The sequence below is a fragment of the Acartia tonsa genome, chromosome 11 (assembly GCF_053477335.1).
Source record: "Acartia tonsa isolate MP-2025a chromosome 11, ASM5347733v1, whole genome shotgun sequence".
Taxonomy (NCBI): Eukaryota; Metazoa; Arthropoda; class Copepoda; order Calanoida; family Acartiidae; genus Acartia; species Acartia tonsa.
This window is the reverse complement of record NC_137270.1, coordinates 19,614,880-19,759,058: the sequence shown is the minus strand read 5'-3', so window position 1 is coordinate 19,759,058 and position 144,179 is coordinate 19,614,880. Positions and strand designations below refer to the sequence as shown.

The 144,179-nt window shown below is 32.0% G+C and overlaps 3 protein-coding genes across 4 annotated transcripts; 2 read left to right on the top strand and 1 right to left on the bottom strand.

The window, feature by feature from the left end:
• The first annotated feature begins 14,492 nt into the window (after positions 1–14,492).
• Positions 14,493–30,905, top strand: LOC145331167 (uncharacterized). Its single transcript, XM_080175791.1, has 18 exons — positions 14,493–14,558; positions 15,570–15,640; positions 16,307–16,367; positions 20,887–20,949; positions 22,939–23,012; positions 23,945–24,099; positions 24,766–24,901; positions 25,807–25,881; positions 26,382–26,456; positions 26,829–26,903; positions 27,147–27,284; positions 27,721–27,858; positions 28,230–28,304; positions 28,549–28,617; positions 29,122–29,200; positions 29,662–29,713; positions 30,061–30,128; positions 30,617–30,905. Exons 1-18 carry the CDS (start codon positions 14,524–14,526, stop codon positions 30,750–30,752), a joined length of 1,575 nt encoding a protein of 524 aa, XP_080031917.1. The 5' UTR covers positions 14,493–14,523; the 3' UTR covers positions 30,753–30,905.
• A 1,609-nt stretch (positions 30,906–32,514) lies between these two features.
• LOC145331652 (pseudouridine-5'-phosphatase-like) lies at positions 32,515–51,438 on the bottom strand. The gene is made up of 11 exons (XM_080176430.1): positions 51,160–51,438; positions 41,650–41,727; positions 40,368–40,423; positions 39,677–39,721; positions 38,906–38,952; positions 38,296–38,348; positions 37,911–37,978; positions 37,393–37,460; positions 35,945–36,009; positions 35,331–35,394; positions 32,515–34,206 (listed from the first exon to the last, which is right to left on the bottom strand). The coding sequence occupies exons 1-11, from the start codon at positions 51,283–51,285 to the stop codon at positions 34,130–34,132; spliced, it is 747 nt and encodes a 248-aa protein (XP_080032556.1). The 5' UTR covers positions 51,286–51,438; the 3' UTR covers positions 32,515–34,129.
• Positions 51,439–87,449: 36,011 nt separating this feature from the next.
• Tsp66E (Tetraspanin 66E) lies at positions 87,450–135,515 on the top strand. 2 transcript variants are annotated; one of them, XM_080175617.1, is made up of 11 exons: positions 87,450–87,677; positions 100,361–100,450; positions 101,879–101,908; positions 120,182–120,286; positions 120,733–120,792; positions 123,392–123,459; positions 128,631–128,709; positions 129,068–129,157; positions 129,963–130,073; positions 131,776–131,895; positions 132,399–135,515. In XM_080175617.1, the coding sequence occupies exons 1-11, from the start codon at positions 87,612–87,614 to the stop codon at positions 132,435–132,437; spliced, it is 858 nt and encodes a 285-aa protein (XP_080031743.1). In that variant the 5' UTR covers positions 87,450–87,611; the 3' UTR covers positions 132,438–135,515. The 2 variants fall into 2 exon arrangements, with proteins under 2 accessions (XP_080031743.1, XP_080031744.1); XM_080175618.1 differs by lacking the exon at positions 101,879–101,908 and having other exon boundaries at positions 87,462–87,677.
• The last annotated feature ends 8,664 nt before the right edge of the window (positions 135,516–144,179 follow it).

Sequence of the window (144,179 nt, the reverse complement as noted above, 5' to 3'; positions counted from 1 at the left end):
AGAAACTTTATACAAAAATGAAATAAAAAATTTAGTTTTTGAGTAAAAAGCATTTTTTACACATATTTTTGAGTCTTTTTAGTTTAATGATATTTTGAAAAACTTACTTATTAGGCAAAATTGTTTAAGATTAAAACACCAAATAAATCTTTATGAATATAGCAGGAAAATTGTTTTTGTTTCACAATCCTAACTTTAATAACAAAAAAGTTATAAAGAAAATAAAATTAAAACATAATGATTTTTTGTCTAAAAAGCTTAATTAACCCCCTATTAAATTATTGAGATGTCAGAAAAGTAGGCGGAGCAACTGTCATAATTAATCCTTTTCTCAAATAAGGGTTAATAAATAACCTAAAATTTGCAAATAATCAATTCATTCAGTAGTATTTTTTGCCATTGAAAATTTATATTTTTTGGTGGAATAAAAAAGAAATAATTAGTTAACTTGTTTTTCTTTGTGTATTATTATTCAGTTGCCAGAAAAACATAATATAACCATCCAAAAAATAAGAGAAACAAAAAAAAATTCTTTTTCTCAGTCACTTTTTCAAAACTTTAGCTCTAAAAATCTCCGGTGTTAATGGAGGTAAAAAAATATTTTTATATCTACTTATGTGGAATACTATGGAGAACAAGGACATAAGCATTAGACTATAAAAGTTGGAAAGATTTTTAATCAATATAATAGATTTGAAATCTGCATAAAATTTTAAGGATTTTTTATAAAATTAGTTTTTTTATATAATTCTTTATTTAAAGGCGCAAATACAAATTAAGTTAAATAATTTTGAGATCTGTGATTTGTGGATTGAAAACTATCTGCGCTCTGATTGGAGAAGCTTAAGTGACGTACATCATTCAACCAATTAGAGCGTAGGTAGTTTCCAATCCAGCTATCCTATTGGCCAAAATTTATTAACTTAAATCGTATTTGCGCCTTTAAATAAAGAATTATATAAAAAACGAATTTTATAAAAAATCCTTAAAATTTTATGCAGATTTCAAATCTATTATATTGATTAAAAATCTTTAAAACTTTTATAGTCTAATAAGCATTTTTTTATAATTCATTGAGAAATAAGGGCTGCAGATGCTTAAAAATACTTTTTTGAGGGTCATGCTGTAGAATAGCTTCACTTTTAATGATTATAGAAAACCTTTGCTTTTAAATAGTACATGACTAGAGGCTTTTACAAGGAATCTTTGGGGATATGACAATATGATCTAATTTATGTACACCCCCAATTATAAGTTTAGACACTACTAATTTGCCACCAATAAAGTTATAAAATTTGGGTACAGGTATAATTTACAGTCCAATGTTCCCTCCCTCCCTGACTAGCAGCAGCAGAAGTAACATTTAACAACCATGGATCTAAAGGGATAAGACAATGGCCAATAAATTGATGTACATCACAAGTTATGATATATAAAATTACCCCTTCTGTAGATTACAATTTGTAGTTGAAACGTTTGGACCATAAACTTCAACTCAAAATTAAATTAAAGTCCCCAAAGTTGTTGTGCAAACAAATTCAAAGACTTTGGTATAAAATTTTAGGAACTAATGTAATAAACAGTACAATGTCCCCTCCCTTCCTGAAATCAACAGGAGTAACATCTAACAACAGTCTCAGGAATAAAAGAATTATCATTTTAACAGTGAAAATTGAGTCCACAAGACTTAATATATAATTACTTGGATGTTGCACCAGACTTTAATATACTCTAATAAAGTGATAGTCCTATCTGGCTAAAATGACGATACCTTTACCTCATCCCCTCTTCTCCTACTGGATGAACAAACTGACAATAAGGTCCATGTAAGCAACCTTAATTGTCGACAAATTTATTCCTATCTATATATCCATGCATCATTTATCCATTTCCACAAGTAAGGCAGTATAAACACAATAACAATTATAAAACAGGAATGACAACATCCATAAAAGCTAAGTTCTAAAATAAAACGGTAGAACAAACTAACAACAATAACTCTTGTATAATGTCAATACATGCAGAATATTATTTAAAAAGTATAAACCAACTTGATATAAACTTTTTGCAAAATTAAGTAAATACAGGATTCTATTTTGATATACTTACATTTTGGGGCTGGATCATAGAAAAGTTTCGTTTAAAATATAGAATACTATTTTCCGAGGAATCATTGTCAAAAAATCAGGATAATTATTTTTATCATAAAATGAAGTGTTGTAAAAAAAAGTAAAACAATAGCATGTTTTCAATGGACGTACAGACATTCTGTTAACGATATAGAGTTGCCACGCTTTCTAAATCATATCTAACTGTTACAGGAATTATCATGCAAAGTTTGAAATTAATAGGACAATTTCAACAAGCCTAAACTAACGTACGGACCCTAATTATAGAAAAAATTCGCTTAAATCGTATGATAACAAACTGCTTTAGCCCACAAGTCTTATTTTTTAGCTCCGCTTTCATAGATGTTATCATCCTTGTTAAAATATTTAGTGTGTAACGTAGTACAATGCTAGGAGTACGGCAACTCTATAACTAATCTATATGTCCGTACGTCGACCCCCATTTACAAAGTAAGAAGATGATTTAGGAAAGAAGGAGACATTGGACTTTAATTTATATTGGTATCCAAAGTTTTAGGCTCTCATTCATGTGCTTAAAGATTGGTGGATTTTTTAATAAATCTTATTTATTTACTCAAACTAGCAGTGTTTAAACTTTTCAATCAATAATTTTAATCTATCTAAGGTGTAATTTTGTTTATCATCATCAAGGATAGCCTTATCCCTTAAGATCCCTAAAATTTCTTGATTTTTGAAATAATGATTCTTAAGACAACAAGGTACAATATTTTAAGCGTGGCATTTCTATACTTAAAACCTAAAAATGAAAGTATGTCCTTTTACTGTATCCTGTATTTACGCAATTATGCAACAAATGTATGTACAATTTTGTTTTGACGTATGCATTCATATTCTGCTTATTCAGTTCTGACACACTACAAGTGTTAATGTTCGTTTGTCTTACCGTTTCAGTGCTTCGCTTTTATGGATGTTGTCATCCTTGTTATTTTATGATTTAGAGGCACACAAACCTAGAGACACGCTATAATTCATAAAGACACCCTAAAACAGTTACAAGACATAGTTTTAACACATTTGATGTCGCGTTGCAGGGTTTAGAAATAAACATTCTATAAAACAAATTGTAAACAAGGATGACAACATCCATAAAGGCAAATTTCTATAATAAGACGTTAAGATAAACACAATAACACTTGTCAGAACTTCATTAGCAGAATATTCTTAATTATTTAAATATTAAGAATAATCAAAATTGTATATAATTATAATTTAAAATTGTTGTAAATTGCGTAAGTACAGGATATATTTACATTTTTAACCCTAGATTTTAGAGATGCTTTGCAATTTGTGGGTTATTCAAAAAATACTAGATGAATATGATATTCATAACATACAAAAGAAAATTACTGTCAAAAAATTTAAAAAATCAGCATGTTTTAAATAGACGCACGGAATTTCTGGTAAAAATTGTATAGCTGCTACGCTTCCTAAATTGTACCAAATTGTGATAGGAATCATCATGAAGAAATCAATCAAGTTTGAATTGATAGGACAATTGTTATGTCAATTTTTGTCTCTATTTGTTGGGTGTCGAGTACAATTAGTAAAATGGGATGGGTTGGGATATTATTTTATGTTTATTTTCCTTTAAGATACTTAAAACTAATTGGTCTTTCTTTTGCAATGCCTGGCTATGAAATCAGACGTACTCTTTTTGCACTGTGTTAAAGCAAAATCGGAATCATGTAAAATCAAGATCTACTTATTTACACGACTCTATAATAATCCTGGAATAAGCATTAAAGATTCTTTGTCCCTTCTGATTTTGTTAACCACTGCAACGACAAGTTCTTAATTTCAGGAAAGCTTTGAATAAGGCTAAGTTGATATAGACTGTTCGTTTTTTTAATTTATGCTTTAGGGTGGTTTCTCAAAATTAACAAGCTTCTTAATAATTCTTTATGCTCGTTAGTCCATATGTCAGTCAATTTTAAAAGATGTAAAGGAAACGCAGTTCTTTGGTTGCTAGTTAATTAAGAAAGAAAACTTTTTTTGTAAGGATTCCCATGAGATTGCATAGTCATTTGAAAGATACTGACAGACATTCAAAATTCCAGACGGACATCCTTTTACTTCAAAGATAGGCTTAGCCATACATAACAGGGATCTAAAGGGATAAGCCTAAGACAATGGCCGATAAATTGATGAACTTCTCCAACGATTAAATACCAAATTACCCTCTCTGTACTGTAGATTACAATTTGTGGTTAAAACGTTTGTGGACACTCAACTTAATGAACCAACCAATTAAAAATTTTTGAAGTCCCCAAAGTTGCTAAAGATACAAATAATAAAATGTTGGGTACTAGTGTAAGAAACAACCTAATGTCCCTTCCCTCCCTGCATAGATAGACAGTTAGACACCCTGATGGCTAATTAACGAGAATAAATTAGTGTTAGCATGCAGGGACGCAGGCATAGGACAATGGACGACAAAAGATTTATACTCCCCCAATTCTCAAGAATGAAATTCTGACATTTATAAGTTGTTTATAGTTCTTGGGTTAAAGGAGATATAGATTAAATTTATTGCCCTAGTTCCAGGGATCTAAAGGGATCTAAAGACAATTGCTAATAAATTGATACACATCCCTAATAATGATACACAAAATTACCCTGTCTGTATCTTAAAAGTTTAGACACTAAACTAAATGAACCATCCAATCAAAATTCAATAAGATACCCAAATATTGTTAAGCCAACGAATAAGAAAGCGTTATCATAATACTTTGGGGACTAATATAGTAAATACCCCAATGTCCCCTCCCTCCCTGCTTAGTTCTCTACTTTCCTGGGTAACATGTATAAATTATACAATAATAGTTGTTAATTGGAGAAAATACGTAAATATGACATGAATGGTGAAACATCACTGACGCAGAAAATACCCATTTATTACAATTGCAATATTACAAACATCATTAACAGAAAATTCAAAAATGGTTCTATGTATATCCTTATATAAAAGTAACAGTATGTATTTCTGTCTATTTGACTGTCAGTAGTTTTTGATCTCGGTAATCGCTGGATCGATATGGTTCTCTTTTATTTAAAATAAAGCTTTTTTACAAGTCCAAAGAAGGATTATAACCATTTTGGTAATGTTACCTCCCTTTATAAATTAGTACCCCACCCCAAAACAATTTTTTTAAATTGAACGAGGAGGGTTGACTTCTCCCCCCCCCCCCTCTTAAGAGCCACTAGACGCCAACAGGCTAGTTTTATTTTATTTGTAGCTTAAGATTGCTATAACTATTGAACCGATTAAGTTCTTTATTTTATAAAAGCTTTATATAGGTCACGGAATTGATTAAAACTATTCTTATTCATATTTAAAGTCTTGTAACAGTTTAGCATATTTTTGCCTTACTTTCCTAAGACTTCGAATACAGCTGCTTGATGATTGGGGCGTAGCAAAAAAGAAAGTGAAGATAATAACTAAAAAAAAAATTTATTTCTCATAACTGCAAAATTTTAGTTGAATAACATGAACATATACATAGCTTTGTAAATATAAGTTTCTTGTTGAATTTAAATTAGATTTCAAAACTATGAACATTACAGGTTTCTTTAATCTTGAAAAGCATGATTTAACAGTACAATTTTTCTCTACTGTAGTTTATTGTTTGAAGCGCAGCTACCCTCTAGTTAAGGTTTTAGTTATAAATATATAGAATGCGTGGATATATTGACAGGGGAACATTTTTGGTCAATTTAGGTTGCAAATTGGATTTCATTTATCGTTCATCTAGTAAAAGGGGAGGGGATCGGTTAAAGAGGGGAGGGTGGGTCGTTATTTATCCAGCTTGGAACATCACTTCATTAGTCAACTTTTTAAAACATTTAATGTATTACTTTTTGCGCCTCAATTCTTTAAAGCGAAGCTTTTCTATAATAAGGGTCCGTCCGTCCGTAACGGATAGCTTTTTTCGTTAATTTAGGCATGTTACTTTTTTAACAACAAATTTTTATGTGATCTAATCATCCGATTGATTTGATTTTTGGTATATTGATTCCTGGGACAACAAAGTATAATGTAATAAGCGAAGCAAATCTATAATCAAGTCCTAAAAATGTAAGTATGTCCATAAACATTTTCCTGAATCAAGCAGTTTTTCAACAAATTTACTTACAATTTTTCTTTGACTCTTATACATTTATATTATGATTATTTAGTTCTGACACTTTACAAGTGTTAATGTCCGTTTGTCCTACCGTTTCAGTGCTTCGCTTTTATGGATGTTGTTTTCCTTGTTTTTGAGTTGTTATTGTACCTAAACTTTTATCACATCTAGATTTCTAAATCAACATCAGGGAGCGTGTGGAAAATGACATCTAAAGGGATAAGACAATGACCGATGAACTGATGTACATCCCCAATAATGAGAGCTTCGCTTCGTGGATGTTGTCATTCTTGTTTTGTTTTCATAAAATACGTAAATATACTACGTCTTTTGTTATATGATAATAAATAGCAATGCAAAAGTCAAATATTTTAGATATCTTGTCATGATAAAAATTAATTATTATATCCTATTTGAATTTTATCATATAGTTTCATAAAATCAAATAATTAAATAAAAATTCAAATACAAGTACTTTATAATTATATTGACGGTTATGCCCCTAGTGGCCTCTATGGGCAATTAAGGTAGTAGGGTAAATCGACCTTTAGACAATTTCAATTTTAGTTTTAAAAAGAAAAATAAATTTAAAATATAGGTTCTCTAGGGGCGATTTCTCTTGGGAGGTTTTTGGTACCCTCCCCAAAAGTAGTAATAAACCTTCCAAATATCTATGAGAAGCTACATTATAAAGAAGAACCATATCGGTTCAGAGGTTAGCGAAATCCTTTGGTCCTCACAGACAGAGACTGACACACTTCCTGTTAGTTTTATGTAAGGATTAGCTGCTTTTAAGAATAGATTGCGATGTTTTGGGCTGTATTCATTAGTTCTCAAAGTTTTATAATAATCTTTTCTTATTCGTTGGCTTGACTATATAATGGATATGGTATAATAGATTGACAGTCATACATATACATTGTCGTCAATTTAAGTTGCTAATATTTGTGGGTCAGTTCGTTCATCTAGTAGGAGGGGAGGGGATGGAGTAAATGTGGTGAAAAGGGGGTGTTGTTATTTTAGCCAGCTAAGAGTATCACTTTATCAGAGAATATGAAAATCTGGTGCAACATCCAAGTAATCCTTATACTATAGTAACAGGATGTTTGTTTGTCTGTACCAAAGGATCTCGCTAACCGCTAAACCGATCGGGTTTTCCTTAACAGGGTAGATTTTCATGGGTTCTGGGAAGGTTTATAACTATTTTGGGGGAAGGTACATACATGCACCCTCCCAAGAGAAATGAAAAAAAAATCGAAAATTTTCAAAATATATGGGAGACTTCAACGTGATGCTGTCTAAATTGGTGCAAAAAATTGGGGCAAATTTCAAATTGTTTTGGCGTGTGACGTCATGCCCCCATCTCTTTTCTTTTCTTTCCTCCTTCCCTTTTATTTCCCCTCACTTGTGACGTAAATAAACAGCCCCGTCAAATCAATTTGAAATTTGTCCCCATTTTTGCACCATTTTAGACAGCATCACTAGAGGCCTCTAGGGGCGTAGCCGCTAGTAATATATCTAATCTATTACTGAATATATAATTTTAGTATATATTTCTTTAGTGTATAAAAAATTCATTTTATAATATATTTGTCAATGTTTTTTTATTAATGATGTACAAGCGTAAACATATATTTTATTGATTTCTTTTCATATAAAATTTATTAATTTTCTACAGATTTGTCACTTTTTATTTTTGAAATTCAGCTTCTACCAAAAACAAAATTAATTCGGAAAAATACGTGTTTTTTAGCTATCGTTGGGGGGCAACACATAGTAGAATTACCGATTTTGACATCTGCCCCCCAAATATTACTTTAGATTTATTTCGCTTGTTGGTTATACATTATTTCTGCTCTAAATCTCTCTTTGAGTAGTAAGGCTAATCTGATTCACTTTATCAATCACCCAGACAGTAAGTCTGTAATGCTATTGTGATTGTAATTTTCTCAGCTACTATTAAAGATGAAAAAGTTAATTTCTTTTAGAGAAAATACTAGTTAAAAAAATGCAACCATGCAACCAGTTTATAACTTAATTGGTCCATCGGTCTATCGGCTAAAGACATATATACATATAAACAGAGAGAAAGGGAAAAAAAAGAGAAAAATGAGAGAGAAAGAGAGAGTGAGAGAAGAGAGAGAGAGAGAGAGAGAGAGAGAGAGAGAGAGAGAGAGAGAGAGAGAGAGAGAGAGAGAGAGAGAGGAGATAGAGATAGAGAGAGAGAGAACGAGAGAGAGAGATAGAGAGAGAGAGAACGAGAGAGAGAGAACGAGAGAGAGAGATAGAGAGAGAGAACGAGAGAGAGAGAGAACGAAAGAGAGAGAGAGAGAGAGAGAGAGAGAGAGGAGATAGAGATAGAGAGAGAGAGAGAACGAGAGAGAGAGATAGAGAGAGAGAGAACGAGAGAGAGAGATAGAGAGAGAGAGAGAGAACGAGAGAGAGAGAGAACGAAAGAGAGAGAGAGAGAGAGAGAGAGAGGAGATAGAGATAGAGAGAGAGAGAACGAGAGAGAGAGATAGAGAGAGAGAGAACGAGAGAGAGAGATAAAGAGAGAGAGAACGAGAGAGAGAGAGAGAGAAAAAAACTTCTAGACAGAAACATAAGTTTCGAGATCTTCTATTCCAATTCATTATTAAAATTCTTTTTCTTTTTTGTAAAATATTAGTGTATGATTTTTAGAATCATTTGTTGTTTTTTCTTCCTCTTTAGTTTTTCAAATAAAATTTGTAAATTTTATCAGGAAGGAAGTGGTAAATGGTAAATAATATTTGTTTACCGCTTCGAGTTCAAACAGCTTTCTGCGGATATTAAAATAAAAAAAAACACATTTTGTTAGCCCCAAGGCGCCGAATGTGTGACGAACAAAACTAGTTGATATTAAGATTTTTATTTATATTCGGGAAAAATTTCATGTAATAAGACGCTGTACATGGTTTTTCAGGTTAACTTAGAACCCATTTTAATCCAACGGATAATATTCGGTTTCGAAGCCATACTGGAAAATGTGTGCTACGCCAATCGTTCATCAATATTTTAGAAAAAAAATCCACGGTAATATTTCCATTGTCCCATCCCTTTATCTTTGATATTTTCTGTGCTGTATTTATGGATCCATGTTTTTTCCTGTTTTGTATAAATTAATAAATTAGATGAACAGAGATGGGTTTTTGAAAGAAGAATGCTGCGTTTTTCGACATTTTTAGGATGTACTGAAATTTAGTTTCCGAAAGTGTACCTAGCGTCCGCGTCCTATCTCAATATTAGCTACTAGCTAAAAAAGCTTCAAACTTCCAAAAAAAATCAAAAGAAGGTGTATCAACTTTTTTTTTATGGCTAGCCGGTTCTTTTAGTAAGTAGTAGATGTAAAATTTTTCATAGAATTCAGATTTGCAATCGGTTTTTTTGTAGACCTCTTATTTTTTAAGTAATTTAAGTTTTAAAAAAAAATAATTAAGTCGGTTTTAAGGTACTAAAACGCAACAAAATAAAAGAAGAAAATGGCCAGTAAGAACAAAAATAGTAAGATCTTTAATTTGACACCTTACTTTTAAAATTCTGTTGAGTAATTATTGAAAAAATCTATTTTTTTAACCTCGGTTTAATAAAAACTTTAGACCTAAATATTTTCTCAAACAGACATAAAAAACATGGGTTCATATATACCTTTAGAATCAGAAAAATATTACGAATCCATTGTAAGCAAAATTGAAAAAAAGTAAAAATATAAAAATGGCCAATTGTATTTTTTGTTCTGGCAACACTATCGTCTTCCCTTTTTTACCCCCTCTTTACCCCCTCTATACCCCCTTCCCATTTTTATACCCAATTCAAAAGTTAAGACGTTGCCTGTACAATATAATATGATATTTTCATATAATTCCTTTTATTGTAGTTTATATACTATATTGTAAACTTTTTTTTCAATTTTGCTTACAATGGATTCGTAATATTTTTCTGATTCTAAAGGTATATATGAACCAATATTTTTTTACTTGTGAAATGATAAAATTGAGTTCAAAGTTTTTATTCTCGTGGGTTTAAAAAAATCGATTTTTTCAATAATTACCTGACAGAATTGAAAAAGTAAGGTGTCAAATTAAAGATCTTACTATTTTTGTTCATAATGGCCATTTTCTTTCTTTTTTTTGTTGCATTTTAGTACCTTAAAATCGACTTAATTTTTTTTTTTTTTAAACTTAAATTACTTAAAAAATAAGAGGTCTACAAAAAAACCGATTGCATATCTGAATTCTATGAAAAATTTTACATCTACTACTTACTAAAAGGACCGGCTAGCTATAAAAAAAAAAGTTGATACAACTTCTTTGAAAAATTTAAGTTTTGAATGTATAATGCATAAATCGTTTTTACCTTATATCGCTTTTCCCTTTGACCGGAGTAGCTGAAAATAGCGTTTGCAATAATTGGGTCATCTGCTGTACACATTTGGAAATTATTGAAGAAATAGGCAATACATTTTTAGCACATCTTTTTTAGACATATCGAAAAAACAGAGTATATAACTATTTACTTAATTATTTCGCTTGTGTTGGTACGGCCTTTATAGAAGAAAAACAAAATATCTTAAATCCATTTTTGCTGCATATTAATTAATGCATCTTTTTAGAGCTGTATTAGAGAATGTTTTTTTTCTATGAAGGCCGTACCAACAAAAGCAAAATAATTAGATAAATAGTTGTATACTCTGTTTTTTCGATATGTCTAAAAAAATGTCGAAGAAACGCGGCATCCTTCTTTTAAAAACCCATCTCAGGATTTTGATTTGGGATAAATTATAAAATAGTAATGAATATAGGATATATGGATATATTAACAAGGGAATATTTATCGGCAATTTAGCTCGCTCAATTATTGGTAAGTTCGTTCATACAGTAGAAGGTGAGGGGATGGGATAAAGGAGGTGGATGGGGGTATTGTTACTTTAGCCAGCTGCGAGTATAATGTAATTAGAGAACATGAAAGTCTGGTGGAAAATCTAAATAGATTAGGATAAACCAGGTTTCTAAAGTGATAAAACAATGGCCGATAAATTTATTTACATCCCCAATGATGATACATAAATTACTCCTTCTGTAGATTACAATTAGTAGATGAAACGTTTGGACACTTAATTAGGCAACCAATCAAATTTCATTTAAAGTCCCAAAAGTTGACAAGCCAACGAATAAGAACTTTGGGGACTATAGTAATGAACAGTGAGGTACCCAAAGTTTTGTAAAAACGTTATCTTATTCGTTGGCTTAACAACTTTGGGGACTTTAAATGAATTTGTTTTGGTTGCTTTATTAAGTTGAGTGTCTAAACGTTTCATCCACTGATTGTAATCTACAGAAGGGGTAATTTGCGAAATGTTTTTTATTTAATTTAACTTTAAATTATTTGATCCAAACTAGCATTGTCTTATATAAAGGTAGGGTAATTTTGTTTATTATCATGTAAACGTATGAATTTTCGTCCATTGTCTTATCCCCGAATTTAACAACTTGCTTTCATTAGTTTACATACAGACAGACATCTTGTTACTTATTAAATCATTTTTTATACAAGGAAAAGAATAATAAATATAAAAGACTCATAAAAGATGTTATCCAAAGAAAAACTATAGCGCCTTGACTAATTAATTAAAACATGTGTCAAAGGATATAGGATATAAGTGGATAAGTGGACAGGGGAAAATTTGTCGTCTATTTAGCTTGATAATATAGACCTTAGTTCCTTTATCCAGAAGGAGGGAAGGGGAATGGGAGGGTATCATTATTTTAGCCAGCTGCGAGCATCACTTTAATAGAGAACATGAAAATCTGGTGTAAGATCCAATTAAAAATATATCCATTAAGTCAATGGATGAAATAACAAACTTTGTGTACAAAATTCTGTCTTTGGTCTTTATAGTAATTTATAGGGGAAGAAAGAGATAAAGATTATTTTAAAAGGCATTGCCCTTTCCCCCCTCCCTCCTCCACCCTGGTCGGTCAGAGATCTACAAGGATAAGTCAAGGATTATTCACAAAATTACCCCTTCTGTAGATTACAATTCGTGGTTAAAACATATGAACACTCAACTTCATGAACTTACAAATTTAATAAAATTCCACATAGTTATGAAGCCAACGAATAAGAAAACGTCATTATAAAACTTTGGGGACTGGTGTAATAAACAACCTAATGTCCCCTCCCACCCTGTGTTGGTTAGTACATAATAATATTCAGTTAAAATTTCACGGTGAACTGATTAAAACAAGGAATTATTCGAGCGAAGCGATAAACACAAAATAAGGAAGTGCCCGCCAACCGATTTAACCACCATTGTACCATTAAAACTGTTTGTAAAACTAGCGGTTACGCCCCTAGAGGCCTCTAAACTTCCAATTTTATTTTTAAACAAAGAAAGAAAAAAATAGGGGGTGTTAGTTATTTTTTCTTGGATGGGTACCGTCCCCTTAAATAGCTAAATAACATCTCTGAACCCAGATAAAGCTTTACTATAAAAGAGAACCATATCAGTTCAGCAATAAGCGCGATCTAGAGATACAGATATAGATAAAAAAAAAAAAAATATTGTTTGACTTTTTTAATCCTTATAATAAAGTAACAGGATGTTTGTTTGTGTGTTTGTCTGTGTGTTTGTATGTTTGTACCAAATGATCGGGTTCTCCTTAATAGGGTAGCTTCTCATAGGTCCCGGGAAGGTTTATAACTATTTTGGGGGAGGGTACCACCACCCTCCCAAGAGAAATCACAAAAAAATCTAAATTTTTAAAATATTATTGGAGACTTCAACGAAACATAAAAATAATCTGACAAAATCTGTTAACATGTATAATATCGTTTGAAATAAAAGAAAACATTTAAAGTACCACTATAGGCCTTTAGGGGCATAGCCACTAGTAGTTAATAAGAAGAAATTACAAAACTTTGAATTTCCAAAAGTGTATCCATCCCCCTTTTTTTATACCAAGGGGGTGGGTACATACCTTCCCTTTCTGCACGCTACTTCTCTATATGACGTCATCAAATAACGATGCATAACATATTAAACTACAAAAACAAACGAACATTAACAATTCCATAGATGCAACTTATTTAGATTAAGCTAATGAGAAAACATTTATTTATCCTTATACTAAAGTAACAGGATGTTTGTCTGTGTGTCTGTGTATCTGTGTGTCTGTACCGAAGGATCTCGCTAACCGCTGAACCTATTGGGTTCTCCTTAACAGGGTAGATTCTCATAAGTCCCGGGAAGGTTTATAACTATTTTGGGGGAGGGTACCACCACCCTCCAAAGAGAAATCACAAAAAACGAAATTTTTTTTACGTACTCGATTTTAGAAAGAGAGTTCAATGCCAACATAAACGTCAAACGCAAGATAGACATATTTTAGATATAAAAAAAAAACATTTAAAGTGTCACTAGAGGCCTCTAGGGGCGTAGCCGCTAGTAATTCATATGTGAAAACAACATTTAATGTAAAAATGCTTACAATACAAGAGAAGATGCTCAGATTATTCAACCATGGATATTTGGTTCAGTAACATCCAACAGACAATCAACCCTTTTATTGCACGACCTTTGTTTTTTAAGTCCTAAGTCTGGCTGGTAATGAGTTGCGTCTGTTTATTTGCTAAAGTATTCTCCCTACTCTATTATAGCTATTTATATCGCGCACTTGACATATCAGCAGTAGGAACCATTTTTAACGTATTTATAAAAAGTAACAAAATTATACCATAAAATGGTATAATTAAGTCACGGTTGGTTATAATATAGAAATCAGGACCTTTGGCTTTAGTTATTTAGTAGTTCTATTGTGTCACATATATATTAATATAAAAACATAGGAAAATTAGTCAGAAAAGCGTGAAATTAAATGGATATATTATTACATGGATCTTACACAAGATTTTCATGTTTTCTGATAAAGTGAAACTTGCAACTGGTTGGAATAACGGTTCTCCCCTTCCAGCCCCTTTACCCCATTCCCTCCCCTCCTACTGGATGAATGAACTGAATAATAAAGCTTAAATTAAAAACAATTTTTCCACTGTCATAATATCCACATATATTCTACATCCATTGAAAAGTGCTTACGTCACTTAACAAAAAGAAATTATTATTTTTGCTGTATTTTGGATGTGAAACCGTTATTTTATAAACATTTAATGTTATTTTAAAAACTATAAAAATATACATAGTATAAAAATGACCTAAAAAGTGTTGAAAAATGGAGTGCGATTTTAAAAGTTTAAGATTTTATAGGTAATTTTTTAAAATTGTTCTTTAAGACCATATCCTTTTATATAAAGTTGCAATTTTCTTTGTTATCTTCTTTTGGGAAGCTTCATATAGGTTCAGAGGTGGTTTTAGACTATTTTTTAGATTCAAGTCTTGTAAAAGTTTTTCGTCTTCCCCATACCCCTTTGAATAGAGAGCTTCTTGATGTCAGGGGCACAGTCACTAGTAAAACTCATAGAAAGGGGACAATAGGCTGTTTATTACACTAGTCCCCCAAAGTTTTATAACACGTTTTCTTTTAGGACTTAGCGCCTAGCCTCTAGGGGCTTTGCCCCAATAGGTAATTTAAAAACAAAAAAATTTAAAAAAGTGTTTCTGGTGCTGCCATTTTATGTGAAGTAGTTTCCCCAGCTCATTTCTTGGGAGGTTTGGGGTGTTTCATCCCCAATGAAATAGCTTAAACCCACCAAAAGATCAATAGATATATACCCTGAAGAGTAGATTCTGATCGGTTCATTGGTTACCGAGATCTTAAGGGACGGAAGGACAGACGGACTGACGGACAGACATCATTCTACCTGATAAAGAGTCCCTAGATGCTAGGGGCACAGCCACTAGTAAAACTATTTAAGAACAGTATTTTACTAGAAGCTTTTTATAGTGCCTATAAAAAGTGTCATCATACTGGCCTACCATTATTCAATTAAAATGTACCCTGGTCTGTCATTGGTAATGTAGTCTGTTAAGTGGCCTACCATTGGTCATTTTTATAGGCACTATACTATGGCTGGACTGCGCGGACTCTATACAAAACCTCCCTATGGATATATTATACATATAATAGAGAGTCCCTAGATGCTAGGGGCACAGTAACTAGTAAAACTATATAACAACAATATTTTAGTAAACCTAATCTATGGCAGGACTGCGGACTCTATACAAAACTTCCCTATGGATATATTATATATATAATAGAGAGACCCTAGATGCTAGGGGCACATTAGCTAGTAAAACTATTTAAGAATAATATTTTAGTAAACCGAATCTATGGCTGGACTGTGGACTCTATACAAAGCTTCCCTATGGTTATATTCATCATAGTTTAGGTACAAAATTAATTATTTGTTAAAAACTATGCTATTCTATCATGAGGGTCAGTCCGTACGTCCGTAATGGATAGCTCTTATCAAAAATTTATGCATGTTTAGGCTCAAATTATAAAGCGTAGCAACTGTATAAATACCAGAACGTACGTAGTAACATTAAAACCAAAATCCAAGACACAAAATTTTTTGACTCAATTTTGAAAATCGCGCCAGGGGGGTCCGTATAGTATTCAATTGTGCTCCCTACTTAGAAAATAGCTTAAAAGATGCCATTGTTACAAATCTATCATTTAAGCAATATTTAGAGATTTCTAGTAACACTAATAATTAGAATGTACTAGTTGCTCCGCTTTGTGTTGATCCTTCAAATATTTTTTTCTGTCCTCATCCATTTACTGAGATTAGAAAACTAATTGTTAGACGTTGTAAATCATTAAGGTTCTTGTTATTTAAATGGATTTATCCTTACTTGGATCTTAAACCAGATTATCATTTACTCTAATAAAGTGAAACTCACCCCAATTACCAAAATCCCCTCCCTAACTATTGGATGAGCGAACTGACCAATAAATGATGTCCATATCAGCAAGCTAAAATGATGACAAATTTTCCCCTGCATATATATCCATGTATGTATATTCTATATTCATTGTTTTTGTTATTTAGCAATAGAGCGAAGTGGGTTACCAGATCTCCCCCATGGATTTTTCTACCATTATAATTCTGTGTAAGTATATATCTATCTATCTATCTATCTATCTATCTATCTATCTATCTATCTATCTATCTATCTATCTATCTATCTATCTATCTATCTATCTATCTATCTATCTATCTATCTATCTATCTATCTATCTATCTATCTATCTATCTATCTATCTATCTATATATCTATCTATCTATCTATCTATCTATCTATCTATCTATCTATCTATCTATCTATCTATCTATCTATCTATCTATCTATCTATCTATCTATCTATCTATCTATCTATCTATCTATCTATCTATCTATCTATCTATCTATCTATCTATCTATCTATCTATCTATCTATCTATCTATCTATCTATCTATCTATCTATCTATCTATCTATCTATCTATCTATCTATCTATCTATCTATCTATCTATCTATCTATCTATCTATCTATCTATCTATCTATCTATATATCTATCTATCTATCTATCTATCTATCTATCTATCTATCTATCTATCTATCTATCTATCTATCTATCTATCTATCTATATATCTATCTATCTATCTATCTATCTACAGGGTGGGGCACATAAATCCGGAATTTTTTTTAAACGGCCATAGTGCCAAGACTACTTGACCGATCAGGAAGTTTGACCCCACTATAAAAAGCTTAGGTAATAACCTTTTTACCCATAAAAATCTTTGAACGATGTAGGACGTGTACTCCGAGCTGGCCGCGGTTATGTTCAGCAAGGTAAATCGGACTGCGCCCGTTGCTCATGAAACTTGCTGAAGGTACTGTTAGATACATAAGTTAGGTACTAGAAATGACTAGAGCTCCTAATCCCAACTAGCTTGGCCGTAGTACTCCGGCCAATTGACACGTGGCAGATTGTGAGATGTCAAAAACGAAAAAATCTTGAAAATTTTACGGTTCTCGTCTTCAGAGGCCCATATGGAACCTTGAATCTCGTTTTAGACTATGGGTTGCGACGACAACCCTAGCTCAATCTCCATGCCAATTCCTAAAATATAATATAAAACGTCGTTCTAGCTAAACTGTGGCCCAAATAAGAGCCGCCGTGTCAAAGGGTAGCTTGAAGGATAGTAATTTGGATCCTGCGGTTACTCACGTCCCTAAGGAAATGTGGCCTCCCAGCAGCCCAGATCTTAATCCATTGGACTATTGAGCTCAGGGCTACTTTAAAGCATGATCCAATAGACGTGCTGATACTAAAAAGATATCCCTCATTGCCACTATAAAGGAGAATTTCGCCATCTTGTACAGGGACATGATGACCAGGGCCTGCGAGCGGTTCAGGGGGCGGGTTTGGGCGGTAATTGAGGCTGGCGTCAGTCATATATCTATTCAACCTCTCGGTTTTTAAAATTGACAATTAGAAAAAGTCCGGATTTATGTGCCCCACCCTGTATCTATCTATCTATCTCTAATAGGTTAACTCACAAACAAAATATGAATTTTACATATTTATTGAGACATTACAAATTGTTTCGTGCATGTTTGCACTCTTCAGATGTCAATGTAAAACTAAAGTGTAAAATAAATTTAAATTTAAAGGGTTTCTACAAATACGTTTGAAGATTTTTTGAACATAATATTTTTTAAACAAGGATGACAACATCCATAAAAGCGAAGCACTGAAACGGTAGGACAAACGGACATTAACACTTGTATAGTATCAGAACTAAATAATCAGAATATAAATGCATAAGAATCGGAGCTAAATTGTAAGTAAATTTGTTGAAAAACTGCTTGATACAGGATAATGTTTATGGACATACTTACATTTTTAGGACTTGATTATAGAGTTTCTTTGCATATAACATTATACATTGTTGTCCCAGAAATCAACATACCAAAAATCAGATCAATCGGATGATTAGATCACATAAAAATTTGTTTTAAAAAAGTAAAAAAATCAACATGTTTAAAATGGACGTACGGGCATTCTTGTTATGATTATAGAGTTGCTACGCTTTCTAAATCGTACCTAACTACTAAGGAATCACCCAGTAAAGTTAGAACTCGATAGGACAATTCTAACGGACGGACCGACCCTAATTAAGAAAAGCTTCGCTTTTTAGAAACAATAATACAGACTTTCCCCAAATTAATAATTAGCGAGATTTTAACGGACAAAAATGCTAATTATCTGTAGTAGAATATACAGAGAGGGAGGGGACATTGGACTATAAATGAAATAGGGACCAAAAAAAATTACAAGCACTTATGTGCATTTACTTGGGTACTTTTATTAGATCTGTATGGTGGTTCTAACTAAAAGTGTCCTAACTTTTTAACCAATAATTTGTGCATCATCATTGGAGATGTATATCAACTTAATATTCATCTAGTGGCATACGGTAGAGGGGTGTACAACACTCCTTGTAAATGTAAAGATCTGCCTTCCTTTTGTCCCCCACCCCCTAATGGTTACACATCCCCCTGGTAAATCGCTGTGCACGCCACTTAGAGTAAATGATTTTGTGCCTGCTTGCTGTCAGGTTTGAGTCTGGTCCACAACGCATCATATTAAAGACGTTAACAATGCTAAATACTGCTGCTATGTCTTGCACGTGACACTTTTAGTGAGAATGACTTGGCCCATAAACATATACAACTCATTACTATGCACTGTTTGAACTTACAAACAAAAGTCAGTTAACATATATAGTTGTGAATAGTACACAACTTTCATAAATGGATGCATAAACTTGGGCTCTATCGGAACTCGCCACTAAGGTCAAGTACGTAGAGTTAGCTTCGATACAATTATATAGTGAATTTGCAATGCTGTCTGACATAAGTTATATTTTTAAATCTAAAAACTATAGATCTTTGAAATATTTTTAATCAAAAATAAAAAAAATACGAATAAATATTAAAAAGAATAATATAATTAATAATTTTACATAATAAAACTGTTATAAATAGTATTGAATGTATCTATCTTAAAAATTATTTAGAAAAAAAGCAACGCCTAGCGGACAAATTTTAAACTACATAACCTACAACTTTGTTAATGTTAACTGGGAAAATATTATAACTTTGATTAGCACTTTGATGTTAGGATTTTTAAACGTATGTTATTTAAGATCTCTAAAAATGCCTTAAATAAGTAAACAATGTAATTGTCCAGTAAAATCTCAATAATAGCTAACGTATTTCTTTTCTTCAGAAATTATGGTTTTGCTTTTAGACATATCTTTAGGGTGTGTGTGTGGGGGGGGGACTACTATATACACTTCCCCTTTAACGTCTCCGGTCCCTTCCCCCTCCATAACATGAAGGGGGGGGGGGGGTGTGAAACAAATTACAAGATGCTGTATACGGACATACTTACATAAACAGACTTGATTATGGAGATGATTCGCTCACAACAATATGGTGTATACTGTATAGATAATAATCCAAGCAATCTTTATTAAAACAAGGATGACAGCATCCATAAAAGCGAAGCACTGAAACGGTAGGACAAACGGACATTAACACTTGTATAGTATCTGAACTGAAAAATCGGAACATAAATGTATAAATGTCGAATCAAAATTGTAAGTAAATTTGTTGAAAAACTGCTTAAAAACAGGATAATGTTTATGGACATACTTACATTTTGGACTTGATTATGGAGTTGCTTCGCTTATATTATTGTTCTTTGTTGGCCCAGGAATCAATATACCAAAAATCAGATCAAACGGATAAATAGAACACTTGAAAATTTGTTGTTAAAAAAGTAAAAAAATCAACATGTTTAAAATGGACGTACGGACATTCTGGTAATGATTATAGAGTTGCTACGCTTTCTAAATCGTACTTAACTACTACAGAAATCATCATGCAAAGTTTGAAATCGATAGGACAATTCTAACATGCCTAAATTAACGAATAAAAGCTATCTATCTCGGACGGACGAACGGACGTACGGACCAACCGACCCTAATTATAGAAAAGCTTCGCTTTTAAAAATATCCATATACAGCATCAACAGAAGTTCCGTCGAGGCAGGGTAAGAAATGTTTCTTTCTTGAAATTCTTCTTCTTGATCTTGTAAGCCATGAGAGGGACAGTTTTGCCAGGTGCTGCGTGAAGTTGGTCAGGGGGTGGGGGCAGATTCTTCTTCAGGATAGTGGTTGAAGGAAATCATTTTTGTTTCAGAGCGTTGATTCAATTTTGATCAGAGGTCTCAACTATTTTAATAATAGGAGACTAGTTTCATCTTAAAAGTAAAGGTATCAAAATCTATCTATCTATCTATCTCTTTTGTTTAAAGTATTAGTTCTTGTTTATAAGCTGAAATAAACTGCAGGGGTCTTAAACCTAGCAGTTCCATAATCCGGGGGGGGGGGGGGTACCCTTTACTCAATATAACCTAACCTAACCTGATGTAAAGTAATAAACAACCAAACAAAAAACTACATCCTTATTTTTATTTTTTTTTCAAAATAAGGAGTGGAGTCTGTATTACTGCTCAAGATGATACTTTTTGTGATGGCACCTTCTAATACAATAATTTTCAAATTGTTTAGGCCAAATGTTTTGTATGATTCGGAGGATGAAGAACATTTAAAAGAGTCAAGATCTTTGGCTAGGTGTTCATACAAATTTTTCTCAAAAAATTTGCGGGATAAATAATTAATTAATGCTATTTCATAAAGTCATCTTATTTTGTCTGAAGCTTACGATTTAATAAATTGCTGGTATTATATAAAGTAGTAAATTTATTTAGTATGAGGCTTAAGTCTCAAAAAATATTGCTCTGAATTTTCAGGGAAGTTTTATACATGTCTTATATTTGTATACTTTAGAGAACGAGAACTTTTAAAAGAATCAAGATCTTTTTCGCCAAAAAAAACATATTTTGGTTATTCCATAGTTATCTATGTTGTAATTTTCCAGGAAGCTTTATAAATTTCTTGGGGTAATTCATTGACCTCTAATAGAGTCCTGAGGCGAAGTAACTAGACCTTTTACAAAAAAAAAGTAGTGAGGTTTATTTACAGGGTGCGGCACATAAATCCGGACAGATTCTAATTTTTAAACAAATTAATATAAAATAGTCAATTTTAAAGATTTTATTGAATTTTAAAAACCGAGAGGCAGAATAGGAATATGACTATTAGATTATTAAAAAAAATGGCCGCCAACCTCAATCACCGCCTCTACCTGCCTCCTCAACCGCCGACAGGTCCAGGTCAAAATGTACCTGTCCAAGCTGGCGTAGTTCTCCTTAATAGTGGCAATGAGGGGGGTCTTTGTGGTATGGGCACATAAATTGGTGCATGCTTCAAAGTAGCCCCAGGCCCAAAAGTCCATTGAATTAAGATCGGGCTGCTGGGAGGCCAGCTTGTTGTACACGTCCATCTTCGTCCAAAAAATTTTTGTGCTGATTGGTCAAGTAGTTTTGACGCTATTGCCGTTTAAAAAGCGTTCGGATTTATGTGCCGCACCCTGTATATGAAGCTTAAGTTCTCAGAACACCATAAACCATCTTATTCGTTGATGGTTTGTGCAATTTCTTGCCCATTTTCTGCATTGCCCAGCAGAGGCACAGCAGCTAGTTCTATTAGATCAAGTAACAAGATTAATTTTGTCTGAATTTTTAGAATATATATATAAAAGTAACAGGATGTTTGTGAGTTTGTTTGTTTGATTTTCATGACAGTGTAGCTTCTCATAGGCAACGGGAAGGTTTATTACCATTTTGGGGGTGGGTACCAACACCCTTCAAGATAAATCGACTCTGGAAAAGAAATATCGTAGAGTGCCGCCTAGGCCCATAGAAGCTAAGTCTGCAGCTGTTAGTCTTTAATATTTTAATGATAAATTTCCATAGATCAGTTTGAAACCTTTCGATATTGTGCATTTTTGAAGAAAGTAAGATATCTATTATTTAATTTTGTCAAAGTTAAGTGGGTCAGATTAAGGCAATACTTTTGTTTCTATAAATAAAAACACACTATATAAAGTACTAGCGGCTTCGCCCCTAGCCTCTAGGGGCTTTGCCCCAGGAGGTTTGATCAAACCAATTTTTCATATTTTAGATTTAAAAGAAAAATAAAAAAAATTTTAAAAAATTTTTGGGGAGGGGATTTTTCAATTTTTTTTTGAGGGGTGGGGGTGTCCCACCCCCCCAAGAAAATAGTTATAAACCTTCCCGGGACTTATGAGAAGCTACCCTGTAAAGGAGAACCCGATCGGTTCAGCGGTTAGCGAGATCCTTCGCTACAAACAGACAGACAGACAAACAGACAGACAGACATCGTTCTACTTTGTATTATAGATAAAGTATTTTGCATACAGCTTAGGAACTCAATAAGAACTAAACTGATTTCTTTTTAAGGAAAGTTAGATGCTAGGGGCGCAACCGCTAGTCTTTTAATATTTTAATAATTAATTCCTATAGATTAGTTTGAATCCTCTTGATGATATTGTGTATTTTTGCTTAGCCTTTGTTATTTTAAGAAACAAAACTAAAAAAGCCTAAAAACATATAAGACCTATGTGAGGCTTTCGAAATCTTAATCCTAATCGTAATATTAATTTTCTTTCTTTTTGTATGAACACTATTATTTGAAAAGGCTAGAGCGTATATTCCTAGATCCAAGCTTTAATCAAAATGTTCTAAACAGTGTTAGATCAATCATACATCCAGGTAAATAACAGGAATCTAAAGGGATAAGACAAAGGCCAATAAATTGATGATCTTCCCCAATAATAATACACAAAATTATGCCTTCTGTAGAATAAATTTAGTGGTTGACACATTGTATCACTCAATTTAATAAATCAACCAACCAAAATTCCCTTATGTCCCCAAAGTCGTTAAGCAAACCAATAAGAAAACGTTAATATCAAACTTTGGGGACTAATGTAATAATTTGCCCATTATCCCCTCTCTCTCTGGGTGAATAATTAGGGAGGGGGTGGTAATCGGCTGTTTAGTACACTAGTCCCCAAACGTTTATAATAAAGCTTTCTTCGTTGGCTTGGCATGTTTGGGGACTTTTATTGAACTTTGATTGGTTGGTTTATTAAGTTGAGTGTCCAAACGTTTGAACCACTAGTTGTAATCTACAGAAGGTGTTATTTTGTATATCATCATTGGGGATGTACATCAATTTATTGGCCATTGTCTTATCCTTTTAGATCCCTGTAAAAGAAACAGGGTTTTTGTTTGTCTGTCTGTGTGTACTAAAGGATTTCGCTAAACCGATATGGTTCTCCTTTACATTGTAGCTTTTCATATGTCCTAGGAAGGTATATAACTGATCATAACAAAATGTAGCGTAAGACATAGCACATCCGCTCGTTGTCTAGTAGGTGTTAGGTTCGGATCTCAGTTTAACATTAATTGAATATATAATAAGACGCTAAAAATGGGATCTACTGCTGCTATGTCAGGTGTGCAACATAAATAGTTAGTAAAAAACAGGCGTACCTCATTACCAAGTTAACACTTCCATACAAAGGACGTGCAATCAAATGTTTGGTTGGCTCAAAGACGTTTGGCGGCTATAGCAATATTTAATCTACTAATAAGGTTTCGTGATTATTGAAATCATTTTTATATTTTATCTATTACAGAACCGAGAGCTTTAAAAGTTGAATTTGAAGATTTCAATGAAGATTACTTTTACAAAGAAGATTTTTATGACTATGAAAATGAATATAATGAAACAATTGAGGATCATAAGAATGTCAGACATAATGTTGAAGAAAGACAAACAACTCCAGAAAATGTAAGATTAGATCCTCTATATCCTTAAAATTAAGAAACAGGATGTTTGTTTGTTTGGCTGTCTGTATCTAAGGATCTCGCTAACCGCTGATCCGATATGTGTCTCCTTTAAGGGAAGCTTTAAAAATTGGATTATCGAATTCAACTCCCCCCTCCTAAAGAGCCCCTAGAGGCCTCTAGGGGCGTAGCCGCTAGTTACAATATAAAATATTGGGATGTATTTTTGTCTGTCCTTCTGTACACAATATTTTACTCAGAAAATAGATTCTTAAGTGTCTACTATGAGAACTAAACCCCAATTTTTTCTAAAATTCTAGAACCATCTCCAAGCTAAAAAAGCAGACGCTCTAAATGCTTTAAAATTATCTTAGTTTGATATTTAACAAAAATTTACTTTGACAAAAAAATGCCTGTTCAGTACTGATAATCACTCCCGCTTTTTTTTAATAAATTGAAAACAATGTTGCATTACTATTATCCTATTTTAAACCCAGCGGGGCTAACCAGTATCTAATATGACCTAACATAATATAACTTTACTTAAAATAATAAACAAACAAATGAAATATTATCCCCCTTCCTATCTTAATAATAAGGGGGGGGGGGTGTATATAGTCCTCAACAGGGTACTTTGTGTGAAATCACCAAAATTTTTTCTTTTTTTCAGGATGGATGGTTCCAAACACTTATGCCAATATTGATAGGAATTCTTCTCATTGTTGGGACTCCAGTTTTCATGACACTGGTGGGGGGGTCAGCTGTAGCTGCTAGGTTCCTATACTCACTTAGAGATATAGATCCAGGTATAGATATAGATAGATAGATAGTTTTCATGACACTAGTGGGGGGGTCAGCTGTAGCTGCCAGGTTCCTATACTCACTTAGAGATATAGATCCAGGTATAGATATAGATAGATAGATAATATGATAAAATAAAAGAATTATTGGATGTTTTTCAAAAATATAAGTAACTTTTCCTTTTTGAATTTCCATTCGCAAATTTTTCAAGAATCTTTTAAGAAAATTTCTTTCCTTATTCAAACTTAATTTTCTTCTGAATCTAAATTATTCTCTGAAATATAATATTGAGATATTTCCATGAAATGATTAAAATTCTGCATTAAGGAGTGGAGTAAAGAAAAAAATGTTTCGAAAAATAAATATTCTTTTTTCTTTTAAAGCAGAAAGTCAGACAGACAGAAAAAAACAATGTATAGACTACATGCTCACAAATATAAGAATTTTCACTGATGATTTCATTTGACTTTCTAAGTAAATTATAGAGTAGCTTCGCTATCTATAATACAAAGTAGAACAATGTTTGTTTGTCTGTCTGTTTGTATGTAGCGAAGGATCTCGCTAACTGCTGAACTATCGGGTTCTCCTTTACAGGGTAGCTTCTCATAGGTCACGGGGAGTTTTATAACTATTTTCTTTGCGGGTGGGACACCCCCAACGCCCCCAAAAAATACAAATCCCCCCCCCCCAAAAAAAATAAAAAAAATTTCTTTTTAAAACTAAAATTAAAATAGTGGGGTCAACTACTCCCCCTCCCCCCCCCCGCTAAAAAAAATTCCCCCCACCCTTAGAGGCTAGTGGTGAATCCGCTAGTTTTACATAAATTATTTATCTTCTAAATTTTAGCTGTACAGCCAGTAATGATGGATTCAGCATTGAGATATGTTTTAATAAATCTTCTAAATTTTAGCTGTACAGCCAGTAATGATGGATTCAGCATTGAGATATGTTCTAATAAATCTTCTAAATTCTAGCTGTACAGCCAGTAATGATGGATTCAGCATTGAGATATGTTCTAATAAATCTTCTAAATTCTAGCTGTACAGCCAGTAATGATGGATTCAGCATTGAGATATGTTCTAATAAATCTTCTAAATTTTAGCTGTACAGCCAGTAATGATGGATTCAGCATGGGATATGTTCTAATAAATCTTCTAAATTTTAGCTGTACAGCCAGTAATGATGGATTCAGCATTGAGATATGTTTTAATAAATCTTCTAAATTTTAGCTGTACAGCCAGTAATGATGGATTCAGCATTGAGATATGTTTTAATAAATCTTCTAAATTTTAGCTGTACAGCCAGTAATGATGGATTCAGCATTGAGATATGTTTTAATAAATCTTCTAAATTTTAGCTGTACAGCCAGTAATGATGGATTCAGCATTGAGATATGTTTTAATAAATCTTCTAAATTTTAGCTGTACAGCCAGTAATGATGGATTCAGCATTGAGATATGTTTTAATAAATCTTCTAAATTTTAGCTGTACAGCCAGTAATGATGGATTCAGCATTGAGATATGTTCTAATAAATCTTCTAAATTCTAGCTGTACAGCCAGTAATGATGGATTCAGCATTGAGATATGTTCTAATAAATCTTCTAAATTCTAGCTGTACAGCCAGTAATGATGGATTCAGCATTGAGATATGTTCTAATAAATCTTCTAAATTATAGCTGTACAGCCAGTAATGATGGATTCAGCATTGAGATATGTTCTAATAAATCTTCTAAATTCTAGCTGTACAGTCAGTAATGATGGATTCAGCATTGAGATATGTTCTAATAAATCTTCTAAATTTTAGCTGTACAGCCAGTAATGATGGATTCAGCATGGGATATGTTCTAATAAATCTTCTAAATTATAGCTGTACAGCCAGTAATGATGGATTCAGCATTGAGATATGTTCTAATAAATCTTCTAAATTCTAGCTGTACAGCCAGTAATGATGGATTCAGCATTGAGATATGTTCTAATAAATCTTCTAAATTCTAGCTGTACAGCCAGTAATGATGGATTCAGCATTGAGATATGTTCTAATAAATCTTCTAAATTCTAGCTGTACAGTCAGTAATGATGGATTCAGCATTGAGATATGTTCTAATAAATCTTCTAAATTTTAGCTGTACAGCCAGTAATGATGGATTCAGCATGGGATATGTTCTAATAAATCTTCTAAATTTTAGCTGTACAGCCAGTAATGATGGATTCAGCATGGGATATGTTCTAATAAATCTTCTAAATTTTAGCTGTACAGCCAGTAATGATGGATTCAGCATTGAGATATGTTCTAATAAATCTTCTAAATTATAGCTGTACAGCCAGTAATGATGGATTCAGCATGGGATATGTTCTAATAAATCTTCTAAATTATAGCTGTACAGCCAGTAATGATGGATTCAGCATGGGATATGTTCTAATAAATCTTCTAAATTATAGCTGTACAGCCAGTAATGATGGATTCAGCATTGAGATATGTTCTAATAAATCTTCTAAATTTTAGCTGTACAGCCAGTAATGATGGATTCAGCATTTAGATATGTTCTAATAAATCTTCTAAATTTTAGCTGTACAGCCAGTAATGATGGATTCAGCATTTAGATATGTTCTAATAAATCTTCTAAATTTTAGCTGTACAGCCAGTAATGATGGATTCAGTATTGAGATATGTTCTAATAAATCTTCTAAATTTTAGCTGTACAGCCAGTAATGATGGATTCAGTATTGAGATATGTTCTAATAAATCTTCTAAATTTTAGCTGTACAGCCAGTAATGATGGATTCAGTATTGAGATATGTTCTAATAAATCTTCTAAATTTTAGCTGTACAGCCAGTAATGATGGATTCAGCATTGAGATATGTTCTAATAAATCTTCTAAATTTTAGCTGTACAGCCAGTAATGATGGATTCAGCATGGGATATGTTCTAATAAATCTTCTAAATTATAGCTGTACAGCCAGTAATGATGGATTCAGCATTGAGATATGTTCTAATAAATCTTCTAAATTTTAGCTGTACAGCCAGTAATGATGGATTCAGCATTGAGATATGTTCTAATAAATCTTCTAAATTTTAGCTGTACAGCCAGTAATGATGGATTCAGCATTGAGATATGTTCTAATAAATCTTCTAAATTTTAGCTGTACAGCCAGTAATGATGGATTCAGCATGGGATATGTTCTAATAAATCTTCTAAATTATAGCTGTACAGCCAGTAATGATGGATTCAGCATGGGATATGTTCTAATAAATCTTCTAAATTATAGCTGTACAGCCAGTAATGATGGATTCAGCATTGAGATATGTTCTAATAAATCTTCTAAATTTTAGCTGTACAGCCAGTAATGATGGATTCAGCATTGAGATATGTTCTAATAAATCTTCTAAATTATAGCTGTACAGCCAGTAATGATGGATTCAGCATTGAGATATGTTCTAATAAATCTTCTAAATTTTAGCTGTACAGCCAGTAATGATGGATTCAGCATGGGACATGTTCTAATAAATCTTCTAAATTCTAGCTGTACAGCCAGTAATGATGGATTCAGCATTGAGATATGTTTTAATAAATCTTCTAAATTTTAGCTGTACAGCCAGTAATGATGGATTCAGCATTGAGATATGTTCTAATAAATCTTCTAAATTATAGCTGTACAGCCAGTAATGATGGATTCAGCATTGAGATATGTTCTAATAAATCTTCTTAATGGTATCCAAGGTAAAAATTACGTTTATAAAAATATCTTAACGGACACTAGGAAACTAAAAATAATTGGTTCCATTTTTGTTGGCCTCGAGAGTCATTTATGACTTTTACTTGAATTATCTTGAATAAAATTTATAAAACCATGCTATAAAACCATGCCACGGTTTATATCCAGTGGAAAAGAATCATATATAGAGCCTTTAATTTACAACAAGAAAAAACTTTGCCTTCTTAGGTTGATTTACCTAAATTTTGAAAGATTTACGTCGATTTTATGGATTAAAACAAAAATCGATAAGTCATTTAATTTAAATGTTGATGTTATTTATGTCGTCTATACGGCATTGACTAAAAGTAATCATGGCTGATTTAATATCGATATTTGATATATCAGTAAGAATTTATAATATTTTTTTACATCAAAAGTCTTATACAAATTGATTTTACTTCATTACATGCAAAACAATGTCATTATACATAATTTCACTTTAATTAAAAGCATTATTCACTTTTCAGATTTTTCCCGAGAATCCCGGAATCGAGCATTTCTGGCCAGTTTACCTGTTTGTTTCAATTCTACACTCTTGTATGGCAGGTAGATGGAAATTGGTTTTTATTTCATGAGCTGTTAATGCATTCCTATAATAAAGTAAAAGGATGTCTGTGTGTTGTATAAAGTAGTAAGGTATTTTATCTGTAGCAAAGGATCTCACTAACCGCTGGACCAATATGGACGGTTCTCATTTGCATTGAAGATTCAGGGAAGGTTTATAACTATTGTGGGGGAGGGCATCTTCACACTTCCAAGAAAAATCACCGCTAGTCCTATGTATAGTAACTATGCCCCTAGCTTCTTGTTAGGGCAGGCAGTAAAATAGCCGAAAACATCGATAAGCTTTTATGTTAAAAAAATAATAGCTGGAATTCAAGTGAAAATAAAGGGTATATTGCTAAAATCACGCAACCTCTTCAAAAGTATACGTGATTACATTTTGAAGGGAGCAAAGCACCTACCTGCCTACACAAAATCACAAAAAAAAACTAATCATTGTTCAGACTAGAAGATGCTGGCTGCAGTGCGGATTTTCTAGAATATATGCTCCCTCAGGTAAGCTAAACTAAAAAAGATATGATGTTAAACTGTATATGTATGAAAAGTTATTAAAACATATAATAGTTAGAAATACTGGTATTCTACGATCATAAAGTTGTTCTTAATTTGCATAGAATTAAAAATCTGATTAAAAATGTAAGAGATTTTTTGTCTAAAGCTTAAGATCTCAATAAATTCTTGGTTATTTAAATTGGGTTCTTAATTTTAGGAAAGCTTTATATATGTAGGTCCTGTGGTGGATTTAGGCTATTTTGTTTTAAGATTTAAGCCTTGATGGTTTCAAGCTACGGCGCATGCTATCAGAGAGAGTAAAGAAGTAAAGACGACTTTCTAATGTTTAGGGAGCTGGAATGTTACAAGAAATCAAAATGGCGCATGCTATCAGAGAAAGTAAAATGAACACAAACAGGTACAAACCAGTTTTTCTAATTGGGTATATTTCTAGAGTTTATGTCTAATGTTGGGGGTAAAGGGGAGAGTTCCCCACTCAAACTTTTAAACTTCTCATTTTACCCCCTTTAATTTTTTTATAAAAATATAGTAAGAAAGTAAAATGAACACATTCAGGTATAAACCAGTCTTTTAGGTTTTTTTTTAGAGGTGACGAAACAAGGGAAGGGATGGCCCACAGAGGTCTAAGGGTGGAGGTAAAGAGGTGTTTTACCCCTCTTTAACTTTGAAACCCCTCATTTTACCCTCTAAAACCTTTAAAATCCCGCATCCCCCCCCCCTCAAAATAAAAGATTTTGATTTTTAGGGTGGAGTTGACACACCTATTTTAACGCAATTTTTTTAATGTTAATGTCTGACTGTGCATCTGTATATCTCTCTTTAAAATATTCAATAATTTCTAGACTAATATTTACTTAATATGTTGTCAACAGTAATCTTTTTCAGCACAAGGTTAAATGCAGAAGAAAGATTGTTAGCCCTGTCTATGCCGGGAAGCTTTGGTTGCAGAGTTGGAAGTATTCCGGATATTATTGCCAAGATTGCCAGCATACTAGCAACTAATTTGAGAGACTGTAGTTGAAATAATTGAGTTGGAAAATGCCTATTTTGTAAAATTACTTAGTATCAGATTTATAATACTTAAATCTTACATCAGATAATAATGTAGTGGAAATAAAGTGAAACTTGTAGATGGCTAAAATAACAATTATACCCTCCATCCCCTCCTACTGGATGAACATTTGACCAAGAAGTGATGTCTATGTTGGCAACCTAAATTGACGAAAAATTTACCCAGGATATAATATCCACGTATATTCTACCTACATCCATTATTTATGATATTTCTTTTTAAAAGCGAAGCTTTTCTATAATTAGGGTCGGTCCGTCCGTACGTCCGTCCGTCCGTAACGGATAGCTTTTTTCGTTAATTTAGGCATGTTAAAATTGTCCTATCGATTTCAAATTTTGCATGGTGATTCCTTTAGTAGTTAGGTACGAGTTAGAAAGAGTATCAACTCTATAATCATTACCGAAATGTCCGTACGTCCATTTTAGATTTGTGATTTTTTTACTTTTTTAACATCAAATTTTTATTTTATCTAATCATCAGATTGATCTGATTTTTGGTATATTGATTCCTGGGACAACAAAGTATAATGTTATAAGCGAGGCAACTCTATAATCAAGTCCTAAAAATGTAAGTATGTCCATAAACATTATCCTGTATAAAGTAGTTTTTCAACCTAAAATTTACTTAAAATTTTGCATCGACTCTTACACATTCATATTCTGATTATTCAGTTCTGACACTATGTAAGTGTTAATGTCCGTTTGTCCTACCGTTTCAGTGCTTCGCTTTTATGGGTGTTGTCATCCTTGTTACCTAGTGGATTGCAAAGGAGGTATGTTTGTACTAAAAAAATGGGGGAAATAACCCTACCTTCCAGCACACCATTTATTTTAACCGTTAAACATATTTTTTGGCCGTATTGCAAGTAATATGCCTTAAACTTAAAACATTTGGACTCTAGAATTTATATTCTTTATCCTAATATAAAAGTAATAGGATGTTTACCGAATGATTTTGTTTACAGCTGAACCGATATGTTTTTAAAGCGAAGCTTTTCTATTAGTAGGGTAGGTCCGTCCGTACGTCTGAGATGGATAGCTTTTTTCATTAATTTAGGCATGTTAGAATTGTCCTATCGATTTCAAATTTTGCAAGGGAATTCCTGTAGTAGTTAGGTACGATTTAGAAAGCGTAGCAACTCTATAATAATTACCAAAATGTCCGTACGTCCATTTTAAACATGTTGATTTTCAAATTTTTATCAACTAATTTTTATGTGATCTAATTATCCGATTGTTCTGATTTTTGGTATACTGATTCCTAGGACAACAAAGTACAATATTATAAGCAAAGCAAGTTCTATAAATGTAAGTATGTCCATAAACATTACACTGTAACAAGAAGTTTTTCAACAAATTTACTCACAATTTTGCTTCATTTATATTCTGCTTATTCAGTTCTGACATTCTATAAGTGTTAATGTCCGTTTGTCCTACCGTTTTAGGGCTTTGCTTTTATGGATGATGTCAACCTTGTTCTTTTACAAAGGGTCTCGGAATGTTATAACTATTTTGGGTACCATAACCCTCCAAAGAGAATTCGTCCCTCGAAATAAATTTCCCCCATTTTTTACATTTTTAAAAACCTATGTCAGGTACCCCCTTGAGGCCTCTAGGGGCATAGCCGCTAGCAGACTTAAAACAAGTTCAAAATTTACTGTAAATGTTATTTTCATATTATTCTATACTATCCTATATAAAAAAAATAAAGATTCAATTCAGTATGTATTTAGAAGTGTTTTACAATATTTTATATACATATACAGTCATTTTTATACACCAATAAAACTATTTCAGTTGGGGCTCTAAACACTAATTATGAACACAGAATGAATAGGATCAGGTTTCAGAGCCCCAACTGTGTGTATACCATTTCTAATTCATATCACTTTTGAAGTATCAAATTATTAGAATTAGAACTAGTACATAAAACAAACTTTAAAAGAGGAATAGAATAATTTTGTTTTGATTTTTATAGAGGAAGAAAAATAAATTTGGAAATTTGTTTTACAGTTAAATGCTATTTAAAAGTGGTACTTGAAAACCCAAAATGAAAAATGAAATGAGATTTAATGAATAATTTAAATCAATTTTGATAAAAATAAAATAAATTAAAATCAAATTAATTTAAATATAAAATTATAAAATGATATGATATTATAAGGAAATTTTTATGGTTTTACAAAAATTGTAAGACAAAATTTTCCTATTCATAAAAAATTTTTAATAATTAGCTCCTTTTCTGATAAACATAATAATGAGCTAATTATAAATAATGCTAGCTTTTAAACAAAATAAAAAATAATTCTAATCATGATCAGTTTTTAACCAAATTAAAAGGTTTAATATAAATTTTAATTAAACTAGCATTAGAAGGATAAAATAAGGTATAAAATTAAAAATACAATAGAAACACATAATAAATTGGATTAGTAATTAACTTCTATATAATGAATAAATTTGTTAGTTTTTATGATAATTATTTTGACAAGATTGTTTTTAGAGAGGTCGCATAAGTTTTCTCTATAATACACTGGTAACTAAATTTACCCTAACGTACATTCCCAAAGATGATACATATAATTACCCCTTACAATTAGATTACAATTAGTAGTGGCAATGTTTGTACACTCAACTTGATAAACCAACCAGTCAAAATTCAATAAAAGTCCCCAAAGTTGTTGAGCCAACGAATAGGTGCTACAAGTTGAAAAAGAAGGTCTTTTTAAAGTTTAAAATTAAAGAAACATACTTAATGGTAAAAATAGTTAACAGTGCACAAATCACTCAGATAATTATTTAAATCAAAATGTCTACAACCAATAAGGTTTCTACATAAATCAAAAAAGGTATACAAAGTCGATGTTTAAAAAGTATCAACCAAAAAATATTGGCACAACAAGATGCTAATTTAAGGATTGAGCTTTAAACTTTTGTAAAGTATTTTTGGAGATGTACTAAATATTTTGAAAGGATGTTAAAATACACATATATTTTATATATTTGTACTTAACTGTAATAGGAAAGTTATTTTTAACAGTTAATTCAAATTTTGATTAAATAAGAAGTACTTTAATTTTGAGAAAAAGATATTTTTAAAAGATAAACATTTACAGTTAATAAAAAGGTGTGTTTATAACTGTTTTTTTTTCTAAACAGTTTTAAAAACTCCTTTGGTTCTATATAGGATGGTTCTTGGTTTAGAGATAAATATAATTATATTGTTTAGGTACAGTTCATTTGTTTTCATATATGACGTACTCATGAATAGGGGAGAGATACAATCATATATTCATTTGAAATTTTTAATTGTTCTGGATGTTTAGTTTACTCTTCTGAGCCGATGGAATTTTCGTCGTAATCTTCGTATGGAGGTAGACCATAGTCTTCGGGCCGGAAATCATCTGAAATTTCATTATTAGAATAGCGATATAAGTTTGTAGATAGATGTTTTGTAGAGGAAAGTTTTGTAGAGGGAAGTTTTGTAGATAGAAGGTTTTTAAAAAGAGTTTTGTAGATAGAAGTTTTGTAGATTGAAGTTTTGTATATAAAAGTTTTGTAAATAGAAGTTTTGTAGATAGAAGTTTTGTAGATAGAAGTTTTGTAGAAAGAAGTTTTGTAGTTAGAAGATTTGTATACAGAAATTTTGTAGATAGAAGTTTTATAGTTAGAAGATTTGTAAATAGAAGTTTTGTAGATAGAAGTTTTGTAGATAGAAGATTTGTAAATAGAAGTTTTGTAGATAGAAGTTTTGTAGATAGTAGATTTGTAGATAGAATTTTTGTAGAGAGAAGTGTTGTAGATAAAAGTTTTGTAGATAGAAGTTTTGAAGATATTAGTTTTGTAGACAGTGGTTTTGTAGATAGTAGATTTGTAGATAGAAGTTTTGTAGAGAGAAGTGTTGTAGATAAAAGTTTTGTAGATAGAAATTTTGTAAATAGGAGTTTTGTAGACAGATGTTTTGTAGGTAAAAGTTTTGTAGATGGAAGTTTTGCACATAGAACGTTTGTACATAGAAGTTTTCTAGATAGAAGTTTTGTAGACAGAAGTTTTGTTGATAGAAGTTTTGTAGATTGAAGTTTTGTAGATAGAAGTTTTGTAAAAAGAAGTTTTGTAGAAAGAAGTTTTGTAGATAGAAAATTTGAAGGTAGAAGTTTTATTTAACAATGCTTGATCTCACACTGGATTTAAGGCAAATTATTAAAAAAATTAGTCAATTATTAACTTGAAAATGTTTTTTTAAACATCATACACCATTTCATTTATTAGGTCTTTTACATTTTCCACCATAATTTATAATACAAAGTAGAACGAAGTCTGTCAGTCTGTCTGTCATTTGAATTTTAACAATAAAAATAAAGCTTTTTAGTGTCTATAAGAAATAACGTCATACATTACAAATAACCAGTGATAGGCCAATACACCTACTAAATAACCAATGGCAGACCAGTATACATTTTAATACACCAATGGTGGCCAATATGACGTCATTTTTCATAGGCCCTTATTAAAGCTTCAAAATAATTACCTAAGGATTTATAAGTTGGCACATCATCAAAAGACAAAGGATTTGAATCAGGAATTAACACAACCTTTAAAAAATCAATTATACATATTTAAGATATAAAAGTAAAAGGATGTCTATCTGTCAGTGTGTACCCATTGATCCGATATGGTTCTCCTTTACATTTTATATTGTGGGAGACATCGCACAAGAAAAAAATCACGCTCTTTAAAAAAAAATAAAATTCTTCTTTAAAATTAAAGAAACGTTTTGTATTTTCTGAGATACATTGAAGTATCATTTGCAATTGGCTCGGTGTTGTTTCTGTCTCAGATGCGTGAAATTTACCATGACTTAGCATATAGGAGAAAGAACTTTAAGACAGAAAGGAAGAAGACAATGGCCTGTTTATTACACTAGTCCCAAAAGTTGTCAATAACGTTATCAAAAGACTTTTAATGAAATTTGATTGGCTGTTTTATTTAATTGAGTGTCAAAAAGTTTCTACCAATTATTTTAATCTACAAAATAGAGATGTTTGTGTATCATCATTTGGGATGTACATCAATTTATCGGCCATTGTCTTATCCCTATAGATCCCTGTTTTAAAGAGAATCGTTGTGCAATAAAAGTGGTACCTGTAGACCCGCAGAAAGCGCCGCCTTCACCCCATTCTCACTGTCCTCAAACACAAGGCAATTATCTAAAAAATAATTCAGATTATTTTTTATAATCACATTTGTTACTAGCATAGGTCAATTGAGACAGTTTTAATTTTTTAAGTCATTAAGTTTAGATTTCTCCCCTTTTTTAAGAAAGCTTTCAACTGTCCAAAATGACCAATTTTTGTCATATAACTTCAAAGAAGTATAAAAGCAAAATTGTATAATAAAATAAAGGAAATGATTAGATTAAAAAATGTACATTAAAAAAGTTTTTTTTCTCCAAGAAAATTAATTTTAAGATTTTCATTTTGAATCATTATTCATTTCCTTTATTAAGATAAAATATTCTTATCACAAAATTAAATTTTCTAAAAAGAATATTTATTGCAAGAAAAATAAATTTACCACAAAAAAATAAGAGGATGAGAATATCTTATCTTTTTTTCACATAACTATCAATTAATTAAACGAGCGAATTTGTAATATTATAATAAATGGGAATTTTAAAGCCTTCCTTTTTAATTTAAACCCAACTTTATAGTATACAAAAGCAAAATAAGGCAAAATAGAAAAAAAATCAAATTTATTTTATTTTACTCTTATATACTAAATTCCCTTTCACTTTAATCTTGCAAAGGAGGGAGAGGATAGATTAATGGAATATATCTTTTATCTGTGATTAATGATAAAGATAAAACTAACCTTTGACTTGGATACTCAAGTGGTTTGAGCCCCAGCCGCGTGTCTAAAACCTTTTCTAATGGTATCCTTACTAGCTAGTTGCAAATAAAGGTATTTTTTTATTCAAATACACAAATATATAGCTTATACCACAAATTTGAGGGGTATTTTTACTTTATTGTTTTTTTTTCATTTTGCAGGGATCTGAAGAGATAAGACAATGGCCAATAAATTGGTGTACATCCCCCATGAAATTACTCCTTCAGTAGATTAAAATAAATGGTTGAAACGTTTGGTCACCAAACAATCAAAGTTCAATAAAAGTTCCCAAAGTTGTTAAGCTAACGAATAAGAAAAAGTTATTATAAAACTTTGGGACTAGTGAAATAAACAGCCCAATGTCCTCTCCCTCCCTGATTCCATCTAGTCATTTCTTTGTTAAATATAATGCTAAAGTCGAATTGTTTAAAATTTAGAAATACATTTATGCCATAAGCTATATATCTAGACTTAGAGTTATCTTTTAAATAGGTTAATTATATCAACAAAAAATCCAACGAAAAAAAGGAACATAGCATTAAATTTTATTATTTTTATTTGTGAATTTTTATTGTTAAATTTAAATCTATGTTCCTTTGAAAGCAAATCCTATCATATTTTTTCATTATTTTAATTTTAAGTTAATTCATTCCATTAAATGACAAGTAAAATTCCCTTATAAAATTGAAATATTTTCTTACCTGTGGAGCATTCGTCGGGGAAAAGTTCCATGGCTTTTAGGAATACGTCAGGGCTGGGTTTACCCTCACTGAAAATAAAATCAATGGTTAATTTGATGTCTAATTTTAGGTAAACTGCCAAAACTAATATTTTTTTATTGCGAACTGTTTATAGTGCCTATAAAAATGACGTCATATATTACAAATGACCAATTATAGGCCAATACACAGACGAAAATACCAATCGCAGTGCAGTATACATTTTAATTGACCAATGGTAGGCCAGTATGATGTTATTTTTATAGGCACTATAAAAAGCTTTTTTTATTGCTTATAGGTATCTAATTTAACATATAATTCAACAGATGTATATAGATACCTATTTATCAAATTTTTACTTTTATTAAATATTGTTTTTTAAAAAGAAAATTTTATCTGCTATTACACCATCCCTAACTGAGAATAATTTAAACCACAAAAAGTATCTTTTATCTATGTTCAGAACCGGTTTCTATTTAGCAGAAATCAGTAAAAATTACCTTATTCCTTCATCGTCTCTAAAAACCATATGAGAAAATCCCTCAAACAGATATCTATATCCAGCCATCTGAAACAAGAGAATAAAATTTTTAAATTTTAATATTTAGTAGCGACCCTTCTCCAAGTTATTATGTACGTACATCCAATGATCAACTATAAACTGAGGTCTTAAAATAGCCCCAAGAATAACTGTTATCTGGTCCCAAAGTCCCGGTACCGACTTTCAATTAGGTCTTTGAAAATTAACCAATAGCGTCGAGAATATTAACACAGCCAAGTCGCTACAAAGTCAGGTAGTTGTTTGGATTATACATCTATACTAATACATTTTTTTGTTGAAGCATTAAAGTGCTCCGCTATTGTATGTAATAAAAATTAACCGACCTTCAATTTGGCATTCTTCTTTCTACTGGATGTGGCCAGGGCGACAGGTACACCTAAATTAATGGATATATTATTACTTGAATGTTGCAACAAATGTTCCACAATAAAAGTAATATTTGCAGCTGGCTATAATATTAATATCCACCATCCATCCATTTTACTTATCCCCAACTAGATTAATGCGCTGACCATATTAGCAAGTTAAATTTCCCCTGTTAGAATATCCACGTATATCCTATATCAATTCCAAAAGTGCCTTTATGTTTTTTTTTGTCTCTGTTTAACTATTAGTTTTAGAATTGCAAAGGATTATTTGTTTTTGACCGCGAAAAAAAAATTTGATAATTTGCAAAATACTTTTCTGAATATTAAGCAAATTACACTACTTAACAACGAAGCTCTTTTCGTTAATTTGCATAATGATTCCTTTATCAGTTAAGTACAATTTGGGAAGCATAACAACTATAAAATCATTAAACAAATTTGACAGCATGTTGATGTATAGTACAATTATCTTATTCATCTGATTTGTTAATAATGTTTTCTTATAATAACAAGGTACAATATAATGAGATTGGTATATTTATAATTGAATAGATAAAATAAATACCTGATCTTAATAAATGGGTGATAAGTTTTTCTGCACCAGGCTTTAGTCTGAAAAAAAAACAATTATATTAGAACTTTATCAGATATTATAGACAGCTTTACGCGGATATTAAAATGAAAATTAAAGGTTTGTTATCTCTGAGGGAGGCAAAAATCATAGGCTAACAAAACTGGTTTATATTTCATAATTTATATTTTAAAATTCGTCGCAAAATGTCTGTTCTATACATGATTTTCAGTATGATCGAGAACCAGGTCTAATCCAGCGGATAATAATCGGTTTCGAAGCCATACTGGAAAATCAGAAACCAATAGAAAATAAATTTAAACAGAATCAAAGATTTTGTAAAAACAATACTAAGAATATTTTGAACTTCGTTAGAAAAGACTTGAAATAATTTTTCTAGTAAAAATATTCTGATGACGCCACTAAAAATAAATAAGTTTAAAGATAAAAAAGTACATTTTTTAAAAGCGAAGCTTATCTATAATTAAGTTTGGTTTGTCCGTCTGTCCGTAACGGTTAACTCTTTTCGTTAATTTATATATGTTAGAATTGCCCTATCAATTTTAAACTTTGACATACGTCCTAAAATGTAAGTATGGCCAGAACAGTATTTTATAGTTAAGCAGTTTTAAAACAAATTTACTTATAATTTATATTCTGTTTATTCAGTTCTGACAATCTATAAGTGTTAATGTTCGTTTATTCTACAGTTTCAGAGCTTCGCTTTTATGGATGTTGTCATTCTTGTTTTCTAAAAAGTCTCACCTGACATTTTCGAACATGGGCTGCACATTTTTGTCCAGTTCCGACCTAGCAACATAATTCATTTGTCAATAATTATTTTAAAAGAATGTATTCATGTTTCAAAAACAAGGGATCTAAAGGGATAAGACAATAGCACTAATGATGATACACAAAATTAGCCCTTCTGTGTATTACAAGTAGTGGATGACACGTTTGAACCAAAGTTTCAATAAAGGCCCCAAAGTTGGTAATTTAATGAAAAAGAACATGTTATAATAAATCTTTGGTGAAATAAAACCCTAATAATATAATTAGTAAGTCCATAGAAATATAATCATTTCCTGTTGCATTCAAATATGGAAGAAATTAACAGCTGAACAAATTATTTAATTTAATTCGAATTAAAATAAGCCAAAATGTACTATAAATAACCTTTGGCCTAGAATAAATGAATATTTGATCAGCTTATTTATAAAAAAAACTTGATAAATATTTAATCAGCTGTTAATATAAAAAAAGTGTTCAAAAATAAACATAATTTTGAACTTTGGAACTTAAGTTCAACCTTCAAGTATTATTTTTGTACTATTTTTATTAAAATTATTACAGCTATATTTATTATTAGGACAGTAAGGCAAGAATTGTTAAAAAATCTATTTTGTACAGCTTTTTTTTGTTAAAATCATCCATAAGTAAGAAAATATAAATTTACCGTAATTCTTTGGCACTTAGGGAGAAATCACATTCTTTCTTTAATACATTGGCAACCTAAAATAAAAAAACATTAATTTTTATATCTCTAGGGGCAATCTACACCCACCCCTCATTCTTAATTTTAGCTTTATAAAGCAAAGGTAAAAAGAAATAATGTGGGGTGTAATTTTTTTATATAAATGATACCTCTTGGGAGAGTGCACGTACCCTACCCTAAAATAGTTATAAACCTTCCAAGGACCTATTAGCTAAAGGAAAACCATGCAGTTTAAAGGTTAGCAAGGTTAAAAACAGATATATTAGGTAATAATTAATATCTAATTAAAGAAGAACTTCACTAATAGAAAAATGAATAATGAAAAATCTTTATTATTTATTATGATTGTTCAATGGTTTATTGGTAAAATGCATGAGAAAAAATGACGTTAATTCCCTTTTTATTCTAATCCAAATTTCATGTTACAATATAAAACTTTTTGTTATATTTGTTAATAAATAATAAAGATGAGAAACTTTATATAAAACAAATAATAGTGTCACTAAAAAAGTATAAAAAGATAACAAGAATTTAGTGGAAAAATCCAGATTATCATTTTTTACATGCATTTTGCATTATATGTCAAAATTATATATTTTATATGTAATATTTTTTTTAAATAAACTAAATTAAACCAGTTATAAAGTTTGTCTAATAGCTATTTATTCCAATAAAATATGAAGAAAATAGCCCTATTATTTATACTTGGTTGGAAAAGTTTAAATTACAAACAGTTTTTGTAAACATTTGCTAGACAATTATTTGGTTTCTAGTACAATAAAATAAAAATACTTCATCAAAAAACTTTTTCATTAAATTTATTAAAGTTTTATCTTTTTGTAAGAATCTAATTTTGTCTTTTTGCGCAATTTAAAATTGCAGCAACAAATAGCTAAAAATAATCTTACTGTTATGCAATGTAAACGATCTTTATAAAAAACGTGTTGCTGTTAATATAACCTTACAGGTCCTTATTCCTGTAGTACAATGCTAAAATAGTTATTTCTCGCATCGTATTATAAACAGCTTTTCGCGGATATAGAATGTAATATTATAATATTGAACCCATTTTTTTGCCCCTAGATGCACGCACATTTTTTATATATTCATATAAAACTGGATATAATACGATGCTAGACATACTTTTTTTGTATGACTGAGAACTGGTTTTAATCCACCTCATATTATTCGGTTTCAAAGCGATACGAGAAAAAAATGTTCTTTGCTGCAAGCGTGTTTTTACCTGCATAGCGGGGATGCCCATAACTTTGTTTTCTACTTTTTTGGTTAGCTTCTCAGATTTACCATACTTCTTACACACCTGAAATTGAATAATAATTAATAAATCAATATAGTATTACTCTATTATTATTTTGATTTACTCAAATTAAGTGATTCTCAAAGCTGGCCAATAAAGCGATTAGGTTCATATTACCAACCTAAATTAACTACAAGTTTTCCCCTGTCAATATATCCACTAATTAGTTATAGAGAAAAAGCGCTACAAAAACAGCCAAAATGAGATTTATAAAGCAGATACCAATTTCAGATGATATATAATTTGTACCAGCCAAGACTATTAGGTTAATTGTTGGAACTACAAAGATGCTTCTTTTTCATGGGAATAAAAATAAGAAATTGCAGATGTCTATCTTTAAAAAGCAGCATTGAAATTAAATCTTGACGAACGGACGTATAAATGAAGTAACGGATAATTAGAATTATATATTAGTTTTGATCTCACTTTTTCTTATCTTAAATATTACAAAAGCAAATAAATAATATCTTTTTCTAGGAAAAATCTTTGCGTTTTTCTTTTGTCTTACCTATTAGGAAAATAAAGAATAATTAGGTAAACAATGCAATGCAGTTCCTTATCATAAGGGATTAGCCGGATTCCTAATACAATAAGAATAACAAAGCAATACAAGTTTTTTTTTAAAAATAGTCATCAACGCGTTTCATGGTAATTTGGCAACAAATGTGTCTTATTCCTGAAAGGCAATATTGGGTAGAAAACAAACAATTAAGAGGGAAAATGTCACATGACGTTAACAAAAGTAAACAAAAAAAAAACATTTTTTAGGTTAACATTTTTAAAATCGAAGCTTATATATTTTTCTTGGTATGTCTTAAGACGATGAAAGCGTAGTCACTAAAAAACAAAAAGTCTGTGCGAATATTTTAAAAATAGACGTCCAAGGGTGGAGGTAAAGAACCATAAAACCAATCATTTTAACCCCCTTTTAAAAAAACTTAGACGTCCAAGTTATAAATATTTCTTTAACTAAATTTATTATATGGTGATTCCTTTGTAAATTAAGAACTTTACCAATAGCAACTAGCTTTCACAAAGGCATAAAATTTGTAAAATGCCTTAATTTTGTGGGTCAATAATCATTTTCAATTCTTTTGTTTATATAAATTCTTAAAAATTAAATCTAATGATGAGAAAAAATATTTGAATTTTTATTTGTTTATGTTGCTTTTCTGTTAATGGACAAAAAAATAATACTCATGGCATTTAAATTTTAAATTTTTTGTTCTTTTTCCAAGGATGGGATATTTTTCCTAAAGAAAAAATAAATATTTGTAAATATAGGCAGACATAAAACCCTTTAAAAAAAGGATCTTTAACGATTCATAAATGCGCATAATATGACAAATAGAAATTTATGACCAACAAAATCACCCTATATACCCTAGCTTTTCATAAATTAGTAAAACGTTTAGTAACAATTTGGCAGTAATATTAATTTATCACATCGTATTTCAGACAGCTTTCCCCGGATAGTAAAATTAAAAGGTATCAGATTAAATCCCCTTGGGGCTAACATTTTGTGAGATAAATTACAGACTAGCTTTGCTCCATTCTAGCAATAACATAAACAGACAGCTAAAAATAGGATAAAGGCAAAAAGGGGTAGTTATCATAATATTACTAGCTGCGGCTTGTAGCAAAATATGGAAAGCTAGAAAACTTTAGTTGGTTTAAGAATCTTGCATTGCTAGGTTCGCACCCTGTAGCTGTAGGCTTGAGTCCCTAGGTGAGGACGCAACAGTTACTATATATCCAACCCAAGAGTGCAATAAGTATAAGTTATATCCATTTATTAACTATATAAATAAACATTAAATACAGTGAAGTTTGTTATTGGTATAAATAGCGAGTTTACTCTATAATTTAGGAATATCTGTCCTACGTCCATACTACAATTTTATTATTTTTATTTTTAATTATTCATACAAAATTGTCTGTAATACGATACGATTCATAATTTTTCATTATGTCTTGGAACCGATTTCATCCAGAGTGGAAAATTGCTATTCTATATCTATCTTTTTTAAAGAATCCTGGTCTCTTAATCTGGCGTTTTCACGGCCTATTCATTAGGAATTTGTCCGCCTAGTACGTAAATGATTTTTATGCCCATACAAAAAAATCTTTTAAATACAATTTTGTAAGTTTAGTTTCCATACAAAAATGTTAGTAATTTCGGCAACTATTTTAGTCAGCTTTTTCTTTAAAAGTTATTTAACACCAGTCCCCAAAGTTTTATAATAATGTTTTCTTATTCGTTAAATTAATAATGTTAGTGAATTTAAATTGGTTGGATCAATAAGTTGAGTGTTTAAACGTTTCAATCATTAATTTAAATCTACAGAAAAGGTAATTTTGTGCAACATTATTTGGGATGTACATAAATTAATGGCCATTGTCTTATCCCTTTAGATCCATGAATTTTATATGCATTTAAATTTTCAACTTTAGATTATGTTTAAATTTTTTTTTATATAAAATATGATTAAAAAATAAAAATATGTTCTTCATTAAAAATGAAAATAAGCCAATTCGTTTTTACACCATCTTTTTACGTCTAGACATTGTTTATTTTTAAAAAATTTCATAAGGAAAATTCATGATACTAAATACTTAGACCCGTGACTAATAAAAATTTTGCTTAGGTTTAAATTCTTATTCAGAATTCATCATTGAAATTTATGTCAACAAATTGCATTAATGTTCAACTGGGCTTTATATCAGAGAGAGGGAGGAAACAATGGGCTGATTATTTCACTACTCCCCAAAGATTACGCTTTCTTATTCGTTGGTTTTACAATGTTCAAACGTTTCAACCACTAATTTTAATCTACAGAAGGGGTAATTTTGTGTATAAACATTGGGAATGTACATCAATTTATCGGCAATTGCAATTGTCTCATCTCTTTAGATCATTGCTTAATATTAAGTTGATTAAGTAAAAGATATTTAAACAAAACATTCCTAAGTCTTTTTAATGGAGAAAAGGCTAAATAAGGCAAAAAGGCTAGACCACCAAGAATTTCTGAATATTTAACTAGTACGTTAATACGTACTATCAGAAGTAAAGATACTCTGTACTTGGCTATGTCATTACGTTCCCCAAATAACTTACAGCTATTAGCATGCTGAAATAGATGGAACAATTGGCTGTTTGTGACACTAGTCAGCAAATTTTTATAATAACATTTTCTTATTCATTTGCTTAACAACTTTGGGGACTTTAAATGTAATTGAAGGGATAATATTGGGGATGTACATCAATTTATCGGCTATTGTCTTATACCTTTAGATCCCTGAATTATTTATGGCCTTAAATATGTTTCGAATAATTTTAGCTGTAAAAACTAATGTTTTCTATTGAAAACAAAATCTATTATCTTTTAAAATCCGTATTGATATAGTTTTTTGATGAGTCAGTCAATTAGTTTCTATTTGATTTAGGATATAATTAACAATTTGAATGACGTCTTTCGCGTGTTGACAAGCGGATTTAGAAAAATTGGAATTTATACAGGGATTTAAAGGGATAAGACAAAATTGTTACCTTCCAATGATGATACCTTCTGTGTATTACAATTAATAGTTGAAACAGTTAGATACCAAACTTAATGAATCAACCAATCAAAACGCAATAAAAGTCTCCAAAGTTTTAAAGCAAACGAATAAGAAAACGTAATTATAAAACTTTGGGGACTAGTGTAATACATTATTTTGTCATGCTTAATTAATTCAATTCAATTTAGATAAAATTATTAATTATTTTTTTGACATAAACCTTTTGATTTGGACTCGTAACAAATTATGTTATAGCCTAATTAAATGCATAAAATAATAATACGCAAATCAAATTTGCATAGAAAATTTATTTTGCACAAATTTTGCAATAAAACAAACATAAGAACCCAAAACATATGAATTGTTATAAGCGAAGCTACTCTATAACTCGCTTAAGATGTCTGTACGTCTTTATGTACCCTAAGTTGTCTATTGGATATTGGTTTATCTCATCTGTTATTTGAAATAGCAGAAATTAAATTTCCCCTTAAGCCCATAGATAGAGTACCCAAACTTTTATGATAGCGTTTTATTATTTAAAAACTTTGGGAAATTTTAGTGAATTTTTATTGGTTGGCTCATTAAGTTGAGTGTTTAAACGTTTCAACGATTAACTGTAATTTGCAGAAGGGGTAATTTATGTATCATCATTGGGGATAATCAATTTATCGACCATTGTCTTATCCCTTAAGATACCTGCCTTACAACAATATAACTCACATCATTGTCAGTCCGTCTAAATATATTTGTGTCATGCTTGTATGAAAGGATATTAAAATGTTATTATATGTAGATTGTAGAAAAATTATAATAGTTCATTGCTCCAATTTAACTGGTTTAAACAAGAATTTTAACAGGGGCGGGGTTGTTTACAGGGATAAATAATTCAGGGATCTAGAGGGATAAGCCAATTGCCGATAAATTAATGTACAAACCCATTTATTATACAAAAAAATAACAATTAAAGGTTAAAACTTTTGGAAAGTTAATCTAATGAACCAACCAATCAAAATTCAATTAAAGTCCCCAAAGGTCTAAAGCCAAAGAATAAGAAATTGTTATTATATAACTTTGGAGACTGGTGTAATAAACAGCCCAATGCCCCTTTCCTTATTTAATTGATCATTATTGGGGGGGGGGGGGGCGGTAGGAATATATTTTAAGTCCTCAAAGTCCCTGTTTTTCTGTAACCTAATTTCTTTATCAAGTTATTCAAGTATCAAATTCTAAGATACAGTTAATCTTTCTTAGTTCTTATGATTATTGCGTTGTTTTACACAAGGTTTTTATGTAGCGAAGCTGCTCTTCAAGTCCATGCTGTAAATTGTTAGTTGGTTTAATAATACGCCACTAGAGGTCTAAATTGAATGGGGTAGTAGACCATTCATTTCATAAAGGAAAAGGAAAGAAAATAGTTTTTTTGGCCGGGGTAAATTTTTAGTTATCAACCTTCCCTGGACCATAAGAAGCTTCGCTGTACAGGAGAACCATATCGGTTTACCAGTTTAACTAGCTTAGTTCTTTATATAATAGGATTTATAAAAAGGTCATTAATAGCATTGTTTCGTTTTCTTAGTTTAAGATATCATTTAAGATGGCTCCCCCAAATGAATTATGTACTTTATGAATTCTAATAAAGATTAGTTTAATTGAAAGTTGAAGTACTAAGAGAGAACTCAAAAGTACATTTGAATATATCCATTACCCTAAAAGAACATTTCAAGTAATACAATCACATAATATCGGAAGGGTTATTAAAGGTGATATTTTACTGTATTTTAATAACTTTTAGATTAAAGAAACCACTTATATTGCATTTCTATCTAATTAAACTTTACCATGCCAGTAATCAAAAGATAATAAGATTAAATCTTTTATAAAATACACAAAGTACATATAAAAAAGTAAATTAAGTAATGCTTTTCACAAAGGCTTAAAAATATACATATAACAAACAGGGGGGGTGGGGACATTGGTCTGTTTATTACACTAGTCCCTAAATTTTTATAATAATGTTTTCCCCATTTGTTAGCTTTAATCTTTTTCCTGTTACCTAAAACTTATTGTGCACAAAAAAAGTTTAAAGCTTTTAAAAGATTAATTGCAAAGTAAATTATGTAAGCCTTTTTTAGTAGCGATACAACTAAATATCTAGGGATAAATATTTTTTTTTGTTGACAGATTTTAAACGTTCGATGACATCAGTTGCTCTAGATTTTGAAGCTCCGATAAAAGAATATCATAAATTGATAAACTGAGTTATTGATATTTGTTTAAATTCAATTAAACATATACCCAAGGGAAATATACAGTCAAATTACACAGGGATCAGAAGGGATAAGACAATGCCGATGAAATTATGTATATCCCCAATAATGATACACAAAATTACCCCTTCTGTAGATTAAAATTATTGGTTGAAACGTTTGAACCCTCTACTTTATGAATCAACCAATCAAAATTAACTAAAGTCCCCAAAGCTGTTAAGCAAGCGAATAAGAAAACATTATTATAAAATTTGGGGACTTGTGTAATAAACAGTCCATTGTCTCCTCTCTCTTTGAATTTTATTACATATTATATGTAAACTTGATATTTGTCTTTTTATAGCGTTAACTTTTATAGGTCCGCTACTTATAGAAATGAAAATCTTTTTTCTTGTTTGTAAATAGCATGACAAGAAACTTTTTATGTTGGGCACGTATATGGTATTATAAAACTAAAAAATTGAGGAATGCAATCTCTTGTTCTATCCCTAACATCCCTGACAATACATTTACTATCTTACTATGCATTTTCACATAAAATCTTCCGCATAGCAACTACATTCTTATATCAGGAATGTAAAAGGATATTTCTATTTTAAAATAGAAAGAATGTTTTTGTCTGACCATTAAGATTTCGCAAACTTCAGAAACCATCAGGTTCTCCAAAGAGATTCACATAAATCCTAATATTAGTCCCTATTAGCGAAGTAGAAACAAAATAACCAAAACTAAAGATTTAGTCTAGATATTTTTAAGAATAACTAGGACTATAATATCCATAAGTAGCACAAAAACTAAAAGGCTAATAAAAAATATTAACTTAAAATAATGCTGTTTTAGCACCCTACCTATAGAGTATCTGCACTAACTACAATAATTAATAATGATAACCTAAATATCAGTTTCATCAATAACAATTCTTATTTTTATAAAGATAATATCTGGTTATTTTTAAATTTAACCAGTTTGAAAATATAGTTCATCTTGACGTATTATTATCTATATATCCAATTAAAGATAATTAAGCACTTGATTTCTTAGTAGTGCAGTTTCCCTTAAAACTTATACAGTACCATACTTTATTGTCCATTTTATATAAAAAAAAACTATTTTGAAGAACTAAACAAAAGTAGAATGTTTACATTTCTTTAAAAGAGTAACTTTTAAAGACATTAAAACTGTTTACTTTTGCCATATGATTTAAATCTCTTGTTTTAAAAATACAGAAATAAGCAGAGGCGTGCAGAAAGAGAGTATATCCACCCCCTTGGCAAGGGTCCATAACTTGATACAGCAAAAGGGGGTGTTATGGTATAAAGCCCCTTAAATTTTAGAGGGATGTTACAAAAAATTACGCGAACTCCCCTTGCAGAATCCTGTGCACGCCACTAAATACAAGGTTAACTCCTTTAAAATGTTAAGGACAAAGAATTAACAAATCAAGAAAGCAACATCCAAAGAAGCATAGCTTAGCCAGCAAAAAAGAAAATATAAACAAAAGAACATCAATAACCTCTACTTTTAATATTAAAAAATTTTATGTAAGTAATTATAGAGATGCTACGATAAAGAACTTATACAACAAACTACCCTGAAAATATTAGCCAAATCGGTCCAGAGGTTTAAACGATCTTACATACTGGTTTTATATGAGGATAACCCGAAATATATATATACATACATATTTATGTATATTGGTAGGCCTCTAGTATACAATTGTACATAAGATATGAAAGGCCTCTCTATCTGTGTATGTATGTGTGTGTGTGTGAGTGTGTGGGAACTCAGGGAGGGAGATGACCAAGGAACGGCAAATTAAATCGGTACCCAAAGTTTATTAAACATAATCAATCATTAATTGGCTTTAAAACTTTGGGTATACATATATAATATATATTAAATATTGATGGGGTTTGTTTAAACTTTTCAACCAATAATCATATCTACAAATGGGCTAATTGTGTTAATCATCATTAGGGATGTACATAAATTTATATTCCGTTGTCTTATCCCTTTAGATCCCTGATATGTTCTACTACGCATACAAACCAATCAAATAAAATTATCCCATACGTAATTAAATTATAAAACCAATCTGTCTTCTTATGTAATCATATATATTTGCTGTCAATCCTTATATAAAAGTGACAGGATGTCTAATATGGTTCTCCTTTATAGTGTAGCTTCCCTTAAGTTCTAGGAAGGTTTTTTTCGGGGGAAGAGCAACCCCACCCTTCAAAGAGAAAAAATGCGCCCCCGCCCCCCCCCCCCCAAAAAAAAAAAAATATTCCAAACTAATACTCAAATAAGGTTGGAGGGGAGATTCAAAACTTTTATTGAAAAAATAAAATAGCTTTATGTTAAGGTATTGTAAAAAAAAATACATAAAATTCTTAAAAAATAGTTTAAGTAATAAACTCAAAGTTTCGTCATCTAATAAGAAAAATTATATCATTATAGTTACATACACAACATACTTGTGGAGTAGCTACGCAATAAAGTAAATGAGAATATGCATTCCTATAACATATCATTTTTATAGAAACAAGGATGACAACATCCATAAAAGCGAAGAAATGGAAGGACAAACAAACATTAACACTTGTAGATTGTCAGAACTGAATTAGCAGAATATTAATGCATCAGTACAAACAATATTTTAAGAAAATTGGTTGCAAAACTGCATAAATAGATGATACTGTTTAAGGATATACTTACATTTTTGGGACTTTTTTATAGAGATGCTTCGCTTATAACATTGTATCTTGTTGTAATAGGAATCAGTTTTCAAAAAATCAGAAGAATCGGATAATTTTAACATACAAAAATTTGTTGTCAAAAAAGTTAAAAATAGACATGTTTAAAATTCTGGTATTGTTTATAGAGTTGCTACGCTTTCTTAATTGTACCTAACTACTATAGGAATCATCATGCAAAGTTTGGAATCGATAGGACAATTCTAACCTGTTTAAATTAACGAAAAGAGCTAACTCTCTGTGACGGACGGACCAACCCTAATTATAGAAAAGCTACGCTTAAAAAAAATCCAATATAAAAATATTCGATAATGAAGTCTAGACCTTTAATGTTTAAAACGTTTGGATATTTTTTAGCTAATATTCTTTATGTGAAATGTACTATATATAATATAAAAAAAAAGTTTCTGATGCAATAGAAAGCTGACACAACCTTTGTTTTATGTCGTCCTCGTTTAGGCATTAATCCAAAGTTTATTGTTTCGAACCTGCCCCTTTTTAATGAAAATCACAGTAAAGAAACACAGAAAATGTAGTGTAATAATATTGTACTAAAATTGCTCTGAAACCCAACTTTATGATAACCAACCAAAACTGACTTTCTGTCCAGGGATCTAAAGGGATAAGACGATGTCCAATAAATTAATGTACATCCCCAATAATGAAGATACACAAAATTATCCCTGCTGTACATTACAATTAATGGTTTAAACGTTTGATCACTCAAATTAATGAACCAACCACCAATCAAAATTCAATCAAATTTTTTAATGATAAGACACATTATTATTAAGTTCGGGGACCAGTGTAATAAACAGCCCATTATCCCCACCCTCCCTGGACTTGCTTACCTTTCTGTAGGCCTTCCTGTACACACTCTCCGTGTCCAGAATTGTTCCATCCAGGTCAAAGATGACATGGGTCACCGGCAGGGTGCTGTTCTTATCCAACTTCATGATTTTACTAATTTTCAACATAAAAGGATTGATAATAACTCTTGTTATGTAACAATATATATTCACTTGCTTGGCTTGTAGTTGTGAGCTTGTTGCTGCTTGAATGTCTGCTTCTTCGAGACTAACCAAAGTTTCCGCGATTTGAAATAATGTTGTGTGTGGAATTTTCCATGACCGCCGCCGTCCGCTCTCTCTCTCTCTCTCTCTCTCTCTAACTCTCTCACTTTAATCCCTCTTTTTCTCTATCTCCCTCCCTTTTTTCAGAATGTACTGCAGATTAGTTAAAGCAGGGTTTCATTTTTTCTTATCTCTCTCTCTCTCTCTCTCTCTCTCTCTCTCTCTCTCTCTCTCTCTCTCTCTCTCTCTCTCTCTCTCTCTCTCTCTCCCTCTCTCTCTCTCTCTCTCTCTCTCTCTCTCTCTTGCTCTCGCTCTCCTCTCTTGTCCCACCTCTATTAATTCTATAACTCATTTCTTTACCTCGTACTTTGCACAGACTAAATGAAATTTAGATTGACAGACAGGTAGCTGATTGTGTACTATTTTGGTAAGTTAGGTTGGTTGCTAAGCCATAGTACGTGATTAAGAGATTTTGTGATCAACTAAATAATTTTCGCAAATTGGGCGTTTTCCCACAATGTGCATCATAGAGCACAGAATCCACCTCCCCTCTCCGATTTTTAAAACACATTGAAAATAAAGGGGGAGTTTTTCGTTTGTTCCCCTATTACTTTTGGTCAGGCTATGCCGCTCTTTTTATAGAAAAAATGACGTCATACAATACAAATGACCAATGATAGGCCAATACACAAACTAAATTACCAATTATTTACATTTTAATTGAACAATGGTAGGCCAATGTGGCGTGGATTAAAGAGAAGCTTTGCTCCTCTCAAAAGTAAATAAACAGCTAAATAAGGGTAAAGGCTAAAAGGGGTTAGCTGTCATAATAAAGTATGGCAAGCTGTTGCTTGCAAAAAAGAATGTGCAAATCAAAGGATCTTTAGTTGGTATTTGAATTTAGCATAGCTAGGTTCGCCCCCTGTAGCTGTAGGTATGAGTCCCTAGGTGAGGACGCCACAGTTACTTTATAAATCCAACACAGGATAAATCCAGAGTTAAACATTTATTAATAATATTACATGCATGCATTTTTATCTGATAATAAAGTTCATGTACAAATATAGGAAATATTTCATTGGTAAGAATATCAAGTCTTCTCTATAAAAACTACAGTCTGCTATACGTCCGTAATTCAACATTATGACGTCATTTCATATAGGCACTATAAAAAGCTTCATTCTAGATGAATAAATCCTCTTAAACATTCTAACCCAAGCCTCTAATCTGTGTTTGAAACCTCCCTTATTATTATTCCCAGCCTCTGAGAAGGTGGCCCTGCTATATAAACGGAGGCTATACAACAAAATGACGTCAAGTGAAATTTGTTTGGTGTTTCTGTAGAAAAAACAAAAGTTTTGTTTTTGATGTTAGCAAAATTATAGATTTATAGACAAGGATGGAAGCATCATAAATTTTGCATCATGGAAAGAAAACGAAGTAGCGGGTTTCTTCGTATTTTCACAGTAGCTTTTGATAGGTTTTTTTAGTTTAGGTTAGAGTAGGTAAATGTTAATGATTGTCCTGCAGCGTTAGGAAATAGGCCCTAGGCCCTGCAGGGTAAGAGCTTACCCGCATGGGCTACAAATAGGAGAAAAGTTACTGTGAAAATACGACGTGATCCAAAATTTTAACTTGTAACCTTTCATTTTAACTAGTAAATGCCAAAAAAAAAATATTTTTTAGCCAAAATGCGGGACAACCCTTAAAAATCGTCCAATATATGAATTGTAGCTCTGATCTGCAGGGAGGAAGAGGACATAGTCCCCAAAGTTTTATATCAACGTTTTCTTATTCATTTGCTCAACAACTTTGGAGACTTTTATTGAATTTGATTGGTTGGTTCATTAAATTGAATGTCAAAATGTTTCAACTACAAATTAAAATCTACAGAAGGGGTTATTTTTTGTACTTTCATTGTTCTTTCTATTATTTCTGCATCATATCCATATTTCACTTTAGGGGACAATCATAAACTAAAGCTTTTTATGGTCATTTGTATTGTATGACGTCATTTATATTATAGGCATTGTAAATAGGTTTTCATACACTCTTTTATTGGACTTAAAACTATAGAAATAAAAAAAATGTTATGTTCTTTTGACTATTGTAAAACATTTGATAAACATTATTTAAAATGTTTTTCAATTGTATTTTAAACAAATTAAAAACTGAATCATTTCTTACTATATAGTATCTTTGGTGATATACTTCAAAGTTTCTAGTTGATCAAATAACCTATACCCCTATATTTCGAAATAAATTGAAAGTAAGGAGTGGGTATTTTTTCTGGTTTTAATGTTTACTTAGGTTAGGTTACAATAGGTACAAGGTAGCCTTCAGGGGGCGTTCTGTTCCTAATTCCTAGTAATGTTTTTGGTTCCTAATTTTGAGACCTCCTCAAATCTCCCCCCTCAATTCTTAAATAGGTAAACTTTTGTACAAAAAATAATATTTTTTAGACAATTAAATGAGCATACAAACATACAAACTTGTATAGTGTCGTCACTACATGAAAAATTAATTGGTTTTCATCACATCGGATTAAAGACAGCTTTACGCGGATATTAAATTGAAAAATTAAAAGGTTAAAACAGTTTTGTTTTCATTATTTTATTGATTTAGTATTTGTGGAAAACTGTCAGTAATACAATGCTATACATTATTTTTCAATATGGCTGAGAACTGGTTCTAATCTAACTGATATTAATCGGTTTGAAAGAGTTTCCTCTGTTACAAAACGTCATATATGAAGGTGCAAAATTACAATTAATATCGAATTATGCAACCAGTCAAATTTGGAATGGAAAGTTTTCTAGAAACAAAATATGACAATATAAGTAGCAAAGCTACCAAAAAATTCACTTTGTCTGTCTGTCCGTTGATCCGTCCATAACGCTATGGGACAAATGCACTTTTCTGGGCTGCTTATTAAGGGACGCGACCAAGTGTCTCAAAAATCAGCCATATGACGTCATAAAAATGAGGGATAATCCATCTCTTTTTTATGGGTTTTCTTTCCCACTTCTCCTCTCATCTCCTTTATTTTTATGACGTCACATGGCTGAATTTGGGGACACTTTGTTTCGTCCCCAATTGAAGATTGACGGCTGAAATCTTTTTGAGATGATTTTCTGTATATCCAATTATATAGATTAGTAAGATTTTTTTGCCTGTAGCGAAGCTTATTATAAGTGCAAAGAAGGATTTTAACTAGACCCCTACTGTGAGTATAAAGTATATAAATTGCTTGGTCCGTCAGTCTATGAATGCATATAGAATCTGAATTGGACTGACGTACAGACTGTCTGACTGTTAAATCCTAATTGTATAACATCTACTTTCGAACAATGGAAAATTTATTTATGCATTCTAGCAAAGAAAGCAAATTTATTTTATTTTATTATAAAATTTTGTAAATCGATTATGATGAGTCAAGTATAATTTTATGTAAGTTCTATCATTTCTATCCGATATATTAAAGTTTGCATGTATTTAATGACCTCAATGAAACAAACATAGATGAGAACATCCATAAAAGCGAAGCTTTTTAAGGAAATGTTGCAATAGGAATCAAAACATCAGATAAATAGGATAAATAAATAAAAAATCTTCGCTTTTAATGATTATAGAAAAGCTTTGCTTTTTGTGAATTGGGCTAATAAATACGAAATCATTGCTATGAACCTTGTAATTCTTGTTTAAAACGCCCAACTTTCAAATTTATCGTTACAAAAAAATGAAAGTGCGACTTGAACTATTTAGACTATGACAAAAAAAACACACACCCTTTCGTATGGAGCGCAGCTGTACTCTTTAATATGGATATTTCTATTTGTCAATACGTCCTTTGTCAAAAAATGTTGACGTTTACTTATTAACATAGATTGCTTGTTATTTAGTAATATTTAATCTACCAAATATATTATCAAAGAAGTCCTGCCAAGGTTTTTTATTTGGGGGAGGTGTAAAACAGGGATCTAAAGGGATAAGACAATAGCTGATAAATTGATGTTCAACAAAAGTACCATTTCTGTAGATTACAATTAATGGCTGAAACTTTCGGAAACTCAAATTCATGAACAAACCTAATAAAATTAAATGATAAATGAGGTTTCTCAAAGATTTATTAGTTTGTGGGGGGGGGGGGGGGGGTAAAATGTTTTAGAGTAAAATAATAGTTACAGCTATGCTATAATGAACAAAATTGTTCTTTATTTCTTTCAATTTTGTACTAGATATAAAACAAGTTATCTGTTTAACAAAGATTAAAAAGCTGTCTTTCTTGATCAATGCAGAGCCACCAGGATTACAGGGATATGTAAATACATTTATAGTTACAGACAGATTTTACAAATTACAAAACTGGTAATAATTTTATGATTTTTATTATTGATTTATGATTGAACGCTATTCATACAAAAATGTCTTAAATATGATGTTATACATAAATTTTCAGTATTACTTTTAACCGTTTCTAATCCGGCGGATATTAATTGGTTTTGAAGCCATACTGAATATTTTTTTTCTTTATTCCTAACATATTTGTGGGGTTTAACCCTATGGGGCCTATAGTAAACCTGCAGTTCCATAACCATACCCCAATATTCTTAAACTAACTAAAAGTAATATACTAACACATGAAAAACTAAGGGAGATGGGCGTTTTTGGGCTTGAATTGTCACTTTGAGGGAAAGCACCCTTTTAGTACACCACTGTAAATTTGCTGGATGTGTAAATAATCTTTTATTATGCATTATAGTTTATTATGCCAAAAAATAGATTTTAAGCTCAACAGGATGGAGTTTTAAAACTTCCATTGACATATCTCTGCCACTCTGACTGTCTTGGACTTTGGAATATTCCAAATAAGGAAATTTTATACGAAGAAAGGAGCTCTGTGTGACGTAGTTTGAAGTTGAACTCTATGTGTGTGTGTGTGTGTGTGTGTGTGTGTGTGTGTGTGTGTGTGTGTGTATGTGTGTGGGTGTGTTATACTCTTTTGATTAAGTTAATTTACATATCAGCAAAAAAAAATTAAGTATTTAAATAAAATCCAGCTATATTAAGGGAGAAGACAATGTCTTGACCCAAAACAGGTGCAATTAATTACAATGGACAGTTAGAACTTCCAGCCAAAGGTCGTTTAATCAAAGAGTTGATTGTCTGATGGGTTTTACTTGACCTAATACCCCGGGTGTTTGGACGGAAAAGGAAATATTTGGCTCCCCAAAGTTATTCTGGTTGGTTGGACATGACGTTAGAGTGTCATGGACAGCAGAATCGCCCATATGAGGTAATTGAATTAACAAAATAAATCATTTTTAAAGCAGCTTAATTGGCTAAACTGTATGGACACTTAATTGAGTGCGTAGTCAGTGAAACTCAGGGAGGGAGGAGACACTGGGCTTTTTTTCACACTAGTCCCCAAAGTATTATAATTGCGTTTTCTTATTTGTTGTCTTAACAATTTTGGGGACTCTTTTTGATTGGTTGGTTTAATAAAATAGGTATCCTAACGTTTCATCCACTAATTGTACTCTATAGAAGGGGTAATTTTGTGTATCATCATTAGGGATGTAAGTTAATTTATCGGCCATTGTCTTATCCCTTTAGATCCCTGTATTATAATGATGATAATAGCATGTAAGTTACATGATTTGTGTAGAAAAAGTACTTTTAAATATACAGGAATAATCAGGTTCATAGGAGCCAGAGATGGGTTTTTGAAAGATGAATGCCGCGTTTTTCGACATTTTTTAGACATTAATTGATTGAACGAAGACAATAGGATTTCAACAGAGTATACAACTTAAAAATTCAAAATTTTAAAATTATTATTTTAGCCATTTGTAAATGTCTAATACAGCTCTAAAAAGATGCATTAATTAATATGCAGCAAAAATGGATTGAAGATAATTTGTTTTTCTTCTATGAAGGCCGTACCAACAAAAGCGAAATAATTAAATAAATAGTTGTATACTCTGTTTAAATTTCGCGAATCAAAATAACGCGGCATTCTTTTTATGAAAACCCATTTCAGGCTAGACAGTAAACAAATATTTCGGCATGGATATAAAGGGATTAGACAATAGCTGATAAATTATGTACATAAAATACCCTATGATGATACACAAAATAGTAGATCACAAATAGTACTCAACTTAATGAACCAACCAATCAAAATTCAATAAAAGTCCCCAAATTTGTTCATTCAACGAATTAATCAATGGTATGAGAAAACTTTGGGGACTTGACCGAAGATTTTTCATGCCAGGATGCGCTTTGAACATAAGGAATGTTTCTAACCAAATAAATTTATTTTCTTATTTAAATTTTTTTATTTATAAAAAAACATCTAGATTCATGAGATTGAAATAAATGTTCACAAACTTGCATCTATTGCATTGTATTAATAACAGATTTCTGCAGATATTAAAAAAAAAAAATTTTTTAAAGATTAAAACCAGTTTTGTTAGACCCAAGAAGCCAACGTCCCGGGCTAACAAAATTTGTTTCAAGTTTATATTTATTATTTTAATTTTCGTGGAAAATTGTCTCTAATACAATGCTATACATGATTATGATACATGATCTTATATGATTATTAGTCCTAACAAATTACTATCTAAAATTGTGAATTTTAAACGCTGTTTATGAATATTTAACTTTGAGTTTTTCTATGGATTAATTATGGCAGAATAAAAAATTTGCTCAGCAATTTATGTATGTTATGATACTTGTTTAGAAATAATGTAGATCATAGAGAATACCAAATACAATGAAAGTAATATCAATAGAGAGGCCTATCAGAGGTATTATCCAATAAATTATAACACACAGAATTCTAATTTTTTAAAGGATTGTCATATAAAATATATTCAATTAAAATCTAAAACCTAAATAAAATGAAAAGCAAATGTAAAGGCTATTGACATTTGTTTTCTCTTTTAAGACTATTCATATATATTTGTGTTCATATATGTCTGTTATTTATTGAGTTAGATTCCATAATAATTTCATCAAAAGAAAATTTTAAAAGGCAATATAATGCAGACGACATTTAGACATCTTCAACCTTTATTTAACTTATTTTTTAATTTAGATGCATTGTTTAATCTAAGATAACCCATATATGTAGTTGATTATAGTTCTAAAACAATCCATATTACTTTGTAGTACAATGTCTGTCTGTCTGAAGCTTAAGATCTCAATAACAACTGAACCAGCAGGGTTGTGATTCTTTGGTCCTGCATTATTTCTAAGCTATTTTCGTGGGAGTGGTGCAACAACATAACCTCACAAAAAAAAAATATTTCTTTAAAAAATGAAAAAAAAAATTACTTAAGATTTAATTTGACAATCCTAACCTATCCAAAACATGGCCAATTCCATCCTTTTTCCTGCAAAACCCTGTAGGAAAACAGAAATAAAGATTTAGAAAACAACATATTGCAACAACTAAAATTTCTTAAATTTTCAGCTGATACAAGATAGAATAGACTCTGATTAATATATTTTAATTATACCTTACCTCATAAGAATGGAATTCTACTTAAAATTTTCAGTGATCGTCTAAAAAATTCAGGACATTTCCCCAACTCTAACTATTTATGTTATTCACCTGACATAGCATCCCTAAGAACTATTTTTAATGTCTTCAGTTATGTTACAGTGTAAGGCTGAGATTTGAACCTATGACCACCCCAATGACAAGCGGACGAGAGACATATTGAGCCACGGTTGCTGGTTATATTTTAATTCTAAATCTTCATCTCTGTTCCTGACTGAACATGAATAATCTGTAGCAGTGTCAGTATTATTGACATTGAGATACACTTTATCAAGAGGAGATCAATTACTTTGGTTTCAGGGGTCTTTGGTAGGCTCTGTAGTATAGCAATAAAAATACCTAAAAAATAACAAGATTTTTAAAACTTGATGTTTGGTAAATCTGGATGCATTAAGATATTAATTATACTTTATCTAAGCTAGCAGCTGTGCCCCAAGCATCTTGGGGATCCGTATTAAAAGTGGTAAGGAAAAGCAGAAAATAGCATAGAACAAGTTCATTTATTCAAGCTATAAATAAATTAGTCTGAAACCTTCCCCGGACCTAGTTTTGACTTACATAAAATGAAGAACTCAATTGGTTCAATAGTTATTGCAAATCTTAAGCTTCAGACAAAAAAAACTTACTACTTTATATTGAAGGATACAACTGTAATAACCACATAATCTTTTACCTGACAAAGCAAGCAAACAAGTGACATTTACACTTACAGCAGTTTCAAACCTTTCCCTGTAATACATGTTAGAACTGAATACAAGAATTCCAAGCAAAATACTGGGTAAAGCATTCTCCAAGAATAATGCAAAGAAAGTTCTACGTAACACTACTCTAAATAAAATATTTTATTCAAATTAATAGTATATAACAAACAAAAAAATTAAAAATTAATGTGTGAACCTGAATTCCAAGTGACCAAAATGATTGATTGAAGAGTCAAACTTCTCTACAACATACTTTTGTCCTTAAATGAAAGATTAGAACAGAGGTATGCAAACGGAGGGTTCTATCCACTCTCTGGCAAATTAAAGGGTGTTCGATACACCATCATAGGACTCAGCCCCCAAAAAACACCCATTAATAGGTTCTTTATCCCCTTGAAACACCACCCTAAAACACCCAAGAGGGGTGTCCAGGTAAAAAAGTCACACCTCTTTAAAATTTGTCAAAACAATGTGAGTGCTATGGATTAGAATGAATTAACTAAATTTTACCTGTCAGTTTTGGTTTTTGCAATTTCAATGTAAGGTTATATTTAACTCGATTAACATTTGATGATGCATGCAAGGTTTTAGCCTGGCCCATTGTAAAGTTGCAGGAATATTCATCAAACGGATACATATTTAACTGATCATTAGGACACAGGACATTAGCTCTGTAAAACTGACCTGAATTTAAGACTCAACTTCAAAACAGCATAAGCTGTCTACTATTAGAAAAAGAATTGATAAAAAACAACATTGCACTATCATGAGATGCTTGAAGAATGGATGAGTTTATTGATGATTGAGTTTAACTTTAATACTACCTAATATTAAGTCAACAGTTCCACCATCATACTTTGTGTGAGCAATATTAACAGTGACATCAGAAGAATTGCCGGCTACACTTGGATCTGCAACTAGAGACTGGAAACTAAAATCTTGGACAAGTCCAGAATTGTCTGTCAGCCACAAAGCATAGTCTGGTATCCATAACTTTTCCCTATCCAACTTTGATAGTACAGTTCTATCTTTCAGATCCAAATCTTTAAATTGAATCCTTGAATCCCTCCACATTGACTCCATTCTTATGTTGACATCAAAGATACTTTCCTGTTCTCTAATATTTTCAATTTGTAATGTAAAAGAAGAGATTGTTATTGAATATTCATGATCAAGATTCTCAAATGGTGGAACATCTTTATTGTAGTCTTCATAAAGTAAAATATGTGAACAATTTTCTTCATCACTGTTATCAAAGCAATCTTGGATTTGGTTACAACGCTTTCTTTTATTGATACAGAGTCCATCACCGCAATTGAATTGAGTATCATCACAATTATCAAAAGATATGGATATGGTTTTACTACTTTTAATCTCCAACCAATCATATCTACGTATTGGATATTCTCTATTTTCAAGCTTGAATATGGTTTCATTATCATCATTTAAAAGAAACCAGCTTTGTTTTTCTGCAATAAGTTTGTTGTACACAGATCCTTCAAAATAAGATTGTTGATTCCTTTGGTTCAGTCCTATCCAGTAAAACTCAGAATCAACTTTATATATTTCTGGAATATTGCCTCTTAAGTTGAATATTGGCAATTTCTGAAAATCACAGGCTGGACACAGCAACTCTTTACATCCATAATCAACTAGCTTGCCACTATTGACTTTTAGAGCTAAACATTTAATATCTATTGCCCCCACTATAAGAATAATAACGTAAGATATCTATAAGCAGGCTTCCAAGGCTAAACTTCTACAAGTAATATATATTGATAAAACTGGTATTTTTAAAATATCTATTCTATTACACTTGTGTCTTACCTGTTTGGTCCAAGGTCCTGGAGTGAATGACAAAGAAAAATATATGATATTTGTTATAATGGATTCTACTTTAATCAATAATTTCATAATTGTGATTAACACATCTAGATTGAATAAAGTTTAGCATATTATTAATGATAAACCCAAAATCAAATGGGATCTTTTTTCTCATTTTGTAATTTTTGTACCTTGCAAATTTTTGTTAGTTGCATGTTTTAAATGTTCCATAAAATTGTTGTATTTTGACTTTAAATATCCCTGATTCGTTTAATATTCTTATTTTTAACTCTGCAGTATGATTCTACAGGTGTTAAAGTATATAATTGATATCCTTATCAAAAAAAGGTTAAAAACACTGTGAAGGAAGCCAACAAGAAATACTCCAATCTAGCTGCTGAAAGATTTCCATAAGTGGACCCAATACCCAAAATTTTAAACCTTCGCTTCAATAACAAAAAAGTTGTATGTATTTCAAAATGACATCTTTAGTTACATGAAAATTTTTAATGTTTTCCATTGCTCATGATAGAAATTTAGAAATTAAATAACCTTGGCTAGAAACAAATGTATAAGCTTAATTTCGGCAGAAAGTTAGGTTGCCTGTAACTGATAACATTTTTACAATAAAAATACCCATTTTCTTAGTCAAAATAATTCAATAAATATTTAGTTTAACTTTGCGTTTGTAAGCGTAAAATCACAGCAGAAAATTATGAAACTAATGCAAGTAATGCAGATGCTCAGCTGTGATTGGTTGTTAAGCGGACTAAGCATGGACTCAGCCTTCTGATTGGCTGAAAATACTAAAGGTTGGAATTCTCACACTACAGTACTCTCAGTACAACGCAAATTAAACTGATTTTTAAAAATGTCTTTGACTATAAAAAAGGGTTTTTATTGTTTCTGCCGAATATAAGGTTATAATTTTGTTTCTAGGCAAATTTATTTAATATTGAAATTTCTAACATCAGTACTAGAAATTTTCAAAATTTTCATATACCTAAAATGTCATTTTGAAATGCCTATAACTAAAGGCTTCAAATCTGGGGTATTTGATCTTCTATTGCCAATCTTTTAACTGTATTCTGTGTATTTCTTGTAGGCTTCCTTTAAACTGTTTTTAAAAGCGAATCTTTTCTATAATTAGGGTCGGTCCGTCTGTACATCCGTACGTCCGTTCGTAAAGGATAGCTTTTTCCGTTAATTTAGACATGTTAGAAAGAATTGTCCTATCGATTTCAAATTTTGCATGGTGATTCCTTTAGTAGTTAGGTACGATTTAGAAAACGTAACAACTTTAGAAAATTTTAAAAGGCAATATAATGCAGACGACATTTAGACATCTTCAACCTTTATTTAACTTATTTTTTAATTTAGATGCATTGTTTAATCTAAGATAACCCATATATGTAGTTGATTATAGTTCTAAAACAATCCATATTACTTTGTAGTACAATGTCTGTCTGTCTGAAGCTTAAGATCTCAATAACAACTGAACCAGCAGGGTTGTGATTCTTTGGTCCTGCATTATTTCTAAGCTATTTTCGTGGGAGTGGTGCAACAACATAACCTCACAAAAAAAAAATATTTCTTTAAAAAATGAAAAAAAAAATTACTTAAGATTTAATTTGACAATCCTAACCTATCCAAAACATGGCCAATTCCATCCTTTTTCCTGCAAAACCCTGTAGGAAAACAGAAATAAAGATTTAGAAAACAACATATTGCAACAACTAAAATTTCTTAAATTTTCAGCTGATACAAGATAGAATAGACTCTGATTAATATATTTTAATTATACCTTACCTCATAAGAATGGAATTCTACTTAAAATTTTCAGTGATCGTCTAAAAAATTCAGGACATTTCCCCAACTCTAACTATTTATGTTATTCACCTGACATAGCATCCCTAAGAACTATTTTTAATGTCTTCAGTTATGTTACAGTGTAAGGCTGAGATTTGAACCTATGACCACCCCAATGACAAGCGGACGAGAGACATATTGAGCCACGGTTGCTGGTTATATTTTAATTCTAAATCTTCATCTCTGTTCCTGACTGAACATGAATAATCTGTAGCAGTGTCAGTATTATTGACATTGAGATACACTTTATCAAGAGGAGATCAATTACTTTGGTTTCAGGGGTCTTTGGTAGGCTCTGTAGTATAGCAATAAAAATACCTAAAAAATAACAAGATTTTTAAAACTTGATGTTTGGTAAATCTGGATGCATTAAGATATTAATTATACTTTATCTAAGCTAGCAGCTGTGCCCCAAGCATCTTGGGGATCCGTATTAAAAGTGGTAAGGAAAAGCAGAAAATAGCATAGAACAAGTTCATTTATTCAAGCTATAAATAAATTAGTCTGAAACCTTCCCCGGACCTAGTTTTGACTTACATAAAATGAAGAACTCAATTGGTTCAATAGTTATTGCAAATCTTAAGCTTCAGACAAAAAAAACTTACTACTTTATATTGAAGGATACAACTGTAACAACCACATAATCTTTTACCTGACAAAGCAAGCAAACAAGTGACATTTACACTTACAGCAGTTTCAAACCTTTCCCTGTAATACATGTTAGAACTGAATACAAGAATTCCAAGCAAAATACTGGGTAAAGCATTCTCCAAGAATAATGCAAAGAAAGTTCTACGTAACACTACTCTAAATAAAATATTTTATTCAAATTAATAGTATATAACAAACAAAAAAATTAAAAATTAATGTGTGAACCTGAATTCCAAGTGACCAAAATGATTGATTGAAGAGTCAAACTTCTCTACAACATACTTTTGTCCTTAAATGAAAGATTAGAACAGAGGTATGCAAACGGAGGGTTCTATCCACTCTCTGGCAAATTAAAGGGTGTTCGATACACCATCATAGGACTCAGCCCCCAAAAAACACCCATTAATAGGTTCTTTATCCCCTTGAAACACCACCCTAAAACACCCAAGAGGGGTGTCCAGGTAAAAAAGTCACACCTCTTTAAAATTTGTCAAAACAATGTGAGTGCTATGGATTAGAATGAATTAACTAAATTTTACCTGTCAGTTTTGGTTTTTGCAATTTCAATGTAAGGTTATATTTAACTCGATTAACATTTGATGATGCATGCAAGGTTTTAGCCTGGCCCATTGTAAAGTTGCAGGAATATTCATCAAACGGATACATATTTAACTGATCATTAGGACACAGGACATTAGCTCTGTAAAACTGACCTGAATTTAAGACTCAACTTCAAAACAGCATAAGCTGTCTACTATTAGAAAAAGAATTGATAAAAAACAACATTGCACTATCATGAGATGCTTGAAGAATGGATGAGTTTATTGATGATTGAGTTTAACTTTAATACTACCTAATATTAAGTCAACAGTTCCACCGTCATACTCTGTGTGAGCAATACTAACAGAGACATCAGAGGAATTGCCGGCTACACTTGGATCTGCAACTAGAGACTGGAAACTAAAATCTTGGACAAGTCCAGAATCATCTGTCAACCACAAAGCATAGTCTGGCATCCATAACTTTTCCCTATCCAACTTTGATAGTACAGTTCTATCTTTCAGATACAAATCTTTAAATTTAATCCTTGAATCCCTCCACATTGACTCCATTCTAATGTTGACATCAAAGATACTTTCCTGTTCTCTAATATTTTCAATTTGTAATGTAAAAGAAGAGATTGTTATTGAATATTCATGATCAAGATTCTCAAATGGTGGAACATCTTTATTGTAGTCTTCATAAAGTAAAATATGTGAACAATTTTCTTCATCACTGTTATCAAAGCAATCTTGGATTTGGTTACAACGCTTTCTTTTATTGATACAGAGTCCATCACCGCAATTGAATTGAGTATCATCACAATTATCAAAAGATATGAATATGGTTTTACTACTTTTAATCTCCAACCAATCATATCTACCTATTGGATATTCTCTATTTTCAAGCTTGAATACTGTTTCATTATCATCATTTAAAAGAAACCAGCTTTGTTTTTCTGCAATAAGTTTGTTGTACACAGATCCTTCAAAATAAGATTGTTGATTCCTTTGGTTCAGTCCTATCCAGTAAAACTCAGAATCAACTTTATATATTTCTGGAATATTGCCTCTTAAGTTGAATATTGGCAATTTCTGAAAATCACAAGCTGGACACAGCAACTCTTTACATCCATAATCAACTAGCTTGCCACTATTGACTTTTAGAGCTAAACATTCTTCATATTTTCCTCCATTAGGTTCTCCAATTTCAAAATTTTCCTTTTGAACATTGTTGTTATCGTCATCAAGAAACAATCCATTAGAATTTTTAGTGTGTAGAGACCAAACATAGTTTTTGCAAACATCTTGCATTTCAAAAAGAGATTGAATTCTTTGTATTTGTTTGCTGTCCTTGAATGTAACTAGTCTTCCACCCAGGCGATTACAATCAATTTTAGCCTTGGCAAAACTGGTGTGATATGGTAATAGCGTTATTTCAGGACTATTATTTCCACTTTGAATCTTGTCAAGATTTTCAGTATAAGTTGATCCATGAATGTTGATAGCTGCCAAGTTCCAATCAAATAAATTCCCAGTTAAAGATTCATCATCAAGGTTGATATCTCCAAAATCATCAATAACATAATCCCAAACATGAAATAAGGTAATCTTTCCTTCAAACTCTCTCACTCCTTTATAATGTGCTCCTAGTTTCATGTTTTTAATTGACCAGCTGGATATTTTTTCATTATAACCGTCTGAAGAGACATTGTATAAGAATATGTTACCATCATGGATCATCTTAATTGTTCTGTTTTCTGCGCTATAACTTGTGCAAGCTGAGTTCCAATCAAACAATCTAATTCTAAATTTTTGCAAATTAAATTTCTATAAAAACATCAGTACATATGTTTCTTTGAATTAGTTTTTAAATGAATTGGTTAAAATTTCATTGCAATTAGAAATTAAATTACCTTGAATCTAAAATGTATGAAATTCCTTGAACAAAGAAAAAGGTATGGGATGGCTCTAATACCTTTAATCCAAACAACTCAGGTTCTAGGTTTGGATGTAGGGGTATACTGACAACAAATGCATTGTTCATTTTTTCTGGTCTAAATTTATAAAAAAAAAAGTATAAACTAATACATCTCTAATTTAGTTAAAACTGATTCCACAGTCACTATTTTAATACCTGAACTTGAAGCATATTGTCCATGAATCTGATTGCTTATCAGTTTGGGGAAGGACTAAAATTAGAATTAAAAAATAACTGTACAATGCTTAAATATAATTATATTTTTTAAAATTACATAAATTTTATCTTTTACACTCCTGTTGCATATCCAGCATGATTTGAGATCACTTGAACAGAAATCACTTCAGCATTCCTTAAAAAGAGCATATAATAGATTTCTTATTAATCAAAAAAAAATCAAACAGATCAAAATTGTCAAGCTTGAAGTCAGGTTGGACTGGATATCCGGCTGGTTATATCTTTTTTAGGGTTAAAGCACCTTTAAAAATGGCTGCCAACAATGGATTCAAAAGTTGTGTTTCATTTGATAAATCAGGAAATTTTGTATCTGTATTTTTCATAGAGAAAAATATGAGAGGCTTAACTTTGTAGCTGAGGCATTTAATATCTATTGCCCCCACTATAAGAATAATAACGTAAGATATCTATAAGCAGGCTTCCAAGGCTAAACTTCTACAAGTAATATATATTGATAAAACTGGTATTTTTAAAATATCTATTCTATTACACTTGTGTCTTACCTGTTTGGTCCAAGGTCCTGGAGTGAATGACAAAGAAAAATATATGATATTTGTTATAATGGATTCTACTTTAATCAATAATTTCATAATTGTGATTAACACATCTAGATTGAATAAAGTTTAGCATATTATTAATGATAAACCCAAAATCAGAGGGATCTTTTTTCTCATTTTGTAATTTTTGTACCTTGCAAATTTTTGTTAGTTGCATGTTTTAAATGTTCCATAAAATTGTTGTATTTTGACTTTAAATATCCCTGATTCGTTTAATATTCTTATTTTTAACTCTGCAGTATGATTCTACAGGTGTTAAAGTATATAATTGATATCCTTATCAAAAAAAGGTTAAAAACACTGTGAAGGAAGCCAACAAGAAATACTCCAATCTAGCTGCTGAAAGATTTCCATAAGTGGACCCAATACCCAAAATTTTAAACCTTCGCTTCAATAACAAAAAAGTTGTATGTATTTCAAAATGACATCTTTAGTTACATGAAAATTTTTAATGTTTTCCATTGCTCATGATAGAAATTTAGAAATTAAATAACCTTGGCTAGAAACAAATGTATAAGCTTAATTTCGGCAGAAAGTTAGGTTGCCTGTAACTGATAACATTTTTACAATAAAAATACCCATTTTCTTAGTCAAATTAATTCAATAAATATTTAGTTTAACTTTGCGTTTGTAAGCGTAAAATCACAGCAGAAAATTATGAAACTAATGCAAGTAATGCAGATGCTCAGCTGTGATTGGTTGTTAAGCGGACTAAGCATGGACTCAGCCTTCTGATTGGCTGGAAATACTAAAGGTTGGAATTCTCACACTACAGTACTCTCAGTACAACGCAAATTAAACTGATTTTTAAAAATGTCTTTGACTATAAAAAAGGGTTTTTATTGTTTCTGCCGAATATAAGGTTATAATTTTGTTTCTAGGCAAATTTATTTAATATTGAAATTTTTAACATCAGTACTAGAAATTTTCAAAATTTTCATATACCTAAAATGTCATTTTGAAATGCCTATAACTAAAGGCTTCAAATCTGGGGTATTTGATCTTCTATTGCCAATCTTTTAACTGTATTCTGTGTATTTCTTTTAGGCTTCCTTTAATCTGTTTTTAAAAGCGAATCTTTTCTATAATTAGGGTCGGTCCGTCTGTACATCGGTCCGTCTGTGCATTGAAAAAAAGTAAAAAAATAAACAAATGGCCAATTATATTTTTTGTTCAGGCAACACTTTCGTCTTCCCTTTTTTACCCCCTCTTTACCCCCTTCCCATTTTTATACTCAATTCAAGAATTAAGACGTTGCCTGTATAATATAATATGATATTTTCATATAATTCCTTTTATTGTAGTTTATATACTATATTGTAAACTTTTTATTTCAATTTTGCTTAGAATGGATTTGTAATACTTTTCTCATTCTAACAGTATATATAATGCCTATTTCTTATGCCTGGGGAATGAAAAAAATAAGTTCAAAGTTTTTATTCTCGTGGGTTTAAAAAAATCGATTTTTTCAATAATTATCTGACAGAATTGAAAAAGTAAGGTGTCAAATTAAAGATCTTACTATTTTTGTTCATAATGGCCATTTTCTTTCTTTTTTTTGTTGCATTTTAGTACCTTAAAATCGACTTATTTTTTTTTTTAAACTTAAATTACTTTAAAAATAAGAGGTCTACAAAAAAAACGATTGCATATCTGAATTCTATGAAAAATTTTACATCTACTACCTACTAAAAGAACCGGCTAGCTATAAAAAAAAAGTTGATACACCTTCTATAAAAAAAAATAGTTTTATATGAAAATCTGCATGGAGAGTGTATCCACCACCCTTAATTTTGTTAGGGGGGTAAATACAACCCTCTTCTGCGATTCTATAGATACTACTAATGTGACTTCTATACTTTATTAACTCAAGAGAAGTTTCACTCCCATAAAATGCAGGGAGGGGGGGGGACATTGGGCTTTGTATTACACTAGTCCCCAAAGTTTTATACTAATGTTTTCTTATTAGTTTGCTTAACTTTTAGTCAATTTTGATTGGTTGGTTCTTTAAGTTGAGTATCCAAAAGTTTCAACTACTAATTATAATCTTAAAAAAGGGGTAGTTTATGTATCATCATTCGGGGTGTAAAGCAATTTATCAGCCTTTGTCTGATCCCTTTAGATCATGCTGCATAAAATGCAATTTTACTGTGTCCTATATATTTTTGCTTTGAAGAAAAGAACTTTACTTTTGTGTTGAACAAATATTCCTTGCGGAAAAAGTCAAGGATAGGACCATGGAAACAAATATTATGTTGACAAAATGACCAACATTTCTTTGTATTCTGAGGTGAGGTTTCAAGACATAGAATAGAGAATACACACATCAAACGCATTCATTGGGCTCTACAATTATGTCATCATTCTATTGGCTAATAAAATCATGGTATATTATTCTATGTCTTGAATACTCACCTTCGTTGTATGTGTCTTACTTCAAACTAAACAGGATTAACCAAGGACGTCCAAGCTTTTTTTTTGAGAGGGCTAAAAATCTCAACGAGGGGAGGATATAATTCCTATTTTAGGTGGTAAAATGGCGTCCTCAAATTAGTTTGAGGGGGTTAAATACCCCTTATAAAACTGGTTTTTCATTTTTAAATCCACGAAAAACTGTCTATAATTCAATGCGATAAATAATTTTAATAATATTCAGCTCTATCCTAAATCTCAGCAAAAAAGGTGCAGCTACCATTTATAGTATAAAGTAAAACGATGTAACGAATAAAAAATGTTATTAAAAAACTTTGGGGACTACTGTAATAAACAGCTTAAAGTCCTATCCCTCCCTGGTAAAGATTAGGATAGCAATAAGTAATAACATGGTATGGTTGTTTAAAATAAAGTATATTTTTTTGAATAATCACGTAACCTAATATACTATAAAAATAAAAAATCTTTCAAAAATTACTTCTATAGTTTGAAAAGTCAGTAATATCTACTTTGTTTACTAGGTACAATACTCTCCCTCTCACCCTATCTACAGACCAGTACAAAAACACGCACTCTTGTATAAAGGCGGCCATTTTAAATCAAATTTGCTGATCATTATTTTCTTTAGATTTTTTATTCTTTATAACAAATGGCCTCGCGCTAAGTAGTCCAACAACTTCATGTTAGAAATATTATAGCCTAAAACCATCACTAGAACTATATAAACTCTATAAAATCAATTAATTTATTTATTGAACAGCCAAAGAAAATAACATTAAAATTTTGACAACACTTTTTGAAATAATCCTATCCTTGTTTTACTATTTTAAAGATTGCACAGAATTTATAAACTCAGGAATAAAGGGGACAATTCGCTGTTTATTACACTAGACCCCAAAGTTTTTCAATATATAGCATGTTGGCTTAACAACTTTGGGGACTTTTAATTAATTTTGATCGGTTGATTCATTAGGTTGAGTGTCCAGGCATTTCAACCAATAATTGTTTTTTTGTGTACGATCATTGGGGATGTATATCAATTTATAGGCCATTGTCTTATCCCTTTAGATCCCTGAAAAACTGCAGTTTTGAAAAGTGAAATAGGTCTTATATGAATAAAAACTTTTAGTACAGATTTTTAAATAAGGATGATGCAGCGAGCGAAGCTTATAACAAAATTCCTTAGATTATTGAAAATGTATTCGTTATCCTCTGTAACTCTGCTCAAGAATGGCCAAAAACCTGCCCAGAACATATAAAAAGCTTCCTTTTCAACAATTTTGGATAATTGTTTCATAGATACTAAGTAAGCAAGAATGACAACATCCATAAAAGCGAAGTTCTAAAATTGTAGGAAAACCACCATTAAATCTTGTAGAGTAACAGAAATGAATAAAGAGAATATAATATATAAGTTTATACAAAATTTGAATTATATTTGTTGCAAAACTAATTAAATACAGAATACTGTTTAAGGACATACTAATATTTTTAAAAGAGCTAACGGCTCAATACCAGCTGAGTATCCACGTGGATGTTCAGCTACTATTGGGGCTATTTTTGGATACTCAGCTACCATTGGAGAAATGTGTGGATATTCAACTACCATTTGGGGAAAAATAGTTTTCCTATCAATTTAATACAAAAGGTACGATTTAGGAAGCGTAGCAACTCTATAATAGAAAGTCTGTTGGTCCATTTTAAACATGTTGACCTTTAACCTTTTCAAAAACAATTTTTTCATATAATATAATAAATGAAAGCAAAGTTTTTCTATATTTCTTGGGTATTGTATCAACTCTATAAGAACGTAATTACCAAAATGTCCGTATGCCCAACTACGATTTTATTTTGTCATCCTTGTTTTGTATAAGTCTTAAATAAAAACAATGTTTTTTTTTATTTTTAAATTAGTCTAGAATAAAGGACAACACATATATAAATCTTTATTGTCATGGGAATCAGCAGTATGAAAGGATATAATGAAAATACCAATAGGAAACTTTTGTGGATATTCAACTACCATAGGGAAAAAGTGTGGATATTCAACTACTCTTGGGAAATATGCGTGGATACTTAGCTACTATTGGGGAAATCGTGGATACTCAGCTGGTATTGAGCCGAGCTAACTGTTACGGACGAACGTAAAGACGGACGGTACGACCCTAACTATAGAAAGGCTTCGCTTTTAAAATACAGGAAAAAGTTGTTAGTAACAACAATTTATTGAAAGAAAAATGTAACCGCAAATATTGCCACTAGCTGTGAAATTATGGACAAATATAATATCTATTAGAATTATTTACAAATTTTTTTTTAAAATCATTTTTATATCAACCAGCCAAGGGCTTCAAAGCTTTTTTAATTGGGGATTTAAAAATTTAAAGTTTAAATTTTTGGGGTTGCATCAATGCATATGGCACCCACAAATTCTTTGGGGGGGGGGGATAATCTTTATATCATCTAGGCAAGGACGTCTAAGCTTTTTATTTTTTTAGGAGGTTAAAAATTCAAAATTTTAAATTTTAAAATTCGCCTGTTTATAGGTCAGAGTATTTTCCTTTTTATGCTAAAGAATTTTGGATCATGGAAAGAAAACAAAGTAGTGGGTTTCGTCGTATTTTCACAGTAGCTTTTCTCCTATATCTTCTTTGCCTGCGGGGGGATCCGATTTTTATTCTGGTGCTCTATCCCAGTTCCGTTGAAAAAAAATATTTTCTTTTTCTCATTCTCATTTATACTTCCGGTGGTGAAAATGTTATTATGAACGAACAAGGATAAACAACTTTTCTTCAATAGCGCAGCAATTGAAAGCTAACTTTATCTAAGTTGAAAAAGAATAGTAAATGGTGATAATATTTTTTTCATTTACACTAAATAAATACAAAGATTGCAAGATTTAATATTACATTTAGTTGACCAGATTATTTTCAATAATAAATTATCATAATTGATCAATTGATAATTCCCCCATTGAACAAAATACAAGACCAAAAAAATCATCCCTTGAGAGAAAGAAATAAGAGAGGGGGAAAAAACCCTAATATCTCTAGGGGTCTCACCCCTAAAGGCAAGGAGCGGAATCCCTAATTACCATAAACTTAATTTAAAGACGGACTAACCTACTGTTATATGTAGTTAGAGAGTAGCTATGCTACAAGGAAAAATGTGATTATGAAGACACCTCTAATTAGACCAATGACATCAGAGAGGGAGGGGATATTGTGTTTATTACACTAGTCCCCAAAGTCTTATAATAACATTTTCTTATTCGTTGGGTTTACAACTTTGGGAACTGTTATTGAATTTGGGTTGGTTGGTTCATTTAGTTGAGTGTTCATACGTTTCAACCACTAATTGTGATCAACATGAGGGTAATTTTGTGTATTATCATTTGGGATGTACATCAATTTATTAGCCATAGTCTTATACCTTTAGATACCTGCATACACACACACAAAAACACAATATTGTATTTAGTAAAAGCGAAGATTTTTTATACAATTAGGGCAACACCGTACGTCCGTCCGTAAAATATTGCTTTGATCGTTAATTTAGACATGTTAGAATATCCCTATCAAATTCAAGCTTTGCATGATGATTCCTGAAACAGTTAGAGAGTTTCTTTGGCTAAAAATAGTATTTTCTGTACAGAATATAACTAAGCAATGTAGTAATGGATATATTATTACTTGGATCTTACACCAGATTTTTATGTTCTTTAAAAAAAGAAAAACATGCAGCAGGTTAAAAAAAAAATTCCCCCTCACACCCTATTTACCCATACCCAAACTGAATGAACCAACTGACCAATAAACGAGTTAGCAAGCTACATAAATTGACGACAATTTTCAACAGCCATAATTTCCAAGTATATTCTACATTCAATAATATATTTAGAGTCTATTTAAATTGCAGAGAAAGGAGATCATTTGGACTGTTTATTACTCTGTTTACCCCCCCCTGAAATCTGTTGGCAGGAGTAAATTTTGTTTACCCCCCCCCCCAAAATTTACCCCCGGGGTAAAATTTTTGGGGGGGTAATTTCAATTTTATTAAATAATTAGTATTAAAAATGCGCGCAAAAATTTTTTTTGTTAGAGATTTTTTATTTTGGGGGGAGTATTTACCCCCCCAAAATTGTTTGGGGGGGAGGTAAATACCACCTTCTTAATGGTTGGGGGTGCCTACGGCATCCCCAGGGTAGGTGTAAATTTTAAATGGGGGGGGGGGTAATCGCCACTTTACCCCCCCCCCCTTGGACGTCTATGCTCTAGTCCCCAAAGTTTTATAATAACTTTGACTTATTCATTGGCCAAACAACTTTGGGAACTTTAGATTGGTTGGTTAATTAAATTGGATGTTTTAATCTACAAAAGGGGTAATTTTGTGTAAAATCATTGGGGATGTACATCAATTTATCGACCATTGTCTTATCTCTTTGGATCTGTGATTTATTGACGGTTTTGAAAAAACATAAAGTTGGCAAAATTCCAAATGTATGGTTCACCAAGATTGGTAGAGGATGAGACAATGGCCGATAAATTGATGTACATCCCAATGATGATATACAAAATTAACCCCTCTGTAGATTACAATTAGTGGTTGAAACGTTAAGACACGCAACTAAATGAAGCAACAAAATGAAAGTCCTCAGGGTTGTAAAGCCAACGAATAAGAAAACTTTATTATAAAACTTTGGGGACTAGTGTAATAAACAGCCTAATGTACTCTCCCTCCTTGCAAGATTGGTCAGATTTTTGTTCTAGCACAAGAAGTTACAAAATTAATTACATGGGCTGGCAAATATTCTAATGTTATACAGGAATCTAAAGGGATAAGACAATGACCGATGAATTGATGTACATACCCAATGATGACACACAAAATAACACCTCCTGTAGATTTTTGTTCTAGCACTTAAGAAGTTACAAAATTAATTACATGGGCTGGCAAATATTCTCATATTGTACTGTACAGGAATCTAAAGGGATAAGGCAATGACCGATGAATTGATGTACATACCCAATGATGACACACAAAATTAGATGTTTCTGTAGATTTTTGTTCTAACACTTAAGAAGTTACAAAATTAATTACATGGGCTGGCAAATATCCTGTTTTTGTGGGTAATACTTTTTAAGTTGCCACTTCCATTACCTTCCCTAGTGGACCGGGGGGCGGGGGGCTGAGAAGGTAGAGTTGACCCTCCTGGTGCCGATTTCAACAAGGTACAAGTCCTACAAATTTTTGTACAAGCTCTGACACTCTACAAGAGTTATTGTTTGTTTATCCTTCCTTCTAATTCTAGAGCTTTGCTTCTATGGATGTTGTCATCCGTGTTGATTATTCAAAAGGCATGGATGTCTTTTATGATATCACTTTTGGTGCTACGCTTTTATGTAAAGTGTTAGGTCTTGTTTTATCTTTGTGTTATATCTTCATAAAATCAAAAACAACCTTTGTTTACGCTAACGAACACAAACACACTTACACACACACACACACACACACACACACACACACACACACACACACATACCACACACACACACACACACATACACACACACACAGGATGTGAAAGGATATTTTCTACACACATACACATAGGAATAGATAAAATGGAAAGGGAGAGAAAGAGTTTTGGAACATTTTTAACATCAAGTTTCAGAGCAAGAGAGAAAAAAAAGAGCATGGGGGGTGGGAAAAAGGGATAACAGAGACGCAAGAGAAAAGGGAAAGGAGAGAGTGGAGGTGGGGTAGCTTTTGAATCTTTAGAGATCCGTGTACCGGCCCGCCCTATATCAAATGTCCCAGCGAAATTTGTTGAAAAATCTTCTAATCTAAGAATTTATGTTTGTCGGATTTTTATTTTTGGTGGCACCATCCCAGTTGAGGAGTGAGATTCTACCCCATGTGAAAAAATAAACCCCCCCCCCCCCGCCATCTGTCAAAATAAACCCCCCCCCCCCGGCATCATGTGATTTGTACCCCATCTTAAATTTTGGTCCCTGTAATTTTCAATGTATAAAACAAAGCTTGGTGGTAATAAACTATGAGTTATAGGGGTAAAATATTACATATGGGGTAAGTTTTAAAATATGGGGAACAAAAATCACACATGGAGGTCCAAAAATTAATATGGGGTCATTTTTTCATGATGGGGTAGCTTCAAGTGCTTATATCTGGAGAACCGTAAGAGATAGAGGCCTAGTTGCTTGACTGTGGTAACTCAGATTTACATAAGAAAGCCATTTATGCACATGGGGTGTCAAAATTTGAGATGGGGTATTTTTTTCATGATGGGGTGTCAAAATTTGATATGGGGTATTTTTTTCATGATGGGGTAGGTTTGAGTGCTTATATCTGGTGAACCGTAAGAGATAGAGGCCTAGTTGCTTGACTGTGGTAACTCAGATTTAAATAAGGAAGCCATTTATGCACATGGGGGACCAAAATATGATATGGGGTATTTTTTTCATGATGGGGGTAGTTTCAAGTGCTTATATCTTGAGAACCGTAAGAGATAGAGGCCTAGTTGCTTGACTGTGGTAACTCAGATTTAAATAAGGATGCCATTTATGCACATGGGGGACCAAAATATGATATGGGGTATTTTTTTCATGATGGGGGTAGTTTCAAGTGCTTATATCTTGAGAACCGTAAGAGATAGAGGCCTAGTTGCTTGACTGTGGTAACTCAGATTTACACAAGGAAGCCATTTATGCACATGGGGGACCAAAACATGATATGGGGTATTTTTTTCATGATGGGGGTAGTTTCAAGTGCTTATATCTTGAGAACCATAAGAGATAGAGGCCTAGTTGCTTGACTGTGGTAACTCAGATTTACATAAGGAAGCCATTTGTGCACATGGGGGACCAAAACATGATATGGGGTATTTTTTTCATGATGGGGGTAGTTTCAAGTGCTTATATCTAGAGAACCGTAAGAGATAGAGGCCTAGTTGCTTGAATGTGGTAACTCAGATTTACATAAGGAAGCCATTTATGCACATGGGGGACCAAAATATGATATGGGGTATTTTTTTCATGATGGGGGTAGTTTCAAGTGCTTATATCTAGAGAACCGTAAGAGATAGAGGCCTAGTTGCTTGACTGTGGTAACTCAGATTTACATAAGGAAGCCATTTATGCACATGGGGGACCAAAATATGATATGGGGTATTTTTTTCATGATGGGGGTAGTTTCAAGTGCTTATATCTGGAGAACTGTAAGAGATAGAGGCCTAGTTGCTTGACTGTGGTAACTCAGATTTACATAAGGAAGCCATTTATGCACATGGGGGACCAAAATATGATATGGGGTATTTTTTTCATGATGGGGGTAGTTTCAAGTGCTTATATCTGGAGAACCGTAAGAGATAGAGGCCTAGTTGCTTGACTGTGGTAACTCAGATTTACATAAGGAAGCCATTTATGCACATGGGTGACCAAAATTTGATATGGGGTATTTTTTTCATGATAGGGGTACTTACAAGTGCTTATATCTGGAGAACCGTAAGAGATAGAGGCCTAGTTGCTTGACTGTGATAACTCAGATTAAAGTAAGGAAGCCATTTATGCACATGGGGGTACATAAATTAATATGGGGGTCATTTTTCTATGATGGTGGGCAAAAATTGAATATAGGGGCCAATTTTTTATGATGGGGTTGGGGGTTGAAATTAGGTTAGGTTAGGTGAAGTTAGGTTAGGTTAGGTTAAAATGGGTTAGGTTAGGTTAATATGGGTTAGGTTAGGTTAAGATGGGTTAGGTTAGGTTAAAATGGGTTAGGTTAGGTTAATTTTATTAGGTTAGGTTAAGATGGGTTAGGTTAGATTAAAATGGGTTAGATTAGGTTTAGTTGGTTCATGTTAGTTTAAAATTGGTTAGGTTAGGTTAGGTTAAGTTAGGTTAGTTTAAGATTGAGTAGCCCTGCAGAGTTAGGGTCTCCTGCACAGGTTAGGTAATATTGAGAAGCCCTGCAAGGTTAGGGCCCCCAGGGGGGCCTAACCTTGCAGGGCTCCTCAATATTACCTAACCTAACTTAACCTAATTCCCTCTCCACCATAACAAATGGCCCCTATATTCAATTTTTACCCACCATCATGAAAAAAAACAACCCCATCAAATTTTGGTACCCTATGTTCATGAAGGGATTAGGAAATATTGAGTAGCCTTGCAGAGTTAGGGTCTCCTGCACAGGTTAGGTAATATTGAGGAGCCCTGCAAGGTTAGGGCCCCCGGGGGGCCCTAACCTTGCAGGGCTCCTCAATATTACCTTACCTAACTTAACCTCCTCTCCACCATAACAAATGGCCCCTATTTTCAATTTTTACCCACCATCATGAAAAAAGAAACCCCCAACAAATTTTAGTACCCTATGTTCATTAATGGCTTCCTTATGTAAATCTGAGTTACCACAGTCAAGCAACTAGGCCTCTATCTCTTACCGTTCTCCAGATATAAGCACTTGAAACTACACCCATCATGAAAAAATACCCCATATCAAATTTTGGTCCCCCATGTACATAAATGGCTTCCTTATGTAAATCTGAGTTACCACAGTCAAGCAACTAGGACTCTATCTCTTACGGTTCTCCAGATATAAGCACTTGAAATTACCCCCATCATGAAAAAAATACCCCATATCATATTTTGGTCCCCCATGTTCATAAATGGCTTCCTTATGTAAATCTGAGTTACCACAGTCAAGCAACTAGGCCTCTATCTCTTACGGTTCTCCAGATATAAGCACTTGAAACTTCCCCCATCATGAAAAAAATACCCCATATCATGTTTTGGTCCCCCATGTGCATAAATGGCTTCCTTATGTAAATCTGAGTTACCACAGTCAAGCAACTAGGCCTCTATCTCTTACGGTTCTCCAGATATAAGCACTTGAAACTACCCCCATCATGAAAAAAATACCCCATATCATATTTTGGTCCCCCATGTGCATAAATGGCTTCCTTATGTAAATCTGAGTTACCACAGTCAAGCAACTAGGCCTCTATCTCTTACGGTTCTCCAGATATAAGCACTTGAAACTACCCCCATCATGAAAAAAATACCCCATATCATATTTTGGTCCCCCATGTGCATAAATGGCTTCCTTATGTAAATCTGAGTTACCACAGTCAAGCAACTAGGCCTCTATCTCTTACGGTTCTCCAGATATAAGCACTTGAAACTACCCCCATCATTAAAAAATGACCCCATATTAATTTTTTGACCACCATGTGTGAGTTTAAACCCCTTGCTTCAATTTTAATATCATAGCATTGTTTGCTACCCCATCTGTGTTTTTCAACCAATCATCATGTTTGTTGACATCCAGAAAAATGTATATTATGTAGTTCAATAATCTGCCACTAGATGTTCCTATTTCAAACAAACTATTGTATTTTTTCTTCAATGGAGCCAAATTTTTATCTTAAAATATTAGGTAAAGTAAAGTATTAGAATATGTTGGTGATTTAGTATAAAAAAAGTCTTAAAAAATAAATAAAAAAAATAAATAGAGGCATTTTCAAATTTTATTCAAAATATAGGAAAATATAGAAGAGTGAAAGGCATAGCTTCACTACAGTGGAGTATGGTAGCTTATGCTACCCTAATATAAATTCTTTCGCGCGAGGCTCACTCGCAAACCCCTCCAGACTCTCCCCTCCCCCCTACCCAGATTTTATTTCCCCTTCTGCCAATCATTCCCCCATCTGTCAAATCAGACCCCACCTTCCAATCCTGGCCCCATGTTCCTTTTTAGACCCCATCCTTCATTTTTGTCCCCTGTTCAATAATTTATCCCTTCTCTGACATTATTTTGTTTCTCTTGGAGAGGTACAAAATATGAAGATGGGGATAAATTAACATGATGGGGACAAAATAATAAGATGGGGTAAAAATTTCATGATGCCGGGGGGGGGGGGTTTAATTTGATAGATGGCGGGGGGGGGGGTTTATTTTTTCAGATGGGGTAGAATCTCACTCCTCAACTGGGAACTTGCCATTTTTGGTTTAATTTTTTTTTTATTTTTGCAATTTTGAATAAATATTTAGTCTTTAAATAAAAATATTTACAATATATTTGACTAATTTTTGGGAGACATCACCGGATTGGGCTGATTACTCGGTGAAGGGGGTGGAGTAATCATCGGCTAGGAGGAGGGAGGAGTTATTTTACGCTTCCCCGTGAAAGGGGAAGTCAAAGAAATACTTTACAATTAAGCTAAAATTTTATATAGTTTTTAGCAAAAAACTAAGAATTATCGGTTATAGTAGCCAATAACTGGGAATGCTTAAAGTACAAAAGTGAAAGTGACTAACAATTGTGTAAAAACAAGCAGCTCCTCCTCATTGTTTTTAACTTTGCAAAGTAAAATCAAAATTATTTTGCTGTTTTTCTAGTTCAAGCTGAATTGTAGACTATATCGCTTTAATGGTTTGAGAGGTGGGGGTAATAGCAAAGAAATTTGTGGAAAGGGGAAAGGGGTATATGTTGTTAGTTAAGAGAAAGAGAGAATGAAAAAGGGGAGATAGAGCATAAAGAAAGAGAGAAGGAGAGAAAGAAAGAGAGAGGGAAATATAGAGAAATATATTCACAACAATGAACAAAACAGTATTTTGGAATATCTCTCTAAACAAAACATAAAGAAATTTATATATTTATTTGTTAAAGTGATAATAACCTAAATATATATTTTCATAGTGATATAATAAAGATATTTAAAAAGTTATATTTATTTTTAACATAAAAATGTAAAATTTTATAAATATATGTGAAAAATAAAAGTTTTATAAAAAGTGAAAAGAAAAGTTTTTGTTGCAAAAAATTTGTTGTGAAAAGGAAGGAAGAGTGTGTTTTTAATTATGTTATATATATAAATTTTTGATGATGTTTTCATTAAGTTTGGTATATATATAAAGGTAGTGATAAACAAAAATATATTTTTCATATTTTTAGATTTTTTTTGTAGATATTGTCAATTCGCTAATATACAATACATTTTTTCTATATCTACAATTTTTGAGGTGTTAGAATTTTCGGGAACCATACATCTTGGGAGGGTTGGGTTACTTTCTTTATAAAGTTGCATTTGTTTTTTATTTTACCTAAAATAGCTTTAAAATACCTAAAATCTAAAAGCCTAAACCACCCAGAGACCCCAAAAAGCTTCTATAAAAAAAGAACTCAATCGGTTCAGCTGTTATCGTAATCTTAGGTTACAGATAAAAAAACCTAACTACTTTATATAATAGAATGGTCCTACAACTCTGAAAATCTCGTTTTTTTTTTAATTTCAACAACATGAACATATAAAAAATAGAATATATTTATGTTGATAAGGTCTTATCAATTCTAATTAAACAAGGATGACAATATCCATAAACTAAAATCAAAATTATATGGTTAAACCAGGTATCCTAAGGGATAAGAAAATAGGGGATAAATTTATGTATATCCCCCCTATTAGGATAATCAAAATTACCCTATCAACAAATTGAAATTAATTAACTGCAAGAGTTTCAATTTCATTTTGTATTGAAATAATCCTATCCTAAAGTAGTAAAAGTATTTTTGTCTTAAGCTTAAGATCTCAATAACTAATGGATCAACTGGGTAAGCATCACATAGGTTCTGTGATGGGTTTAAGCTATTTTCTTGCCCCTCTATGTCCAATACAGAGTCTCCTAGATGCTGGGTAGCAGCTGTTTTATGATCGGAATGGTGTTTACTTTTCCGGGAAGCTTTGTATAAGATTTGGAGTACTTAAATACTATTATTCTGACATCCCCGACCACCGTTAGAGGCTAGGGGCACACAAACATTAGTAATTAGAGTAGCTGTTAAAATTCATGTTTTACATTTATAAATCACTTTGAAAACACATGGGGTAGTTTTTTAGTTTCCGTGTATTTTTGCCCAATTTATAAAGAATAATTATGTATAATTATATATGTATGGCCAAAATGTCATATTAGAATATCGTTATGTCGTTAATTTGTCAGCTATGACAACTTTTACTTAATGTCATATATTCGACATAAACCATTGAAATTCCATATGCTACCAGTTTTAAAAAAGGTTTATTATTGGTTTATTAACTAACCATGATGACAAAATCCAAAAAAAAAGCTCTAAAATTATAAAGAGGACAATGAACAATAACTTTTGTAGATTGCCAGAACATTAATTTGTAAGTCTAAACACAAATACACATAAACTAGTTGCAAAATTGTGTAAATACAGGATACCGTAAATTTTAGATGGACGTATAGCCTTTCTGGTTATGATTATAGAGTTGCTACTTTTCCTAAATCGTACCTAACTGTTATAGGAATCGATTGGATAATTCTAACTAGTCTAAATTATGGAAATGCATTAAATGTTATGGACGGACGCACGGACCGAACCGTAGAAAAAAATAGAAAAAAAATTAATTTATAACAATAAAGACGTACCAACGCATCAAGTCCATTATAAAGAAGGTAATAATTGGTCAAAAGTAACATCTCAAGAAGTTTTAGCTTTCTATCGATCTTCATTGGGAGCCAAGTAATTGTATTTTTTGGAAAAATTCATGTTTCCGTTAGCATTACCTACAACCCTATGGACCAAGTGAATTATAAATTTTGATGCTCATCATTCATATGGGGAATGTTTATAACATCTTGGATAGCAGCTGAGAAAATCACGTTTCCCCATATGCGCAACTGACAGATGAATATACCTATTGATTTCTAGAGTAGCTTCGCTACTAATGAATTTAAATTGTAAGTGTAAAATTATTGAGTAACTGCACTCCTATTCTAAAAAGTAGGACATCCAATTATGCACAGAAAAGTTAAGATATAAAATTAGACAAGATTTGCGGTGCTTTCCTTCAAATTGCCTATTGAGCAATGAACCCCCCCCCCCCTTACCCACATCCAACCTTGTTTTCCAAGAAAGGGTGGCTAGTTTTTCTTGATGCTTAACCCCTGTGAAAGGCTCTAATTCAATATACCCTAATCTAATCCTTATAATAAAGTAATAGGATGTTTGTGTGTGTGTGTCTGTTTGTACCGAAGGATCTCGATAACCGCTTAACTGTTATGATTTCCTTTTTTCGGGTAGCTTCTCACAGGTCCTTGGAATGTTTATAACTATTTTGGGGGAGGGTACCACCAACCTCCCCTGAGAAAACGCCCCTTGGAAAAAATTAAGCATCTCCATCTAGCGTAGCTGCTAGTATAACTTTAAAAATAAGGGGGAGGGGGGTTCTCTGCTAGACAAGTAACTTTAAAGGAAAAGCGCCAGACTTTGTAAATACTCAAATGTCACCTCGATATATTTCATAAATTTCAACAAGTCTGCTTGTAGTGTTGACACAAATTTTAAATTATTAAATTAATTGAAACTTAATCCCATAAAACTCTTAAAAAGTTTGTTATGATGTTTTTAAGCTTTTCTAAAGTAAGGAATGATTTTTTGTCTTAAAACTCTAAAAAGTTTTTATCTTTTTTTCTGTGTGTTGTTGGCAAGAAAGAAAATTCAATTTACTTTAATGTGACATAAAATTTGTAAGCATATATGTTAAACATTTCTGCTTATAAACAAAACTAGTTGCTGTGCCCCTAGCATGTAGAGGGGCCTAGTATTTGAAGTTTAAGGAATAGCATCCCAAGACTTGAATTTGAATTTAGAATAGGCTTAAACCGTCACAAGGCCTTTGTGAATCTTACCTAAAAATTGTTTCTTAATTGATTTATCAGGGATCTAAAGTGATAAGACAATGGCTGATAAATCGATGTACATTTCCAATGATAATACACAAAATTACCCCTTCTTTATATTAAAATTAGTGGTTGAAACATATTGACACTGAACTAAATGAACCAACCAATCAAAATCCAATGAAAATCCCAAAAGTTGTTAAGCCAACGAATAAGAAAAGACTTTGGGGACTACTGTAATAATCAGCCCAATGTCCCCTCCCTTCCTGTTGATTTATAATAGTTCCCTAGTCTAAAATTCATAAGTTAAGCTTTTATGTTTGTAAAATGCAATGAATTTGGATCTAGTGCAGTTCACGGTAAAATGTTCCTGGTAACGATTATCTTTCAAAATCCATGAACTTTAAAGGCTGCTAGCTGCTAAACGGCTGAACGTACAAGTCATGACCGTACATCGTGTGAAGCCCCATAAGAAGGCCTATAAATGATCTGGAATATCCAAGATCGAATGATGCACAGAAAAAGTTTTACTGAAAAAAAACGTGTAAGGCCTCTTCGCGCATTTATGTGCATAGATGTTTTTAGATAATCGTTACCTGCACTAGATCCATGAGTTTTATTTGAGTCTAAATATTGGAATTTGGCAATACGTTATTTTGAATTGTCCAATTTTATTGTTGGATTTACAATTTATGGTAGAGATAGTACAGTCAGTATATTTTATGTAGGTAGTGAGTAAATGGTTCGAAATATTGTACAGTATTAAAGCTTGGTTTAAACATTGAAATTTTGATGTAAGTAAAAAAATTTAAAAGCTTTACATAGGTGAGATTTTCTGAGTTTTGGAATCAAAATTCACTAGAGCTTTTCTTTGAGTTGTGCAGGTTTGGAGGGGGGGGGGGGGTATTTACACCCCCATTTACCCCTAATATACACCACCTTGAAAATAAGGGCATTAATAAATAAATTTGCGTGCTTCGCGCGAAAATTACTAATACATTTCAAAAAGCTTTGACATTTATCTTTATTTTTGTTCACAACCGTATATCTGTCTCAATAAATCACTCTATATAAGTACTAGCTGCTGGGCTCCTAGCCTCTAGGAGCTTTGTTTTTTTTAAGTGTAGGAAAAACAGAAAAATTGCATAACACCAAACAAAGACTTACATCTAAAAATAAAATGCCTTTAACCACCCTAAAATAGAGAACCTTCATTACAGTCAAAAAAAAGTATATAAAGGATATCTATGCAAACTTTAAGGCCTACCCCACCCCCACCCCCTAAAACCCTCTAGAGAGTTTGTTTCAGAGGGGTGTAAAAAGTCGCACACCATGCTGGTAAAACCCTGTGCGCGCCACTGCTTTGTTCTGTACAAAAGTGTGACCATTTACCATCTACTCTTTCAAATATCTTAAAGGTAGGTATATCAAAACAAAAGATCATGCAATTCTAAATTTACTTAAATAAACAATCACTTACGGACAAAGTCCTTTTATTAATAGTCTCACAGATATTTTAAAAGCTAAGCTTTTCTATAATTAGGGTAGGCCCCTCCGTATGTACATGCGGGATGTTTAGCTCTTTTCGTTAATTTACTTACAATTTTGTTTAGACTTGTCCATTTATATTCTGCTTATTGAGTTCTGATATCCAACAAGTGTAAAGTTTCTTTTGTCCTACCGTTATAGAGCTTCGCTTTTATGGATGTTGTCATCCTTGTTAATGTTGAAAATTGGGTAAATAAATAAATAGCTCATATCAATAGACAATGGAAGATATTCTAATATCCTATCTATAATACAAAGTAGAACGATGTCTATCTATCTGTTTGTCTGTCTGTCTGCTAACCGCTGAACTGATCAGGTTCTCCTTTACAGCAGGGTACCGGAGCCGTATAATTTTGATGCGGCTCCGGCTCCGGCTCCGGCTCCGCGGAGCCGTATTTGGAAATACGGCTCCCGGCTCCGGCTCCGGCTCCGGCTCCTACCTTAAAACTAATATATTAATTTTTTTTTATTATTGAATTTGATAAAATAAAATAAATAATATAAAATATTTTGCTTTTATTTGATTAAAGCTATATAAAAGTAGAAGGATGTGTGTCTATTTGTTAAGTAACAATAGTTTTTCAGTTTATTATATGCAAATAGACCGTTGCCAAATTATAATATTACTTTAAAAAATCATTTTTAGCTAGTCCGGAGCCGGAGCCGTTTTTAACGAAAAATACGGCTCCGGATCCGGCTCCGGCTCCACCAAAAATGTTGCTGCTCCCAGCTCCCGGCTCCGGCTCCGGCTCCAGAACACTGCTTTACAGGGTAGCTTCTCATAGGTCCTGGGAAGGTTTATAACTATTTTCTTGGTGGATGGGATACCCCCACTCCCCCAAAAAATAAAAAATCCACCCCCCCCCAACTTTTTTTTTCTTTTTAAAACTAAAATTAAAATATTGGGGTCGACTACCCCCCCCCCCCAAAAAAAAAAAAAATATTTTTTTTCTGAATTTTTCTTTTAAATCTAAAATAACAAAAATTGGGTTTGTCAAACCTCTTGGGGCAAAGCCCCTAGAGGCTAGGGGCAAAGCTGCTAGTTATAAAAAAGTAACAAGATGTTTGTCTATTTATGTGCATGCCGTGAATCTTGCTAACCACTGAACCGCTCCCTTACAATGTATCTTCTCACAGGTCCTACGAATTTGTATAACTATATTTGGGAGGGTACGAACACCCTTAAAAAACGACCCCCTTCAAAATTTTGTTACACTTAATTGAAACTGTAGGTGTTCGACTTCACCCCCCCTCAGGGGACTTCAGAGGCGTAACCGCCAGTATATAAAGTAGTGAGGACTGGTGTTGTCTTTTTCCCCTATATTCCTTTTGGCGCTTTGTAAATTTTACTGAACAAATGAATTGCGTTTTTAGACAGAATTTTTTTTCGCATTTTATATAAAAATACATATATACAGTTTTATGCAATATTAAAAAACTTCAATAACAGACATAAAATTTACATATTGTAGGTATGTAAAAATGTTTTTGAACATTTTATTCAACAGAAGAAAAAATAAAAATAGAGGCTAGGGGCGAAGCCGCTAGTATACTATAATTGGACTTACAGTTTAAATGAATAAAGTTATGCTATGCACTTCTATTAAATGTTTTCATCCTTGTTAGAAGTAAAGAACCAGGCAGGGAGGGGACATTGGGCTGTTTATTACACAAGTCTCTAGATTCTTATATTAGCATTTTTTATTATTCGTTGGCTTAAGAACCTTGGGAACTTTGATTGAATTTTGAAAGATTGGTTCATTTAGTTGAGTCTCAAACGTTACAACCACTAGTTATAATATACTTCAGGGATAATTTTGTGTATCATCATTTGGGATAAACATGATTTTATCGGCCATTGTCCTATCCCTTTAGATCTCTGGTAAAGGACGCTTGAGGTGGAATATGTTAAAATTCAAATTTCTCCCCTTCATTGATATTATTCAGTTTCTAGAAAACTACTGAGAACTTTTGTAAAATCATAGTTAACGACAAGAATGAAAACATCTATAAAAGCGAAGCTCATTATGAATCAGAGGTACAAACGAACATTATTTGATATCTACTTCAGCTAGATGTTATCATATAAAAAAAGTTTGGTTTATTAGTCTAATAATATTATATTTCGATCTGGAATTGAATATATATAGTTCATGTGGAAATAGGTATGCAGTTATGAAGATATATTATATTATGTGAAAGCCGTGAATTTAAGAAGGATTTTTTCTAACGTCTGATTTGTTTACCAATGATTCCAAAAATAGCAATTTAAAAAATAGTGGATAAAAGACTATACCTCAATATTCAATAATCTTTGTTATTTTCTCTAGTCTATTTAGTTGTTTAAACAATTTTGAATGGATACTTTTTTTTCACACACAGACACCCGTAGCTAACCTCATTCTAATTCTTTTCATTTTTCAGACATATAAAATGTGCAGAATAAAATGCTATTGAGATTTTTGTGATTATCTAAAAAGAGTATTTAAAAGTGAAATATTAAAAATTATATTAGTGCTAATTTGTGTTAAAAAGTGCTAAATAAAATCCTCCTATCAATCAATCACTAAAAAGCGCGCGAAAAATATCCAAGATGGTTGCCGACTGTGGGGCGACATGTGCCAAATATATTCTTTGCGTGTTCAACTTCTTATTTTTTGTAAGTATCAAAACTTTTTAGTCCCAAAAGTTTTATATAAATTTTCTTATTCGTTGGCCTAACAACTTTGGGGACTTTTATTAAAGGGATAGTTTCACGAAGTGCATTTAAAAAAAAAATAGTGAACTGTAAGTTTTTCTATTTTAGATAACGTAGTAGTGCATAATTTAAAGTTATTGATTAAAATTTAAAGATTTGACCAGGGTTTTTCCATAAAAAATGAGTTTTTCATTTTTATTTTCAACTTCGTTGCATGTTATATATGGCAAAAACTTTTTTGTCATAAATACAACTTCAGAAAGCATTTACTAGTTAAAAGAACTTCAAACTTTTTATAAAACAAAATACACATAACAACAAAGAATGACCAATAAAATATTTAATATAGTACTTAGAGTAGTGATCTTTTTATATGTCTTAGTAGAATATATTAGGCATTGGATAGATATGATTGTAATAAAGAATTTTAACATTGACCTGACCGAAATTTTTTTATTTGACAATATCTAAAAAAGTTTGTGATTTGCAACATAAATTACATGAGAATGGTCTTTTTATATGTATATATATATGTTGTATGGTTAGTTGGTATTTCCGCGTGAGAAAATGTGTATATTGTAAGTAAACCGGACGGTTTTCTTTATTTTTTAAAAAGATTCTATTAGAAAACCTGTACTATAATGAACCGGACGTTATTTTTTATGTTTTTTTAAGTAACTTGTCTGAAGGGGAACCCCTGTTCAATTTTTTTTTAACTCTTGTGAAATATGTGAAAAAAGATTCTCTAAAATTGGTGTTTTGGCTATACATATTTGGTAAAAAATAGACCATTCTCATGTAATTTATGTGGCAAATCACTTTAACTTTTTTAGATATTGTCAAATAAAAAAAGTTTGGTCTGGTCAATGTTAAAAATTCTTTAACATATAATCATATCTATCCAATGCCTAATATAAAAGTTCACTACTCTAAGTACCTTAACTCATTAAATACACTTCATAGAACTATCCCTTTTGATTGATTAGATTATTTAGTTGAGTGAGTCTAAACGTTTCAACCACTAATTTTAATCTACAGACGGTATAATTTTGTGTATAATTTGGGATTTACATCAACTAGTCGGCCATTGTCTTATCCCTTTAGATCCCTGAATAAAAAATAAAAATACTTCATAGAGTAGCTACGCGCCCATCCAAGATAATTTAAACGTCAAGTTTTGACAGACAGTCGCTTTTCTTAAGGTTTTAATTTAATTGAAATTTTCTCTATCAGAATTAAAAAATTGTTGATTTAAAATCTGATGTTTTCTTAATGAAGGATGAATTAAGGGGGGGGGGCGTAATGACATAAGCTCTTAAACCGTGAGCAAAATGGTCTAAATATTGAGCTAGACCCTTCAAACTTGGTATATAAGCTTAGTCCTATAGGTATTACATCTAAATGGCAAAAAAATCCAAAAATTTTTATTTTTAGGTTAGGTTAGGTAAGAAAAACCCTGCGGAAATGGGGTTTTAGGCTTTTTTTGGTCTATTTTGATGTGGAAACTTGCCTTAAATTGTTTTTTCTTAGGGTTTTAACTTAAATACACTGTATCTATTCATATGGACATTATTTAAGATGATTCAGCAAGTCGGGGACCGACCCTAGGGGGCTAGGTGGGTGGCCCGCAGGGGTTAAGTTAATTTTTCCCAATATATTTGTTGTGATACATCAAATTATAGGTTTTTTAGGTCAAGGAACTCAAATTCAGAGCTAAAATAAGCATTAGACTAATCTGAAGCTAGCCCCAGCGGGCTAGGTTGGTGGCCCGCAGGGGTTAAGTGCATTTTTTCTAATATATATCTTGTTATATATCAAACTATAGGTTTTTTAGGTCAAGAAACTCAAATTCTGAGCGTTAATTAGCATTAGACTGACCTGAAGCTAACCCCCCCGGGCTAGGTTGGTTTTCTGCAGGGCTTAAGAGCATTTACCTAACCTAACCTAGAAACTTACTTATATTTTTACAGGTTTTTTTCTTGAATAAACTGTGTCTGTTAATGAGGACTTTATTTAAGATGATCCAGCAAGTCGGGGACCGACCCCAGCGGGCTAGGTGGGTGGCCCGCAGGGGTTAAGTGCATTTTTCCCAATATATCTGTTGCGATACATCAAATTGTAAGTTTTTTAGGTCAGTTAACTCAAATTCAGAGCTAGAATTAGCATAAGACAAATCTGAAACTAGCCCCAGCGGGCTAGGTTGGTGGCCCGCAGGGGTTAAATGCATTATTTCCAATATAGATCTTGTTATATATCAAAATAAAGGTTTTTAAGGTCAAGAAACTCAAATTCAGAGCTAAAATTGGCATAAGACTTACCTGAAGCTAACCCCTGCGGGCTAGGTAGATTTTCCACAGGGCTTATGTGCATTTTACCTAACCTAACCTAGAAACTTACTTATTCTTTTGGTTTTTTCCTTAAATAAACTGTGTCTATTAATGAGGACATTATTTTAGATAATCCAGCAAGTTGGGGACCGACCACAGCGGGCTAGGTGGGTGGCCCACAGGGGTGTAGTGCATTTTTTCTAAAGTATGTGTTGTCATACATTTAATTATAGGTTTTTTATGTCAAGAAACTCAAATTCAGAGCTATTTTAAGCATTAGACTGACCTAAGGCTAACCCCCGCGGATTAGGTGGGTGGCCTGCAGGGGTAAATTTTCCAAATTATGTGTTGTTATACATCAAACTATAGGTTTTTTAAGTCAATTTGGAGCTAAAAAAAAACACAATAGCAACCTGATGCTAGTTTTTTCGTGGTATGTGGTATACATTCAATTAAAAAATTGTATCCTATTAGCATATTAAATTCTTCCACCGCTAACATTGTACTATCAAAATTGAAATTCTTTCAAATATATGCCATATAAATGTAGTTTAACCAATTAACCAGGAAAAATATGCAGTTCACTAAATTAAGTTCAAATGCATTTCGTGAAACTACCCCTTTGAATTTCTGGACCTAAAAAACCTATAATTTTATGTATGACAACTAAAAATGCACTTAACCCCTGCGGGCCACGCACCTAGCCTGCTGGGGTCTTAAATCTTAAATAATGTTCTAATAAATAGATATATAAATACAAACAGTTTATTCCAGAAAAAACCCATAAATAAACAAGTAAGTTCTAGGTTAGGTTAGGTAAAATGCACTTAAGACTTGCAGACAACCCACCTAGCCCGTTGGGGCTAGCTTCAGATTAGTCTGATGCTTTTATTAGCTGTAAATTTGAGTTTCTTGACCTTAAAAACCTATAGTTGGATGTATGACAACACATACTTTTAAAAAAATGCATTTAACCCCTGAGGGACACCCACCTACCCCGCTGGGGTCGGTCTTCGACTTGCTGGATCATCTGAAATAAGGTCCTTATGAATGGACAGTTTATTTGAAAAAAAACCTAAAAAAAAATATTAAATGTAAGTTTCTAGGTTAGGTTAGGTAAAATGCAGTTAAGCCCTGTGGCCTACCTATCTAGCCCGCTGGGGTTAGCTTCAGATTAGTCTAATGCTTATTTCAGCTCTGAATTTGAGTTCTTTGACCTAAAAAACATATAATTGGATTTATCTCAACATATATATTGGGGAAAATGCACTTAACCCCTGCAGGCCACCCACCTAGCCCGCTGGGGTCGGTCTTCGACTTGCTGAATCATCTGAAATAAGGTTCTCATGAATGGACAGTTTATTCTAGAAAAAAAACCTAAAAAATAATAAATGTAAGTTTCTAGGTTAGCTTAGGTTAAATGCACTTACGCCCTGTGGGCAACCCAGCTAGCCCGCTGGGGTTAGCTTCAGATTATTCTAATGCTTATTTTAGCTCTGAATTTGAGTTCTTTAACCTAAAAAACATATCATTTGATGTATCACATCATATATATTGGGGAAAATGCACTTAACCCCTGCGGGCCACCCACCTAGCCCGCTGGGGTCGGTCCCCGACTTGCTGGATCATCTTAAATAAAGTCTTCATTAATAGACACAGTTTATTCAAGAAAAAAACCTGTAAAAATATAAGTAAGTTTCTAGGTTAGGTTAGGTAAATGCTCTTAAGCCCTGCAGAAAACCAACCTAGCCCGGGGGGGTTAGCTTCAGGTCAGTCTAATGCTAATTTTCGCTCAGAATTTGAGTTTCTTGACCTAAAAAACCTATAGTTTGATATATAACAAGATATATATTAGAAAATGCACTTAAACCCTGCGGGTCACCAACCTAGCCCGCTGGGGCTAGCTTCAGATTAGTCTAATGCTTATTTTAGCTCTGAATTTGAGTTCCTTGACCTAAAAAACCTATAATTTGATGTATCACAACAAATATATTGGGAAAAATGAACTTAACCCCTGCGGGCCACCCACCTAGCCCCCTGTGGTCGGTCCCTGACTTGCTGAATCATCTTAAATAATATCCATATGAATAGATACAGTGTATTTAAGTTAAAACCCTAAGAAAAAACAATTTAAGGCAAGTTTCCACATCAAAAAAGACCATAAAAAGCCTAAAAACCCCATTTCCGCAGGGTTTTTCTTACCTAACCTAACCTAAAAATAAAAATTTTTGGATTTTTTTTGCCATTTAGATGTAATACCTATAGGACTAGGCTTATATACCAAGTTTGAAGGGTCTAGCTCAATATTTAGACCATTTTGCTCACGGTTTAAGAGCTTATGTCATTACGCCCCCCCCCCTTTATGTCAAACGAAACTATATGTACTTATGTACATGTAGATAAAAATAATGGTGCAAAAGTTTGTACACTTTTTTTCTGCACAGAAAAATACAAATCTACAAAGAAAAATGTTTACAACCCCGCTAAGAAAATGAATTTTTTTTTAGGACTAAAATTTAATTAAATTGTTTAAATTATAGGCTTCTTTTGGATTTAAATGTTGTTGCTTTAGACAATTAAACAAAAAAACCTAATTAGAAATAAAGAAGTTAGATGCTAATAGATATCTCTTTCAACCCCCTAAATATCTTAGAAACAAGGACGACAACATCCATAAGTAGCGAAGCACAAAAAAATCTTAAAATGGACAAATGGGACAAAGTGATTAAGTTCTAAGAGAGAGAATATGCAAAACTCAAAAAAAAACACCGACAGACAAACGGACAATGCAATAAATAGATTAAGTAATAAGTATGTTATAGGAATCTTCTTTAGAAAATTCATCTGCCGAGAAAATCACATTTCCCCCATAGCGTTACGGACTGTCTGACTGACGGACGGACAGACAAAGTGAATTATAGAGTAGCTTTGCTACTAAAAAATTCCCTAAAGAGTTAGGTATTCCCTACATAACTCACTTTTTCTCTCTATTAAATTATTCGTTGAAATATTCCCCCTGTCTTACGATTTACAAGAATCATATACATAGAAAGGGTTTTTGTCTGAAGCTAAAGATCTCAGAAAATGCTGGTTAGAATTGATTTTACTTTTCAGAGAAGCTTAATGAATATATAAGGGTTGGTTTTAGGCTATTTTATTGACCTCCTCCCCTCCCCCATTCCCATTCTATCCCCAATTTATGATGAATTTTTCCTGAAAAGATGGGTTTTTCTCAATCTAGTAATGAAATTTCACTAAAAATCCACCCCTATACTTATTTATGTGTTAAATTGATATGTAATAGCTTAGCAAAACAATTTCTAGGAGCGTAGGTATTTAATAAATAGGGCATGTATGTCCGTCCGTCCGCCCGACTGACTTAAGATTATAATAATCTTCCAACTAACTTTCTTATTAAACATACAAAAATAAATCCAAAATGAATTTATTTGTTATTACTAGGATCTTACACAAGATTATCATGTACTCTAATAAAGTGAAACTTGTAGCTGGCACAAATAGCGACCCCCACACCCCATCCCCATCTACGTTAAATACTGGCAACCTAAATTGACGAATATTGTTCACCTGTCATAATATTCACGCCTATTCTACTCTAGTCTACATCCTTTCACATAAAGTTAAATTCCTTATATAGCTGGGCTACTTATTGAACTAATTGTCCTTGTTTAAATTTACACTGCACAGGTGCGTACTTAGCACTGCAATAAAAACTTATTTATATTCCATTTAGAATTTAATTTAATATATTATGGATAAAAATTATATTAAAAATCATCGGAAAAGTGTACTACAATGTCCATACATGTAGGGGGGAAGTTGACCCCATACCCCTTATTTAAATTTTAGTTTAATAATACAAGATTAAAATATTAGGGTTTTTTTCTAGTGGTGATTTCTCTTGGGAGGTGGTGGTACCCTCCCATAAAATCTTTATAAATATTCCCAGGATCTATGAGATGCTTCGTTGTAAGAGATATCCATATCAGTACAGCGTTTAGCGAGATGCTTCAGTACACACAGACAAACAGAAATACATCCTGCTACTTTTATACAAGAATAAATCCTTCTTTGTCCGTGCATGTTGATATGAAAGTAAAAGAATAGAGGGTACATGAGCTATATGCAACTCTGTTTACAGGGTAGCGACCCTATTCTGATTTTGTATTGGGTCTTTGAAATCCGCTAATAGCGTCGGAAATATAAACAAAGCCAAGTCTCTACGAAAGAATAAAAAGCAATTTGCTAGTAGACGGAACTGGTCTTTGTTTGGATTATACATCTATACTTATACATTTATTATGTTGACTTAACTCTCCATGCAAATGGGTAAAGTTTTATTTCTGTTTACTTTATGCTAAATAAAAACATAAGTTGTTCGTTAAAAACTACAAAAGTTAGGTGGGAAGTTAGCATGGGATATAAAGGGATGAGACAATGGCCGTTAAAATAATACACAATGTTACCCTTTATGTAGATTACAATTAATGGTTGGAACAGTTGGACATTTAAACAATCAAAATTCAATAAAAGTCTCCAAATTTGTTATGCCAACGAATAAGAAAACGTTATTATAAAACTCTGGAGACCAATCAAATAAACAGCCCAATGTCTCCTCCCTCCCGAGAAGTAAGCAATTAACTAGAATATGGACAATTATAACTTTTAAAAAACTGATAGATAAACAAAAAATAAAGTGTTCTACAGTAAAAATATAGAAATTGTTAGATAAGGAATTTTGCACCTAACATTTATGTGAAATGCTGTACTTCTCATTTTGTTGAAACTTTCCTGTAGTCATAATCATTTATTTACCCAAGCCAAGGAAGAAAATCCCATATGTTTAATTAAAATTGATTACTGTAATATTTCAGCGCGAAGCATAATAATTTTACCCAGTATCACAATATTAGAGCAGTAGGATGTACCTACAAGTGTCTATTTTAGCTTAGAATTTTTACAGCTCTAAAAATTAAATGTTTGACACATCAAAATCTTAATTAAAACGAGACGAGATAAAAATGGTCATATAATATGTAAATATTGCAGCGCCCTTAGCATCTTGGGGTAGTAAAAAGCATTAAATAGCCTTAAACCATCCCAATTCTCAAGAGTTAAATCTGAAAATAAAATAGCTTTAAACAATCCCGGGACATATGTGAAGCTCACCTTAAATGAAGAACACAATCTTTTCAGTAGTTATAGAATTTTAAATCTTTATACAAAAGAACCTTATCCTATCCTATTATATAAAGTAGTAAGCGTTTTTTGTCTGTCTCGAATGATCTCGCTAACCGCTGAACCGATCGGGTTCTCCTTTACAGGGTAGCTTCTCATAGGTCCCGGGAAGTTTTATAACTATTTTCTTGGGGGTGGGACACCCCTAAACCCCCCAAAAAAATTAAATTACCCTCCCCCAAAAAAAAACAAAATTTAAAAAGTGGGGTCGACTAACCCCCCTCCCCCCCAAAAAAAAAAATTCACCCCCCCAAAAATTTGTTAAAAATTTTCTTTAAAAACAAAACACGAAAAATTAGTTTGATCAAACCTTTTGGGGCAAAGCCCCTAGAGGCTAGGGGCGAAGCCGCTACTTACCTTATATACTTGGAAAGATAGACGTTCTAACAGACAGACGGAAAGGCTAAGCAGACAGCGGAATACAAAACAGACAGCAGACAAACTAAACAGACAGCGGACAGACTAAACAGACAGTGGACAAACTAAACAGACGGCGGACAGACAACACAGACAGTGGACAGACTTATCAGACAGTTAACAGGCTAAACAGACAGCGGACAAACTAAACAGATAGCGGACAGACTAATCAGACAGCGAACTGACTAAACAGACAGCGGACAGACAAAACAGACAGCGGACAGACTAAACAGACATCGGACAGACTAAACAGACAGCGGACAGATTAAACAAACAGCGGACAAATTAAACAGACAGCGGACAGACTAAACATACAGCAGACGAATGAACAGACAGGGACATACTAAACAGACAGCGGACAAACGAAACAGACAGCGGACAGACTAAACAGACAGCAGACAGACAAAACAGACAGTGGACAAACTAAACTGACAGCGGACAGACTAAACAGACAGCGGACAGACAAAACAGATAGTGGACAAACTAAACAGACAGCAAACAAACTAAACAGACAGCGGATAGGCTAAACAAACAGCGGACATACTATACAGACAGCGGATAGACTAAACAAACTGCGGACAAACTCAACAGATAGCAGACAGACTAACCAGACAGCGGACAGACTGAACAAACAGCGGTCGGGCTAAACAGACAGCACAAGCGGGCAGACTATACAGACAGTGGACAGACTAAACAGACAGCGGACAGACAGACTAAACAGACAGTGGGCAGACACAACAGAATAAATAGAAATATTGAAATCTGATAATATTGTTTATACAATATAGATAATATTACATGTTCAATATTTTATCTTAGAAATAAGATTTATTAGTGGCGAAGCTATTTTATAATTCACTTTGTCAGTAAGTCTGTAACGCTATTAGGGAAATGTGATTTTATCGGCTGCTATTGAAGATTGACAGGGATTGAATAATTTTACATTCTACATACCAAGTTTCAATAAGATTCGCATATTGGTTAGGGTGCCAGATCGATTCCTGATTTTTTAAGTTTTTGTGATTTTTCATCCATAACATCAAGCTTCGCTACTTAAAGAGGTTGTCATTCTTGTTATTTGTTAAGCTTTGCTTTCATGGATGTTGTCATCCTTGTTTAATCATAATTTCTATCATAATCTATCTCGGATGATTTAGATAATATGGAAACAAAGAATGAAATAAAATATTAAATAATTTTTTTCTCGTATTCATTCGAATCCGGTGGATAGGAACCGGTTCTCATCCATACGAAAAAAACTATGTCTAGCATCGAATTATATCCAGCTTTCTACGAATATAAAAATGTACAATCAAAAGATTAAAACCAGTTTTTTTAGCCGGTGCCTTCGGCACCTCGGGGCTAAAAAACTAGTTTTAATCTTATAATTGTACATTCTATATCCGCGGAAAGCCGTTTATAATACGATGCGAGAAATAAATATTCCAGTTATGCTTCTAAAACCGATTCTCTGGATTAGAACCGGTTCAGAAATGTATCGTATTATAGACAATAGTTAGTAACCATAATCATAATGCCAGTTTTTTAGCCAAGGCCTTCGGCCTTTCAGGGCTAAGAAACTGGATTAAATTATTTTTTTTTCATTTCGCTATCCGCTGAAAGCTGTCTATGATACTAAGCGATAAATAACTTATATCGATCCTTCCTAAATACTTAATCAGCTTATCCTAACGAATTCTGAATATATATTTTTTCACCAAGGAGGAAGGGAACATTGGGCTGTTTATGAAACTAGTCCCCAAGGTATTATAATTCTAATTTGTTGGTTCAAGAACTTTGGGGACTTTTATCTTGAATTTTAATAGGTTAGTTCCTTTTGTTAAGTGTCCTAACGTTTCAACCAATAATGATAATCTACAGAAGGGGTAATTTTGTGTATAATAATTCGGGATGTACATCAATTTATCGGCCATTGTCTTTTCCCTTTAGATCCCTGTATTTTCATGAATACAAGGAAAGGACAATAAAATATGAATTAATTTTCCCTCAGTTTTCTAGTTCGTCTTATTCTATATAGTCAGGGAGGGATGGGACATTGGACTGTTGATAATTTTTTTTTTTGGGTGGGGGGGTCATATGTTGATTTAAGATAAATCAGTTCAAATAAATATTGCTCAATATTTTCAACCAATAATCTTAATCTACAAGCAATGAAGGGTAATTTTGTTTATCATAATTTTCATTGTCCTACTCCTATCCCTAATGATCCCTGTATTCATATATACATATATCAGGGAGGGAGGGGACATTGGGCTGTTTATAACACTAGTCCCCAAAGTTTTATAATAACGTTTCTCGTATTCATTCGAATCCGGTGGACAGGAACGAAAAAACTATGTCTAGCATCGTATTATATCCAGTTTTCTACGAATATAGAAATGTACAATCATAAGATTAAAACCAGTTTTTTTAGCCGGTGCCTCCGGCACCTCGGTGCTAAAAAAACTAGTTTTAATCTTATAATTGTACATTCTACATTCGCGGAAAGCCGTTTATAATACGATACGAGAAATAACTATTCCTCATTTGTTTGGTTAACAACTTTGGGGACTTTCAACCACTGATAGGGGTATTTTTGTGAATCATCATTGGGGATGCATTATCGGCCATTGTCTTATCCCCTTAGATCCCTGTATTTCTCCAATAAAAAGCTCCATAGCCTAAAGTTCTGTTTGCATTAAGATAAAAAAATAAGTTATCGACTGAAATTATCATTGGACTGTCTCAGAAGATGACTCATTTAATTTACAGCCTTCAATGCAGGGATCTAAAGGGATAAGACAATGGCCGATAAATTGATGTACATCCCAAATGATGATACACAAAATTACCTCTTCTGTAGATTAAAATAGAAGTTGAAACGTTTGAAAACCCAACCAATCAAATTTCAATACAAGTCGCCAAAGTTGCCAGGCCAACGAAAAAAGAAAACGTTATTGTAAATTTTTGGGGGCTAGTGTGTAATAAACAGCCTAATTGTCTCCTATCTCTCTGATTCTATTTATGATTATATATTTAATCATGAAAGTGTTATCAAGTTAAAAACGAATTAGTTTTTAATTTCCAACATTTCAGGTTATTAATCATTCTTTGAAAAGGGGAAATTTCCACAAAATTATATTTTTATTTCAAATTCTTTTCATTAAGAGTGAAAAACAAAATAACTCATTAATTTTTAATCTTTTTTTATTAAATTTTGTTGAAAAAAAATTAAATTTAATGTTTTTAAAAGATTTTTTTAAACTATTAATAAGAATCTCTATCTATATACCTATCTAACTAGCATTTTATTTTAACTATCTATCTGTTTATCTAACTATCTATCTGTCTGTGTAACTATCTATCTGTGTATCTATCTATATATATGTGTATCTAACTATCTATCTGTATATCTAACTAATTATCTGTATATCTTACTATCTATCTGTGTATCTTACTATATATCTGTATATATTACTATCTATCTCTGTATCTAACTATCTATCTGTGTATCTTCTACCTATCTGTGTATCTTACTATCTATCTGTGTATCTTACTATCTATCTGTGTACCTTACTATCCATCTGTGTATCTTCTATCTATCTGTGTATCTTACTATCTATCTGTTAATATATCTTTCTATCTATCTAACTATCTATCTGTGTATCTTACTATCTATCTGTATATCTAACTATCTATCTGTAAATCTTACTATCTATATGTGTATCTTACTATCTATCTGTGTATCTTACTATCTATCTGATTATTTATCTAACTATCTATCTGTGTATCTAACTATCTATCTGTGTATCTTACTATCTATCTGTGTATCTTACTATCTATCTGTGTATCTTCTATCTATCTGTGTATCTTACTATCTATCTGTGTATCTTACTATCTATCTGTGTATCTTCTATCTATCTGTGTATCTTACTATCTATCTGTGTATCTTACTGTCTATCTGTGCATCTTACTATCTATCTGTGTATCTTCTATCTATCTGTTAATATATCTTTCTATCTATCTAACTATCTATCTGTGTATCTTACTATCTATCTGTGTATCTTACTGTCTATCTGTGTATCTTACTATCTATCTGTGTATCTTCTATCTATCTGTTAATATATGTATCTTTATATCTATATAACTATCTATCTGTGAATCTAACTGACTATCTGTATATCTTACTATCTATCTGTAGGTATATATAACTATCTATTTAAAAATATTTCAATTTATCTAACTATCTACTTATATATCCAACTATCTATCTGTATGTTTATCTAACTTTATATGTACATATATATCTTTATATCTATCTAACTATCTGAATATATATCTGTGTATCTAACTATCTTTCTGTATGTATATTTAACTATCTATCTGTATATTCAACTATCTATTTAACTGTCTAAATATGTATCTATGTATCTAACTAACTATCTATCAGTATATTTAACTATCTATCTATTTGTATATCTTACTCTTTTCTGTCTGTATATCTAACTAACTATTTAAATATCTATTCATCCAGGTTATCGAAGCCTTCGTGCTATGTGTCGGAGTATGGTCAATCGCTGACAAATATTTTATCTTTCTGTCTATCTATATATCTGTATATATAACTATCTATCTATCCAGGTTATCGGAGCCTCTGTGCTATGTGTCGGAGTATGGTTAATCGCTGACAAGGAGTCTTTTATTAAAGTAACAAAACTGGAGAATACCTTGGTGAGTAAATAATATACCTTAAATATTATTAGGACATTTCTATAATTCTGACCGTTTGGGATAATCCAGATACAAAAAAGTGTTAATTTTTTTAACGTTGATATCATAAAAATCCGTTAAATGACAAGAAAGATATTTATTTTATAAAATATGTTCGCATAAGGAAGGGAAGGAACATTGGACTGTAAATTAGGCTAGTACCCAATGTTTTATAACCACGTTATCTTGGGTTATCTTTGATTGTAGTGTACTAACTTTTCAACCCATGATTTAAATCTACAGAAGGTGTAATATTGTTTATCATTGGGGAAACAAAATCGTCCATTGTCTTATTCATTAAGATCCCTCACTCGAACGAACAACATTTTTATTATGGAGTAGTTCAGCTATGATTCCCCCAAATAGTCAGAATTAATCGCATGTCCCGTTTTTTTTTCAATCAGAATACACAATTAGAATTGACTCCTATCATGAAATATGCAAATATCAAAAGTTTTCCAGTATCGCTTTGAAACCGATTAATATCCGATAGATTAGAACTGGTTCTGAGCCATACTGAAAAATTATGCATAGCATCGTATTATATCCAGTTTTCTACGATTATTAAATGTACAATAAAAAGATTAAAACCGGTTTTTTAGCCCGTGCCTTCGGCATCCCAGGGCTTAAAAATCTGGTTTTAATCTTTTAATTGTACATTTTTATATCTGCGAAAAGCTGTTTATAATACGATGCGACAAATAACTTGTACTAAAGGACAAAAATAAACAGGGTGCAACATATAAATTGTTCGAAAATCAAGACTTTAAAAATGCAATTTTAGAGATAATAATCAAGAATCTTAGTTGACTAGTTTGCTACATCTTTAGCCTCAAGGAACCAAAAAAAGACCTTTTCCAAACGTATAGATTATTAACAATTGCTTACACTATGTTTTGAGGAGCCGGCTCTGAGAGCCAGTCGGCTACAAAAATTGAAATCATAATGTAGTATAAGTAAACTTTAAACTTTGAATTTTGGACAATTTATATGTTCTTACTGTATATGTTTATTGTTTAATGTATTTTTTTGTTATATTACAAATTTATTAATTTTTTTAGAACATTTAAAACATACTTCATTATTCTTAAATGTTATTTTAAATTACTTTTCTATGTTTATTTTTTTCCAGTAAATTCTAAATATGCACGATTTATAGAAAAATTTATATTTGTTAAAAAGAAGCTTTTAATAGTGCCTATAAAAATGACGTCATACAATACAAATGACTAATGATAGGCCAATACACAGACTAAATTACCAATGGTAGGCCAGTATACATTTTAAATCACCAATGGTAGGCCTTTATGACATCATTTTTATAGGCACTATAAGCTTATTTCATTTATTTACGGCATGTTTTTTCATTATTTTTATTTTCTATTTCAGTTGGACGATAGCTCTAAATTTGTTATAGAGGTTAGAATTTTTATTTTTTTCATATTTTTTCACTTATTTTTAAACACATTTTACAAAATAGTTAAACATTTTATTAAATCTTAAAGGTAACTATGCGCGTGCATGAACAAGGGCATTTCTTGGTGAAAAAATTAGGTTCATATTTAAGTTTTACTACAATATTATATTTTTGACAAAATATCATTAAATGCTTTGTTAAGTTCAAAGTATGAAATAAAATAACATAGTAAAACATTATCAAATGCTGTAAAATGTACATAAACCATGATTATATTATTACAATCTACCTATTGCTTAATATACATTTTTCACTAAAAAAAAGTATACTTTTGTGTCAAATATTTTGTCAAGTTTATGGCAACCTTACCTTTTTTCATTAATATAGCCTCATGTAACAAAACTAATTTTTTCATACAAATAAATGATTTACAAGACAGTGAAAGGTGCTTAGAATTACTTGCTTTTGTTCGTACATAGTCCCCTTATTATAAAAAAATCACTATTAAACAAATAAATGTTTTTTGTTATAATCCTTATATTAAAGTAACAGGATGTTTGTCTGTGTGTCTGTACTGAAGGATCTTGCTAACCGCTGAACCGATCGGGTTCTCCTTAACATGGTAGCTTCTCATAGGTCCCGGAAAGGCTTATAACTATTTTGGGGGAGGGTACCACCACCGTCCCAAGAGAAAAATTACCCTCCCCTACATTTTTTAAACTAAAATTAAAAATGTGGGGGGGGCACCGAAAAAAAGCCCTCCTTCCCAAAAATTTTTTTTTACTCTTCTAGCACATTTTTAAAAGAAGAATTAAATAAAATTTATGCATCAATTTCAATAAAAAATAAATTAGAAATCATCTAAAAAAAAAGTTAATTGTTGTCAAATGTTTCAAGTTGTGCCGAAAAACGTCCCGATTCAATAAAAGATTAAAGTTATTCTTGTCCAATTTGTTGTCTATAGCTTAAAATTTCGAATAGAACTGAATTCCTGCTATTTTGTTTCTAAATTTAAGCCTTGAAATAGTTTTATGCTATTTTTCTATTTCAATGCTATGAAAAATCCCTAGATGATTTGGGCGCAGGCACTAGTTTGTTTATCAAAGATTTAGCCGAGAGGCAATTTTTTATAAAATAAAAAATATCAAATATCAACTTTAACATCAGACGAGTAAATTTTGAAAAAGTTTTTAACGGACATTAAGACGTATGGAATCATTGTAATATTTATATTTTTTACCTAACATGTATAGGGCGATTTTTCATCCACTATCCAAATTTGCTTGAATCTATTCATGCATTAAATTTGTTTAAAATTATTTCACAATTTTTATTATTTGCAAAACTTAAGTTTCTCTGAAATAGCAGAAAATATCATAAATATCCATAAGTAGGGCAGCAATAGCAAGTAAGGACGTCCAAGCTTTTTTTATTTGATTGTGGTAAAAAATTTTGAAGGAAGAGAATTTTGACACCCCCCCCCCCACAAAAAAATCTACCCCGGGGGTAAAATTTGCATAGGGGGAGAGGGTAATTACCCCTAACTGTAATCTTCGTCATTTTTTGCATAATTATTGGGGATGTACATCGATTTATCGGCCATCGTCTTATCCCTAGAGAGAGTCAGTAATGTTAAAAAGTTAATATAATATTAAGGGTTGGCAATCCGAATCCGGAATCCGCCCAATTTTTGGCCAATTTTGGAATCCGAATCCGGAATCCGTTTTTTAATAGCAATTCGGATTCTTTATTGGTTGGCTAAAATTAGCGTCTTGAGTTTTTTTCTTTCAACTCCCCCTTTTTGAAGGCAAAGATTATGATCATTATATATTATATCTTTTAATATCTGGTTCAATTCTCGGAAGTGAATTATAGAGAACACCAAGAACATTATTTTAAGGACATATGTAGCACTTAATTTAAAAAAAAAAAATTTAAAAGTCTTTTAAATATTACTAGGATCCGGAATCCGCGGAGAATCCGCCATTTTTTTGGACGTATTCTTGTAAGAATCCGAATCCGGTCCAAAAATTTGACGGATTGCCAGCCCTAATAATATTAGATTTTGGTTAAATTGTTTGAAATTGTAAGAAAACTATTCAGCATAGCTAAATAATTTGCTTACAGTAAATCTTTGAATGTATGGAAATCGGCCTTTTAAATCATGCAAAGGTTCATTACACTTGGCATTAAAGGCTAATTTGTTGTTTTTTTTACATTGAAATGGTAAACAAGATAAAAAAAAGCGTAGCTACTCTATAGTGATTAGAAGTAAAGACAGAGGGAAAAATGGGATGTTTATAACACTAGTCCCCAAAGTTTTATAATAAAGTAATCTTATTTGTTGGACTTTAGTGAATTGTGATTCGTTGATTCATTAAGTTGAGTGGTTAAAAGTTTAAACCACTAATTGTATTTTCAGGGGTAATTTTGTGTATCATCATTAGGGATGTACATAATTTTATCGGCCATTGTCTTATCTGTTTAGATCCCTGGATTATAAGACAACTGTGATAGTTAGTGATTTATTGGCATTGCTTCTCTGTAAAAAAGGACTAAATTTAAAAAACTGTTGGCCGAAAAATCCCAAATGACGTCATATTAGAATACTATCTATTCTGATATTTCGTCATTCGGGATACTTTAGCCAAAACTTTTTCATTATTCCCCTTTTTTATAGGGATCATAAAGTGCTTACATTTTACTGTACAGTATATTACTGTATTATTTTTATCAAAATTTAACCAAAAGCAAATTTCTACATTATATATATATTAAATACAAAAAGTTTTATCCTATTATATAAAATATCCATAGACACAGTGTTTCGCCCTTTCAGGGCTCATCAGTATGGCTCAATTCATCAGAGTTAATTTTGCACGTGGCGTAGTAAGATTTTTGTCTGTCTGTAGCGAAAGATCTCGCCAACCAGCACCGGTTCTTCATGGTTCTCCTTTACAGTGAAGCTTCTTATAGGCCCTGGTTTTAGGCTCTTAGTTTTATGAATAAGTCTAGATATGGTTTTAGGATGTTTATCTGTCCTTCGAATTTAGAGCCCCTAGATGCTAGGGGCGCAGCTGCTAGTTATTCTGAAAGCATTACTCTATAGTATTAGGAAAGATAATATAAAATAATTTTCCCAAAATTTGTGGACCACTAAAAAAGAAATATAGCTATAGACAAAATATATATAATGTACATAGATAGATAATACATATTTATTTATTTGGGGGTCCTAGCAAATTCGCAGATTGTTATATCAGCAATGTTTTCACAAATAAGACAAAATAGCTTATAAATTATTTGTTGTTTAATGACGATAAGACAATGGCTGATAAATTGATGTACATCCTTAATGATGATACACAAAATTACCCCATCTGTAGATTACAATTAATCGTTGAAACGTCTGGATTTTTAACTTTTTTAACCAACCAATCAAAATTCAATAAGTCCCCAAGGTTGGTAAGGCAACGAATAAGAAAACGTTATTATAAAACTTTGGGGACTAGTGTAATAAACAGTCAATTATCCCCTCCCTCCTTGGGTTGTAATGATTGTACACCATGTATTTGTGTATTTTCCTATTTCTTGGTGGGAGATATTTGTTATTGGATATTCATACAAAAATCAACAAAAAAAAGCTAAAAAATAATCTTGGGGGCTTTTATTGAATTTTTATTGGTTGGTTCATTTAGTTGAGTGTCCAAATGTTTCAACCACTAATTGTAATCTACAGAAGGGGTAATTTTCTGTATAATCATTGGGAATATACATAAATTTATCGGCCAACCTTGACTTAACCTTACCCCATATTAACATTTTTTTTCCCTAAAACTGATAGGGAGGGAATCATCCTTAAAGATGTACTTTATTTAAGCAAAAGTATTATCCATAAATTAAATTGCAAAACAATTAGAATCTCATTCACGGTTGTCCATAAAAAATTTCGTCTTTTTAACCTGTTAGCTGTTTTTTGTTATTGTTGTTATATTGTAAGAACCTAAATTGTTATTGACCATTTGGTAGAATTCTTATAGCAGACAAATTACTTCTCGGAGACTGTTACAAAAATAATATAACAGTGTGTGAGGCTTTATTAGAAGTAGGGAACTTTTTCTGATAAATTATGAATAATTACTGTAATTTTTATGGAGAGAGGGAGATTAAAAGGTCCACAAAGTTTTACTAACATGCTATTTCATTTGTTGACTTACAATTTTGGGGACTCATATTTAATATTGATTGGGTGTCCACACATTTTTACCAATGATTTTAATCTACAGAATGGGAAATTAGTACAATTATGGGGTTACATGTCATTGATCACTAGGTAACAAAGGTAAAGGTATTCCTTCATTACATTCGCTGGTCTCTCATGCTCATATACACATTTATATATCAGTACACACAAAAAAATCTTTATTCTTAGAATTATTTAATTTATGCATTACAAGCAGATATGCCCCTGTAGTCCTCTAGGGGCACTTAAGATTTGACCACCCGCCCCTCCCTTTTGATTTAAAAATTATCATTTTATCTAATAGCTATCTTTTTGGGAGGGTTTGGTACCCTCCCACACAATACTTATAAACCTTTCTAGGTCCTATGAGAACCTACACTATAAAGGAGAACCATATTGGTTCAGTGGTTATATAGATCCTACACATACACACTTAGAGACATCCTGTATATTTTTATGTAAGGATTTGATTTTAGTTTGTGTTCCTTGGAATGTTTATCATTCTTGTTTTGTTGCTATTTAATTTTGAAAAGAATTTATGTATGTTTATTTTATTTAAATTACTTTTGCTGTGCATCTTTCCCTTCACAGATAAGGGATATTTTTTTTAATTAATAAGTGTATATGTATACACCAAAACTACTATATCTCTTTTTCTTTAAAGACCCAAAAGATTGCAGAAATTTCTGCTTTTCAAATGTATATGCTGCTCAAATAATTTTAAAGTATATGCATTGAATATGCAAGGAAATGCCACATTTTAATCACATAAAAAAAGTGTAAAAGTTCAACTTAACAAATAAATAACAAAATAAATGTATGATCTTAGAGTAAAAAAAAAATAGGACATTATTACCTTTTGTATGATCATGTTTGTACAATAAGGATTTTACAAGTGTACGACTAATAACCTGGGCAGATCATTATCTTTATCCCTTGATAATGAAAATGTGATAGCGACTTTGAATTTCCAATTGATAGATAAGTTTTTTAATAAAAAAAACATACGGTCCTAAATTTTTAAAAGTATGGTCGAACACATCATACCTTTTGTACAATGATACTAAAAGAATTTTACAAGTTTACAATTAATAACCTGGGTTGTTCATTAACTTTGAGATATCTTTATCCTTTGATATGTGGAATGAAAATGTGACAGTGACTTTGAATTTCCAACCGAGAGAAAATGTTTAATTCAGTGTGAAATTAATTCTTTTTAATTAAAAACTCAATTTGCCCAATTTCTTAGATTTAGATAGATGTTTAATTTAAAATATTTGAGTTCAGATAAAAGTCTCTAGTACAATAGCATGAACACAGTAATAGTGTTTAACTGATTATGACGTAACAAAAAAAATTAACCAATGAGAGGCCGTTATTAACCAATGGTAAAATTTATAGTGGCCTCTCATTGGCAAATTTTTTTGTTACGTCATAATCAGTCAGACACTATTACTGTGTTCCAATAGCATTTGTTAAGACATGATTTTTGGGGGGGGGGATGGGGGGTTAATTTTTCTATTTGCGATATATCTTGAGAGGGTGGTGGTACCTCACCAGGACCTATGAGAAGCTACCTTGTAAAGGAGAACCATATCGGTTCACCAGTCAGCAAGATTCTTCGTTACAGACAAACAGACATCCTGTCACTTTATTATAGGGATTATATACAATAGTATTTTTTGTCCATAACTAAAGGTTTCATTTACTGCCGAACTGATTGAGTTCTCCATTTTAGATAGCTTCACATAGATGATTCAGGACTATAATTTTAGTCTTTTTATCAAGGAAAAAAATCCTCTTTTCTATTTATAAGTTTTGGCTTAATGTTGAAATGCAGATAAGAAGTTGAGAGAGAGAAAGTGCTTAAACTAAATGCACTAGAACAAATTATACCTTTTTTATTATCATTTTTACTACCTAACTTTTTAAGCTTTTTCTTTTTTTGAGTTAGCATTAGAAGGAGAATTTTTTATGTAATAAAAGTTAAAACAAGGAAATTTTTGTTTAATAACAGAGAAGCAATGATGTGTATAGTTGTATAATAGAGACAACTACCTGGCTTAAGTGGCGGAGACCTTTTTGTCTGCTGGCAAACTGTTTTTTTTTTCTTTTGTAGCGACTGTGTTTGTATATATTTCCGACGCTATTAGCTATTTTCAAATTATTTCAATTATAGAATATCTGTGCCTATGGGAAAAATTTTACTTGCTAAGAACCAATATAGTGCTTATCTGTTAAGTGGGATTTTGGTGAAATGAAATAACTCTATACCATAAGTGCACAATCGGTTAACTTCAAAAACCGCAGGGAAAAAAGCACAAATGACCTAATTATTAAGGATGCTTTCCGTGGATATTAAAATGAATAATCAAAATATTAAAACCAGTTATGTTAGCACCGTGGAAGGTTGTCCGTAAAACACGCTTTACTTGATTTTTTAGCATGGCAAGCACCGATTCTAATCTATCGGATATTAATCGGTTACGAAGCAATACTGAGCTGGATCTTTAAATCGTTTAGAGGTGCGCTATATCGGGGCGATCCAGTTCGGCGCACCTAGATATTATTAGATTTCAATCTTTAAATCAAAATGGCATGGGCGAATCGTTGAGTGCCATTGCCGCGCCAAACCGGGGTGAACTGGATCGCCCCGATTTAGCGCACCTCTAAACAATTTAAAGATCCAGATCTGGAAATAATGTTCTTTAATTGAACCGAAAATCAATTTATCCCTAAAACTTTTTGTAAAATCCACGATATTCTAAACTATAAATAAATTAATGTACATTAAACATTCATACATATAGGCTAGGTTAGGTTATAGGCAAGGGGGCCGAGCGCCCGCGGCTAGGCAGGCTAGGGGGCCGAGCTCTGCGGCTATGAACTTCTAGCATTACGATTTTTTTAATGTTGGTCTTTTGTAGGCGTTGGTCTTTTGTAGAGTTGGTCTTTTGTAGCAACGCCCTATATTTTGATTAATTTGTTCATTAAGATAATTGTTCAAACGTTTCAACCACTGATTTATATCCACAGAAGGTGTAATTTTGTGTATCATTATCTTATCCCTTTAAATCCCTGGCAAAGATGACATGAATATGACCTAATAACCGTATAACCTACAATAGAACTCCCATAATAGTCCCCGCAGGGTTAGGTAGCCGCCGGATTTGGTGTTTTTTTGCGGTTACTTTGATGATGGGTTTTAATGCTTGTAAAGTACTCATAGTGGGTTTTCCGTCGTGGGTCTTTCGTTTATGTTATTTTAAAGAAGGTAAAAAATAAATGCATGATTAATGATTATTCATATGAATTGTGAAGATGATAAAAATATCTATATTTATCTAGACATACTTTAAGAATTCTTATATGATTTTAAAAGCTTTTCTAGTATGGCTTCGAAATCGATATCCGCTGGATTAAAAAATTGTTCTCAGCCAAACTGAAAAATCATGTATAGAATCGTATATAAAAAAAATATGTGATAATTAACTATTATTTTATCCCAGCATTTTTTCGCAATTTTCTCCTCTTTTTCTTTTTTAGCAAAAATATTCAGCCAATTAATTCCATTTGAAGTTACCGAAATATTTTGTTGGAGTAAAGTTGGAGCAAAACTTGTTTTTTTTGAGTAACTGAAAGGGAAGTGTGTAAGAAGGGGAAGAAAAAAGGGAAGGGGGTTGAGGGGAAATTTCTCTGAACTATAAGTAGCTTTTCACTCTAAAAGATCCGCAAGTCTTTATCAAATTAAAAGGCGATACCTTTTACCATATATAACTCCCACAACTGTGCTAACCAAAGGCTGTTTCTAAAGATATTTTGGGAATAGTCCCTTTCGTGGCAACGCCCCTTAAGGGGCGATTCGTCGTATTTTTATATGGATTTTAATATTTTAGGTTAGGTTAGGTTATATTGAGTTAGGTGATTGCCCCGCAGGGTTAGGCAATTGGCCCCGCAGGGTTAGAGCCCCCCGCAGGTGCTATAAATAGGGGGAAAAGCTACTCTGAAAGTACGAAGAACCGCCCCTTAAGGGGCGTTGCCACGAAAGGGACTAAACCCGATATTTAAAAATGAGCGTAGCAATAACAAGGTCACAACATCTAAAAAACAACAGTAAATTATAGTAATTCAGATGATCAATAAATGTTTAAGTATAGATGTATAATCCAGACAACTACCTGGCCAGTTGGTGGAGACCCCTTTCGTCTGTTAGCAAATTGCTTTTTGTTCCTCTGGTTTTGTAAACTAATCTTTAAATATGACATATAATATGATGTAACGATGACAGTCAGACTGGCTGTCCGACCGTTTGTCATTTGTGCTGTTATTTCGTGTTATTAGACGACAATGAAACTGGGTAACATCAGAGAGTGAGGGGACATTGGGCTCTGTATTACACTAGTCCCCGAAGTTTTATACAGAAAATTTTGAGGACATTTTACTTAATTTTGATTGGTAGGTTGATTATGTGAGTCTAAATGTTAAAAACGCTAAATATATTCTACAAAAGGGTTAATTTCGTGTGTCATCATTGGGGATTTACATAAATTTAACTACAACTGTCTTATCCCTTTAAATCCCTGGGGTAACATGGTGATATCTACCTACATAATGTTCTCTCATGTGCACCCAATTTACATTTTTAATATCAATAGCCATACTTAGACTTTACAGGGATCTGAAGGGGTAAGACAATGGCCGATAAATTGATGTACATCCCCAATGATGATGCACAAAATTATCCCTTCTGTAGATTACAATTATTGGTTAAAACGTTTGGACACTCAACTTAATAAACCAACCAATTAGAATTCAGTATTGTTAATTTAACGTATAACAAAATGTTATTATAAAGCTGTTGGGACTATTGTAATAAACAGCCCAATTTCCCCTCCCAGAAAATTTAATGTTTAAAAAGTTAGTAAAGTGTATCTGATGTAATCTTATAAATTGGTGATAAAACTCTGCATGAAGAATTTTTATATTCTATTAAATACAAGGAAATTTATATTCATAACTGCAAATTAAACCTAACTTAAATAAATACCAAAAGAATTATTCAATTATCATTTGTTATAAATTTATGGTATATTCTTAAAAGCTTTGTTTTTTAAACTTACACTAACCATTATCAAATATTTTTAAAATTTCTACTGTATCACAGTCTACTTTTGTTTATAAAGTTAATATATAAAAGTGTGATTCCTAAGACAAATAGGTGCACTTTCTAAAGAAAAAATATCTCCATAATTACGTCTTTAAAATAAAATAAGAATCCTCTATCCATCTTTTTATAATGATGGTTTGTTTAACTTCGCTAGTATTGATGTTGTCAACCTTGTTGGCTACTCTATGATTCACTTTGTCTGTCCATCAGTAAGTCTGTAACGCTATGGGGGAAAAACAATGTCTATTGAATATAGACAACTGAAATTTTCAGTGAAGATTCTTATGACATATTCATATCTAGTCTTTGTCTGTCGGCAATGCTTCAAAAAACATATACCTTAATTTTTAAAAGGTTGTGTGATTTTTTGCGTATTATCTCTTTTTTTTGTTATGACAACTGAACATTTTCTTTATAGCTAACTTTGTCCGTTTGTCAAAAAAATGGCCACTTAAAAAAACATCCAGTTGATATAAACCATGAAATTTTATATTTTATGAACGGTATTGATAAACGTGGATTTTGCTGACATAATTGACTTAAAATTTTTACATTAGTTTCGACTAAATAGTATAAAATTGTACTCTTTGAACGTATTCATTTTTGAAAAAAAAGAGCCATGGGGGTTAGTAAAACCCTAAAAATAAAAAGACAATAAAATAGCTTCTATTTATAGCCAGAGAAAGAATATATGGTTAGGTTTCGCCAAAGAGATTTCTCTTAATAGTTAGAATTTATAATCAAATTTAGCTGGTATAGAACTTTCTTAGATATATCTCAGAGAGAGAGAAGACATTGGCTGTTTATTACATCCCCAAAGTTTCCGTTTTCTTATTCGTTGTCTCAACAACTTTGGGGACTAATATTGATTTTGATAGGTTGGTTTATTAAGTTAAGTGTTCAAACGTTTCAACCACAGAATTTAATCTACAGAAGGAGTAATTTGCTGTGTCACAATTGGGGATGTACATTAATTTATCGGAAATTGTCTTGTCCCTTTAGATCCCTGAATATACCTGTTTTTTTTTGGCAAACCTTATCTATAATACAAAGTAGAACGATGTCTGTCTGTCAGTCTGTCTGTCTGTCTGTCTGTCCGTCTGTCTGTCTGTCCGTCTGTCTGTCCGTCTGTCTGTCTGTCTGTCTGTTTGTCTGTCTGTCCGTCTGTCTGTCTGTCTGTCCGTCTGTCTGTCCGTCTGTCTGTCCGTCTGTCTGTCCGTCTGGCTGTCCGTCTGGCTGTCCGTCTGTCTGTCTGTCCATCTGTCCCTTAAGATCTCGGTAACCACTGAACCGATCGGATTCTACTCTTCAGGGTATATACCTATTGGTCCTGTGGTGGTTTTAAGCTATTTTCTTAGGGGATGGGACACCCCCAACCCCCCTAAAAATGAAAAAATCCCCCCCTCATTTTTTTTCTTTCTATTATTTAAAAATATTGGTGGAGTGGGACCTTCTCACCAAGTACTTTATTTTTTTTCTTTCATTAATTACCTTTTGCGGCAAAGCCCCTAGAGATATAACTAGATATAACTGAAGAAGCCTTGGTTGAGGACGATTGATAAATCAATGTAGAATGTTATTTATCTTCCTTCCTACTGATAGTAGCAAGTATTATGTAAGATCATACACCTTATACATATATAGTTTTTTTGCTATAATACTTGTATAAGAAACAAGATTGACAACATCCATAATTTCAACGTACATATTGATAGTCTATTCATATTTTAATTACACAATTATGTTAAATTTCAGGGGGTAGACTTGTAGTAGGGTACTGAACAAAAATTACAAAAATAAAAAAATCCACTAAATTGTTCTGGACATTATTTATTCTATTTATGGATCATAATTTTCTTTTTATAATACACAAATGCATAAGGACACACCATGCAGGGAGGTGACATTGGACTGTAAATAATACTTGTACCCAAAGTTTTATAAGCATGATTTCTTCTTTGGGTGCTTTTTAAAGTCTTGGTAGGTGTAAACCAGCAGTGTATAAAGGGGAGAGGCGGATGTGCCACTTTTTGAAACCAAAACTAAAAGTCAAAGGAACTCAACTATAAAAAGAGTTACAGGTCTGAGATTTTGCATGGCAGTTGCTTTATAGGGTTACAATATGGAACAGTGAAGAAACGGCGGAGCAACCGCAGAAAACCGCCGAGAAATTGCAAAAAAAAATCAGCGGGAAACGGCGGTTTTCGGCGGTTGCGCCGCCGTTTCTTCACAGTTCCATAGTGTACCCCTATAAAGCAACTGCCATGCAAAATCTCAGACCTGTAACTCTTTTTTTTAGTTGAGTTCCTTTGTTGACTTTTAGTTTTGGTTTCAAAAAGTGGCACATCCGCCTCCCACCTTTTTAAATCAATAACTTTGATATACAGAAGGAGTAATATAATGGGAATATATATATCTACATGAATATAATGTCCATAGTCTTATCCTTAAGAAATGATAAACATTTTACTATTTTGGTTTAGTTTGCTATACAAACAAAATAATAAGCAGTCAAAGAGGGGCTTATCATAATATAATATTAATATGAGAAAAAAAGAAAAATAAGCAAAAATATTATTTGTAAAGGTTGGCGTTATACAGAGGGATAAAAGCAAAATTATTGGCATTTGTTTGGGGGGGAAATATGGATATAATAGACGTATTAATGTAGATTTAACTGGTACCCAAAGTTTTATTTCGTTGGCTCCAAAACTTTGGGTACTTTTAATGGTTGGTTGAAGTTTGTAGTTTCTAGACCTTTAAACTAATAATTTTAATCTACAGATGGGGTAATTTTATTTGTTATAATTGGGAATGTACATCAATTTATGATGTCTATAAACTATTTTTAAAACATGCATCAAGTAGCTACCAAAGGTTAATGTTAACGTTAGGATATCTTAAAGTATGCGTCTATTATATAGGAATTATCATGGATATAAAGGGATAAGACAATGGCCGATAAATTGATGTATAATCCCAATGATGATGCAAAAAAAAACCTTTTGTAGATTACAATTAGTGGTTGAAACGTTTAAACACTCAACTTAATGAACCAACCAATCAATATAAAAGTCACCAAAGTTGTTAGACCAACAAATAAGAAAACGGTGTTATAAGACTTTGGGGACTAGTGTAATAAATAGCCCAATTTCTTGTTCTATGATATATCCAGAGAGAGAGGGGACAATGGGCTGTTTATTACACTAGTCCCCAAAGTTTTGTAAAACGTTTTCTTGTTCATTGGCTTAAAAACTTTAGGGACTTCAGTGAATTTTGATTAATTAGTTCACTAAGTTGATTGTTCAAACGTTTCAATCACTGATTTTAATCCGCAGAAGGGATAATTTTGTGTATTTTCATAGGGGATAAGCATAATTTTTTCATTATACTATACGCGGAAAGCTGTCTATAATACAAAGCGATAAATAACCATTAACTTATGTATCTTTGATATAAGCAAAACATTTGATACTAAATATCTTTAAAGTTTTTTTAAGGTTTTTCCAAATTGACGGGACATTGAACTGTAAATTACACTGATACCCAAACTTTTATCACCACGTTATCTTATTCGTTAGCTCAAAAACTTTGGGTACTTTTGTTGAATTTTTATTGGTTGTTCTAATCTAGAAGATTGAAATTATTCCAATCAATAATATAAATTTACTGCAGGGGTAAATATGTTTTTCATCACTGGGGAGGTGATTTAGTCAATCGTCCATTGTCTTATCCTTTGTTAGGTCTTCAAACACTTTAGGTTAATATGGGGATTAGGAGAGCCCTGTGGGGCTAGAAATTCTTTTTCAAATTAAGAATAAGAGAAGGAGGAGGGAGTTTGCTTATAGAAATGAGTTTAAACACATAATGGAAGTTACATATGTACATGTTGTCTTTCATGTTAATTTAGTTGTACGTGTTTGTCTGGAAAAAAGAATATATTCAAATTAATGGATGAATATAAGATATGCCTGGATATTATGACAGGAGAACGGTTGATAACTTGGACTTCATTTGTCGGTCGGTTCGTTCATCCAGCAGAAGGGTAAGAGATGTGGTAATAGGGGTGGCTATGGGGCATTAGCTAGGTGGAAGTATCGATTTGTCAGAATGCATGAAAATCTGGTTTAACATCCAAGTAATTATATATCCATTTTAAAAATATTCTGAGTAGATGGTGTAACAGAATAGAAAATAAATTAAATTTGGGCCGTCTGTAGAAAAAGTCTGGGATCTAAAGGGATAAGACAATGGCCTATAAATAAATTTACATCCTATATGGTGATTCACAAGATTATCCATTCCATAAATTACAATTAGTGGTTGAAACGTAAGGACACTGTATTTAATAAACCAATCGAATCAATATTCAACAAAATTCCCCAAAGTTGTTGAGCCAACGAATTTGAAAAATTTTGAGGACTAGCGTTATAAACATCTATTTCATACTTCTTATTTTCTAATTAAATTCATAATTTATTTGATTATTAAATACTTCTTGAAAAAGGAAAAAAATTTTTAGATTTTTCTTTTAAATCCCTAAAAGGAAGTGTCGTAATGTTCTTCCGTAATTTCACGGGTTTAACTACATTGAAACAATAAATGTATACGTATAGATGTATAACACAGACAAGTGTTGGGGACATTTTTTGTCTGCTAGCAAATTACTTTCTTGTTTTTTAGTGACTTGGCTGTGTTTATATTTCCAGCTATTGGCTGATATTCAATGACACAATTGAAAGTCTACAAAAGAGTCCCCACTCCGTTGGTAGAGTTACATATATCTATGACTATTATGTTCTTTAATATAAAAACAATGCTACTTAAAATTTACTTAGATCTTTTCTTGTAGATAACATAATTTTCTCGCTTTTGTATAAAATTAATTTTTAAGTGTGGCAATGACAAAAAAAAAAGAAGTTGCGTTGTTAAAAATAATCCTTAAAATTGAATTTTTTTATTTATATTTTAGGAATTTTTTAAATTTAAACGTAATTTAAGAAAAAATGTATTCTAGGTTCTTATTTTAGTTTAGATTAAAATAAGTGAGGGTAAGAAAGGCCCTATAGGGTCTAGTGTTGAGCACGGTTAGAGCTTTAACTAAAAGCAAGGTTTAATAAACTTTCAGGGTAGAAAAACAGTTTGTTTGTTTTAATATTTATTTTAATATTTGTCACTAGGTTTTTTACCCTCTCCCCTCTAATAAAGATTTACTAAGTGCTAGAAAGCAGGTACTATTTAACTATAATCTGATATTTTAAGAAACATTTACAGTACAAGCTTCGCCATTGATATACATTTTTGTCCTTGTTTTTATAAATAATAAATGGCTATAAACTATAAACTATGTCGGCTAGTATGAAAGTATTCATGGATCAAAAGGGATAAGACAATGCTCCATAAATGGCAATACTCAAAATTACCCACTCTGTAGATTACAATTAGTGGATTAAATGTTTGTAAACTCAACTTAAGAAACCAACCAATCAAAATTCATTTAAAGTCCCAAGTAATAAGAAAACGTAATTATAAAACTTTGGGGACTAGTGCAATAAACAGCCAATTGTCTCCTTCCTTCCTGGAAAGTGTTATTCAAGGAGAAAGGGAGAGGACCGTGGAGCTGAAATTAACCTACACATCCCCCACCCCAGAGAGATAGGGACCGATTGGCTGTTTATTACACTAGTCCCCAAAGTTTTATAATAACGTTTTATTATTCATTGGCTAAACAACTTTGGGAACTTAACTGAATTTTGATTGGTTGTCTCATTAGGTTGAGTGTTCGAACGTTTCAACCACAAATAGTAATCTACAGAAGGGGTAATTTTGTGTATCATCATTGGGAATGTATATAAATTTATCGGCCATTGTCTTATCCCTTTAGATCCATGGTTATATTAAATGTTCCAAGAAAATACTCATCCGTCCTCTCAATTTAGAGCCTTGACTTTTAAATAATAAATATTATTTTTCATTCAAGTTCTATATATCCATTGAACCGATTGGGTTCTCCTTTTTAGGAATGCTTCACGTTTTTTTTTTTTTTTCAAGAATTCTTTTGAAGGTTTCAGCTATTTTCAATAGTTTCTGATTCTCTTAGAGCGCAGCCAATATTATTTTATAATTGCCTTTGTATGGTTTTAAGCTATTTCTAAAAATAACCACTCAAATGTGCAGTCCTAAAGACCAAGAGAGAAGTCACTCAGGGATCTAAAGAGATATGAGAATGTCAGATAAATGGATGCATATTCCCAATGATGAAACACAAAAATACTCCTTCTGTATTTTACAATTAGTTGTTGAAATGTTTAGACATTTAACCTAATGAACCAACCTATGATTTATCCTCTTAGGAATATTTTTCCAATTATAAAACTTTGGGGACTAGTGTAATTAAGAGCCCAATGTCTTCCCTCCATGACTAGTACTAGTATTTTGTTGGATTAAAAATTCTAAATTTTGTGAGATTCTATTAGGGCTCTAAATATTTGTAATCTCTCTGTTGTATCAGCCTCCAAGCAGCCAGCCCTTAGCCAACAAACACTTCAGTTCAATAAAGATAGACTAGTTGTTTCTCCCCTAGCATCTAGGGAAGGCGGGGATATTAAATAAACAGCCTAAAACCACACTAAGACATTTATAAGTATTCCCTAAAAAGTATCACCCATTCTGACCACTATATTCTAAGATCTTTAGCCTCAGACAAAAAAAGACATTATTACTAAATAGACATTTAATAAAGATAGGTAGTGGGATAGATTTGCAATATAGATATATAGACATAGACATTAAACATAGATAGATAGATACACAGACATTCAATAAAGATAGATACATGGATGGATTTCCAATATTGATAAATAGACAATTACATTCGTATATGTAGATAGTTAGATTGATTAATGGACTTCTGATAAAGGTAGATCGATAGACATCCAATATATAAATTAAATGCCATTTTTGCGTTCAACAAAATTATTTATTTCAATTTTGTACCCATAGTTTAAGCTGATTAATTTTTAAAATTTCTTGGACTAGGTTTAAAGTTTTTGTAGACTATTACTAAAACTTAAAGCCGCAATTCTTTATTTTATTAATAGAATAACCTGCAAAGAAAATATTACAAAATATTGAAATGCATTTTAGTTGGCACTAAAAAAGGATTTATTTGTATATTAAAAGTAATGTTCCAATTTATACCTAAATTTTGTAACTCAATGAATATAGAAAACATGGATATTTTGAGAGATTATCACAAACCCTTCCTCCCTTATGACCTCACTCCATCCTTTCCCCTGACCATTGAGGATCATCTTGACCAATATCTGAGTACTGTACTAGGAACCTAAATTGACGAAATAAATTCCCCTGTCATAATATCCATGTATTCTATATCCATTAGTGATATAAATAAAATTTGGTTTACCTAGTGTGCGGTAGAAGGCGAAGGGGTTTATTAACATCCCCCAAAACCTACACAAGAATCTAAAGGGATAACTCAATGGCCTATAGATTGATGTACACAAAATCTAATCTTTTGTAGAATACAATTAGTGGTTGAAAAGTTTGAACACACAACTTAATTAACCAACTAATCAAAACTAAATATGATAGTCAACAAATTTGTTGAGCCAATGATTAAGAAAACATCATTATAAAACTGGGGACCAGTGTAATAAACAGCTCTCACTGACAAAATACCCCTTTAATTCCTGTCATTTGATATAAACAAGATAAAACAAATTAATTTTTATTACTAATTTCCATTAGATGTTAATTGTAATTATAAATTATTTATTCATTATCCATTAAGTAGAAACCTGTAAATTAGAAAGATATACATACATTAGGATATTTGTAGCCGGACAAAACAGTGTTAAAAAAATAAAAAATGATATTCATAAATAAGTTTTTTTTCGTAACCTAATGCCTTAGGTAGCCCTTTTAAGTATAAAGGTCTTGCAATATTGTAATGTAGATTATAATTGGGACTTGAAAAGTTTGGAATAACCCAATAAAAGTTTGAGCCAACGTATACGATATTTTGGTTATAAAACTTTGGGTACTAGTGTAATTTATAGTCCCCTCTCTGTTGAAACTAATTTCATTTTTTTGCTGTTTTCAAAATTGAGTATAAATAAATTAGAAATGGTATTCAGAATAAATGAGCTAGAAAAATAATTGGCAATACAATAAATGTATAAGTTTTGATGTATAATCCATAAAACTTCCTGGCCCAAGTGGCAGAATCTGTTCTTTTGTAGGGATTTGGTTGTGTTTATTCCCTATGCTATTAACTGATATTAAAGACCCAATACAAAATCGGGAAGGGTCCCTGCCCTGTGGTCTGAGCTCATGCCTCCCTAATTATATTACTTTAATTGCAATACAATTTGCATTCATTTAAAATCATAATTTTTAAGATAGATTGTGAATTTTATATCTCCAGTATCTTTATTAGTATCAATAGAACTAATGCAACTTTTCTTAGTTTGGCTAATCTTAAATACTATAGACATTAGCGCATTGAATACCGCTAAAATTTACTCAGAGCAGACAATAAAAAACAAACATAACAGATAAAATTGTCCTAAACCTATATATCTGCAGTTAATAATGAAATAAATGGGGGGGCTCTTACCCTGCGGTGCAATCATTAACATTTACCTAACCTAACCAAACCTAAAATAACCAATCAAATCCTACTGTGAAAATATGACAAAACTGTTACTTCATTTTCTTTCCATGACCATATTTCTTATTCATTTAATAGTCTCTAATCAAATTCTGTTTCATGCATTTTAATACAAAAGGTAGGAAATTAAAAACTAATTAGAAACCCTTATTAATAATTAATTTTTTCAGGAGTTTACAGAGCCCGATGTTGTGTTGCAGACTGCCTACATCCTGGTGGCCCTTGGAGCTTTTATCTTTATAGTGGCCTTCCTGGGGTACTGTGGGGCTATCCAGGTAGAAATTAGATTTGTTCGTGGGGGGGGTCAAGGGGATTTCCCCCATAAAAAAAAACTTGGGCTTAAATCAACAAATAAAAAAAATATTTTAAAAAGGGAATAGTAGTTTTCACAATATTGCGTAAAGTTTTGAGTAAGATAAATATGCGTTTAATTATACTTTTTGCGTTTGGTCAACATTAAGAAGAGTTAGACTTAATAAGCGCATTTGACTTTAAAGCTTTCTCACAAGGAGGATGTGCACTAAAATAGTTTGGGCAGGGGAGGGGGGTTTACTCAAGAACCCTTGGAGCTAGAGTTTTAAGCTTCTGTAGGGCCCAAGTTACTTTAAAGATTATCGGTCACTGATTATATTCTAAGGTATATTCCAGTACAAAAATGGAAACGTGAATTCATACTTTCTCGTATTAAATACGATAAATTGATTTAAATCTTTTTTTTTAGGAATCCCGAGTCTTGTTGACGGCCTATGCTTTGTTTCTGATTATTATATTTGTCCTACAGGTATAAATAGATAGTATCAAGCTCTTTATAGCGCCTATAATAAAATACGTCATACAATACAAATGCCTAATGATAGGCCAATATACAGACTAAATTACCAATGGCAGGCCAGTATACATTTTAATTGACCAATGGTAGACCAGTAAGACGCTATAAAAAGCCTTAGATAGGATTTATAGTAAATTAATGGATAGCTTTATAGATATTTCTACTGGATAAAAAGTGAAAAAATACATGACAAATAAAAAAAAGAGGTATGTATGATTTGTCAAATTTCATAGAAGAAAAAAAAGTAATAATATGGTAAAAAAAATATAAGCGTGCCGAAGGGGGTGTAGGCCTAGGCTAGGGGGGGAGTCAAACACCTCTTTAAATTTAAATTGGAAAGGCTTGCCTTCCCCTTTTTCCAACATGTATAATTTGTATATCCTATAATATAAATCAGTAAAGTTTTTTTTTCTGAAGCTCAAGATCTCGGATACTGGTAGTCCGAATTATTTGTACTATTCGGGAAATCTTTATAATGTCTTTGAGTGGTTTTAGGCTTTTTTACTTACACTCTTCATCCTCCCCTAGAATCTATGGGTGAGGCAACTAGCCATTTAAAAAAAAACTATTTTATCTATAATACAAAGTAGAACGATGTCTGTCTGTCTGTTTGTTTGTCTATCTGCTTGTTTGTCTGTCTATTTGTTTGTAGCGAAGGATCTCGCTAACCGCTAATCGGGTTCTCCTTTACAGGGTAGCTTCTCATAGGTCCCGGGAAGGTTTATAGGTATTTTCTTGAAGGGGGGAGACCCCTAACCCCCCCCCCCCCCAAAAAAAAATCCCCCCTCCCCCCAATTTTTTTATTATTTTCTTTAAAATCTAAAATCTAGAGGCTAGGGGCGAAGCCGCTAGTTAGTAATAAAGCAAGGAAATAGTTCTTAGAATTTCCAATAATAATCACAAATTTCAAAGAATTTGTTCAAAATAATTTGTTATTTGTGCAGCTACTCTACAACTGGTATAAAGATATTTCGTCTATTAAGCTATTAAATATCGTTTAGACAATTTACTTTTTTTTTCTAATTAAAAGATGGTGCATATGAAATGGTCTATAATTAAGATCAGTTTGACTTGATAAGAGCATTTGATTACAACCCAATACCCAACCCGCGACCGTGGCTCAACACGTAGCGCATCCGCTCGTAGTCGGGAAGGTGATAGGTTCGAATCTCGGTCCGACACCGCGTCATAACTAAAGACGTTAAAAATGGTTCCCACTGCTACTATGTCAGATGCGCGACTTAAATTGTTAGAGAGGGGGGAATGCCTTGGCCCAAAACAGGCGCAACTCGTTACCATGCACAGTTGGGTTTTCTCAGACAAAGGTCGTGCATCTCGAGAGTTGGTTGTCTGATGGGTGAATGGACGCTTTACTCCGCAATCATGTATTGTATGTACCAAGGTGCGTGGAGAGAGGTCTAGTACCTGAAGCGACACCTAGCCCCCTAGAGTCTTAACAACCCAACACCCAACTTGCGCAAATTACGCGAGAAAAAAATTATCCTCTTTAATAAGCTATCATAATAAATGGCCATACTTCGTGATTTATTGACAATAGTTAGTTATTGCTGCACTGCTTATCAACCGAATTGTCCTTGTTAAAAGCGAGGCTTTTCTAAATAACGACAAGGTACAATGTTATAAGCGATGCATCTCTATTATCAAATTATATAAATGAAAGTATGTCCTTTTTTTGTATCCTTAATTTACGACATTTTGCATCAAATTTATGTACAATTTTGTTTAGCTTTACAAATTAATGTTTTGCTTTTATAATTTCTGACACTCTACAAGAGTTATTGTTATTCCTTCTGATTTTAGAGCTATGCTTTTTGGATGCTGTCATCCTTTTTACCCCTGTTGAAAAAGCTGAGTGATTATACTTCAAAGAAAAGTGTCATAGATGGATCACAAAACAAAGAATTTTGTAGAAAAATAATAACATTTTTTTGTTATTTCTTTAGTTCTTACTTTTTGTTGTTTTTATTATTTTCTTTTTTATTTAAATTAACTATTGATATAACTTAAATTTAATTTGAAGCTATATAACTACTATATGATATTAGAATTTTCAACAAAAATGGGTTGGAGATACCAAAAGTGTCATGTGTGACGTCATTAAAATACATCTAAAACGGAACAATGACAGGAGAAGTGGGAAAGGAAACCCCTAAAAAAGAATTTGTATGACGTCACACAACACTTTTTGTATCTCCCTAAAGGTCTATTAACAATTGTACGTGTTTTTGTAAAGCTACAGAAGATCAAATTATAAAATAACATTATTTCTTAATTTTGGGGTTTTTTAATAACATCATTTTGATTAGGAGAATTGCGCGGAAATTGAGGAAATAAAATTATGTAGAATTTCCATGTCTTTATTGGTCACATAAAAACAGCGGAAATATCTTAAAAGAGTAGGAATATCTTTTTCTCAATTTTTTTTTATTCGTTGCCTCTTTTCTCACTCTCTCTCTCTCTCTCTCTCTCATATTAAATTTTCAGCCATTGTATTATCCCTTAAGATTGGATAATATTTGTATTTATTAAGGTGACTGCCATTTCCCTTGCTGCCGCGTATCAAAACCAGGCCGATCAACACACAAGATCCGTTCTCAAGTAAGTATCAATCAATAAACTAGCACAATGCCGCGTATATAAACCAAGTTGATTATCACATAGGTTTCGTTCTAAAGAAAGTATCAATATCAATCAATAAATAAATTAGCTTAATGTCGCGTAACAAAACCAGTAACACCCAAGATTTATTTTAAAGTAAGTATCAATCAATCAATAAACTAGCACAATGCCGCGTGACAAAACCAAGAAATGTTGTAAAGTAAGAACCAAGCAACTAAAGGATTTCTAAAAGCTGATAATCATGATTTTACAAAACAGTTTAATAACAAATATAGATTGTATAGAATTAATTTTAAAAGTTAAAAGTTTCTTTTCATTGTTTATATTAAATGTAAAATTCATGGCGTTAATATTTATATTAAACATACTTTGCTATAAATACTTGTTTTCAATGATACCCACAGGAAAAGAGCAAATGATTCTATCTTTAGAATTTTAAAACTGCATGATATGTCCTAAAAATTTCAGTCAAGAAATTTAAATTTAATTTTAAAGGTCCTTGATAAAGCTTCTGTTGCCCTTCCTCGACGTCCTCGAAACACCCAACACCCATCCCTAATCTTTTTAATAAATTTGAAAATAAGGGATGATTCCTATGCCAGGGGTGCCAACCCTGAAGTGCTACCCAGTACCAAACCTGACCTTAAATAAGGGATGTATTTCTTTGCTCAACTAGGCATCAATTTTCATCCAAATTAATTATAAACCTATTCATACCCCCAATACTTCCCAATATCGCAGAATTTCAAACAAATTACAGGAAACTTATTATTAGTTGTTCTATAGATCCCTTAATCCCTGTTTAATCACCGTTACTCATACAAATTTGTTTATATTATTTATGATCTTTGCACTTGTTATATCAATTCATCATAATATATCAATTTTCTATTTAACAAGGATGACAACATCCATAAAAGCGAAGCTCTAAAACCTGATGGAATGACAAAAAAAACTATAACTCTTGTAGAGTAATCATCATGCAAAGTTTAAAATCGATAGGATAATTTATATTTTCATAATTGGTGCATTATTTGCCAAATGTACCACTTTTCTGCACTACCTCTCCGATTTTGTTAGTACTCCATATTTTGGTCCATTGGGTCATTCAAGGATGCTGGATGGCCAAAAAAAAGTTTCAGAGTCCCTGGATGTCTAGATATCTAGCTATCTATGAAGGTAGGTAACAAAAATTTAAAAAACACCCATTTTTTCACAATTTTAAAAATTAATTTTTTCATCAATCTTACATCCAACCTATACATTTTATACACCAAAATGATTGTTTATTCATGTAAAAAGCGCACATAATGTTATTTTGGCCAAAACTCTAATTTTACAGGGTGTCCAACAAAAAGTGTATTTTGGATATCTAGCGTAATACCCAAAATACCTGTCCAAAAAAAATCATTTTTTTGGCTTAAATCCTGTGTTTTATCTGTGTGCATATGTGGTATATAACGGTTTGGACCACCCGGGACAATAAGGTTGTCAAATTTCACTTAGGGACACCCTGTAAATGTGATTTTTGTGTCTGTAGAGCTAAAACTTGGTCCAAATTGGCTATTTTTTTCAAATTACTCTAATATGTGTCTTAGTATGTTTGGCTATAGTGTTTTCTGACCAGATCAATATTTTCATATTTTTTGGACACCCTGTATTTTCAAAAAAAAAGAGAAAAAAAATTTTGTGTTTTTTAAAAAAAATTTTTGTGTTTTTTAAAAAAAAATTTTCTATTTTTAAGTTACTTAAAACTGTCATATAGATACAGATTTTTACTAATAACAATAATATTTGCCTATTTTACAAATTTTTACACTTTTGGGACACCCTGTGCATGTTTTTGAAAAATAATGGTTTTTGCCCATTTTTGTGGGGAAGGAGTCGTTTTAGGGCCATAGACTATTTCTTCATATTTGTAGAACTTTTCAAGACACATCATTTGTTATTTATGCAAAAACCGCAAAAACCGAACCGTTTTGCCGTTAATCACCGCCAAAGGCGCCATTTTTTACGTTTTTGCCGTTCCCGAGGTTCTAATGGGCATTTGTGGTAAGAAGACGTTGATTTATCAAGATAACTGTGAAATACTTTTATTTAGGCATTTTAATTTACTAAATTTCATGTGAACTAAATTTTTTTGTATATCCAACCGATTTTTGTCAAAAGGAATTTCAAATGCACATGATTTATGTTTCTTTTATCACTTATGTTATAGCAATTATTTATGTTATATTCACTTCATTTTCTTGTTTTAACAATTGAAATCCATCTCGACGAAAAACGGTTAGCTGCACAAAAAATTTTACTAAATATGAAATTTAGTAAATTGAATTGCCTAAATAAAAGTATTTCAGAGGGATCTTGATAAATCAACGTTTTCTTACCACAAATGCCCATTACAACCTCTGGAATGGCAAAAACGTAAAAAATTCCTCCTTTGGCGGTGAATAACGGCAAAACGGTTCGGTTTTTGCGATTTTTGCATAAATAACAAATGATGTGTCTTGAAAAGTTCTACAAAAATGAAGAAATAGTCTATGGCCCTAAAACGACTCCTTCCCCCCAAAAATGGGCAAAAACCATCATTTTTCAAAAACATGCACAGGGTGTCCCAAAAGTGTAAAAATTTGTAAAATAGGCAAATATTATTGTTATTAGTCAAAATCTGTATCTATATGACAGTTTTAAGTAACTTAAAAATAGAAAAAAAATTTTTAAAAAACACAAAAATTTTTTTCTCTTTTTTTTTGAAAATACAGGGTGTCCAAAAAATGTGAAAATATTGATCTGGTCAGAAAACACTATGGCCAAACATACTAAGACACATATTAGAGTAATTTGAAAAAAAATAGCCAATTTGGACCAAGTTTAAGCTCTACAGACGCAAAAATCACATTTACAGGGTGTCCCAAAGTGAAATTTGACAACCTTATTGTCCCGGGTGGTCCGAACCGTTATATACCACATATGCACACAGATAAAACACTGGATTTAAGCCAAAAAAAATGATTTTTTTTGGACAGGTATTTTGGGTATTACGCTAGATATCCAAAATACACTTTTTGTTGGACACCCTGTACAATTAGAGTTTTAGCCAAAATAGCATTATGTGCGCTTTTTACATGAATAAACGATCATTTTGGTGTATAAAATGTATAGGTTGGATGTAAGATTGATGAAAAAATTAATTTTTAAAATTGTGAAAAAATGGGTGTTTTTTAAATTTTTGTTACCTACCTTCATAGATAGCTAGATATCTAGACATCCAGGGACTCTGAAACTTTTTTTTGGCCATCCAGCATCCTTGAATGACCCAATGGACCAAAATATAGAGTATTAACAAAATCGGAGAGGTAGTGCAGAAAAGTGGTACATTTGGCAAATAATGCACCAATTATATCATACCAAAAATGTTGTTAAAATGTTAAAAATCAACATGTTTTAAATTGATGTACTGACATTCTGATAACGATTATATAGTTTTTTTATATAGATTTTTTAATACTGACCTAACTGCTATAAGAATCATCATGCAAAGTTAAACATTAATTATTTTAGGAAGAGGATCCGTGACTATTATGCAAATAGTAACAACAGAAATATTATTTTAGGAAGGGTATCCGTGACTTCTATGCAAATATATTTTAGGAATATATTCATAAAAAGGACGCGCACCAACTATTCTATTCCCCAACAAGGAAAAAAATCAACACATCAGCTCCGAATATTTTCGTTTATTGGCATAAACATCATCAGGGTCTAAAAAAATATTAAATTTTTTCACAAAAAAGTATAAGAAATGGTTATATACACAATAACATAACAAATCATTTTAGCAAAATGGTCAAAATTTAAAGAAACAAGGACAATTATATCAACAAAAAGCGTAGTAACAACAGGACTATGTAAATTTAAAATATGTAATAAAAAAATTCTATAAAATAAAACAACTTACATGGTTATTTATATACATATTTTCACATAAAATTTAGCAGTATCTTCGTGCATTGTCAAGAATTGAATGAGTTTTTTGGGGGAAAATTAGTTTGATAACAATACAGGCGGTCAAAATGGTCAAAATTTGGGTGGTTGTTGAAAATCATCTGTTTAAAGGGTTAAATAACTATTACAAAAATGGTATATATAATAAAGACAAAAAAAGGAGGTACAAGAAAAAAAATTTAAGGTTGCAACTGGCAATTAATAATTTCTGTTTAATCCAAAGATTACAGTATTTTTTTCTAAAATCCAATATTTTTCACGAACATCTAATAAAGTTTTATCTTTTCTATTTAATTTTTCAAAAGGTGTAAAAATCATATCTGAATGAGAGTGGTTTCTACTGTTAAAATGCTTTGGTACAGGTTTCTCATTCTTTTTATTTATGATATCCCATGAGTGGCTGTTAAAGCGTCTACACACAGGTGTCGTAGTTTGGCCTACATATTGCATATCACATTTTTTACATTGAATTGAATAAATAATATAACTATCAGAGCATTTAATTTTAGATTTTATAGGATATTTCTTTTTTGAATGACTAGCAACATGTTCTGTTATGTTTTGACTATGGTTACACAAATCACAACCAATATCTCGTTTACTACATTTAAAGAAACCATTTCTATTTCTCATTTCATACCTATGGTTGGGATACAATTTAGCACGGATCAAGTGATCGCCTAAATTGCGTGCTCTTTTGTACCCAACCATAGGCATTTTCGGAAAAGATATTTTAAAACTGGGATCCTTATTTGCAATAACATAGTGCTTTTTTATACTATCATTTATATTTATAATTCTTGGGTCATAAGTTAAAACATTACTCTATTATTTTGTTTTGGATGAATTACTTTTTCTAAAGTTTTACTGCGTGGAATATTTTTGAGTTTGTCAAAGGCATTTACAATAATTTTGGCATTGTAACCACGGTTTAATAAATTTATTTTGAGTTCATTTAATCTTAACAGAAATATATTTTAGGAAGAGTATCCGTGACTACTATGCAAATAGTAACAACAGAAATATTATTTTAGGAAGGGTATCCGTGACTTCTATGCAAATATATTTTAGGAAGAGTATCCGTGACTTCTATGCAAATATATTTTAGGAAGAGTATCCGTGACTTCTATGCAAATATATTTTAGGAAGAGTATCCGTGACTACTATGCAAATAGTAACAACAGAAATGCTGTCACCGTTGGATGGGACTTGGTTATGAGCCAGGTAAAACCTTCACAAATTCAGGCTTTTTTTAAAATGACAGCTTTTCATTGTTTTTTACAGGATAAATCTTTTAAAACTTGGTTTAACTTGCCATATAAGAAAATAAAACAGATACAGATTCAAAAACATAATTCAAATGAAGTAACAGATAATTCATTAGAGTAGTAGGATGGTGTCATCTTCCCCACCCCTCTCTTAGAATTAAGTACTAAATCCTACCTTCGCATTTTTTAACAGAGTCAACAACCTTGGGTACAACTCTGTGAGTAGAGTACATTTTAAAAGATTTGTAATGTACTGATGTACGGACATACCCTTCGTATGAGTAGCTGCGCTACCAATATTATTTTCTATTCAGATGCAATGTTGTGGAGTGGACAACAGCTCAGATTTTAAGGACGCCAGACTTTTCTTCACCCAAAATCAACAAGAAAATAATAATCATGTTGTAAGTATATCTTCTTCTATTTATTTATCAATCTATCTATTTATGTTGTTTTCTTCTATTTATTTGCAATTAATTTTGGGAAAGATTTTCAAAATCCTATCTTCAATCGAAAAAAAATATAATGGCTATAGTTTGATTTGTAACTCCGCCCCTTATCGCTCATTTATTTTACACTACGGTTTGACTTTAAAGGCTACCATTAGAGCTAAAATTAAGATATCAACTTCTAGTCTTGAATACCCGTTTCTCTTCTTCTTGTAGCCCTGATTCTCTGAAGTTAGGACTCAGATGCACACGGAGATTGGAAGTGAGAATCCTTTGATAAATCTTAGATTTGTGAGCTTTGCGCACAGCTGATTGTATTCTAGTTACATTACAAGCTGACCCACAATTCTCGTGGAAGCTACTCAATTATTACATCACCCTGGCTTAGAGTTTTGGCAGGTGTTCCATATTAAGCATCTCAGTGAAGGTTACGTGATTATAATCTGACAAATTGCGACTAAATTTGTGTATGGAAGGACTAGGTTTCTCCCATCCAAAGTGAAGATTGCTAACCACTACACTATTGGACACCCTTTTGACTACCCTCTCTATGGGAGACTGTTTATAAAGCGAGTATGTATGATTCAGATACCTTAGTGAGCGGATAGTCAAGACTAGAAGTAGATATCTCAATCGTAGCCCCGCTGGTGGCACTTCAAAAGTGAAAATAAAGGGGCTATAGTTTTCGGTGTTACCAAACCTAATATAGCTATTAAATATATTATGTATCTAAATTTCTATATATCCTGTATGTACCTAGATACCAGCTGCCTGCTGTATCCTGGAACCTGGACAGCCAGTCAATGTACTGCGTCCTGCTGATGACAGATGTGAAAAATTTCCTTCGACTACAAATTCTTATAAGGACAGGGTAAGCAGATCAAATCAGGGATTTAGGGGACATTGGGCTGTTTATTATACTAGTCCCCAAAGTTTTATAATAACGATTTCTTATTCATTAGCTTAACAAGTATAGGGACTATTATTGAATTTGATTGCTTTATAAAGTTAGGTGTCCAAACATTTCAACCACTAATTATAATCTAATGAAATGGTAATTTTGTGTATCATCATTGGGAAAGTACATTCATTTATCGGCCTATGTCTTATCCCTTTAGATCCCTGAAATCAAATATATTTAAAATTATTTAAAAGTAACATGATGTCTTTGAGTTGTATGTCTGTGTGTGTGTACCGTAGGATATCGTTAACCGCTGGAGCATTAGGTTTCTGTTTTACAGTGAAGTATCTCATAGGGCCCAGGAAGGTTTATAACTATATTTTGGGAGGGCACCGCAATAATTCCAAGATAAATCGCCCCTAGAAAAAAATATCCCCCATAAAAACGTTTTTTTTCTTTTTTAAACTACCTTTTTTAAAAATATAAAGGTTTTAAACAAATTTTTGGAGAGACATTTTTTCTAGAGGCGATTTCTCCTGGGATGGGAATGGTACCCTCCCCCCAAAAAGATATAAACCTTCCTAGGACCTATTAGAAGCTGAACTGTAAAGGAGAATCATATCGGTTCAGTGGTTAGCGAAATCCTTCGGTACACACACACAGATATCCTTTTACTTCATTATAAGGATTTTTCATTTTGTGTCGGTAAAATAAAAAAATATGTAGATTTTCTTATGTATGTATGTATATCCTATAATATAAAGTAATAAGCGTTTTTTGTCTGTAGTAAAGGATCTCATTAACCGCTGAACCGATATGGTTCTTCTTTACCATGAAGCCTCTTATAGGCTCTGAGATGGTTTTAGGCTATTTAATTTATTTTTAAAATAAGTCTGGGTCTGGTTTAAGGCTATTTTTCTGCCCTTCGAATATATAGCCCCTAGATGCTAGGGGCGCAGCCGCTAGTACTATATATGTCAGAATAATAAGTTATTACTAGTTATTTATTTGACAAATGAGAAAAGTTATCCTGCAATATTAATATAATCATTTTTCCATAACATTATTTTTTCGTATACTAATAAATAATTCTATACATATTTTCTATATCCGTTAATAGCGGCTGCGCTTCTAGCATCTAGGAGCTCTATATTAGTAGAGATTTTTAAAAAATGTAGAAAAATAGCCAAAAACCATACCCAGACTTATTTTAAATTGCCCGAAACCATAATGTGACCTATAAGAAGCGTCACTATTAAGGAGGACCATATCGGTTTGGCGGTTAGTGAGATCCTTCGATACAGACAACAAATCTTACAACTTTAAATTCTAGAGTATATAATTAAGATTTCAGTTTATTATAAAAAGTATAACGATGTCTGCTAGTATGAAGCTAAAGACCACAGCAATCACTATTTTTATGATGTTCTGCTTTTCAGGGAATCCTGATTATAATTACGGATTATCCAAATGGATTTATTATTTCCTGGATCTTAATGTACTCTAATAAAGCTGGCTAAAATAACGATCCCTCTCCCTTTACCACATCCCCTCCCCGCCCACTGGATGAACGAACTGACCAATAAATGACGGGGGAAATAGCAACCTCTAGTAGTGAGGTGCGATGCCACTACTTATTTTTACAAAGTAGCATTAGCATATTTTTGTTTAGGGATGTCTGAACCGGTTTACAATGCTTGTCCGTGAGAATCTGAACATAGTAATCGGGGTGGTGGTCGGACTGGCCGCCCTTCAACTTCTCGGCATTATCTTTGCCTTCTGTGTCTGCAAGGTAAACATCAACAATGCCAGGGAGGTAGTGGACATTAGGCTGTTTATTACACTAGTCCCTAAGTTTTGCAATAAAGTTTTAGACAACATTGGGTACTAAATTGAACGTTTTTGATTGGTTCATTAACTTGAGTGTCCAAAAGTTTCAACAACTAATTTTAATCTACAGAAGGGGTAATTTTGTGTAAACAAAAAAAAGTCTTACAAATAATCTCTACAGTTATCTCGCAGCGCACATAAATGCGCGAAAAAAGCTCATTTTATTCGTGTTTTCTTCAGTTAAGTTGTTCGTTTAGCTCTTTGGTAATATAATTTTTCTAAAATAGTAATAAAGTTTTCTTTAAAAAAATAATATTTTTCTTTGGGTTGGGCCGGATACTTTTTTGGCCGAACATCTGGTAAACGCCGCATATCCGGCAAATTACCGGATATCTGGAATTAAAAATTAGCTGGATATCCGACAAAACTTGAAATCCGGCCCAACCCTAATTTTTATATTTTCAGGCGGTGGGCGTAGATCAAGATTTCCACTACAAATATTAAAACAAAATTAAAATCATGTTTTAAGTCAATTTATTATAAACTTAGTGTAGATAGAAAAGATTTTTACAAAATCTTCAAAATTATGCCAAATATTTTTATTTTATTATAGAACAGCCTATCTATACAGGGAGGAAAGAGACATTGTGCTGTATATTACACTAGTCCCCAAAGTTCCTTAGCAACGTTTTCTTATTCGATGCCTAACAACTTTGGAACTTTTATTGAATTTAATTCATTGGTTCATTAAATTGAGTGTCCTAACGAGTTAACCACAAATTGTAATCTACAGAAAGGATAATTTTGTGTATCACCATTGGAGTTTTCATTACTTTATTGGCCATTGTCTTATCCCTTTAGAACCCTGCTAACTTTACCCCCATTTGTTTATGATAAGTTAGGTAAGCTGTTGTATAATGAAATTACTCATCTTATTAAAACTTTCATAAATTGTCATAAAAATGATGTTTTAATACTTATCAAGTCCTGTTTTTGTATATTTTTTGTTTGTATAATATTGACACATATTAAAAAAGTGTTTGTACATTCAAGTCAAACTTTTTTTAAACAGTAGGTAGTTATTAGTTTTTTCCAGTATGGCTTTGAAACTGGTTAATCTCTGCTGGATTAAAACCGGTTCCGAGCAATACCGAAAAATCATGTAAAAGCATCGTATTACAGACAATTTTCCACAAATAAAAAAATCATACTATTAATACCATTTTTGTTAATTCGGGCCTTCGGCCCCTCGGGGTTAACAAAACTGGTTTTATTCTTAGTGATTTTTCATTTTAATATCCATGGAAAGTCGACTATTTTACGATGCGATAAACAACTATACTTATACATTTTAAAAAGATCTGAAATTGCTTAAAATTGAAGATATTATTAAAAAAATGTTGACTTCAATGTGTAAGGACCTACTACAAAAACTGCCATAGAAATGAAGCAGCTTGTTTAATGTTTATCAAATATCAATCAATATATCTTATAAAAAAACGCAGTGAAATTTATAGGGAATTAGATTATAATTTATTATTTGAAAATCAATTTGATTTAATGAGGAATACGAATTAACTTTTTATTAATTATTCATATTGTGTAAATTAAGTTTGAGGAACATTGGACTGTAAATTACACTGGTACCCAAAGTTTTAAAACCACATCTAATATGTTGACTCAAAATTTTCGGGTTCTTCATAAATAATTTTAATCTACAGAAGGGACTTTTTTTGTAAATCATCATTGGGTATGTATAGTAATTTATCATCCATTGTCTTATACCTTAAGATTCCTGATTAATTTACATAAGGGTTTAATAAAATATTTTTAAATATTTAAATTTTTGATACTTAGTTAATTTTCCAGTGCTTTTAAAACTAAAAACCACTCCCTTATCTAAAAGATTTTAACAAATTTTAAAGCAAAAAATGATCTCTTTTAGCCTCAAATCTGCATGGCTATTAATAATCTGAAACCTAACCTGGATGAAGAAAAATTATATTAATTTATGTTTTTTTTGTAATATTTTTTTTTTATTTTGTAGTAATTCTGTTGTGAAATAGACTTTTCAGCTCAAAAAAGTACAATGTTCATTTTTAAATATTTTTTTTATATTAAAATTTATACCTATCTTTTTATCATTATTATTTTGGAAAATAATTTCCAGTACGGCTTCGAATCCGATTAATATCCGCTAGATTTGAACCGGTTCTAAGCCATACTGAAAAATCATGTATCGTACTGTATTATATCCAGTTTTCTATGAATATAATAATGTACAATCATAATATAAAAACCTGTTTTTTAGCCTGCGTCTCTCGGCATCTTGGGGTTAGGAAAACTGGTTTTAATCTTGTAATTTTTCATGTTAATATCCGCGTAAAGCTGACTATAATACGATGCGATAGATAACAATTATCCTATGAGCTTGTTTATTACAAATTATTTATTGTATATTTTTTGTGAATATGTTGTTTTTTATTTTACATCAAGTGATCATGTAGTTTTTTTTCTTTTTTTGAAGCAAATTATATATTTTTTCTCATTTATTTTAATGATATTTGTAATTAATATTCTCTGAGTTAAACCTGAAATCTCATAATTAATTAACTTTCTGATAATTTGTTTTATATTTTATTTTAATATGTTTTATTTGTATTTCCTGCTGTCTTTAATTATGTACCATTTCACAGGGAGGGAGGGGACAATGAGCTGTTTATTACACTAGTTTTATTAAAACGTTTTCTTACTCATTTGCTTGGGGACTTTTAATGAATGTTGAGTTGAGTGTCCTAATGTTTCAACCACTAATTATAATCTACAGAAAGGGTTAATTTTGTGTATTAACACTGGGGATGTACATCAATTTATCGGTCATTGTCTTATCCCTTTAGATCCTTGACTATTTCGTTGTATGTTAGTTTATGTTGTCATTCATAGAACAAAGATGACAACATCCATAAGTAGCAAAGTACAAAAAAAATGTATGGGAATACGGACAAGGAATTTAAGAGCATTTCTTCAAATCAAGAAAAAAAATATATCAGAGAAAAAAATCAATTAAAAAAATCATCACGAAACCTTTGTTATGTATTTTCATAGTTTTTAATATTTATATTTTGTAGTATCTCTAACAAACTGACAAAGAAAATTGCATACCTGATGCTTATTGGTATTACGCAAAAATAATTAGACGTTTATCTTGAATAGCAGGTGAGAAAATCACATTCCCCCATCGCGTTAAGGACTGACTGCCGGATGGACGGACAAAGTAAATTATAGAGTAGCTTCGCTACTAAAAAATTTCATAGACAACAAGCCAAAAGTTCAATAAATAAGCACAATATTTTAAACATATTTAAAGTGTTCATTTTTTAAGATTTATAGTTGCCAAAATGAAAATAATATCTTTTTATTTTACTAGAAAAAAAGCATGCAAAAATCACATGACATATTTTTTTGTTGTAATTAAAATTTTTGTAGTTAAATGTAAATATTATGAAAAATGTTATTTATAAAAAAAACTTAAATTTCATCTTATATTATCAAAATATGAAATAAACATTTGTTTTTGATAAATTCTGTGTAGTTTTATCAAATCAAAAAATTAGATGATTTTTTGTTATAAGCCATGAGGGTTTTGTTGGATAAAAAAGGTTTTTGATGTCCGAGATGAAGGGGACATTGGACTGTTCATTACACTGGTCCCCAAAGTTTTATATAATGTTTTCTTATTCTATGTCTCAATAACTTTGGGGACTTTTACTAAATTTTGATTGGTTCATTCATTCAAACGTTCCAACCACTAATGATTATCTACAGAAGGGGTAATTTTATGTATCATAATTGATGATGTACATCAATTTATCTGCTATTGTCTTATCCCTTTCGATCCTTAATTTGATATTGAAAATGTTATTATTTCATTGTTATTTATGTAAATACTTGTTTGTAAATGTTTGTATGCTGATAAATAGATGTACAATGTACATTAACCCTTAACAGTCGGGCCCCTTGCCGCACCTTAATCAGTCGGGGGGGGGGGGGGGCGTTCAACGCCCTCCTCATTATCTCAGTTCCTATTAGAGCTAGAGGGCTAAAATTTGTGCAAGTCCCCTGTGTTATGGTGAATTTCCGACCTTAAGTAAGTCAAGGTCAATTTTCGCTTCCTTCACCCTTTTATTTAACAACCTTTGTTTTTAGGTCCTTTTTTACTTAAAAATGTCAAACGGCTGTAATTTTTTTACTTTTAAAGCTAGAAGAAATTATTTTTTGCAGAAAATGTTTATTTTTATTTAAATTTTATAATTGAAATATCAAAACATAAGTTTCAGCGGCCGCAGCTGTACTTGGCAGCTGCCAGCCGCCGCAGTCGGCGTTCGGCGGGAAAACGGCGGCGGATCTTTATGAAATTTTAATACATTATGTAGACATGTAAGAAAAGCTTAAGTTTAAAATTTGAAGTCTCTAAGTCAAAATTTGCGGCCACAGGAGCATTTTAAAGATTTCTGGAGACCTGGAGGATCAGGACCTGCAGGATCATACCTGGAACCTGAAATTTACTTGAACACCTGTATTTAATATGAGGATGTACTACTAGAGGATATTTTAGTATTTTGGTAAGATAAAATGCTTTGTTTAAGTCAAAAACAAATTTTTGTTCTTTACCTGGATGACCCTGCCAGGTTTGCTGGCATCCTGTGCCCGCCAGGATAGAGATATTCAAAAAATTCCAACTCTTAGTTATGTGTCATACCCATACTTAAAAAGTCAAGCAGTTTGGGCTCTTTGTCTTTCACACACAGAAAATGAGATAGAAAAAACCGGATGGGGGGGCGTTCAACGCCCCCCCCCCCCCCGACCGTTAAGGGTTAAGAGATATAAGTTTTCCGGAATTTTGGGAGGAGATTTGAAATCTGCATCAAATTTTAAGGATTTTTTATAAAATTCGTTTTTTGTATAATTCTTTATCTAAAAGCGGAAATACATTTTAAGTTAATTAATTTTGACCAATAGGATAGGTGGATTTTAAACTACCTGCGCTCTAATTGGTTGAATGATGTACGACATCCAATCAGAGCGCAGATTTTTTAAATCCACCAATCACGGATGCCAAAATTAATTAACTTAATTTGTATTTCCGCTTTTAGATAAAGAATTATACAAAAAACGAATTTTATAAAAAAAATCCTTAAAATTTGATTCAGATTTCAAATCTCCTCCCTACATTAAAATTCCGGAAAACTTATATCTCTTAATGTACATCCCCAATATTGATACACATAATTATCCTTTCGGTTGTAGATTACAATTAGTGGTTGAAATGTTAGGAAACTAAATGAATGAAACAACCAATAAAAATTCAATAATAGTTCTCAAAGTTGCCAACAAATAAGTAAACGTTATAAAACTTTGGGGGCTAGAGAAATATATAGCACAATGTCCCCTCCACTCCTTGGAAATGCAAACTACTGTATTTAAATGCAGAAAGAGAGGGGACAATGGGCTGTTTATTACGCTAGTCCTCAAAATTTTATAAAAAGTTTTCTTATTCTATAGTTTAAGAACTTTGGGAACCTTCAGTGAATTTAGGTTGGTTTCACCACTAATTTTAATCTACAGAAAGGGGTGATTTTGTGTATCAACATTGGGGATGAACATCAATTTAACGGCTATTGACTTATCCTTTTAGATTCCTGATTTAAATGTGTAAAGTATAAATTGAAAGCGAGATGAAATGTGAATTTCAAAAAGTTTAATGTGGAGTAAGAGATATAGGTTTTCCGGAATTGTAATGTAGGGAGTAGATTTGAAATCTGCATCAAATTTTAAGGATTTTTTATAAAATTCGTTTTTTGTATAATTCTTTATCTAAAAGCGGAAATACAAATTAAGTTAATTAATTTTGGCATCTGTGATTGGTGGATTTAAAAAATCTGCGCTCTGATTGGATGTCGTACATCATTCAACCAATTAGAGCGCAGGTAGTTTAAAATCCACCTATCCTATTGGTCAAAATTAATTAACTTAAAATGTATTTTCGCCTTTAGATAAAGAATTTTACAAAAAACGAATTTTATAAAAAAAAATCCTTAAAATTTGATGCAGATTTCAAATCTACTCCCTAAATTAAAATTCCGGAAAACTTATATCTCTTAATGTGGAGCTATACCTACAGAGATTAGATGATTAAACTAAAATTCATTATATCCCTTAAATCATCCTTAGAACCACATAACCCCCCTACCATCCCCCAATCCCTTCAGTTTTTTAAGCTTTTCTATAATTAAAAATGTCCTCAAACAGTATCCTATATTTATGCAGTTTTGCAACAAAGAGAGGGGTAGGTTTCTGGTAAAATCCGTAAAGGTTATGTGTTATAAGTAAAAAAACAGTAGTAGAACGATAAAAATTTATGTTAACTTTTTTTTTAATTTCTGTCTACAGTTCTTTTCAATAAGAAATACACATATTTAGTGAATATTATCGTTCTACTACTATTTTTAACCCTTAAAACACACACCTTTACAGATTCTACCAGAAACCTACCCCTCTCTTTATATACATTAGGGCGGGTTCATATCGGAATTAGACAAAGAGGGGATATGCAACAGATAAAATTAACCTTTAAAACATTTCTGACCGAAAAAGAATTTTAAGAAATTGAGTTTTAGAACGCGACCACTAAAAAATATATTTGATTACTTATTAATATGCTAAGACGACATTCAAATTTTTTTTTTGAATCAGAACTATGGCTTTATGGTGCTCCCTGGAAAGGCCTTGAGGAGCTGAATCAGGAACTTTTGACCGTTTCAAAATATCTCGTACCTAGCCTTAAAAATCACTAAAAAACCACATTTTTTAAAGGTATATTGAGAATTGTCCAATTTGTAGAGGTTTTTTAGATTTTCTCAGGCTAGGAACGAGATTTTTTGAAACGGTCAAAAGTTCCTGATTCTACTCCTCAGTGCCTTTCCTGGGAGCACCATGAAGCCATAGTTCTGATTCAATAAATTTTTAAATCCCATTTACAAATAGCTATACAATTGAATGTCTGGTCGTCAGCGGTTTTAAGACTTAGGATAAATTTTAAATCATACATAGGTGTATTATACTCATACAAATCATATGCAGATCCCCGCTTTGGCCTCAGAAAAAAAATGTCCAAAATCGACCCACCCTAATATACATTTATATTTTGCAAATTCAGTTCTAGCACTTTACAAGGGATGATGTACGTTTGTCCTACCGTTTCAGATCTTCACATTCATGGATGTTGTCTTATTTGTTAAAAACGTGTTTTACGTTCTGCAGGGACCAAATTATTTACATGCCCCTGAAGGGTTTTTCTAACCCCAAAGGAAGTGGTTATTAGACTGTAATTTGTACTGGTACCCAAAGTTTAAAAATTACGTTTTCTCATTTGGTTGGTATAAAATAGGAGTGCCCAAACTTTTCAACCAATAAATTTGATCTTTATAGAAGTGGTATTTTTGTTTATCCACTTTTAAGATTTATTGTCTTATCCATTTATACCCCTGCCGAACCCTCACTTAACCTAACCTAGAACAAGCATAAAAAAAAAAAGTTTTTTTTGCATAAATGATGTTTGTCATCCACTTTCAGTATGATAGGATTAGCCGAAAATTTGCATGCTCTGCACATTTGAAACCTGCAAATTTTAAATATGGACTCTGCAAATAAAAATTTGCAATGTAAGCCATAAAAGGGAAAAGTTTTCTAAAACCATGCATTGAGGTTGTAGAAAAGAGTTATGTACTTGGGGGGATGTACATAAACAGCTTGGACGTCCTTGTTGGCTGCTTTTTATCCAAAAATAATCCTCTTTTAAATGTCCATGAACTTATATTCCTTTTAACTTCAAATTGCATAGGATAGTTTTACCATTGTTAGGTCCATAACTTTTACCTTTGAAAATAGTATAATGGATATAGTATACATGGATATAAGTTTTTTGTCAATTTAGAATTATAATATTGGTCAGTTCGTTCATCTTTAAGGAGGGAAGGGGGTAAAAGGATGGATGGGTGGAAGGGTTATATTAGCCCGCTGGAAGAGTACTTTAGCAGAGGACATGAATATCTGGTGCAACATCCAAGTAATAATATATCGATTACTTTTACCTTTGAAAATATTCTACACCACTAACGGCCAATGGATATAGATTACATGGATAAATTGACAGGGGAAAGTTTGTCGTCAATTCAGATTGCTAATATGGACCTCATTTATTGATCAGTTCGTTCATCTAGTAGGAGAGGAGGGTATAGAAGGGGGTCATTGTTATTTAAACCAGCTGCAAGTATCACTTTATCAGAGTACATGAAAATCTGATGCTATATCCAATTAATTAAAATCGATTCCACGGCCAAACAAAATTCTTATGGCCAAACTTTAAAGTTAATAAAGTTTTATTATTCAAAGCTAATTAGTTAAGCTATCTGCTTTTATTTAGGTTTTCAGTTTACTAGCAGAGAGAGAGAGAGGGGACAATGGCCTGTTTATTACTCTAGTCTTCAAAGTATTTTTAAAAGTTTTTAAAAGCTAAACAACTTTGTGGACTTTAGTGAATTTTGATTGGTTGGTTCAGTACGCCGAGTGTTTAATCGTCTCAACTACTAATTTTAATCTACAGAAGGAGTAATTTTGTGCATCATTGGGGATGTACATAAATTTATCGGCAATGGTCTTATCGCTTAAGAGAAAAATAACACTCTGACCCAAACTTTTTTTACTTTAAACAAATGTTAAATTGTTGGTGGACGATTCAATCCTATCCCCCCCCCCCCCGTCTCAAGTGTCCCCAGAGATCTATAGGGGCGTAGACGTAAACAGTAAATAAAGAAATATTTTTTTACACTGTTAGATAACTGAGTTCTATTGATAACATAAACCGTAATTATTCCTTTATCGAAGGTAGTGTCTATTTAATGTACGTTAGACTTTCGAAAAACGTTTAACTATATTAAAAAAAGAATGTTTTATGAACTAAATTGAGCATATGAAGAAAAAACAAAGCTTTGGCTGTCGAATGGCTGATTGGCAGCTGTTGATTGCTTTGATGATAGTTTAGTTGCTGCGGCTACCTTAACCTGCTGCAGATATAGCGTAGCTGAGAGCGGCTCAGCCGCGTAGCTGCTGATTAGGAAATCACTCCAACTGAAAGTTTCTAGAGAGAGAGGAGACAATGAGCTGTTAATTACACTTGTCCCCAAAGTTTTATAATAACGTTTTCTTATTCGTTGGCTTAAAAACTTTTGGGACTTTAGTAGAAATTTTATTGGTTGGTTCATTTAGTTGAGTTGTCTAATCGTTTTAACAACTATTTGTAATCTACAGAAGGGGTAATTTTGTGTACCATTATCTGAGATACACATCAATTTATCGACCATTGTAATATACATTTAGATCCCTGACAATATGCATACATTCCAATTTCCCTTCTTTCCATGTTAGTAAATCTGCTTGAAGTAGGTCTCTATAATATTTTATGGAAATTTTAATCCTATTTCATATCTGCATGATGGAAGATAAAAACAAATTTTAATATTTTATTCCTTTATCAAATGTGTCGCATAATCCTTAGATAAAAGTAACAGGATGTCTATGTCGAACCGATATACTTCTCCTTTCCAATTTACTTAATGGTTGAGTAGTTAGCGAGATCCTTCGGTACACATAGACAGGTTAGTTTCCTACTTTACCTATTACTTCAAATCCAAAGCACAGTTAGTAGTATCAGAATGTTTGTCTCACTGTATTTAGTATCTTATTTCTTAAACAATCAAACAAGTTGAGCAAAGTAAAGGGAAAAAAGAACCTAATTTTAATAAGACGACTTTTACATTTGGCCAAATAAGAAATGAAAGATGTTTGAAGATATAAGTTACTAAATTTCTATCATAAATCATAAAAAGTAGTAAGGGTTTTTTGTCCGAAACTTTTGATCGAAATAACTAGTGAACTGATATTTTTCTCCTTTTTAGGGAAGCTTCATATACATCTCATGATTGGTTCAGGCAATTTGATTTTTAGATGCACACTTTACAATTGTATCATGCTATTATTGGCCCTTCTGTACAGGGGCGTCCAAGCTTTTTATTTTGGGGGGGGTAAAATGGCGCGCGAAGCGCGCCGCAATTTTTTTTTACCCCCTCCAAAATTTTTACCCCGGGGGTAAATTTTGGGGGGGGTAATTTAAATTTTATTAAATATATAGTATTAAAAATGCGCGCGAAGCGCGCAAATTTTTTTTTTATAAGAGATTTTTTATTTTGGGGGGGTATTTACCCCCCCAAAATTGTTTGGGGGGGTAAATAACCCCTCCTTAATGGTTATCCAGGCCGGTAGGGATAAATTTTAAATGGGGGGGGGGGTAAAATGGGGGGGGGGGGGGTAATCGCCCCATTACCCCCCCCCCCCCCCTTGGACGTCTATGCTTCTGTACCCTTTTTAATTTCAAAAAGCAGGAATAGAGAAAAAAGTTGAGACGCAATGAGTCCTATGCCATCTACATCTACAAGGTTCTGAAGCAGGTGCACCCCAACATGTCCATCATGAACTCTTTCGCCAATGAGCGCATTGCTGCTGAGGCTAATTACAACAAGAGATCCAGACTGCTGTTAGGCTCCTCCTTCCCGGAGTGTTAGCCAAGCACGCTGTCTCTGAGGGAACCAAGGTTGTCACCAAGTACACCAGCTACAAGTAATTTAACCACTGATCATATTGTTGCCCATGGAATAAAACGGTCCTCTATAGGGCCAACCATAAAACTCTAAACAAGATTTTCAACACAAAGTATATTAAAACTAAAAGTAGTTATTGCAACATTTATAAATTGATCTTTTCGAGTAATCTTGAAAAGTTTCAATTTGTGTTTTGTTAACAATGTACATGGACGAAAAAAATTCCTGATGATGAGGGCAATGATGCCCTCGAAACATTGAATAATTTCAAAGTCTGATGCCTTGAGTTTTTTTATTCTGAGGATTTTACATGTTGGGTCCGTAACCATTCGTCCTACTTACTTGAAAAAATTCGATTTAGCACATCATACAGAATGACGTTTATTTCGGGGGGTCATTTTTTATTAAAAGGGTGAAGAAACCCTGTTTGAAAATAGTTAAAAACCTTCCGCGGACCTATAAGAAATTGCACTGTAGTGAAAACCATATCGGTTCAGCGGTTAGCGAGATACTTCGCTGAAGACAAAATGAAGCTTACAACTATTTATAAAATAGGATTAAATCTAAAAGATGTTGCAACATTTATATATTATGCTATTTAGTTCCTTTTAAAAATTTCGATTTTGCACATTACTTACATAATAGCAACTATCTGTCATAACAAGAAGAATAAGTTCAAACTAGTAGAAATCTCTAGGGGCATCTAATATTGGAAAGGAAATTCGACCCCTTCCAAGTTTTAACAAGAAAAGTAACAGGAAATATTTTTTTCTTTTTGGGGGGGAGGATCATTCTTTTTTGGGAGGGTCTGAAAAATAGTTAAAAACCTTCCATGAAGCTATAAGAAGCTTAGCTGTACAGACAAACAGACATCCTGTTACTTTATCAAAAGGATATATTCATTAAAATCCTCCTATTAATAAGCGATGTACGTAAGATTAAACTTGTATTATACTTAGTAAATATTTTTGTCTCAAATTTTTACACTATTTTAAATAGTTCTCCTTATTTGGAATTAAATAACAAAAACTTATTTATTTTCTATACTATATTTTTGTTACATTTTATGTATTTATTTGAACAATTGATTTTAGCTCACAACTTTTTAAAAAATCTATATCTTGTAATTTAAGGATTTTAGTTTATTAAAAGAATATTTATTTGAAACTTATTTACTAGCTAAATATTTAGACTAGTTCTGTCAATTATAGCAACTCCAACGGTGCCAGATGTACGCATTTTGTGCGTAATGTACGCATTTTTAACTTTAGGAAAATGGACTTTTATAAGTAATGTACGCCCCCTCCACCCCTCTCCCCTTTTCTCTTCCCCCTTCCCCTTTCTCTTTCCCTCCCCCACAAATGTATAATATATCAAAGGCCCAATGTACACCTTCTTTTGTACACATTGATCAAAAAAAACGTCTGGCAACTGCCGCCAACTTCTATCATTATCTATAATACAAAGTAGAATGATATATGTCCGTCCGTCTATCTGTCCGTCTATCTGTCCGTCTGTCTGTCCGTCCCTTAAG

What these genes read in the sequence shown, in the direction of transcription:
- LOC145331167 (XM_080175791.1), top strand. Translation starts at nt 14,524, where the DNA reads ATGGAGTGCGATTTTAAAAGTTTAAGATTTTATAG. An exon ending in GAGTCAAGATCTTTGGCTAG is followed by an intron (nt 20,950 to 22,938) that starts GTGTTCATACAA and finishes TTATTTGAAAAG; the next exon opens with GCTAGAGCGTATATTCCTAG. An exon ending in AGTAAAATGAACACAAACAG is followed by an intron (nt 30,129 to 30,616) that starts GTACAAACCAGT and finishes AATCTTTTTCAG; the next exon opens with CACAAGGTTAAATGCAGAAG.
- LOC145331652 (XM_080176430.1), bottom strand. Translation starts at nt 51,285, where the DNA reads ATGTTGAAAATTAGTAAAATCATGAAGTTGGATAAGAACAGCACCCTG. An exon ending in TGGGCATCCCCGCTATGCAG is followed by an intron (nt 40,424 to 41,649) that starts GTAAAAACACGC and finishes TTTTTATTTTAG; the next exon opens with GTTGCCAATGTATTAAAGAA. An exon ending in GCCAACTTATAAATCCTTAG is followed by an intron (nt 34,207 to 35,330) that starts GTAATTATTTTG and finishes ATGAAATTTCAG; the next exon opens with ATGATTTCCGGCCCGAAGAC.
- Tsp66E (XM_080175617.1), top strand. Translation starts at nt 87,612, where the DNA reads ATGGTTGCCGACTGTGGGGCGACATGTGCCAAATATATTCTTTGCGTG. An exon ending in TTATTATATTTGTCCTACAG is followed by an intron (nt 120,793 to 123,391) that starts GTATAAATAGAT and finishes GTATTTATTAAG; the next exon opens with GTGACTGCCATTTCCCTTGC. An exon ending in CACACAAGATCCGTTCTCAA is followed by an intron (nt 123,460 to 128,630) that starts GTAAGTATCAAT and finishes AATATATTTTAG; the next exon opens with GAAGAGTATCCGTGACTACT.